The following is a 120,384-nucleotide window of genomic DNA, read 5'->3' as shown; positions in this document are numbered from 1 at the left end:
TGCTTGCTAATTGTTAGTATTGCTGGCTAGTGTCGAACACTTCCAAGGCTCACAGTGCAAATATATTCTGAACTAGCTATAATTCACAGGATTTTATCTCAGAGCTCATCCACCCCAATCAGCCACTCTAAATAAATCCTAATATGCTTATATGGGCTAATATGTATTTAGCCCATTTATTTTGAGTGTAAAGTTTGTAATCAAAGTGAGTTTAAGGGCAAAGGTCATTTTCGGTTCCACAGTATAGCCAGCTGCACTCTGAGCACTTGGCTACAGGGCTCTAGCTTTGTGGTTAGGTCCTGGGGCGTTTATTTAGCACAGGGTCACCAAGTTTCTGCCCTGGACCCTGAGCTAACTTTAGTCACTACTATGTCCATACAAAATCAAACCTAAAAGAGAAAATATGTTCCCTGTTATTTCTTAAAAGTGAAAATATTTCTAAGAACCAGTGATTAGAAATAGAGATAGCATCATTGTTGAAGCAAGAGAGCAAGGCACAACTGGGAAGTCAGGTCAAGGGGTACAATGGAGTCTGATGATTGCTCTACCATCTTTAGACTTTATAAAAAGGGGTGGAGCTTAAGGTGTGGTCCTAATCTAGGAGGGTCACCAGCAACTGGAAATTTCAAGGTCTCTAATACTCAATAAACAGCTCATGAATGTAGGAGGACCCTCAGGGCCAAGCAGAGTTCTGGAACACAGGCTTTTAGATGTGACACATTTGGACACAAAGACATTGGGATGGAACTATCAGAAAATCGGATGGAATGGACATTGTCACAGTGCAGGTACTGGTTAGAGTTGAAAACAGTAGTCCCAAGTTAGGCTACATACCAGACTCATGTGGGAAGCTTTTAAAACATGTAACTATGCAAACTTCACCTCAGCCTCTAAACCAAGCTCTCTTGGGTGGAACCTAGGTATCAGGACTTCTTTAAATCTCCCAGTGAGTTCAAAGCTCTTGGAGGAATTTTCACCATGTGCTACAGGGTGGCTTATTCTTAGTTCACCATTCCCTCTATACTCCAAACTGAATGAAATGTAGCAATCACTTGTTAAACATTTAGCCAGTGAGACAAGCACTGTCATTTCAGTTATGTGACTTCCATTTGAACCTGTGCTTATCTCTAAATGCAGGCTGAGGTCCATTTCCGTTGCTACTGAAGGTCCCCCCACCTCCGAAATGCCCACTATAGACTTTTTTCTCTGATTAAGTCAAACAAAAAACATTTTTAAAAATTGGATGTTTTTTATTTACATTTCAAATCTTATCCCCTTTCCCGGTTTTCCCTCCAGAAACCTGCTATCCCACCACCCCCATCCTCTGCCTCCATGAGGGTGCTTCCCCCTCCCTCCTGCCTCCCTGCCCTGGCATTCCCCTATATTGGGGCATCAAGCCTTCACAGGACCAAGGGCCTCTCCTCCCACTGATGCCAGACAAGGCCATCCTCTGCTATATATGGGGCTGGAGCCCTGGGTCCTTCCATGTGTACTCTTTGGTTGCTGGTTTAGTCCCTGGGTGCTCGGAAATGGGGGTTGCTACTGAAGTTTTAAGACACTTTGGCTAAGACAGGAAAGGCAAAGTGTTGCATTTCCCAACTCTAAAAATCCACTATGTTTCTATTTTTAGTTTTTGGAATTTTAGGAGATAAGTGAAGCATCATAGCTTGCAAACCATATTTCCTGTGAAGTTAGTTAAATCCATCAGACCCTGAGTGAAATGATGAAGCAAGAAATGCACAAAGGCACTAGAGATGCACATCCATGTCATGGGATCATCTTCAAAAGACAAAGTTGCATTTAAGCTTGAGCTCTCAAAGCACCCGTTTTCCGGGCAGGGAGGAGTCACTCAGGGAATGCAAAGTGTAGATAATTCTTCAAACCGTGGGATAGGTACTCCCTTTTCCTATTTGCATTGCAGGAAATACTTTTTTTTTTTTTTTTTTGTTCAGGCAAAGGAGAAATGAGCCCGCTGCAGCTCCAGTGGTTGCCATAGTAACCACATGGAAATGGTGAGGCATATAGGCATATTGGGCTGGGAAAAGAAACCAATTGAATGTAAAAAGGAAAAGTCAATCTACAAGTAGAGGAAGGAGAAGCAGTGACAAAATTTAAGTAACACTAGTGATCATGTTTTCAAAACACTCTTAACATTTCACCAATTGTATCATCAAAGGAGCATGGTGCCCAACACTGATAGGCCTGGATGGAAGATCTGAGGAGAGAGCATAGGATGGCGGTTGTCACCTCTTCCTGGAAGCCTCTTCGGACATTCACTCCACGCCCCCCCACCCCCCCACCCCCGGCTACTTGCTGCAGTCCCCCAGATGATGCTTTTTCACTGCATTTCTTTTATGGCTTGCCAGTGACGTCACATGGGTTGGCTTAGGCTGCTCACCAGATTCTCACCTCTTTCCATGAGAATTAATTTTCACACTCTGCCCTACCCCCAGCCCCAGATCATAAATTAGTTTCTTAAAGAGACCTGTTTGGGCTCACAGGTTCTTTTTTTTAAATCTGATGAAGAGAGCACATGGCTTTGTATGTTAAGACTGCGTGCGTATGCCCTCCCACAAAGCCCATTGTGGGAGTATGCTCAGCTAAAACAGAACCATACACTGAGAAGGGTGCACTGTTGCTCTTTGGTGTTGATGCAATGCTGAATCAAAATCAGGCTTGGTTAGTGACCCGACTCCCCACCCCACCCCCACCCCACCAGCAATGTCAACTAAAACCCTTATTTTATAAGCTTGTGTCTTTTTTCATTCACATGCATTTGGACTGTGCCAGCAAAGGGCAACTGAGAGTCCTGAAGCAGAGTCATAGGAGTTCACGGGTATTCTAAGGCCAGATATGGAACAACCAGGAAGACTGAAAGCCAGAAGAGCCGTGGTTAAGGAAGTTGGGTATGGAAGAGTGCGCACTTCCTTAATTAGGCCTGTTCTCTTTTTACTTTTTTGAGTCTGTTTTGTTGTTGTTGTTTTCCCCCGTTCTTTCTAATTTTTAGGAAAGCAACTGTATTTTAGAACATCAAGAATCTGGGAACTGGGGGTTGGGGATTTAGCTCAGTGGCCTGGGTTCGGTCCCCAGCTCCGGAAAAAAAAGAACAAAAAAAAAAAAAAAAAAAAAAAAGAATCTGGGAACTGGAGTCATGCTGAGCAGGTAAAAGTGACTGTTGCTTTTTCAGAGGACCCGAGATTGGTTTCTAGCACCCATGTAGGGTGACTTACAACACCTATAACTAGGCCTCCAGGGGAGTCTGGAGCATTTGACCTCCACAGACACATGCCTGTGAACATGCCCACATGTGCTCTCACATATTTATAATTGAAAACAATAAAAGTAAAACTGTTCAGGGGCTGGAGAGATGGCTCAGCAGTGAAGGGCAATTGTTGCTTTTACAGAGGACTTAGGGCCAGCCTCCACATGGCTACTCACAACCATCAGTATGTCCAGTTCCTGGGGATCTGGCACCCCTTCTGATCTCCAAAAGCACCTGGCAGGCATGTGGTATGCAGACTTACATGCAGACAAAACACTTATGTGCATAAAATAGAAAAAATAAGTCTAAAAATCTATTAGAACATCAAGGATCTGGAAGAAAGAATTGTATTGGCTTTCAATGACAAATGAACTTCACCCTTTGGCCAGAGGAGAGTTTTTAATATGCTTCAGTTGGAAGAGCAAGGAACAGCTGTCCCTCCAAGGTGAACCCGGTGACCGTTTACAGTCTGTACTATAACCATGCTATAGCAGACCTGTGGAAGAGCAACCCAGATTCTAAACAGTCTTTCATCATCCCAACTGACACGGCGAGCAAAAAGACAAAGGCCACAGTTTACCCTTGAATCCCATGTTCTGTGGTTTTGCTGTTGGGTTTCTAACTCAGGTCTTCTCCTTCCCTTGGGGATATTTGGGGACTTGAATCTCTGTGGTTCTGTTGCCTCCTTTGTTTCTTACTTTGTGGGTCCATGTCTATTCTTAGAGATGCAACCCAGGAGCAATCTCTCTGTCATAATTTTGTGTCCTTTACCCAGTTGAAGAAATGAACTGATATGCACACCTTTGGAGGCGAGGGCTCTGTCTTTGCTGACTGGGAAATGGTAACTCCTGCTTCAGTGGGCAGAAGAGAGAATACATCCCACATGAAGAAAAGTAGATTTTTGCATTGTCCTCTTCTGTCCTCCCTCCTCTTCTTCCCCTCCCTCAACTCTTCTTCCTCTCCTCCCTCTCCCCCTTTCCTCCTTCCTCCTTCCTTTCCCCAAGTTTCTTTGCCAACAGGAAGGATCATTTGCAGGACTGCTTTGTGATTTTACAGACCAAGAGACTATAAGAGGGGGTATGTTTATTTTCTTAGTCTTATATTAAGATTCAGAAACAGGAATCATTTACTTTCAATACAGTAAAAGAATGAAATAGTATTTTGTTTCAATATAGTAAAATCTCTAGATTTTACTTTTTCCCTTAAGACATTCTCCTCATTTTGTCCCACATACACTCTCTGTACCTTAGACTCACCCCATTTCTCCATTTGTACTCAATGTGGGAGCCACCAGGCAGGAAGCCTCTCTGCATACATAATAGCAACCTGCTATTAACTTACCCATGCACAGGTAGAGCCTGCTGACACTCTTCCTGGAGGTCAGAAGGGGATATTTCTATATTTAATTATGTGGTACATTTTGGAAGGCAACTATGCTTACCTTTATACCCCCAGTGCATTCTGTTTTAAAATTTTCTATTATTTTATATGTATGATTGTTTTGCGTGCATGCATGTCCATGTACCATGTGTGGGTGTGGTCAGTGCCCAGAGAATGCAGAAAAGGCATTGGAACCTTATACCTGGAGTTACAAATATTTGTGAGCTGCCATGTGGGTGCTAGGAATCCAACCCAGTTCCCCTGTGTATGAAGACAGTGTTCTTAGTTACTGAGCCACTTCTCTACATACAGCACTGATGCATTCTTATGGGTTGTTTTGGAAGTCTGTGATTTTTACCTAATGATACTAGGAGAACCTATAATGCATCTTTGAATCCCAAATTATTAGAACCTGATTTTCAAGCAGTTCAATGTCATTCTGACTCTCTTTTCTTTAATCTATTCTTGGGTTATTAACTTTATGCTATCATATGTTTTGGGAAAAATTATCAAATCAATGAATGATACTAGAAGGATTTGATATCACCTGCAAAAGAATAGACTGGAGCTTGATACTGTATCTGATAAAACTGGAATATAGTAAAGACCTAAATGTCAGAACTAATTTAGTTATAAAACACTTAGAAAAAAACCCCTGGATTCTGATAACACTGGCTTCTAGGTCCAATAACTTCTTAGATATGTCATCAACATCTCAGTCAACAAAAGAAAAAAATATATAAAAGGGAACTCCAGAATGGGAAATAACATTTAGAAACCAAATACCTGACAAGGGATTAGTATCCATACTATATAAAGAACTTCTGTAAGTAAACAACACAACAAAGTACCTGATTCGAAATAGACACAGGAGTTGAATGCAGTTCTGTCCAATAATGCACATGAAAGACGTTCAATATCACGAATATTAGGAAGATTCAAATTAATACTACCTTGAGATAATACTTCATACTCATGAGGATGTCTGTTATTTAAAAAGAGCAAAAAGTATCAAGTATTGGTAAGATAGTGAGAAATCGAAATAGGTGTTGCCAAAACTGTAAAATGATTTTTTCATTTCACGTTTACATTATTACTAAGACTGTAAACTACAACTGTGATGGAAAAGACTATGTGTTCCTCAATCGACTTATGATCTAGCAACAATACTTCTGGATGTATACAAGAGGAATTGTTTGTTTCTTTAGGTTTTGGAGACAGGTCCCACACTCATTACGCAGCTGAAGATGACCTTGGGTTCTAATCCTCCTGCCTCTAGTCCCTACTCCTGACTAGGCAAGTGCATGCTACTACACCTGGTTTTATAAAGTGCTGGGGATTGAACTCAGGGTCTCATTTATGCTAGGCAAGCACTTTACCAAATGAGTTATATCCCTAAGAGCAGAATAAAAGCAGAGGCTTAATGAGATAATTATGCAGTCATTTCCCGGGGAATATTATTCAAATGTGAAGGCAACCCAAGTGTCCATCATGAAGGAATGGAGATAGAAGGTGCATATACATTATATATATATATATATATATATATATATATATATATATATATATATATATATATATATATCTCATGAGGCTGAGTGTTGTGACACGGGTCTACAGTCACTTAGGAGGTAAAGGCAACGAGGGGATGGGTTGTGGGGGAGGTGCTGCCAGATCAGGAATTCAAGGTAAGCACTGGCTACATGAGACTGTCACAAAAACAAGCAAAAATAGTTACATAGTGACATATGCTGTAGCAGAGATGAACTTTGACACATTATGCTAAGTGAAATAAGCCACATGCAAAAGAACAAATGTCCCGTTGTCCCATTCATAAGCGATGCCTAACGTAGGCAAATTCCCAGAAACAGGAAATTGGGAACCAGAATGAAGACTGGAATCATTGCTTAACAGATACAGGGCTTCCGTTTGAGTTGAAAAAAAAATGTTCAGTGGGATGTTACACATTAGTGTAAACATACTTAGTGCCATTGAACTGAACATTTGTAAACACTTAAAAATAAATTAAAAAAAAGTCTTACCTCATATCTAAAATCCTTTTGTTTTTAGACACAATCTCTGAATGTAACTCAGGCTGCCCTCAAATGTGTGCTCCCTCTTTCTACAATCCTTCTTAGGATTGCAGATGTGTGTAACCATGCACAGCCAAAAGAGTAAACAGAATGCTATCTGTATTTGGCTATAATAATATTTTAAACAAACAAACCACAAACAACTATTTGTTATGAATGCTTGTTTGCCCCAAATTCATGAAATGAGACCTAATCCTGAACAGGAAGGTACTAAGAGGTGGGGATGCTGGGAAGATAGTGAGGCCATGAGAGCAGAATCTTTATGAGATGGATTAGAAGCATCAGAAATGGGGCCGAGGAAGCTTATTTCTTCCTTCTATCCTCTGTGGACACGGCGGGAAGACGCCATCTATGAGCCCCAGAGTGCTTTCATCAGCCATGGGATCTGCTGGTCTTTCCATCTTGTCATCAGCCTCTACACATGCAAGAAACACATCTCTGTTGCTGTAAGCTGTTCTTTACCATTTGTTGTTATAGTGCCAAAAGTGACTAAGACAGTCTTCAAGACAACAACGACGACAACAACAACAAAGGTCACCAAACCTATTGTTTAGAGCAGAGTTACTAAGATGTTCTGCCATGTACCATTTTCCCCAATTTACAGACTGGAATGTTCTTGTTTGTCTAATGTTACAAATATTACATTTTTGACCAATAGCCTTGCATGATGACAATAGTAATGGTTACTGTAGGCTGCCTTCCTATGAGGTGCCAAGTTCTTAAGTGAGTGATCTCAGTGAATTTGCACATCAGTTCTACGAAGGATGTATTATTATCCTTGAGCATATTTAAGGCTTATGCATAGTCAGTAACTTGTCCCGTTGTAAACAGCCACCCTATTCCTTTCTTTTAGGGCATGTTGCTGTTCTTAGCATGATAATATGTACATAGGGTGGAGAGAAAAGGAGCGGGGGAAGTGGAGAGATGTTAGCTATCCTGTAAATTATGTGTGTATGAAAAAATTCATTAAAAACAAAGTTAAATGTATGTGTAAACAGTTATCTATGAGGCTCTCTCCCAATAACCATTTAGGACCCACTCAGGAGCTGCTGTTGTTGGGTCCCCTATAGTTAAATGGCTGTGGGGGGACAGAGGTTGGGTGAGGATACTTTCCCAAACCTAGAATACTGATAGTCAATGGTTTTCTTCTAATTGTCAGTGATAAGAAATGAATAAGCAGCCCAAATGTGAAAAGGGCAACATGTAACAACCCAGAAGGTTCTGGCCCTGCCTCAGCCTACCAAGATCCAGGAAACACAGTTACTCATCCAATTTACCTGAATCCTTTTGATAATGGTCTCGTTCAATAGTGGTTCAGTGTGAGGGTTTCTAATGTGCAGTATGAACTTCAGAGGGTGATTATCCTCATACGTGTCTTCCTCAGAAAGATGATGTACCCCTTCCGAGGGCACATGGGATGAGGCAGCCACACTGCACTCATGGCACGGACAAAGGAGCACCTGGTTTTCCCAAACAATCAAGCCAGTACATAGAATGCCTCCGGCTCCCCCCTCCTATCTAGCTGTCCTCTCTCCATTAGCGTTAGAGACTTTCTGCTTTGCACTGATCACTACTGGGTTGTATGTGATGTCTCAAGAGTGCCCCCTGCTGGAATAGTACTCAGCCACACAGTCCACATTAGAATTTTTGAAGTTAGGGGATTAAGCCATCGATTGTGAAGCTGGGGGTGAGTGTGTAGCTCAGCAGCAGGGCACTTGATGAGCTATAGATAATAGCTCTAGGGGGAGAGGGGAGAGAGAGAGAGAGAGAGAGAGAGAGAGAGAGAGAGAGAGAGAGAGAGAGAGAGAGAGAGAAAGCATGACAATGACTATGGCTATGACTATGACTGACTAGAGTGACTTAGACCATCTCCATATCTCCATAGTTACCTCCCTTTCTGAACTATGCTCAATGAGTAAGCTGACTCTTTGAGGTCTGAGCAAGTCTCTGTTCTTTCCTGTTTGACAATTGAGAGCTTGTTGGGGCTCTGGCAGGGGAGTGCAACTACTCTTAAGTGAGTGACCTCCTCTATTTGGGGGAGGTCAGCCTCCCTGTTCTTTTCCACCAAGCTTCAGAGGGACACACACGGAAGAGTGAGGGAGGAGAGGGACACCCCTCCCCACAGCCAGCCCAATAGCTGAATCAACTGTGGAGATTAGTGGTGTGAAAGAGGTGGCAGATAGATCACCCTCACATTCTCTGACATTTGCAATTCGGAATCACAAGAATTCTTAAGAGTTACTCTGATTTTGCCTGACCCTCCAGAGGCTCCCTTATCAAAACCTCTCAATAGTGGATTAAGAATAGAGTTCAGAATTTATGTGTATTCAACAAATCCCAATTCTTTCCAATTAATGCAGTGTTTGGGTACAAAATTTAGGATTTCTTTTGCACTCACTGGACAATTTTAAGTCCTAAGGAGTCAGTACTTTGAGTGCTGTCCCCACATCAAACTTAATATTCAGTGTTACAAGCCATCTCATAGCCAGTAACATTTTGGTTTTCTGTTAAAAGTCTTGAGAAGCAATTTAAAAATTCACCTTTGAAATTATTTGCCTGTAAATAGTTTATGTACTCAATAACCACATGCACTTTTGAGAATTATTTGTGAAATGAAAGACATCTATATTTATAGATGTATGAAGTATTTAATCATAAAATTAGCATTGGAATTGGCATGCTATGTAATATTTATATTTAATTATACAATAGTTAATTTTGAGTTTGCATTTTCCTCTTAGTATTTTGAACCAGCCCCCCATCTTTATTCTCTCCTTTTCTACCTCCTTCTTTCTCTTCTTTCTTTCCACTCTCTTTGCCCCCCATTACTTTTCCTTTGTTTTAGAACTTTACAAAAACCAAAAGTTCTCAGGGCTGGGGAGATTACTCAGAGTATAAAAGCACTTCCTGTGTAAGCACAAGGACCTGAGCCTCTGGAGCCCACTGACAGCTAGACACCTGCTGGGAGTTGCTGCAACCCCAGAGCTCTGGTGGAGAAATGGGGTCAGAGACAGAAGAGTCCCGAAGGAACAGCCAGTCTGCTGTGTGCAATAGAACACAAGTCAGAGGAACAGCAAATGACCTGTCTTAGGTGGAATGCAACAGCCAGCACCAAGGTTGCTTCCTGCCCTCTTCGTGTGTGTGTGTGTGTGTGTGTGTGTGTGTGTGTGTGTGTGTGCGTGCGTGCGCATGTATGCTCGTCTTCTCTCTCTCTCTTCCACTCTCCTTCCTCTGCCCCTCTCTGTCTGTCTGTTTGTGTCTCTGTCTCTCTCTCTGTGTCTCTTTCTCTGTCTCTCTCTGAGTCTCTGTGTCTTTCTGTGTCTCTCTGTCTCTGTCTTTCTCTGTCTCTGTGTCTTTTTGTGTCTCTGTTTTTCTCTGTCTCTGTGTCTTTTTGTGTCTCTGTTTTTCTCTGTCTCTTTGACTCTCTGTCTTTGTCTCCCCCCCTACACACACACACACACACACACACACACACACACACACACACAAACACACGTCTTAGACCTTACTATCATCTATCATCTAATGGGAAGATTGCAGCCAATTTTAATCAGCTCCTTTGGTGAGCAGCCTTACCTTACACAGCTCAGAAGTCAACTCGAAAGAACTGTAGGAAACTGCTGGAGTTTGTGCAAAACAGAGGTCATTTCACAAGATTTAACTAAGCTAAATTTTTGGTATACACACTGCAGCCCTTCCTCCCAGACACTTAAAGTTGGACATCAAAGGCTAACACGAGCAGAACCCTGTGCATGTGGTAGGTGTGCGTCATCTGCCAGATGAGCGCATGCACGTATTAAACGAACGAGCAAATGAAACAACTGCGTAAATAAGAGCTAAATGACATGGTACAGACTTGGTAATGGGGCTGGTGGAATATATTAATCATACGAAGCAGCTTGGCAATTACTTAGAGCCTTTTAGCACAACATTCTGTTTTTAATTTAATTTTGTTTTATTAGCGAGAGATTGGCATTGCCTGTGGGAAAAGGCAGTCCTGGCATATCTCACTGCCGATTCTTCATTAGGGAATAAAAAAAAAATGGAAGCATTATAGGCATTAAAGAGGGGAGAAAGGCACTGTAGACCTGAAACAGAGACGACATCAGAGGTTGGTAGGATTTCCATGAAGCAAGCTGCTTTCTACTTGGCAGTGAGGATTCGCTCTAGGGTAGGATGCTAAGTTGGAAAGTCCTGGGGTTTTTTCTTTTCCTCCTCCTCCTCTTCCTCCTCCTCCTCCTCCTTCTTCTTCTTTTTTTTGTCCTTTTTTCCACCTTCCATGTGAACCAGGTTTTGCTTTGTTTCCTATAGAAGACAAAAGGATGTCAAATCTTAATTTTGAATAGAACTTCAACTTTGGGCCCATATACTCATGCATATGTCCTTCCCCGATTATCTGTTGTGATGAAGCCCAGGGTCCAGGCACCCAGAGTAAAATGATGTTTAAGACATAGAGGTGAAGCACATTTTTAAACTAGAAGGAAATGTTGTTCATGTCCTGTTGGGAAGATCCAGGTAAGGTATGCTGCAATAACCAAGGGAAAGAGAATGGAAATATTTAAGCAGAGAATTAATTTCCGGGGAAATTGGAAAACTTTCACTAGAGATGTTAATTGACTTGGGTTCAGGATTAAATGTCTGTATTCTGCCTATAAATTACAATAACCAGGAGACTAAAAGAAGAAAAGAAAGGAAGGAAGGAAGCAATACAAGCACAAAAAAGGGAGAGTGAGGGAGAGAGTAATACGATAACTATAATTATATATATATATGTATAATATATACTTAAATAATATAGAGAGCACACGAGCGTTGATTTGTCAACATTCACTACTCAATAAATAGTAATATATTTAGATTATAAGTGATACAGCATGGGAATTCATTAAAAAGTAATTTAAGAGCTCATCTTCATATTAACTAATCATGAGATGGATATTCTTGTCCCTAGTAATATTGAAATAAGTTCATCTCACCTGAAGGCTATCTTTGTTTACTGATTTCGCAGGCAATCCCCTTAAACTTGATTGTGCAGGAGCACATGCACTGTCCATCCAGAAGAATTGCTGTGCCTCCGTTTTGACATGGGTAGCACTTTCTAGCACTGAATTCATTCACATAGTCTTCAATAGCCTTTTCCATATTCTGTTTCTTTGCGTATGCATCTTTCATTGTCAAAGGAATGAGATTATAGATAGGGGACAGCTGTAAGAAAGAAAATATTCAATCTTATGTCTGTTTGTGCAGAAGAACTTTGAAAAACTCCCTTCACTCAATCAATGACAACACCAAGTCATTGTTTGGGGGAAGTTTATTGCTAGATCCCATGCTAACCTTTGAGGTTATGCTCGCGATGAAAAGGAGTCTTGATGCATGCTATCATGGAGGTTGCATTTAAAAGTAAAAAAGAATTAGAGTGGGCATATGTTATCAACCATATCATCAAGTAAGCAAGAAGCCTGAAGTGGGAGAAGCTATTTGCACTACTTTTAAGAGAGAATGGGCTCACATCCAGAATGTGTCGGGAACTACTAAGGCATGAAAGTGTCTACTAACATGGTTTTGGTGAAGTGGTACCCTAACTCCAATTTCAGCTCTGTTCTACTTATTTAGGAAAAAGAAACCCTTCCCCAACTCTGCCACAAACAGGGTAAGCATGCGGTAGAATTATTTTGAATTTCGAGAAAAGATATTTATCTTCTTTAGCCTTCAAAAGAAAGTCAAGGCCAGATAATCTATCTACAGGAATAGAGGGCCATGAAGGAAATAGCTTGGATAAAACTATCTAAACAAGTGTTCAAGGAGATAAAGAGGAAGGACACGCTGCAGGGACCGTTCCAAAGAAGCCTAAGTCCTGGCACCCAAACTACCACAGCAGACAGAGGAGAGTTCCCGTGTAACCCTTCAAACCTTTCGGCACATTTCATCCTTTATGACCAAGTTTGTCTTCTATTAAGTAAAAAAAAAGGGTTTGAGTTTTTTCCCTATATTTGCTAGCTCTCTTGCCATTTTAGTTATATTTAAGTGGATACAGCTTATCCTGAAGCTTGTTAAAATACCAAGTTTAATATTAATCACTCTAATATCTCCTCTAGACATCCAAAATAATTAGCAATTGTGTACCAAATGTGGTTTCATGATGGGATGAGAATTGTCTGTTACCCCTATATAAGAGAGTTAGACACAATATTCACTCTGCCATCACGGCTTTAGCCTGCAGAGGGCTAACATCTGGCCCATAAAGGCACTGGCTGTCAGTAACATCCAGTGAGTGTCTGTTAAGAATTGTATAACAGAGCAAAGTGGTAGATATGCTCAACACTCATTGTTGCCTCCTGGCATTCGAGAAAGCCTGAATGTATTCAAAGGTAAGCCTGGTAGAGGGGAACGAGAAAGTGAAAAAGAAAAGCTGAGAACAGATGATCTGAGGGACAAAAGGGATACCAGGGAATACGATTCAAGCCAGAAGAACACGTCCATTTGCACCAGGTGTGCCACAAATGTGGCTACATCTTCTAGTTCCCTGAATAACACACAATGGAATTTATGGGGATATGAGAAATCAAGGAGAATCAAAATGAGATTAAGGACTAATATTTCCCATGAGTTCCCATAAAGGGAGCAGTGTGTTACATAACATCCTTTTAGAAAATGAAGCAGGCTTACATAATCATGTTTCTTATAATGGCAAAACAGAACCTTACAGGAAGCCAGTGTATTAAATTACAACTATTGCTTTGGCAGAAGTTGTAAGCTTCGTATCTCTTTAGTAATCTGTAATAGATGTAGTTTCTCTCCTCTGACATTTTAAGGATTTGATTGTAACAGTGGATATAAGAGGGAAAATCAAAGTTCAGCTAGCCTGTGGAGAGGTAGAGTATTTGTGTCAGGATATAAGCAAGCTAAAAATATGATTAACATCTTTTCTTGAAAGTTGAAGAGTATGACAAAAATAAATTTGGAGAAAATAGGCCAGCCTATCTCCTCTGTATAGAGAGAGGCCAAGAGCTAGATATTGGGCTATTAAAACCTACAGGCTCTATTTAGTAGAATAATATTATGGCCACTATAGGAAACAACATATGTAACAACAATATATGATTCATTGTAATCATCAATTGTTTTACTTCGTGTAATGTGATTTACTGGTTGTTCTTCTAAGATAAACCTGGCAACCTAAGTATGTAGATCACTGATTGTTTTAATTTGCTGCCGAGGATTAAATACAATTTAATGGTTTAGGGTAGTAGGGAGAGAATCTGGAGAGTTTTATATGATTATGTAGAAAGATAATTATTTTAGTATTAAGAGCATCCCTAGTGCTTGACACGTTGTCTACACACAAAAGAATACTCCTCCTCACCTAAAGGAGAACAACTGATTACACACTGTAATTACCTGCTGAAATTAGTAACCGGTCACCCAAAGTTCCACTTCCACAAGATTTGTAACAACAAAACTCCTTAGAATCCAATTCAAGGTCAAATTTGGTGTGTGTGTGTGTGTGTGTGTGTGTGTTTTCTGGTACCTGGATGCTGAGCATAGGTCCTTGTCTATGCTAGGCAAGTGTTCTACCATTGATATGTAACTGAAGATCTATTTTTATCTTTTGACAAGGTCTCATTAGGTTTCCCAGACAGACTTAAACTTGTCATTCTTCTACATCATCCTAATGAGTACATGGGATTACAGGTAGACATTACTTGAAGGTCAAATTTAATGGTATTTCATTTCTCTTTGGGGATTTAAAAAATACCCAGGGAAATTCAACAAAGTATAACAATTTCTCCATTTTGAAATGTTCTCTGTAAGAAGATATAATCACAAAGTGGTGCTTGGGGCAATACAACTGCCATTTCTTTAGGTAGGGCATTGACTTGAGTTAAATAGGCTTTCAATTTTTGGAGGAGGAAACTTAGACAACTAGAGTGGACAGAATCTTTACTCATCTGAAGATCTGAATGGTAAACAAGATACACTACCTGCTGGACCTAGCCAGAAGCACTGTGTTAACTGAGCTGATGGATGTCTTTGAATGTTCTAGTTAATACAGTGGGGGACATTTCCGTAGAGCCTTTACTCCTACAGATGTGAATTGCCAGCTCTAAACTATGTTGCACTGTTTACAACCTGCCAGAGACCAGCCTTGGATCCCTTTGTAAAGGACAGACTGAACTTGGTTTGCAGGGCTGAGAGAACAGGCCAGCTTGACGTCATCTGCTGGGTCTTTAATTCTTTTCTTATTTAAAATCTTCTGACTAAAATTATATTTACTGAATCTGTGATAATGGATTTAAATAAAATTTATGTTTAACAAATGGGCTTCTTTTGATTTTATTTTTTTATACAAGCCAATGTTTTCACTTTCATTGTGTTTAGTTAGGGGGAAATGCCATTTTTTGTTGCCGTTGTTCTAGCTGAACTCATGTATTCATGCTTACATTGTATACTTATCTATCTGTCTATCTATCTATCTATCTATCTATCTATCTATCTATCTATCTATCTATCTATCTCTACCATCTCTTTATCTATATATCATCTATCTATCTATCTATCTATCTATCTATCTATCTATCTATCTATCTATCTATCTATCTATCTATCTATCTCTACCATCTCTTTATCTATATATCATCTATCTATCTATCTATCTATCTATCTATCTATCTATCTATCTATCTCTCCATTTTCTTTCCCTTCCTTCCTTCCTTCCTTCCTTCCTTCCTTCCTTCCTTCCTTCTTCCTCCTCCTCCCACCTCTTTTTCAATTTTAAGACAGTTTCTCCAAGGTGACTAGGCAGACCTTGACCTTGAAATCCTCCTACCTTAGCTTCCAAAGCATCTAGAGTTACACTGTGAGCTACCACACCTCATGCGAAGTTATGTGTGCACCTCTACTAAAGCCTTCAGTTCTATAACTGAAATGCAGAAATTGTTGCAATTTTCAGTTTCTGAGTTTTTCCTTCCTATACTGAGATAGTTTGAGTGGTTCTAATTAACTCTTAAGGAACATAAAATAGAATAAGGAAGTAAAATTCTTCAAAAACTGGTACTATCAAAAAATGTCAGTATTTATAAAATGTAATAAAACTGATGTTGTGAACAAAGATAAATTTAACTGGAAAGGAAAAACCATAAGGCACACACGGAAAGTTGAAAGCTATAAAAGCAAGTAAAAAAACTACTTTCTAATAATACTGGCGTGGGGAAACATTCTTTAGGAAGTGGAAAGATGCAGCCAAATAGCAACAGTATGTACGTCATCTTTACAAAGGTAACATGTCGTCCCCCTCCCTTCAAGAGGAAAAAGGTTGCAGACTCTCAGGACTTCCTAGATTGAACACTATTACAATTATAGAAAAAAAAGAGGTAGGTCTGGGAATTCACATCTGTATCCCTAGTACTTGGGAGGCTAAGGCAGGATTTCTGAGAGTTCAAGACAAGCCAGGCTAGAGAGGTAGCCCCAGCTTCATAGACAGAATCAAAACAAAAAAAAGTCAGAAAAGGAGCATGTTTGTAATTTCAGCTACTCAAAAGGCTGAGGCAGGAGGCTCACTGAAGTTCAGGAGTTTGAGCTCAACTGGACAATAAGAAAGAGAGAGGGAGGGGAATGGAGTCTCAGAACACAAGAATTATTCATCTTTGGTTTTATGTTTGTCAGAGCATTATGAACATCCACTTTATGACTCATAGATGAGTCCTGATACCTGAGTGGGAGGTGATACATGATACCCAGAGAAGACAAGGAGAGTCAAAGCAGACCAAAGAGAGCTATCTATTCTTGATGACTGTTTTGTGCCAACCCTTGTTATAGACTATGAATACATCTTCAAGAATGCCTGGAGAGCTGCAGAATTTAGAAATCGGAAGTGGCTCTCACCCAGGGAGTGACAGATAGCAGCAGGAATTCATCTGGTTGTCTGACTCTACCCTATGCCTTTCTTTTCTGCCGTTCTTTCCACAGAAGCCACACGAGGGCATCTGAATAGGGATACCTCTGTCTTATAAAGGCAACTGTTATGCGAAGCTACTGGGACGAGAAATAAGAAAAGGACAGGATCTTCTGTCTTAAAAGAATCATTCCTTACTTTTTGACTAATGAGAGCTGGAGCGTCATCCAAGGATGAGGCCCAGTTGATGAAGTCATTCACATCAATCGTCTTGGCTCCTCTGAGAAGCTTCTCTTTCAGGAGAACTGCTTGCTTCCTGGTCCCTCCTCTTATGAATGAAATAACATCATCTATGATGTGATCGCGGCTGATGTTTACTAGAAGAACAAGAAGAACTTGAAGAAAAGAGCATTTGCAACTATGTGGTCTGTTATCCGGATAGAGCTTCATAAATGTGTATTGATGGCTTTTTAGAATAGCTTCTTGTAAATATTGAATTGTGAACATTATTCACATAAATCTCCCCTCCATAATCTATGAGGGCATTTCCCCCTCAACAGTCAATTGTAGATTTCTATCACCTTTCTTTGAAAAATAACAGTGGTACAATTGATCTAGATAGATTGGTAATTTATATCTCATATAAATAAAAGCAGATATATGCAAGTTAGCATGACTTCGGGTGTATTATCTATATTTTTGAAAAATTTTCTTCATAATTTTATTTGTGTATAGTACACCTAAATTTTCTTGATATCATAGAAATATTAGTGTCTAAATAGTATATAAAAGTAAATTTGTTCCTACTCCCAAATCCTATTCCTCTCTGTTTCTCTCTGAACTAAAACACTCTAAACACTTTTGAAACTTTTAGAGTCATGTAGTTTTAGAACTGAAGAGGAATCACAAGATATTTTTGTTTCTCTTTCGTCCTTGGTACAAATAAGAAATCTGAGATGACGTGGTGAAAGACTAGCTTAAGGTGATAATGCAAACAACCCAATGGTGTAAGAAGGTGATTCCCTTTGTTAGTGCCAATTATATCCACAAGTAGATATGTTTAAACAATGGTTTCCTTCTCTATAGCTCCTTCACCATCACTTGTCTTTGTAGAGATGAATCAGAACCATTTCTATTTAAAATAAAAAGTTTAATACAAAATTTAAAATAATTTTATTTCTAATTAGGGGAAGATGTGGTGTCTCCAACACACCTTCATGCTTGTAAATTTGCTAACCATTAACAAGAGAAGGTTATACTTTAACAAAGACATCCAGAGTTCCAAAAAAAAAGGCCTGGTTGGGGTGCTGAGGAAAGGTTAGCTAATGAAGGCAAGTGGAAAGTAAATCCGGGAAGATAATATAGGCCTTGTTCTCGGTACTTGACATAAGATTCTACATTAGCCCATTTCAATCTTTGTGTAAAAATTAAAGTGAAAAAGAAACTGGTCCTCAACACACTTTTCCACCCCTAGTTTTCTGTCATTGCCACAAAAGATATACAAATCAATACGTGAGTAGCAACTCCTAGAACTGTATGCCTCCCTTGCACAACAATGACACTGACAGATATGTGAATGCATGAATGATTTTGAAATTTCTAACTGAAGATGGTAAAGAGTGACGGTTATGTCAGGAGAGCAGTACTCTTAGCTTTTGGCTCTGCCTGCCTCAGTCTAACCAACCAGCCCATACTTACCTACTTTACCATCCCCTGTCTTTAAGCAATCACTGTGATTAACATTGGCTGTCAATGATGGTCCTTCTAAGGCGGTTTGTAGAGGCGTATATAGAGAAACATCCAGGTTAAACCCAAGACACCGCTTTACATCGCTCAGTTCAACACCTGTGTTACAGATTTACATGAAGGTTATTTGATATTTTTCATTAACATCACACATAAATTCTAACTTTATTATTTTATAACAAATATATGTACATCCCTAGACACCATTATCGGCTGAAAGGTAATATCATGTCTTCCATGGTCTTTTTATTGGAATCTAGTGGCATGATTTTACTTGGCTTGTCAGCTTAGTAGTGAAGGACACTATATTACATTTACCACCTGCTTGAAAAGCATATATGTCAGCTAACATGTTTATAGTAGAATCCTTTGTGATACCCAAAGGAAAAAGCAACGTCTAACATGCATCGAGTGGTTAGTACACACCTGACCTCATTCTAAGCATCTTGTATGAGTAAGCTACCTTAATTCTCATATTAACCTATTAATTCTCAATGAACTATCACTCATTTCCAGAATCACAGAACAGTCCCCATTTGCTTAGGACAGATGGTTTGCATATATGGCAACTTCATCTTGGCTGATACTATGAATGCTCACAAATAAGAATCTTGGAAGTTAACTCACTGTGGCCTATGCCTGTCTAAGCAGTTATATTCTTAGATTCCTTGAAGTCTGTAATTTATTATAATATATTATATATTTCAACAGATCCTTTGTTTTAAGGGTAAATAGACCTTCCTCAACACCCATACCTTTAAGGGTAATGGGTCCTTCAGCTTTCGTTCATATTTCTCTTTTTGGTGCTCCTACACACACACACACACACACACACACACACACACACACACACACACACACACATACACACACACATACACACACATACACACACATACACACATGCACACATGCACACATACACACACACATGCACACATACACACATACACACATGCACACATACACACACATACACACACACGCACACATACACACACACATACACACATGCACACATGCACACACATGCACAATACACACATACACACATGCACACATGCACACATGCATACATGCACACATGCATACATGCACACATGCACACATATATACACACACACATACACACATGCACACATACACACACATACACACACATGCACACATACACACACACATACACACATGCACACATGCACACACATGCACAATACACACATACACACATGCACACATGCACACATGCATACATGCACACATGCATACATGCACACATGCACACATATATACACACACACATACACACATACACACACATACACACATACACATGCTATTATTTGTTATGAAAGCCACGATGTTTCATTTAGGGAAACTAAGTTTAATCTAGACTTTAATTCATCCAACATGCATTTCTTGTGTGCTTGTAGAGACAAATGAAGAATTGTCTGGTGTTATTTCCAGTGAGAAGGGGAAAGGGAGGATTTAAGGAATTAAAAAAAGAAAAAAAGGGAAAAGACAATGCCAGAAAAAGAATTCTAGACGTTTTACACCCACCCTTAAGAAGTATGAGGCCCCACATTCTGAAAATGAGGCTGGAGAATAGATGACCCCTGAGAGCTTATTTTCTACCTCAAGCAGCGGACCCTTCCATATGCAAATGACATAAAATGAGCTGCAGAGATGCAGTTTCCTCCTCAAAAGCACTGGACTAGCCCTCTGACCATTTTCTAAGGCCAGAGGTACACAGATTTAAGTAGGTAGCTCCGAGTTTCTCAGGAGTAAGGATCTCGTTTGTAGAACATGGATTTGAAGATACATCTGGGCTAGGGGGTTTGCTGTGTTCTGATCACCCTGACGGAGCCTTTGTGCTCCAGTTGTTCAGTTCCTATTATGCCTCTCATTCTGGTAATCCATTTTGACTCATGGAACTCACAGAGACCTCCCTATACCATGGATACAGCCATTGGCAGCCCAGTGAGCCAATCACCTTCGTGTTGTGTGCCCCTAGGGAGGCATCTATGTTCTCAAGGCCAGACTGAGGTAGCAAGACCGGTTTGCTCTGACCCTGCTATCTGTCTCGTGTGAGATGTTTATTGATCCAGGGAGAATGGTGAGCTTAGGATCACCATCATTTCCCACTCTCCACTGTGGCCTTGATACACACGCAGAAGCCACAAAAGTATTTCTTAGCAACACATCTCTGCCCAACAGAGAGACCCAATTATTGTGAGGATGGAAAGGAGATATGCTGGCATCTAAGAAATAGTGTAACTAGTTATAATCACTCACAGAAAAAAATGTTGTTTATTTTTTCCTTTGAGATGGGTCTCTCTGGTTCTGAAACTCTCTTTGGAGACCGGTCTGACCTAGTAATCATAGAAATCCTCCTGCCTCCCTACCTCCTGAATGTTGATACTAAAGGCATGCTTCAGTACATCTGGCTATGACTATGATTTATGAATACTGTTATTTTGAGTTTACTTTGTTATTTTTATTTTTATGAAACAGAGTCTTTCGGTGATACCTAGCTGGCCTCAAATTTCTGGTCTTAAGCAAGCCTTTTTACCTTTGCTCTTTAAGTAGCTGAAATCACAGTCATATATTACTGTACCTGACTGCTGTACTTTATTCTTTTTTTTAAAGATTTACTTGTTATGTATACAATGTTCTGCCTGCATGTATGCCCGCATGCCACAAGAGGGCACCGGATCTCATTATACCTGGTTATGAGTTGCTGGGAATTGAACTCAGGACCTCTGGAAGAACAGCCAGTGCTCTTAAACTCTGAACCGTCTCTCCAGCCCATCTACTTTATTCTTGAAAGAATTATATAAATCTTTAGCCCAAAGATATCTCCCAACTCTGGAGGACACATGGGTGAAGCACTATGTTACCTTTGCCCCATGGTTTTGAGTGTAACAAACTCTTACTCAATATGGCCTCAAATGAACTCCCTCCATAAGATTAGAATGGCCACCATATGAGGCAAAACCAATTTTCCACTTTGCTTTAATACATTGTATTTGTACTAGAATATTGATTCTTCCTTCCTCTCAAAGGCAACATTGAGAACAATTTGCTCCCACCAACGAGGAAGAGTGCTTTGGAAGACAATTATCATACACAAATTGAGCTGGTCTGAGGCTGAAGAGAAAAGTTATGTAAACCTTCTTCCACGTCTTAAATAATATTTCCTTAGAAACTCTATTCCCATCAAGAGTCATTCCATTATAATATGATTTGGTGCATTTCGCAGTAATACTAGCGAGCGAGCTTATTCAAAGTGGAAATCAACGAGCCATTTGATAGACTGTTAGATGCCAAAGGGCAGAAAAGAATTCTTCAAAGGAGCAGATTATCAGGTTATTCTATTCTAAGAGTTTACTGACAGGAGGTAATGAAGGCACCGATACTCAATCAGAACCGCATTTGTAGCTTGGATTCTATTTCCCAGCATACCTTTCTCTTTCATGGAAGCTTTATCCAAGACATAGATCAGTTCGTAGAGCCCTCCCAGGGACCCAGAGCTACTGTAGTGAGTCCCATAGGTTTCCAAAAATCCAAAATATTCTCCCTTTTCATAGGAAACTGGTAAAGCCTTTACATCATCCAGGAAAGTTGTCGTCAGCATAACGCCCCGATTCCTCATGACAAATCTCCCCAGTTGAATCATTCCTCTCACGTGCAGAAACATCTTTTTCTGTTTTGAGAAACAGTTGAGGAAGAGAGATATGGCTTTTATCACTATCGTGCGACTAGCCAGGGGAATAATATTTTAGCAGTGACTACTACAGAAGACTATATCAGAACGAGTAAACCATTGCTGGTGTTGAAACAGCATACGAAACTCAGACGTGGTCGGTCAGACTCTTTGATTGACCTGCCTGGGAGTTTCTCATAAAGTTAAACACTCATTGGCCCCCATGATCAATAATGCCACTTTTAAATGCATATCAAAGGGTCTATTTCAGAATTTCATAGCAGTGTTACTCAAAATAACTTCACACCGGAAAGAGCCCAAATACCCATCAACGGAAGAGTTCCTAAGTTCATTGTGTAGTATTTATACAAAGGGATTTTGAGTATTCAGTCCAAAGAAACAAAGTACTTGACACATGTAACAAGTAATCTCAAGTATCCTGTGATTTAAAGACGTTCCATACAAAGGAATGCCTCCTGCAGGATCCTCCTCACAGTAACAGAAAAAACTAAGTTGTCACAGGAGAAATCTGGTCAACGGGTGCTTCTCTCTTGATGGGGAATGTACTGTGAAGGACACAGTGGATTTCCTCTGGATAGTAGGATGTTCTACTTCTTGTTTGAAGACCTATGTTCTGTGTTTGAAGACATGCTCTCTACTACGGTGTGGCTTCTAACCCCTCATGGATAAATACACCTAAGGAGAAACTTCCAGGATCTCACTTCATACAGCAGAGGCTGTCATGAGTTCTCTGTTTTCTGAGCTTCACGCTATTTCTCAGTGGAGTCTCAAAGATGAGCAAAATGAATCAGGGGTCCTTTTTTAAATTATTATTACTGTCAAAATAGAACTGCATCATGGGATTTGGAGTAAAATAGATGTGATATTCTTTGGCTCAACTGATTTCAAAAGTAGGTCTTAGATCATTTCACACCCAAATCGGTTGTGCTTTCTTTCATCTTAAAACAATAAAAAGGGCTTTTTTTTGCGGGGGGTGGGGGTCGTTCTTTAAGCCTCACCAGCTGCTACTCATTCCCTAGCCCTCATTAGACACAACATTGCCTGAAAAGCTTTTTTATACATTCTATCCCCAACTCCTCTTTTCCTATTTTCTCTTTAATCTATTTTTTAAGAGGGGAAGGAGTGTGTTGAAAATGACTCAGAGCCTTAAGCACGCTATGTTTATGTTTTTCAGAGCTTATGAGGCTGAAAAATACGAACAAATTACCCTTGGTATCTTGCTATCATATAGTTAGTGCTGACCTAGCACGTCTAGGTGGAATCAGAGGGCCTAGCTTTTCATTGACGGAGGCGGGGCTGATCCAGAGGCATTCCACCCCCTTGCTTCCAGGTTTTTTCCTCTGACAAATTTTTTCTCATGAAGTTTCTGAAATTTAGCACGTATTCTTCTACTTATAAAGCTACTTGATTTTTTCTTCCAACCATGTCTCATAAAACCCCAGGAGTTTAAGCATCATCTGTCTGTCAAAGCCTCTTAAAACTAGAACTTAAACCTGGATATTTTCCCAAACTCTAGACTACCTATTTCCTACCTGGCATCTCCAGTTGAACATCTAACCGACTGCTCAGACTTAGTCTAACTGAGCATAACCCCGATCTTCCTTTCAGTCTTTCAGTTCCCATCAGCAACTCCATCCTTCAAATGACTAGACTCCCAACACTGCAATCAGATTTGATGGAAACTAATTTTTTCCCCCTAATCTTCAACTGTGTCCCATCTGGATTCCTGCATTGTCTTTTAAAACCCCCATTCTTACGCTTGTTCTTTGCATGCCCAACCAATCTTTTCCCAACAGCGTACCCAAGGTGACCATTTTAGGTTTAGTAATGAATGTCAACAGTTGAGCCAAAACCCTTGTTACAGAAAGAAAATTCACCCTTTACAGTGAGCTTTGATGCTTCCAAGTCTTTTTCTGGTTCAGTGTGACAGAATCATTTCACACACTCTTTCTACCTTGGAACCCAGACTTTAATAGTTCTTCTTCCAGAAACATCATCTTTAATTCGCCCGTTTGGTGACATCTCCCTTAAGTCTTTGCTCTGATTTCTTTTTCTCAGTGAAGCTCCCTCGTGAGCCTTCTTTGTGGCACTTTTTTTTGCTACCAAATCTCCATTTCCCTCAAGGTCCTCTATCATTCTCTTTTCTCCATAGCACTACTCAATTTCTAAAGACTGGATAGCCGACTCTCTTTGCTGTTCTATTCGTTGTTTTTGCCTAACGCCCTCAGTCGAGCTTTCAGATGCACAAAGGTAAGATTCTCTGCTGGCATGATTAAAAAATGGATTCTAGGTATCTAGAAAAATGCCTGGCTACACATTGAGTCTACAATTAAGAAAGAACGGAATGAACTAAGAGATTTCCAACTCTGAGGGGAATGTGCATATTTCAGCAAAGTGCAGACTCACACAAACTAATTGTACAATTAAGCACAATATAAATAGCGAGAGGGAATTCCAAGGCAGATGATGTGTCCAAGCAGGTGGTGACAGCATCAGGAAAGGGAGAGGAAGCATTTGGTCAGTATCACACCAACGCTGAAGGGATACCTCACCTTTATTCTAAAGGTGGTGAAATGAACTTTGAAATCTGCCGTAAATATAAAACCAAAAATTATTTTTTAAAGCCTCAGTCTAGACTTGCGGTTCCAAAGTAAGAGGATTGATTTTGTGTCCAGTATTTATAAGTGTGAGCCCCCAAAGACCACCACGGAACAGATTCCAATGCGACTGCATTAGGGTCCTTTTCTTTAAGCTGGAGCTTGGGCTCCCTGCTGACCCTGACGCACCGGGGCCTGAAGGTGGAGCCCGGAGCCCAGTTTCAAACAAGCATTTATAGGGGTAATCAGGGTTTCCAGCCTGGAACACATTTAACTGGGGGGGAGGGGGTATTATGGAATTCTGTTGCCCTTTAACGTAATTGGCTGGTGCCGGGAGCCAAACCATAAACGTCACTTCTGCTTTCCTCCTGATCGGTGGTTGTTAGGAAGTGAAGTGCCAGGAGCAGGCACGTTAGAGTAACCTGGAGGCACAGGCCTGTTTGGGAGTAACCTGGAAAATAGTGCTAGACCCCGGCTTGACTTATTGGTTAACTCAGCTCAACATTAGGTCAGGTTCTCTAAGATGGAGTCTGAACCCAAAAGAGCTGGTCTCTCAGGAGCACAGTTGCTTCAGAGAGACAGGCTTTACAGTAAACACATAGGCATCACTCGGGGGGGGGGCGAGCATGGGACAAATAAGCGAAATCCTCCAGGTTAATTCTTCATTGCGTTACTACACATGCTGACTGCTAAGTAGAATGCTCTGACACTTAGGTCTTCGTCCAACAGCATGCTGGGAACCTTTGGGACACGTTCTAGTCACTAACACTCAATGTCAACGGCACTGACTACCGCCCAGCGTCTGAGAGCTCTCTGCCCTTGGCAGTTTGCTTCCTATTCTAAATATCTCAGTGAACATTTGGTGTGTTTTACTTGCATTTCCTGTTACCTTAGAAAAGAAGCTGGGTTAGTTTGAAATATGTATATCACACTGTCTATATGAACAGTTCTTACCGTCTGTGACAAGTAGGATGACAATCGTTGAAAATTTTCTTTCTTGAAATATGAAAATTGAAAATCAACAGAAGAGTCTTTAGGCTTTGAAGAGTTTTTTTCTGGGCTGACTTCATCAACTCCAACTTTTTTTATAGGTGCTTCAGTGATTGTGAATTTTAGAGCTAAATTTGCATTAAAACTCGTGGTCCTGTCTCGGACGATGGTTTTGAACATTTCAAACTGTTCTTCATAATTCTCAGTTCTGAAATTTTTGTCAGCCTTGGTCTAAAAGTGTATAATAAAAAAGAGCTGTCAAACAAACAAACCCAAAGCAGGCAGCGATTGGAAAAGCAGCAGAGGGAAAGGGTTTCAGGTGTAGATGCCCGAGTAAGATTTCTGTGGTTCGAGTTCAAAGCCCGTGTTTTGATTTCATTTCTGTTGCTGTGATAAAATACCTCAACAACAGCCACTTTAGGGGAGAAAGGATTTATTCAGCTCAGGATTCCATACTGTGGGGAAGTCAAGGCAGGAGTCTGAAGCAGCTGGTCACATTACATCCACAGTTAAGAGCAGAAAGAGTGAATAGATGAGCAGATGTATACTTCTGCTCCGGTTTCTTTCTCTCCTGTAACATAACTTTGGGCCTAAACCCAGGGTTGTGTCTCCTCACATCAATTAACACACTCAGGACAATCCCACATAGATGTGTCTATAGATGTGTCCTAGACTGTGTCAAGGGAGCAATTATAACCAGCCACCACCACCCCTCCCTTTTAACTCAACACATGGACACATCATCTTTAAGGTATAACCTCTTATCCCATGTCTGCAAAATTCTTGTTTATACAATAGCATAAAATAGACTCCAACTTTAAAAATCCTCAGCCTTCAAAAATTAAGACACCTTAAGAGTTCAAAGTCTCTTATCTCTAAATACCTGCAAATTTTTTTTTAAAAAAATTCAAGCCATATTCTTCCGACATACAGTGGTGCAGAATAAATGAACTGGGACATCAAACAGACCCATTCAAATCTCTTCCCCAATTCAAAAGGAAAAAGCAGCCATTCTCATACCCCTATATCCAACATCTGGGGTTTGTAATACTATCTGGGTTCCAAAGAAGTCTTTCTCCTCCAGTCTTGCTATTGTACATCACAGCTTCTCCTCTTGGCTTAGGTCAGAACCATTCCACACCTGCAGCTTTGCCTGGATGCCCCATGATACCAGATTTCAAATATCTCGGGGTCTCTATTGTAATTGAGGGTTCATCTTTATAGCTTCATTCAATGGTTCATCAGGGCCTCTCTGCAGGGATCCCAACTCTGTTATGAGTGCCTAACCTCAGCTGCTCTTCAGGACTCCCTCAGTCTTGCATGCTTCCTGCTTCAAAAACAAGTGCCATGTGAACAGTGTTTACGACAGTGCCTAGTTTGGAACCAGCCCCTTAAGGTCTATCCTGTCTCCTCTTGGACCATGGATCAAAGCTCTAGCCACTTCTGAGTCCTGACCCTGGGAAAACACTCTTCTGATGTTCCAGTGCAGCACTCGAAGCTTTTCCAGGGTGGCAGCACCAACCTGAAAACCACAGTGCCTTGATGGTTCCTCTGTCCAATGATCCACTCAGAGTTTCAAGTCACAGGACAAATGGCTTCTAACTCAGTTCCTGACAGTCTTTGTTCTCTGAAACACCATGACAGGTCTCTACTCGCCACATTCTACATAACATTATTGTCTTTCAAGCTCCCACTAGAATGGCGCATTAACCCACACTACCAGCTTTTCTAGCCCAGAGTTCCAAACTTTTCCATGTAACCCCAGTCATAATATAGATCAGGTAACATAAGAAGCACATATGTTCATCACAACAATGATCCCACCTCCTCAGAACCAGTGTTATTCTTATTAGAATAATAATATAGAATAAATACATTGTAAGTAAATTATATATTTAAATATATTAATTAGCATTGATGTCTTTATAATATAATTACAAGTATATTAATAATTAATATTAATGTAATTAAAAATATTGTGATTAATTTTATATATTATAAATAAATACAGACTAATAAATAAAATAAAATCTAGTTTTATTTCTTTTGCTGTAATAAAATACTCAGACAAAAGTGACTTTGAGGTATAGTTCATCATTGTGAGGAGGCTAAGGCAGGCATATGAAGCAGCTAGTCACATCCACAGTCAAGGGCAGAGAGAATGGATATGAATGGATGTATGCTTACTGCTCGGTCTACTTTCAATACTCTTGTACAGTTCAGGGTCCAAACCTAGGAAGTGGTACCACTCATTTTTAGGTTGGGTCTTCCCACAACAACTAACATAATAATGACAATCTCCCACAGACATATTCATAGACCAGCTTGATTAAGACAAACCCTCATTGGGACTCTTCCTCAGATGATTCTAACTGTGTGAAGTTAATTATTAAAACCGACCATCTTATAGTCTGTGACCTCTAGGGCCTTTAGGGCATCACTAAATAGACTGTGCATGGTCTGATTTCTAGACTGGAAAAAAGAGACACTTATCATACCTGGCCTGCAGGTTGTTATGAGATTCAAGGCAATAATTCATATCAAACAAGATACAGCAAGATTTCAATAATTAATATGTTAATAATTAAAGACATTGAATGACAGATTCCTATAGATAATATGCCATGGTTGGCATACAAATGAAAGAATAAAGCAAATACCTTTTGAGGTATTCTATATATATTAGTAAATTTCAATAAAAAGACTTTCCCTTCCTAAAATTGTTCTTTTACATTTCTACACTATTACTTATCATGAGAAAACAACATTTTTTGCTCCTTTAAAATTACTGGCCAACCCATAGAGTATACATGCAAGAGGAAGATAAAATGGGAATCTGCAGGGACAGTAGGTTTGCTTTCCTTTGCAAAGCTTTACTATTTGGCTTTTCTGATTAAAAAAAAAAAATACCAGACCACATGCACTTTCTTTTTGCCATAAAGGCAAACAAAACTAAACAATCCAATGGAGGTCAGGAGGTAGAATCCTCATACAATTCTCCATGGTCTACATTACTCTCAACCTTCTATTTCCCAAGCTCCAACAGAACAGCCCACTGAACTAACTCAACACTCAATGGCTTTTCTAACCCAAAGTTCAAAAATCCTTCCATAATCCTTTCAAAACAATATAGTCAGGTCTGTTGGAGCAATACTATATTTCTAGTACCAATTTCTATTCTAGTTAGGGTTTCTATTCTTCTGATGAAATGTAGGGAGCGGCGCGGTGAAGTAAAGATGGTGCCGACAGCCAGCCCCGTCCGAATGTGAATAACTTACCCCGCATGCGCAGGCTTGTCCCCTGTCAGGGCAGCTGTATGCTAATGAGGTGAATCTGGCGCCCTCCTGTGGTGAACAACAGTACTGCGCATGCGTGGGGTTTTGCACCTGCCGTCTGGCTGGGGCGGTACTATGCTAATGGAAGTTCATGCCGCACCAATCCCTGGAGGACAAGTAGTGGGGTGCCTCGTGCCCCACCAATCCCTGAAAGATAATTAGCATACTGTTGTGTATATAAGGCGCGGTAACATTTGAAGCTATAACACTTGGAGCTGTAACACTTGGAGTTGTAACACTTAGGGCTGGCTGCTACTGCCGCCGCCTCCCTGTATCAAGAATGAAGGTGTCCTACAGTAAAGGCTGTTGAGAAGAATCCAACCGTGTCGCGTCTTCCTTGCCGGCCGAAGTGGGCGTGACAATGAAACACCATGACAAGGGAAACTTGAGGGAGGAAGGGCCTGTTTGGCTTATGCTTAAAAATCACTGTTCATCTCTGAAAGAAGTCAGGACAGGGATACAGAGAAGAAACCCGGAGGCAGGAGCAGATGCAGAGGTAATGGAAGAGTTCTGCTTCCTGGTTTTCTAATCATGGCTTGATCAGCATGCTTCTAGGACCTAGGACTAATATCCCAAAGATAGAACCACCCACAATGGGCTGGCCCTCTCCATTAGTCTTATTGAGGCACTTTTTTTCAAGGTTCTCTTCTTTTCAGATGGTGCTAGCTTGTGTCAAGTTGACATAAAATTATCCAGCATACTGGGACATATATCATGACCTCATTTAAAAAAAAAGTGTAAAAGCAACCTGACCAAACACATAATAACAATTAAAACCCAAGAAATTCCTCACCAAAGATCCCTAAACCAACCTAATTAAAAATATAAACTTTTTTTTTTCAGGGCTGGGGACCGAACCCAGGACCTTGCGCTTCCTAGGCAAGCGCTCTACCACTGAGCCAAATCCCCAACCCCAAAAATATAAACTTTTTAACGAGGACATTTTTTGTCCACTTGGCTGCAGTCAGCTATTACTATGTTGTGATTTGAATATGTTTTGATTATGTTTCTCAAATTAAATTAAACTTTAATTTGTAATATGAGGTATTAAAATCATAGAACTTAATTCCTGATGTTTAGAGGTTGAAGTCATATTTGTGAAGTCTATAATGTGGACCTTCTACCTTAGAGATCAAGAATAATGAGTCAAATAAACATCCTTCTTTATATCTCACTGAGTCTGATGTATTGTTTTAAAAGAATGAGAATGGAATAATATCGGGCATGGTGGCACATGCCTTTATCCTTTGTATTCCGGGGTGAAGGTGGGGGACAGAGGCAGGTGGATCTCTGAGTTTGAGGCCATCCCAATCTACAGAGTGAATCCTAGAACTATACAGAGAAATCCTGTATTGATGAGCAGTGGAGTATTACACAAGTGGCAAGAAGCAGCCAGAATGTGGAGAGAAGTTCTTTGACACTTTTCTCTGTACGAAGTCATGAGGAGTGAAGATCAGAGAAAGCCAGTAAAGTGTTCCAAGGTATACTAATGCAAGAACATCATCAGAGAAGACCAACAAAGTATTGCAAGGTGAACAAATGCAAGAGTGTCCTCTTACTATCTGTGGGGTTAAGTTTATATTCTTTCTAAACATCAAATGCCTTCTCAAGTGCCTGCCCCAGCAAAACGTCACATGCTCTTTCACAGGACAGTTTCCAGGAGAAACACTACGACGTGTCTATTCTCAGTATAACGTCCTCTCACGTGTCTGCTGTAGCAAAACATCCTCTCATAAGACAGCTTCCAGAAAAACACCACATCACACAACTGAGTTTCCAAAGAAACCAGAAAGAAAATACAATAATATGCAGTGAGAGAAATGATTGCATCTGTGGTCCATTTTCCTTTTTGGGAGGTTCTGAAATGGGTGTGACTCTTATCCAGGAAGAGAGATGGGACACTTGTCTCTTGGGTCAATGGCATGAATTGGATTCAATAGTTGTACTGGGTAGCTACTTTGCATGGGGGACATAAAGTTATTCTAATCTAATGGGAAGAGTAAAATGTATATAGTTATATTTGAAACAAAGCTGTCTGGTTAAATGTTCAACACAAAGATCATTATGTTATCCAACTGATTTCAGGATAAAATTCACTGCACTCAATCTGAGTCTTTCTTTTCCTAACTGCTGCCATCAAACCATTTTCCCCTTTCCCAAAACTCAAGTTTCTTTGTCTTAAAAATCCTCATTATTTTATCGGAACACAGTCCAAAGGGATATGTACAGCAATAAGGATAGGAATATGGTTATTTTTAGGTTGAGAAAATATTGAAAAAAAAGAATTTATTTTTATTTTAAATCATGTGTATATGAATCTGCGTGTGGTTTGTGATCATCAACGTAATGCCAGAAGAGGATGCCGGATTCCCTGGGGCTGGAATTATAGGTTGTGAGCCACATGACAGAGATGCTGGGGATTGAACTCAAGACCTCTCTCTGTAAGCACAAAAGTCATCCTGAAATGATTCTGGGGATCCAACTCAGGTCATTGGGTTTGTGTGGCAAGTTTTTGCCCATTGAGCTATCTCACTGGCCTTGGTCTTCCAAAAAACACTCTTTTACTCTTTTCCCATTGCACACATTGCACAAATTCATACACACAAGGGAAAATATACTTTTTGGTCTTATCATTTCTTGCTCTTGTTCTAATACTAACTTAAATATCACCCTTTTTTCATGAATTTACTTCATCACTTAGCCTTATAAGTTTGTAGAGTATATGGTCTTGTTGGTCCTCTTTTACAACAAAGTAAGACAGATACCTCCTTTGCTATTACTGCTTAGTAAATGGACCCTCAGACAGTGAGGTACAAGAAGCCAGGGTCATGCCTACTCACTTAGTAAACTATGTTCAGAAGGTACTCAAAGAAAATGTATTAAATTCAATATACAGAGTAATACAGCTAAAGCTAATAGTGACATTTATTGTTTATTCTGTGCCAGGTGTGGTTAGAAGTGTTTTAGGTACATGTACAGATGAGAGACTTCAGGAAAATGGCTGATAAATACATCCCAGGACTGGCCCCTTTGCAGAAACACTAATTGGAACAACTTCCCGTGTGTACAAATACATTCATGAAAGCTGAGAAAACCAAGTGAGAGATTACCCAGCCTAATTATAACACAACAGTAAGAAGATATACATGGAAGAGGGCAGTGCCACCACTTAGTCGACTCCGGGGATCACACTATGGAGAGGCTCTCCATGGTAAGGTGAAAGGCAAAGTGAGTGAGTACTGGAGTTTGCCTTGAACCTCAGCAAGACACAGGAAGGACAGATGACTGTCGCTGTTGGTCAGTAACTGTGGTCGAGCCTCCAACCTGCTCCCCTGACAGACGAATCCAGGGCTCCTAAACTGACTTCTCACAGCTCCAAGTAGGCCAGATCATATCTAGCCACTCTGGACACAGATCTTTCCTTGTAAACCTAGCCTCTAAGACTGACCAGGGCTAGGCTAGTTCCTCTGGTTGTGGCCTCCAGAGTGAATTTGAGGACCCACATGCCAGGCTTTCCTTATATAAAAGGCATGACAAGAATATCTCAGTTTCAGGCAAGTCACTTCTGATACATGGTCCAATATAATGTAGCATCAACATGCATTTGCAGCCTTCAACCCCAACACCAGTTGGTTCCAATTAATATAGGTCCCTACTTTGTATAGGCTGGACCAGATGGGGCCAGGCTCCTAATGAAACCCTTTAGACTTAGTCTCTGGGCACATCCAATTTAGGTAGCTTCAATGCCAGCTTGATTTATATTCCCTCACATTTCATGCCCATCACTGTGAAATGCTGGCCCCTGAAGCTTTAGTTTTGGGCCATCATCTATGGGCAAAACAACCCTCCACTTTCCATCACTGTTTCTGCATGCACAGCTTTTAAATCCAAACTGACCCTATGGCCCCAAGTACTAAGTCAGCACTAGCAGACTGTCTCTGGTGTTGAACCTTGTGTCCAAGGGTCCTGATCCCTCCCAGAGTTAGTCTGACCTGCAAGGATTCAGGATGCACAGACACTACTACAACCTAGCCTTCGGGTTTGTCTCAGAAAAATCAATTACAATACAATCTACAAAGATAAATATTGGTGATCAAGACTTGCAGTTTGACACGTCAATGAAAACCATCAAAGTGTTTCATTTTTATGAGATCGAGGTTAGGATCGTTAACATTGTAAAAGGAAAGGAAGAAGGAAAAGGCTTGTTATAACTGTGATTTAAGAAGCCCCATGGCGAGTCATGGTGAATGCACAGCAGGACTCTAGAGCAAAGACATAAAACGTTAAATAGTCAAAACGTCGCCGTGGAACAAACAAGCAAACAAACAAAAATCCAACTAATCCAGAAGAAAAGAAGAGAGGCAGGAGAAGGAACACACATTACAGCAAGAAAACAACGCCATGGCAGAGGTCAGTCCTACCTACCAATTATTACCTTGGAAGGAAATGGATTCTATTGTCCAGTGGAGAGGTGCAGAGTAGCTGAATAAATGAAAACCACAGGCCTGACCACTGCTTGCAGGACACTCACCTTCCTTCTAAGGACGCCCACTGATTGAAAGGAAGGATGCACCCCATGCAAATGGAAACCAAAGCAGATCAGAGGCAGCCAAGCATGTATCAGATGAAATAGAGTTTAAGTAAAGAACTATACAAAGGGATAAAAAAAAAAAAAGCCACCGTAGAGTGACAAAATCATTAACCCTTCAGCAAGATCCTCCAACTGCACGTGTGTATGTGGACCTAAAAGTAGAAAGCAAATGTTGGCTTGGTTTGAAATCTTCATTTCTCTTCCCTTTTTACATATTTTTCTGGGCGGTTTCAGGTCCCTTTGAGAATTCAGTGATCATATAAGCAAAGACCACTTTCTGGCACTCTCTTTGCCTTTTCCTTGATCCTATCTACTCCTTGTATGACAGCTATGTACATATCATAGAAAACCCTGAACTCAAAACTATCAAAAGTCAAGTTGTTCTCTTAGAACTTATCGCTACTTTAATAGCGTTCTCATATATCCAACTGTCAAATCTCTTCTGATCTTGCACTATTCACTGAAGAAGGATCTTCTGATTTTCTGTCTCCATACACTTTATTTACTAGGCATGGTTGCAGTATTTTACAATTATTAGCACATTTAGTCCCTCCAAATGTCTGGGATCACCTTAGTCTATATAACATCATGAGATTTAAGACGAGTTGCCTGCTAAGTGAAGGCATTTATCAAATTCTAGCCAGGAAGTCTGAATTTAGAGTTAGGCATTCATCCCTACTCTCTCTTCAGCTTATTACAATAATCCTAACACTGACACGTGCTGGGTTTCATCTCCTCTGTCCACAGTCTGTGCGCATTGCAGATCCAGTACCTGTCGCTATCTCCTGGGACTCCATCTTTCCATTGTCACAGGCTGTGGTCATCTCCCTCTGAAACTCATCTTCATAAAATTCAAACACCTAAAGTGACACTCTGACTATTGTTCTCTGTGGCTTCTTCATCTCCGGCACTAATTAAACCCAACATACTCAAAATGGCCTGAATTCCTTCATGACTTGACCCTGCTTCTAACTCCAACTTGTAACTCATGGGAGTTATTTTATAAATCATGATTCTTATTAAACAACTCTTATAGGGAAAGTCTACATATTTATTCCTTGGGAAATATCAATATAAAACACAGAAATAGATATGTATATAGTAACCTAGTCATAGCCAGTAGAAAGACTAATTGAAATGTCCATCAACCCTGTTTTCATGTTGCCATTACCTATAAGAACAATTTGTCATTTAGTGAGTGTCCATTTGAATAAAGTTAAAGATGTCAGCTTTTTAAAAAATAACAATACACATGTATATATTTAATTATCCTTTCAAGGAGCAAGTATTTAATATAGTATGTGATGTGAGTTATTCAGAATTCTGTGGTTAATGGAGGATTAGCATACCAACCAGCAAGGAGAGTTTATGATATAATATGATATGATATGATATGATATGATATGATATGACAAAAACAAACTCCCAAACAGAGAGGCAAACAAAAGCACACTGCAGTTATTTCACTGACAGACATCTGAAAGACAGGGTGTTTTAATAAAATAGGAGGAGGACCAGCAATCAAAACTCAAATAAGAATGACCTTCTACTCCTGCCAAAGAAAGTAATTGTAACTTTGATGGCCGTAGTGATGGCTTAACCTACCAGTTAAGCAGCAGAATGGAATGACTGAGTTTGGTATGGATCTACACTGAGCTATAAGTCAATCAGATTACTGTTAGTCTCATTCTCTCAGAGAGATACCTTTAACCACATAGACGACTTGTGGTTCATCATTCTATTATCCGTTTGTATGAAGAAACTTTTCATTGGCACCTTTACCAGCTTTCTATCCATATTTTATTTGGAGCTGCTCTCCAATCCTCTCAAATTGAGAAAAACTAGAGGCTGAAAGCTAGTCAGACTATCAATACTTCCTTAGATAAGAAGTCTACATCGATAGTATTTTAGATGACAAAAGTCCGAGACAATGATGGTGGGGATGGAGAATATTAAGCTAGCATTGTAACTTTACAACTCTGTGATTGACCAGCAACCCTGGACTTTGAAATGGGCCTTTAAAGGAAGTCCTGGAAATGCAGTTAGGATTTAAGCTCAGTGATAAGGAAAGATACTTCTTCCATTGTGCAATTGAGAGCCATGCCCAGTGTCACTGTTAGATGTGTTGACCGTGTGATAACGGCAGACAGTGGGAGTCAGTTATCTAGTTCAGAGGAAAAGATGAGTTAGAAACAGCATCTGTAGCCATCAGAATGACGCAGACACTGAGCTTCCAGGAAGTAAAGGCACCAAACTCTCAGGGAGAGTGTGAAACGGCTCCCCGAAGCAAACAATCTGGCAACACCTAGAGGAAAAGACTGTCCTGAACAAAGACAGCTCCAAAGAAAATTGAGCTGGATTAGAGCAGGGCTGGGAGATGACGGCAGTAAGGTGGCAGATACCTTCAACCAGGATTTCCAGGGGTTCAGGGATGAAAGGGGTGGTTAGAACCTGAGTGTACTTCATCAACCTTTGTTTACATCCTAAGTCTTACGTGTCCAAAGGGACCCAGGTTTAAGCAGTACAATAAAACCGCAAAACCTGATTTGGGTTTCCAAGTATTCATTTCAATTACAAAGAGAGAGCCAAGGAAAAGCAGGTTGAAAAGGATCTGTTCCGTAACTATAATATTTCACTGTCTTCATTTTTATACGCCTCAGTTGTCTTCACATTCCTTCTGAGTTATGAAAGTGGTCACTAGTCACCATCAACCTCTTATGTAACCACTAATGAAGTTCCTAGCCTTGGCTAAGTCATTCACTAATTGTGCTCTAAAAATAACCCAAAACCAGTGTGCTTGCTATGGGCCAATAACCCTTAGAGAGATTTACAAATTTAGATACCTTGCTAGCCATGAGTGATGTAATGTTATTTCTGTTTTCCACATGAGGAAACTGAGTCACATAATAAGTTCTTTTCCAAAGACCTCATAACTTCTGGCTGAGGTAGGGATCCTACCCATGAGGGATGGGTTTTAAGCCACAGAAAATTTGAAACAAGAAACATCAAGTAAGGGAGATGAATAAGGGTAAGATATCATGACAGGCCAATATAATGCTTTTGAATGACAAAAGGCAATATCCTATTGTTAATTAGTAACCCAAAAACGTTGAAAAGTAGCCCGTGTTAGTTGGTAAGATGGGTCAATGGATGATTGTGTTTACTACCAAGGCTGATGACTCAGATCCCAACCTTGGGATCCACATGGTAGAAAGATACAGCTGACCCTTGCAAGGGGTCCTCTGACTCCACATGAACTTCATGGTGTGTGTGTGTGTGTGTGTGTGTGTGTGTGTGTGTGTGTGTGCACCACCACTCACAATAATAATGAAAATTAATTCATCAAGCACAAATCTGTGAGTACTCATTGTACCCAGACAGTTGGTAATAGGCAATAAGAAAGTTATTTAACATGGGTTTTGCACTCACACACAAAATGTGACAAATGACTTATTTTACCCAGTATTTGAAATTAAAGAAAAAGTCCTTTGTAAGTTAGAATAGAGATTTCTACTCACAGAACTCATGTGTAATATGACAAGCTTGGCTATTTATTTTCCAAGGCTGTAAAAGATTTGGCTAAGATGGCCACCAGCACCCACAGGACCAAGGTGACATAGGTGCTTAGCAAGGTCTCAACTCAAACAGCTCTCTTCCCTGATTGGTATCAAATAAGAACTCAAGTCTACATTCCTGCCAACTTTTTTAATAAGCTTGATGGAAAAACTCATTTGGAGGCACTAATCCCACCCGAACTAATAAAAATGATTTATAGATTTCATTTATTCCACATTGTGTGAACATAGATTAGTCTTGCGACAGAAAGCTTAAGTGTTTGATTATGAGATACTGTTCCAAATATCCCAGGAGTGTAAGTTATATATAGGGGAGAAATTGTGTCTCTTTCTCCTAGAGTCTAAAACATACTGAAATGTTGAACCTATATCTTTTTAGATGTAGAAAAGGGGGAACCAGTGTGTTTACTCTCCTAATATAGGTTGATAATTAATCCTGATTGGCCACTCAGCCCTTACCATTTTGTATTATATAAATTTTACCTGTACATAGGAGCTACAAAGCTGTCCAAAGAAGCTATGTTAATTATCATGCAATCACTGTGATCAGAATATCTGACCCAAACATAAGAGTTCGGCTCATTTTGGCTCACTGTATCTGACACTGCAATGGGTACATCAGGAATGCAGTGTGTACGTAATGGTGAGAAGTATCCAATGAAGTCACGTGAACAGCTCTGACCATCACAGTGGGAGCATTATCTGGCAACTTGTTCACATTGAAGAGGCAAAAACCAGAGACACTTAGACTGGAGCTAGGGTTGAGATAAATCTCACCTACTGACCTACTTTCTCCAGGCAGGCTTCAAGCAATTTCTTAAAACAGTACCCAGTATTGTGGGCACCCAGTATTCAAACATATTAGTCCATGGAGGCCATCTTACATATTTTACTCCCAGAGGCTGACGGTAGTGAAGAAACTATTAAGTGAAGATTTAAGCATCGAAAGCAAAATAAGACACTGTGTCTGTCAACTTCCACCTATCAACAATGACTAAAGGTGCCATGATTTTTATATTCCACTTAGAAAAGTACTTAAAAAATGTTGCTATCAGACATTAGTGGCTCATGCTTTTAATCACAACACCTCAGAGGCAGAGGCAAACAGATCTCTGTGGGTTTGAGGCAAGCCTGGTCTACGTAGTGAGTTCTAGTCCAGACAAGTCTGTATAGCAAGACACTGACTCAAAACTAAAATCATTTATGTTGAGTGTGTGTGTGTGTTTGTGTGTGTGTGTGTGTGTGTGTGTGTGTGTGTGTGTAGGTACTAGTGTGTGTGTTGGGTAACAATTTGGGTGAATCTGTTTCCTTATTCTACCATGTGTATCTCAAGGATAAAACTTAGATCTCCAGGTTTGGTAACAAGTGTTTTCCAGCTGAACCATCTCACGGCTCAGAAAAGTCTCTTTTAGACAGACATTTGGCTCTCACTCACAAAACTTTGTGCTTAAGTGAAGCAAACATGAGAAATGGATGGTTTATTCCAAATTTACAGGTGCAAAAATGACGGCGTGGTTGCTTGTGAGCAAAGTGCCGACCTAGTCTAGAGAGGAGTCTTCAATGTCGACGTGCAAGCGGGACAGCATCGTGCTGGGATGGGTAGGGATTTATTTACAATGACATTGCTTTCCAAACAATGCTAGTTACACTTGTTTAAAAGTGTGTATGTTTTTGTCACTTGGTGGGAGTAACATCAGCAGAGAGAACTTTCTAGAAACTGAGGAAAGAGGACAAAAGGGGTCTTCTTCAAGGAACAGCTGGTGTGGAAAGAATTTGATCATTTTTTGACCACGTAAAATTTTATTTTATCCTAATTTATTTTTAGTCATTTTGGCACCCCAATGAATCTTTTTTTTTTATAGAATATAGGTATTTTTCCAAAGCTTTCTTACCAGGTGTATGTTGTTTAGGCTGCTGCGTGCTTCTGAAGAGGTCTAAGATAGTATCTCTCCTTTAAGCCATGTTCACTTTCAATTCTTTTTTTTTCCTTGGATTTTTTTCTTTTATTTACATTTCAAATGTTATCCCCTTTCCCAGTTTCATGGAACCTTTCACTGAATCTACTATTAAACATATCAAAGCATCTTTCATCTAAAACAAACCATGTTTTCTCCTGAGGTGACTTACTTCATAGGCCAGAAATGCTACGTTCCAAGGTTTGCGATAGTATGTCAAAGTGTTTCCGTCCCGTACCCGGTCACAGAGTCCATTGTAGAACTCATTGTCAAAAGGCGTGCCCAGGGGATCCATCCCTAAGATGTTGATCCTGAGAAGAAGCAGAATGGGGTCATATGGGTAAATACTATTGTTAATGCAAGGCAGTCTCCTGGGGCGGGAGAGTGAGACATCTTCGGTTCATGTCGCTGTCATTGAACACGTGTGGGGTTTAATCAGGAACAGAAGCAGGGTGTAGGGGGTAAGGGGCATTTGCTTTGGCTCAGTGTCTTGGCAGAAAGCTTGCCTTAGGAGGGTCTTATAAACTCTTTGGCATCTAGGGCACTGTTAGAGCACAGAAAAGAAAGGCAGTAAGTAGCACACAGGGGACCCTTTGGCTCCCGGAGTCTTAGCTCTAAGGCTGTACCTCTTACCTCACGTTCCTGAGGGAACCGAAGGCCAGTGCTGTAAAACCAACTATTTAAATTATTTGAGAGCAGAACTATCCCGGCAGGGGGGAGAGGCAGTATAATTATATGTGTGTAATTTTTTCATCTATGAATCACCATCAGGGCTCTTTCTTTCTCTCCCTATTCTCTGCAAACTTAAGCCTTCCTCAAGCTGTCTCACTGTTGTCAAAAATCTCACCCCTCCCTCCAGGATTGTGTTATTCCTGCTGGACTTTCCAAGATGAACATAAACAAAACAAGACAAAACAAAATTAGTCCACAGGAAGGTATTCTCTATGCAATGCCCCCAGCAGGAATATTTTTATCTAGTGTTAATTCACACTTAGAAATATCCTTTAGCTGTAAAACAAAAGTTACATTGGATTTCTAGGCTTACAGTTTCTGCACTTAGCTCTTTGGAAGTTCACCGTTGCCAGTCTTGGGAGTGTAGTCTTTGCTAGGTAGGCGGTATGAAACAACAGGTGACTCTAAGCCCCGGATGCCAACATGGAAATTTGTTCCACACACCTATAATTCCAAAAGCACAACTTCGTCCATTGTTCTAGATCACACACCTAACTCCAATTAATGGGATTATGGTATGTATGTATATTGGTTTCAAGAGCAATTTATCGGCTTGTGGATGGCTTGCCATAAGTCTTCGGCTGATGCAAAACAAAAAAAATGGAATATTACCAATGGGTACATTAAAATATTCAAAAACAATTTTTTAAAGATTTATTTATTTTATGTATATGAGTACACTGCAGCTGTCTTCAGACACATACACCAGAAGTGTGCATGGGATTCCTTTACAGTTGGTTGTGAGCCACCATGAGGTTACTGGGGAATTGAACTCAGGACCTCTGGAAGAGGGGTTAGTGCTCTTAACCACTGAGCTATCTCTCCAGCCCCAAAATTCAAAATTTTAACTCAATATGAAGCTATGAAAAAAGCAACATCGTGTCTCTGTAATGGAAGGGCAGCGAAGGGACTTACTTGTGAAGGTTGAGTTACAACTAAAATTAACCCACTGTTTAACCTGCCCAAAAGACCTCTCTTCAAATGCTAAGGTTCTGAAGTTCTAATACAGAGCTGAAACTTTCAAACAAGCTACAGAGATATCACAGCTGCTTTATTTTCCTTAACATTGTATCATTTGTTTGTGTTCCACTTTTCCCCTCGCCGATCCAGGCATCTGTAAACCTCTCCATGGCATCATGTGAGGCTTTAGGTACAAACGTGTCAGTGGCTTTGGTGACCAGCATGTTGTGGAAAGCAATCTCCGGACAGGAAGAAGCCTCACGTATTTGTCTTCTTGCTCTCCTTCATTTATGTGTTCACCTTGAGACTGGCTTCTTCTGATGGTAGCTGCTTCTCCTCTTTAGCTTGGCTACTCCTGCAGCCCCGGCATTTTAGCAAACACAGTGGAAAACAGTGTCCACCCTGTCACTGCCGCTCAGAAGCAGAGCCGCCTGTCAAGTCCTGTCCTGTGAGTGACAGCTTCTTGTCTTCATTCACTGAAGGCTTGGATGCCGTTCTTCCACTTTGAAGTCATGCAGCGGTGGAAAGAATGGATAATGGGTTTCTTTCTTCAACAGAACCTTGGCTCCCTGTTATGTGATTGTGAGCACTGCCTTGCTATGCGCCTGCATTAAAGTGAACCATGAAACGACCTTCCATTTTAAAGATTAATGTTTGGGTGACTAATTACTACATCTCTGTGTTTATAGTAATCATGGGGTGATATGAATACAGTTAATACATAACTGGCTTTCACAAAAGTTGCTTGGAAGTTGGGGGCTTGGGCATATAATTGCAAATTTAAAATTAGTTTGGGAAGAGTATACTGTGTCAAGTAAGTAGTGTAAATGAGTGGTATTTATAAGGCCTGTGTTAAACGAGGAAGAGATCATCATAGGGAGATGGTAAAAGGAGTTTAAGAAGAAAAAGGTTTTTGTCTGTTTGTTTGTTTGTTTGTTTTTTAGTTTAAGGAAGAGGGGGGCTTAAAGTTTTACATAGCTACTTTGTTTTACTCATGAGTACACTGTCTTTGTCTTCAGACAAACCAGAAGAGGGCACCAGATCCCATTATAGAAGATTGTGAGCCACCATGTTGTTGCTGGGAATTGAACCCAGGTCCTCTGGAAGAGCGGTCCGTACTCTTAACCACTGAGCCATCTCTCCAGCCCCTGGTTTGAGTTTTGATGGACATCCATGCTGGGATTGTGCTGGAAGCAGAGGAGGGATGATGTGGGCAAGGTACAGCATGGGGCACACTTTAGGGGTAGTGATCTTTACCTGTGTACCTTCTAAAGGAACTCCATTAGCTCTGCTTCTTAGACCTTTCTTTGTGAGGCGCCCATTATATTTTATCCTAAGCTTAAATAGTTTCATGGGATATAATTTTCCATCAGGCTTTGGATAGTTACTAAAATATAATTACCGTTCTACACTGCAGACTAAATCTATTATATATGAATGGCACAGGGACGGTGCATATCATCCTCTCATAGAACTTTAACTTAATATAAAGCACAATGCAATTTATGTTGAGTAATCCTGTTGATTGCCTTTTCGTGCTTTGCTGTACCAAAAGATGCTATCTGAATATTTCAAGCATCAGGTATCCCTCGAGCACGAAGAGTAAGCATTAAAACTCATTAGAAGCAAAATCTAGCGTATGAGTATGCTAGATTTTTAAGTCATTGCCAAATCAAGTAAAGTTGTGTTAGAGAAACCATCCCAGTGAAATGCATTGAGCTTCTTTTCAAATGAATAGATACATGAATGAGCCCTAAGCTCAGAAAATGTGGGGCTCAGTATCACTGTTACTTTTACTTCCTGTTCTGTGGATGAAAATGGTGACAAATTTATTCGCACAAGGAGATAATATAGGCATTTCGTTATAGGAATGCCACTCAACTATTTGGCCTTACCTATAAAAGATTGCATGCATAATAGTCTATTATAAAAACTATTTATAGTCCATTAACTAATGATTGGTTAGAATTATTAAGAAATGGAGGCTGTTTCATTTCTAAGGCATCCGAGTCTAATTAGCCTTAAGGTCTAGGACTGGATTTTGGGTTTTCTGCCATGTAGTGTTAGAGAGGGTGATGGGAGGTTATTTGGCCTTTGGAAGCCAGATAATGGGTATGGGAAAGCTGCTAGGGGCCTAGAGGCATGGATCACAGTTGGTCGAGTGTTTGCTTTACATAAAGGAAGCCATGCATTCAGTCCCCAGCACTACATACACCCTGGTACAGTGGCACAAACTGGTGATCCTAAGCCACATAGCAAGTTCCTGTCTTAAAAAAAGATAATGCTGAATTAAAAAAAGAAAGATGTGAGGAAGGATAAAGCAGCTACAGACTTTCACTTACCAATTATATACATACATATATATCAAATATGTATGGGGGCTGAGTCTTACTGTTAGTTCAGTTACATAATTAACAGTTGAGGAAACCTTACCTTAAAGCTTGCTTGACACTGCCCTGGAAGGAAGGTTCCTGTGTTCCCTTTGCTATCCATAGTCTAGTTTGAAGGATATTGTTTCACAGAAAGGCACATTGACCAGTTGCCCGGATCCAGCTGAAAAGCTACAGAAGCCAATAAACTCGAAAGCATTACTAAGGAAGAAATGTTTCAAAAACCTTTGACTTGATTCCACTCCTACAGAGACAGCCAGTCTAGCCTAAAATGAGCCAATATTTTTTCTGCCAAGAAACATGAAAAGTGCTCATGAATAGAAAAGTCATCACCTGGGAAATTTTAAGAAAAAAGAAAACGTGTCCTTTGGCAGTGTTTAGAGATGGCTGCTTCCACAGCTGCCCCAGAACTGCAGGCAGCTCCAATTCACCAGGTGAACTGACAAGAAAGCCCTCTTCACAGAAGTGGAGTTGCACTTAGATCACACACACGAAAGTAATTCCTTACATATAGTACATCAGTTACAGCTGGTTTTAATTTGTGCTTTTTCAATGAATGCAAGATGGGTTGGAGGACTTCCCTTAACATTTGTGGAGGATCTCAGAGGCCTATAAGACAGAAGTCTGAAACATTTGTAATACAATGGGATTCTGCCAGAGTAGCAACTTAAATGAAAGAGTCCTTCAAATGGATAATGATGAATTAATTACATCAAGTCCCTAGGACTTGCCCATACAGAGAGTCTGAGTGTATGAAATGGTAGATTGAATCCACTGAGGTTTCCCAGACAGAACTGTGGAGTTCTAAGCATGCTGCTCCTACAGGCTTCTTTATTCCTGTGGTTGTCTCAATACAGGCTCAGGGATTTGAACACTTGAACCTCAGTTATGGTGCAGTTTGGGAAGGATTAGGGGGTTCAGCCTTACGGGAGGAAGTACATTACCAGGGTCAGGCTTTGAGATTATATAGCCTTTCCCTATCTCCAGTTCTCTGTCTCTGTGTTTCTTTCACGAGGTGGATGGTATAATCTCTCAGTTTTCTGCTTCTCCCACCATGGCTGCCTGAAGCTATGTCTTCTTACCATGACGCTTACCTCTCAGGAACTGTAAGCACAAATGAATTCTTCCTTTCCTAAATTGCTTTGGTCTTAGTATTTTGTCATAGTATCAGAGAAGTAACTAATACAATCCCCATTGCCTTCACTTCACATGGAGTCCAAAGCCATGTGAGACTAGTGAAGGTTTATTATAAATACCCAAAATTCATAGAATTGAAGTTATCATATAACAAAATATATTATCTTAAAATTTTTAGATTTTAATGCCTGATTAACTGATTATAAGTATTTTACTGTTTATATCTATACTCTATCTGCTACACACACATATGGAAGAGAGACAGACAGACAGACAGACAGACAGAGACAGAGAAATGGGGTCTTGCTGTGTAGTCAAAGCTACCTTTGAACCCATGATCCTCATGCCTCAGTCTTTCAAGTATTGAATTTATAGACATAAAAACAAATAGTTACTTAGGGAATTGTATCTCTTATTACATTTATTTGTTTAGTCTGTGTGCACATGTGGGTGGGATGCAGGTGTCATGGAGCAAATATGGAGATCAGAGGACAACCTGTAGAAGTGGAGCTCCTACAATGACAAACCTAGAATGTCAGCCTCAGTGGCGAGGGCTTTTACCCACTAAGCCATCTCACCAGCCCATGAACTATCATTTTTGCAATCTTAGTTTTTAGAGGTTTTACTTTGCAGACAGGGCATTGACTTTAGGGCTATGAAGCAGAGTAGAGAATAATAGGGGTGGGTGTGGTGAGAAGGAGAAGGGTAAAGCATAGTGCTTAGGAAAATACATTTTATGTGACACAGAGAAACTTGGCTCTAGTTCTCCAAAACACTCCTCAAATGGCTTAAATTATTTTATTTAGTTCTTATGCACAAAATGAATATAAAATGATCCTCTGACAAGGTCACAGGATCATTACAACAATCTGTAGAGCTGGAATGTACAAAGGGATTATGAAAAATTCAAGGTATTATGCAAATGACAGTGGTAGCTTTTAGAAAGACTAAATTTGCTATGGGTTTTTGCTTGTCATTATGGGAATTCAATAAAAACTGTTGATGGACAGATTCTGAAAGGACCTACCTCATTTTCCATGTCTGCAGCAAATCTTTCCCATAGCTGGGCCCCTTCCTCAGCCTTGATGGCTCAGCCTCATGATTTTCCCCAGCACCACCCCTGACTGTATTAAAGTATGAGGTCCTAAGGGTCTTTTGCCAGTTCTCTAGGATGCTTCCTTAGGAAACTTGCCTGCAAATGCCAAGTTACACATTTTTCTTTTCCCTGAACAAAGGAAACCAATAGATTATGAATGACTGGTTTTTTTCTTCAGTTAAGCAGGCCAACATTTCTGTATTCTTTTCCCCTTAGACAACTATAAATTTGCATTGAGTGAGAATAAATAACATATGTGATTCCCTGTTTCAAGTTCTTTCATTGAGATTAGAGATAAAACTTTTTCTCCCCTGAGAAAAGATGCAGAAGGGGTTTAGGATAATTTAAGCCCATGGTTAGAAGGGTTTTGGACAACTCTTTACTGTTATCTGCCATTTACTAAGATTCCTGGCCTAAGACTGTCCATTTGAGTCATAAACACAGCTTTTAAGCTAAGGGCCAAAGACACTGTGGGTAATATTTGAAAGCCATTTGGGTAAGATTTTATGAAGTAAAGAAATGATGTGTGAAACATTTATCTTGTGCTTGATGCTTGGTATCCTGGAATTTTGCTCTTACGTTCATTAAATGGATGTTTCCTCTGACCTCAGAGAGAAGACATCTTTACTTTCAGCCAAATCCAATATGGAGGAACCAGTCCTCAGTGCAGAGCTTTTTGACCTCAGCATCACTGTCAATGTGGGACTGTCCCTAGAATGCCTTGAAACTGGAATGGACAAGAACTGGACCTCAGATCTGTCACCTTCCCAATTCCTGGAGCACAGATGTCCACAGAATCCTCTCTGCTCTATATAGTCCTACATCCTAAACTCCTAGACCTATTTTAGATCTCATAGCCCAGAGCCCCTTCATTTTGTGTGGAGAACAAGTTGCCTGTCAACCTTCCACAATGGAGCCCCAAACCCTATTACCCACGGGCATCATAACCTAGTCTTTGAGCCCATTTCTTCTAGCCCAACTCTTTAATGCTTGAACTTCCCTAGAACTTACATTTAGGTATCAGTTCAAGAAACATTCCAATGAAAGTTAGCCATGCTGGGAATTTTGATGCTTCAGTGGACTTGGCATACTTGCCATGAGTCATTTAATTCTAAACGTTGACATGTCATGTCTGTTGCTGTGGTCTTCCTGATGTTTGTACATGAGGTGCACCATCTCCTATTCACCAACAGTGAAACTCATCCAACAGACCTCTACTGAGGCCAGAGGGTATCCTTACACACTAACTAAATATTCTGGGAGCCTCAAATGTCACCCCAAGGCCAACCAAAGAATACAGAAGAAAGTATCAGCTGTATGGTTTGTATAAGCCTTTCTGTGGTAGCTTCCGTTTGACAAATGAATTGGAGACCCTTTCAATCCTTTTCACGTGAAAGACCCAAGTGAGATACAAACCCATAGCCTGCTGTTCGTCCCAGTTCTGATTCTTCTACCACTCGGTCACGGCACGGGAGGCGTGGGTCACTTTCACAGTCACTCTCATCAGAAAAATCTCCACAGTCGTTGTCACCATTACACAGAAGTTTCCTCTTTATGCACCTGCCTGCAGTCAAAATCAAGGAACATGCTGTTTGTAATGCTAAATTTCCTCTTTTGCTGAAGTCAGCATGGGCACATTAGCTTTGGAAGTGAGTAGCTAGAAAGACTTGACTTCGTTCCATAGATGACATAGCTAGCCCTTGTTATACAACTGACATAGCTAGCCCTTGTTGAGGAGTCATTGCACTTGGGAATACGTCTACCTATGAACATATGCTAATGTGTTTTCACTCACAAGTGTAGACAGAGGTCCAGAGAGAGCACCTGCAGCCTCAGCTTACCTGTTTCACACTGAAAGTCATTCCCACAGTTTTCCTGTACCTCTTCACACTCCTGAGTGGGTTCACAATGTTGTCTGTCTCCCAAAGCATCAGCACAGCTTTTCCCCTGAAACTGTCCAAAGACTTCAATGCTTCTTGAGCGAAACTGTAAACAAAGAGACAAACAAACAAACAAAAATAAAAGCAGCTGAAAATATTCTATATCCTAATGAAAAAGTGGATTATGGTCTAAAACAGTGGTTCTCAATCTTCCCAAAGCTATGATCCTTTAACATAGTTCTGCATGTCGTGGTAACCTCCAAGCATAATTATTTTCATTGCTACTTCATAACTAATTTTGCTGCTATGATGAGCTGTCGTGTAAATATCTGTGTTTTCTGATGGTCTCAGGTGACTCCTATGAAGGGGTCATACAACCCCACAGGGATCATGACCCACAGGTGAAGAACCACTGGAATAAAGCCATACACACACACACCACTGCACCCCTTACACCCAAATGACTTTAAGATTTAAGAGAGAGATGGAAGGCACTGTCTTTGACCTCACTTAATGATAGTGCTCTGCCTTCTAGATTGTGGAGTAAAGTATCAACACTTACCCAGTCTCCTGTGGAACATGCAGCTCACTTGGTCAGGTTCAATTCATTCGTTACCTCTTTCTGGACTGGAATTTGCTCCTGGGGGTCCCTACCTCACGGCCATTTCCCTGAAGGGACCAGTTTTCAATTGAGGACCTAGGTTGGACGGATTCAAATACTTACCCTTTGTTTGAGGCAAGGATCACACTGTGACCACTGACTCCATGTGCTCATTCTGCAGTCTATTGGTAGGAGGGCGTCTGCTGATGGCTCTTCCCTATAACGAAGATTAAAAGGTATCAGTTTAAAATGACCATCTCGTACACCTCTTTCCCAGAAGCCTTCTAAAAATCCATAACACACACACACACACACACACGTACATAGTATGTATGATATATATATATGCATTTGTGTATATACATGTTTATGAATGTGTCTGTGTGTATGCATATGCACATGTGTGTGCATGCAGTTGAGGTAAGAGGTTTACAGAAGTCTTAGTCATTCTCTGCTTATTCTTTAAGACATGGTCTCTCACTGGATCTCAAGCTCCTGGATTTAGCTGGACAGGATAGCCAGCCTGGGGATCTATCTGTTTCTATCTCTTCCTCTACCCCAGTTGACATACAGATGTACCCTACCATAACTGGCTCTCAGTAGTGGCCTGGGGATCTGAACCCAGGTCTTCACGCATATGTTCATTTTACCAACTGATTCATCTCCCCAGCCCACCCACACTCTTTACTGTGTCTTCCATGACCCTTGGGGATATAGTGTTTTGTGTTTTCAATTCATTCTTTTGTTTAAGTCTGGCTTATCAACAACAGCAGTAATAAGCGTGGCGAATGGCGGTGAAGACAACCAAGGTTGATTCTGACAGGTATTTGACATACACTCATCTCTTTACAAGTATGCGATGGATTCATTGGAACTGGAAATGTTCTTTCACTTTCTTTGTGCATCTCACTTACCTCTGAGAGGCTCGGAAAGCCTGGAGTTGCCCAGTTCCCTTGCAAATTTAAGCTGGCCAGTCCAGCCATTCCCGTAGCAAACGCCTCGTAAATCAGCACCCCCACCTCTGCCTGAATTCCACACCTCTGTTTAAAAATAGATGTTTACCTGCCTCACAGTCCACATCAAGACTTCCTCAAGATCTTTTTGAGTTTTAGCATCATGTGTTTTAGCGCTTCCAGATTCCCTCCCATCCCTAGGCACAGTGCCTTTATTTCTTAGTCTTATTTCTCAGGAATTCTAGTTCTGAACTGTGGCTGTTCCCTTGGTTTACCCTTGGTGTCTCTTTTCATCGAAGCCTCATCTTGGGCACTTAACCTATTAAATGATAAGAAAGAGACAAAGCAAAACCAAATGGAAGCTATCCAACAGGAATCCTACAGGTGTTTTACATCTTCTTTCCTAGTCTGGGCTTCTATCAAAATTTTTGCACCAGGAGGAGGTCCAGGTAGGTTCAATCCTTCCATAAGAATGTTGTAGAGCTCAGCTCCAATTTGTAGCTGATTAGCTGGGTGTGGCTTCCGTTTTAAACTCTTCCTCATAATCATCTACCTCCAACTGTACTGTAACATATTATATTAAGTAAGCCAATAAATGAACAGACGAATCCCCCTCCCCACACTCCTCAGTTTCTGCCAGCTACGTCATCTCTCTCCTGCTCTGCATGCTAACACATTATTCTAAAGATCGCAATAAATATCTTTATGTCTCTTTTTCCCAGTAAGTCTCTCATCCTTCAGCCCTCCATGTTCCTCGAGCCATTTCAAAATGAGCCTTCACTCATTTTTCCCCCTGAAATTCCTTGAAAAAGTAGCCTGCGCTCCTCCTATCTACCTTCTTACCCACCAACCATTTTCCAACTCTTGCCCGTGCATTCTGCGCTTGCTCCTGAGACGACTGTCACGTGGTTCACTCTCCTCCCCTCAGTCCTTATCTTACTGGCTCTCACCATCTATGAAAATTGACCACTGTTGCTTTTTAAGACAATTGTTCAGTATTTTCTTTTATCCTATTTTTAATTCCTTTGCAGTTTCATGGTTGTGGATGATGATCTGAGGTCTCTTTGGCTCTTTTCTTCCGTTCTCTCATTCTCCTTCTCCTGCAGAAACTCTTCCTCACAGTCAGTCCTTCTTTTGGGTGTGATCTACTCAGTTTAGTTAAAGTTGCTTTCATTTAATTTCATGATTAATTTATCCAATGTTATTAATTTCTAATTAATTTTATTCATTGATTTAATAATTAGACCTAATTTAATTTAATGTGGGTGAAAGGTTATTTTCTGGAATGTACATAACTTATCACTGGCTACACTTCTGAAAAAAAACCATAACTCTCTCTCTCCCTCAGAAGCCATTAACAGCCAACAGTCCTCCAGAGAAGGGCATGTCCCATCCATAAGGATGTACCCAGTTTTGTTCAGGGTTTGTGCACATATCAACAGCTGTAGTGAGTTCGTGTCATGTAATATGTCCAAAACCATATTTTTGCTGGACATCTCCCCATGCTATGGCTCTTTTTTTTTTAACATTCTTTCTTCCTTCTTCTCCAATATCCCATGATCTATGACATACATTATATAAATGTCTCTTTTAGGATCAAACATTCCACCAATTTTTCGTACACTGGGCAACCCTGGACCCCCTTTTCTCAGATCTTTTCTCTGCTGTTTTAGATTGCTCCACTCTCCTTTGTAGGATCCTCCTCCTCCTCGTTAGTCTTTGAAGTGCTATGTATTCACTGAGGTGCTGTCATTAGATTCCCCTCTCTCTGCCTTTCCACTCTCCTTTTCTGCCCTCCTCTCCCCTCTCAGATCCATGGTTTCCACATGTGTGCTAATGACGCCCAGACAGAGATAAACGTGCTGTCCAGACATCTCTCCTGAAGTTTAAACTTTGGAATCTAATTCTCAATTCTACATCTGGACTTGGACATCTTCATGGCCCATTGACCTCAATGTTTTCCCAAATGAATTCATTATTTTCCTTTTCTTTCAGGACTGCTCTTTCATTTATGAGTTATCCTAGCCAGAAACTGGGTGTTACTTGTCTAATTCTCTATTCCCCCTCCTCATCTCTACATCTAATCGAGCATTGAAACCTGTTGTTGGCAGTCTTGTAAATGGTGTTCCAATTCATCCTTACTTCCTAATATCTTCCAGATGTTCTTCTGGTCTACACTAACATAACATCTCTTCTAGCTGACTCTGATAATTTCTTTCTGACTTAGTTTGCATATGGAATCCAGAAGGATTTTTTTAGAATTTAATGTTATCCTGCTCCTACTGAAAATTGTCTAATAGTTAGAAAGACTACATATGTGACAAGGCTTAAGTCTTCTAATACAGTGTGGAGAATCACTCCCAGAGATGTTTAAAATCCTTGGACTGTATGAATATTGTTATTTACCCAGCAAAGGACACTTTGCAGACACAATTCTTTGCTTTTTAGTGGAATCATTCTAGTACCATGGGATCTTAGAAGGAGAATTGTTCAGTGAGGAATAAAGAAAAAGGAGGCCAGAGAAACCCAAGGCCTAAAAGAGGCTCTGAAAATGGAAGAGTAGAGTAATAATTACCCAAAAGTCCTTTTGAAAAAGTGATAAGGGAACCTACTGCAGAAGATTCCTAAAATATATACATTATATCAAAGGAATCTAAGTGGACTTACCCTATAATAGAAAGACACTACCTCAAGTGGACATCATACACTATCAAAAAAAAAGCAGTCAGTACTAGAAATGGGTTATATATTTCGAGTTATTGACCAATGGGATTTCATAGACAGCCCCCCACTCAAAAAGTCCAGGCTGTGGCTGAAGCACTTGGTCACTCTTCACAACTTGATAGTAAGGCTCTACTGCCAAAAAACATAACATACTTATGTGAGACAATGTGGAGAAATCTAGCTAGTACTCAACTGGTGCTTCCTTTAGTGATTAGCATTTGTATCCCTGGAAGGTATTTTGTATGTAACACCAGTCTCATCAGGTAATGAACATTGTGAGCTACAGTAATAACTTGCCTGATCAGAAGCATCCAGAGGCGTGATAGTGGCACAAATGGTACGGGGGTAACCAACCACTTTTTTAAATTGGTCAATCCATCCTGGACCAGGATTAGCCCTCATCTTCTGGAATTACAGTCTAAAAGTATGTAACTCATATGCAAAAACTCATAGCAGAACCTCCTTTCCAATAAGCTGAAGTATGCGTGTATGTTTTGAGAAATTTTCTGCTAGAAGTTCTCCATTAAGGCTTCATTGGAACAGAAGGGTCCGAACTAGCAGTGGCTGATATACTTTGTGTCCTGTAACTGACTAAACTTTATAATCTTGAGCTATTAAAGATAGTAATTTGGGGGAATTGATAGATGGTTTAATGGTTTTGAGCAGTTGTCCTTTCAGATAACCCTAGTCCAATTCCCAGCACCCAAGGATGGCTTGCAACCATCTGTGATTCCACTTTTAGGGGATTGGATGCCCTCTTCTGGTCTTAGAGGTCCCCAGGCATACAGGAGGTACATAGACACATGTACAGGCAAAACAGTTCTTCCTGGAAACAGAAGGACAACACCCCCAAAGTTGTAGTAGAGATCTGATTCAATGGTAGAGTGTTTTACTAGCAAGAACAAGCTTCCAAGTTCAGCTTCCCAGTATCACAATAAATGAATAAATGAATGAATAAGTAAATCTATTTACATCAATCACATAGATTAGCTCAATTTCTCCAGAAATGAGCTTTAGGTTTTCAAAACCATGTTTTAAAAGGCCAGTCAGATGATTCTCGTGTTCAAGTAATGTTTGAAAATACTTCTTGACAATCTGGTGGAAATCCATGCTAACTGAGAGTGTGAAATTATCATAGTGTGGGAGTGCTCATTCTGGCCACATCACCCAGACCTGAGGTTAACATTGGCTTAAATATGTCACTGAACTGGCCTATCACTGGTTTCCTAAATTACATTAGGGTTTGTCTTTTTTTACAACTCCATGATCCCTTTCAACATCTTGTTGCCTGAAACATGATAATCAGTTCCTTATCTATTCACTCATTCCTTATCTAATCACTCACTTAGGTGAACATGTTAGCATTTTGTCCCAGCATCTCCCCGAGGGTTTGATTTCTGAAACCACCCTATAGGCCAGCACTCTGAGATCTCTCAGCTGCGTGCTATGGCGCATAGTAGAGAATCATGCTTGGGAAGCCATGCCCACTGAAATACTACAAAGAGAATTATAATTTTTGATTGGGTAAAACTTGATCCTGGCCAGTGACTGGGACTGCTCATCTGCCCATACACTGGTGACTAAACCTTGCTAGAGTGGTCCTGGCCTCATGTTGACCGTGTATGCACGTCCTCATCCCTTTCTCAACAGTTTACTTAAGGACTCCTTCCATTTTCACGGTTTAACTCACAGTTTGGACTTTGTACAAAGCACCTGATCTCTACCTTTGCCCTTCTGGACTGTGATTTGAATTAATTCCTTCAAGAACACATCCTATCCCCAAAGGAAGATGTTTGAAGACCACATGCTTGCCCTGGGCACAGTACTTACACCCCTCTTTAGGTCTTAGACTTTGTGTAGTAATTTGCTTGGATCAATCAAACAATAGAAATTTAATCTCCCCCCCCCCAACAATTCTAGAGAAGGAAAATCTGAAAGCAGGTAAAGTGGGGCTGGTCTCTGCTGAGGTACCACTCATTGTCTTCTGGATGGCAGATTGTCATATTCGCTTCCTTGTATCTCTTTTGATTAATTATTTCTTTTATTTTTTGAAATTATAATTACATAATTTCTCCCTTCCCTTTCCTCTTTCCAAACCATCCCATGCATTCCTCCTTGCTCCCTTTTAAACTCATGGTCTCTTTTAGTAATTGTTGTTACATACATACATACATACATACATACATACATACATATAAATACATGTAACATGCTCAATCTGTATAATGTTACTTGTATGTCTGTTTTCAGGGCTGACTGTTTTTGAGTAAACAATTAATGCATTCTTCCCGGGGTAAGACTATTTCTCCCACTCTCAGCATTCTCTTGTTGCGTACAGATCCTTGTGCAGGTTTAAGGCCACATGAGCACTCCCTCATGCTCTCCAGCATGTCTATTGGTGTCCTTGTTTAGGCAGTCATGTTGGTGAGACTTTATGGGTGTAACTTCTGATGTTCTTAAGAGACACAGTCTCTCAGCCAACTACCTGTTCCTTTTGCTCTTGCAATCTTTTCTGCCCCTGTTCTTCAGTGATCCCTGACCCTGAGGTGTGGGCAATGTATTGAAGTTGTATCCTTTGGGACTGGACTCCCCTGTATGTTCATGCAGCCTTCCTTCTGTCTGTGTTCAAATTTACTCTTTTTAAAGACACTAGTCATATCAGATAGAGCCTTGCTTTTAACCACATGTTCATGTAATGATATATTTTTTAATGCAACAAATATAGTCACATTGGTAAATACTGAGCATCAGGAGCCCAATTCAGGTTATGAACTTCAAGTGGTTTTAATAAAACAACAACAACAAAAAAAATCTTATACTTAAACTTCAAATTAGTGTTGTTAACTTTTATTTCTCTTATGTCAAGTTTTAGACAGACCCCTGTCTGTTTATTTATAGAGGGGCAAGATTGCCACAGTGTGCACATGACGGTCAGAAGACAGCTTCTATGGCTCAGTTGTTTTCTTCTACCATTTGGTCCTGGTGAACCAATTGAGGTCTTCCGGTTTGGCATCGAGTGCTTACCCATGGTAGGCTTTATAATACTCCTTTCTAAGGTCACTTCCATGTAAGCATTTTATTTTGACTTTGGGTGATAAGTGTCACTTATTATGATTTGCTGACAGGAAATACAAATGGAGAAGGACATTGCTTATCCCGAGTCAAACTTACTGGTTCAGAATCGCCCAGTTAGAACAGCTGCACTTGGTTTAGTGCCGATCGGTTCTGCTGCTTCTGTTTGCTTCCGCCCTCAACACAAATCGTCTTTGAGATAAGCTGAGCTTGCTCAGTGATTTCTGGATGAAATAGCCTTAAGATATTTGTAGACACTTTGAGATGTAGAGAGTACAACTTATTTTTTATACGGTGCGTCAATTGGACAACATAATTCTTGCCTGAATCTACAGCCAGCTTGCAAAGGGACATGATGCCAAATGGCACAAAAAATAAACCGAACATCGCACCAGTCCCTGGTTATTTTGTCCTCACTTTGTCAGGTGTCTGGCTACCCGAATGCATGGTAAAAGCAGGACTCTGAGGAATTAGTGGGGGAGACTAAAAGGTTATGCAAACAGAGTGTTATTGAATAAGCACACTGCATAAATATTAGGACAGGAGACCGGTGACCTCAAATAACTCTGCCTCTCTTCCACCCTCCTAGCCCAACACTGCCTTGCCAGCCCCTCTGACTCACTCAGCAGATAATCTTCTGTAGCTTGAGGACTGCCTGTGGACAGGGCTCACCGCCTGCCTGTCATCCTGCTAAGCTATTATTAGGCAGAGCAGAGCTGTTTGCTGGGACGTTCTGGGCCCTCAGATGGAGGGCCTATCAAGGACAGCCCATGTCGCAGTCTTTCAGTCTCAGCTGGGAAGGTGAGCCCCAGATCAAAGCTGTGCACACCAGCACACAGGGGATCTAACTCCGGGCCAGAAATGCATTAAAGGAGGGTCCTGTCTTCCCACCGGGAGAGAAGTTTCCAGAACTTCGGTCCAAGCAGGAAGGCATTTGCTGTAGGAGGAATCTTTAGCTGTGGGGAAATCTCAGCTAATTGGGACTGTATGCTAAATTCACATAGTTCATGAAGATTAAAAAAAAGATAATAAAACGCCCAGAGTTAACATCTTAAGGCACATCTCTGAGTTTACAACACTTATTTTATGTCTTCTCAAGGACCCGGTATATGAGAGCATTTACTGAGGACCTGCTACACATCAGGACCCAAAGGACCAAAGGAATATCTGAGATGATGATTTCCCCAGGACCTGTTCTCCTGGGAACTCATCTTGTGGTGAAATTTAGAAATACCCACAATTTACTGTTGTCAAAGTCCCACTGAACCTTGTGATATCCCCCCAAAGCTACTGTAACTCCAATCCTGAACAAAGAATGGTTTGAAAGCCAAAAACAAAAACAAAAACAAAAAAACAAAAAAAAAAACAAAAAATAAAACCAACCCCCCAAAAAAACCCTAACCAAATAAACAACAACAACAACAACAACAACAACAACAAAAAACAGTGAAATCATTACACACACACACACACACACACACACACACACACACTAATACCTGATGTTGCTTATTGAATTCTTTCTACATGCCTGAGGCAGAAGCTTGAAATACATCACACATGTGGTAACTTAACATTCACATGAAAACACTACCAGATGAATTCTGTCGTCATAAGTGTATGGACTGAACTGTGATCCCTTGCAAAAAAGAACGATACTCTGAGGTTCCGAGACCTGGTTGGTCCCTGAGCATGTGAATTTATTTGTAAATAGGATCGGGGTAGAGGTGATTGAGTTAAAATGGGTTTAATGGAAGTAGGCCCCAGCCCAGTACACCTGGTGTCCGTGCAGAAAGGAGAAATCTGGAGCCTGGGGAGATGACTTGGTAGGTAAAACGCTTGCTGTGCAACCGTGAAGACCTGAGATTGACCCCAGAGTGACAGAGTGATTTTGGCTTTCTCAACATCTTGATGTCAGACCTCCAGCCTCCAGGCGGGGAAACAGATAGCTTGTTTAAAACAATTAATTTTTGGACTTTGCATTGGCAGCCACAGGAACCAACCACAATCAGTGTCTTATGGATCAGGGAACCAACGTACAGAGACTCTGAGTCGTTCATTCCAGCCTGGGCAGCTTCCAAAGGTGGTTTGACCTCAATGCTGATAGACAATGGTGGCTTGTTGTGAGCTATGGACGTCTGAAGAAAATACATGCTCAGAAACCATTTGAAATATTGCTGCTGTGTTGTTCAAGTACATGGTCTCATGTAGCGCCTGGAGTCTCTGAACCCTTCGTCTTAAAGGGCACAGCACAGAGCGTTCCGGGTGGGACCGTTCTGGCACATGCTGAAGGGCATGTTTGTGGAAGTGCAGGAAGCTCAGTTAAACTGGAGAATGCGAATGCCAGGATCTGGGGCCAGCCAGGGGTCTCCCTGCCCCTGCCTGGAACATGAGTATGACCAGACCCAGGAGGTGGGAACCTCAAAGCAACTGCGGTCGTCCCACAGCCTTTCTGGTTTGAGCCTCCGTCCAGAAATTTGAGCTGTTTAATTTTTTTTATAAATACCTTAAGAGAGGGTCAGGTTAATTACAAGAATGCCAAAGCTGCCTTCAGTAACAGTCTTTGCACACAGACCTTCTGAGTTAAGATACCGGGAAGGTGAAACTATTTTCTGAACAGAGAGATAATGCTTAGGTATTGTCCGCAGAGGAGGAGAGGAGATGGGAGGGAAACCTGGCCGAGCACTCATCCCAGAGCTCATGTGGGTCTGAGCGGATCTCTTCTGAGAGTCCTATCCTGGAAAATGAATCACAACCCACGTTTGGTGGGTGGAGTCCAGACCGATTCGCCTCTACCTCAGCCAGAAGGCAGGCAAAGGTGGCATAAGCTGGCTAGCTAAGTCAATAGACTTTTGTTAAACTTAGGGGAATAGGACACAGGACAAGATTAATGCAGACAGAGGAACGGCGTCCAGGCTTGTGTTGGCATCAGGGCAATTTTCTGTTCGGCCCTTAGAGAACAAGCTGAATTGGACCACATGGGTGTGCGTCTTCTCCCGTGATGTTTACATGGTAGGAAGGGACAGCCTCCAGCAGGTGTGATCTCTAGCAGTCCTGGGTGCAGCGATGTACAGGGGGCTTTTACTGTCTTGTGGGTTTATTTGCTGGGTGTGTTTGGCGTCACACTCTGCTTTCTGTTGCTGACACAGAATGCCTGATGGGGGTGATGTGTGCAGGAGAGAATTTTACTCTCTTCACAAGTGACTACAAATCTCAAACAGCATCGCCTAGGTATCTGAGGAGAATTTCCAGGATTGTATCATAACATGGTCACTAGAAGCAAAATGGGAAGTTTCTGCATTCAGAAGGGTCAGGTGTGTAAGGAGACTCGGGTTGGAGGAACAGCCTAGCCAGATACCTGCTAGGAGCCACTCCTGCTAGGCTTGGCCCATTCCTCAGAGTCGGTCCATTTACGACTGAGGAATCCTGAGACCTTCTACTCCTTAAGGGCTACACCACCTCTTTCTGCTGCCACAGGGGACTGAGTTTCCAGTACATGCAACCTTGGGGACACCCTTATACCATATGCAAACCATACCTTATGGGTTTTGCAACCCCAAGTAGGATCAGATAAGAAGGAAATAGAGAGGCAGTGCTGGAAGAAACCATTGAAACTGCACCCTGACAGTTCTTGGTTAGAACAAGTAGACCCTGAGACCCAGAACACAAAACGTGGGCCACAGAATGGGATGTCACAGAAAAGAAGACAAGACAAGTAGTTAACCTTTGCTTAATGTGGGGCCAAAGGGCCACACAGCCAACAGTTAAAAAGTATTAGGTTTTGAGATAAAGGACAGAAAGATTTACTACCTTTGTTGGAAACTTCTCAGCCTATAGACACTGATCAATACTGATTTGTCACAAACTGGCGACAATCCCCCCTCCCCACCCTATTCTAAATATTTAAAGAGAATATCTTAGTATTGACATTTCAGTTCCTTCTTTAGAACAAAGTCCCAGAAGCATGAGTACACTTGTTTAGAAAGTTTAAATCCTGGGGATTTTATACATCACTGTTTAGCTTAACCTTTATTGTACCTACTTTGCTGTTAAGCCCTGGACCCTGAGACAGCAGATTCCACAGTAGAATTCCAGAGATAGACAAGTCACAGACTCACCGGGGAGTGGGCTCTGGGGCCTGTGCATTGATCTCCAAGGCAAAGATTGCAATGGCTAGGGTGATGGTCACGCCTGAGGCCATGCCGCTCCTCCTAGGCAGCCCTGGAGTCCTGAGAAGCATTTCTTTGCAACCAAAGGACAGGGAATAATAATTGCTCATATATGTTCAGGGTTTTGTTTGTGTTAGTTCGTGCTACCTAAGTACCAAAGTCCAACGAATAGAGAGTCATTTATTGTAATTCCTGGCTGCTAGTTTCCCTTATTGACAAAGTGTCATTGTGCAATAAACTAAAAAAAAAAAAAAAAAAAAAAAAAAAAAAAGCAAGCTAAAAGCAACCCAATCAGATCAAACAAATTCCTAGCAGTTCTTTTCTTGGGAGATTCTGGAAGGGCAGATTAAGAGAGGCATAATTTATGGGAGAGGCCTATGGAATAGTCTCATAGAGGCCTAGGTTCAGAATAACTACAGAAACAGCAGGATGAAAGTCAAGGCTTAGGTGGGGACATATGTATCTTTTTTATATGTATATTCTTCTGAAAAATACAAAGTAAGTGCCACAAGGCTTTAGCAATAGCTACCAAAAAGGTAGGAATTTCCCTGCCACGAAGAATGCTGCTTGCCGGACATCTCCACATTTTCCAGGGCCTTGGAGAGGGAGAGGTTCTGGAAGCACTGAAGAATGTGGACCATGCGACCTTTCTGAGAACATTGGTTGCACCAGAGAATGACCTGTGGATGTTGCAAACATGGAAGTCTTTCACTTTCTATCTCACTCAAATTTAACGGGCGGGGCTTCTCAAATCTTTCCATGTGTGGCCAGGGTTGGGACTTAGCATACACAATGGGGTGGGGGGTGGGGAGAGCAGAGAGGTGGGTAATGTTTTATGACTTTATGATGTCTCATGACACTACTCTTATTTATTGTGTTGTTTGTCTGGGGCAGGGTCCGACAAGGCAGTTCAGGCTAGCCTGAAACTTGCTGCAGCCCTTCTGCCTAAACCCAATTACTGCAGTTACAGGTATGAATGCACATCCGGCCATTCCTAACAGTTTTGTTTCGTGGAGACAGGTTTGCCTCAGACCTTCCCATGGCACAGCTGAGAATGACGATGAACTCCGGGTTGGTCTGCATTTCCCAAGGGCAGAGATCTCAGGCTTTCAACACTGCATGGCTTCACAGCACAGTTCTTACAAGATATTCACAGAAAATTATTAATTACAACAGAGCAAATCCCAAACGTTAGCAAAGGTAAAACAGATGTCTGGTTGGTGAGATGACAGAGCTGTTTGGTTAGTTTAGGACCATATTACCCGTGCCACTGATGTTAAAGTCTCTAATCTCCGCCTTTTCTTAATACTCTTCCTTTTCCCATGCAAAGCTTGAGAACTAGTTGAACTAATTCCACTGACTTCTCGGCTTGTTGTGGAGACCACGGGCTTGCTTGACATTTAAGCCATACAGAATCATCAGGTAATGAGACTGATTCTTAAAAGTCACAGCTATGTCATTGAGGGAATCCATGCCACAGGGACACTTTCCATTCACCTTAGATAGTGACATGTGAGTGGCATCTGGACTCAGTCCAGTTCTGCCGGCTTTGTCACAGTACATGCGAGACTCTTCTTTGGTCTCTGTGGATACTCTCAGGATGTCTTTGGACCCAAGGACATGAACTAAGTTAGCACGGGACACTGTTTTATGTTACTGAGATGATGATAGTTGATTAGGCTGTGAGTCTTTCATTTGGTAAGTTGTCACAATTGGACATGGCAGAATCACCTTTCTCCTGGGAGACTGTCTTGAGGAGTGGAGGGAAGGACATTTTAGTTGGGATGGGAGGATATTCTAAATTGCTACTTAATTTAATCATCAGGCTACACAATGCAACAGTATGAATAGAATATAATAACAGTTCTACAAGTTGATACTGTATACTCTATAATGTATACACTCTATGAATAACATGGCTTTTACTTTTACCCTGTCTTTAACTCTTCTAGGCTCCTGACTTCTATCATGTATCTGACACGTTTGCAAGTGAGGCTTGTGCTTTGTGTGTATCTTGGAGAAAGAGAGGGTGAGGATGAATTAAGCTGGAGGAGCAAAAACAGCATCTTTATTGGGATAACACACAAAAGCCACCAGAGGTGAAAGTGGGAACTTTACAACATGCCGGCTCCTCTGTAGAGGCCAAAACATTTAATTCTCGATGGCTCTATCACGGAGCTGAAGAAATGCTGGATATGGAGGTCTACTATCTGCTCATCCCATCCAAGCGTGAGGCGCGTAGTGTGTAGGTTTTCCCACCACTCTTTTGAGTGCTGCCGTTAATATTTTAATCAGCTCATGCTGTTTCCGTGGTGCTCTGTGTAGCTGACTACCCCATCTGCTCGCTCTAGCACAGGACCCCAGTGGAAGGCAGCAAACTGGCCCATTCTTAGTTCTAGGGGTTTCTGCCTTGAAGACACCTCTTGGTTTTCTATCAGTAAAAATTTACTTTTTCTTTTTCTTAAATCTCATGTTGCTGAATTATACTTTCACATAATAATATAACACCTTTCCTTTGCCCATTTGGAATGGTAGAGACTCTGACCAGGAGCATGAAGAGGTTTTGTTCTTGTTCTTGTTTCGTTTTTCTTTTGTTGTTGTGTTTTTCCTAATGTGGAAAAAAAGAATGTGGTTCAGGGTCATTTCCATTTGGTACTTTTAAGGGTATATAAGACAGTTCTTTTCAAAGAACTTTTTATTGGTAATAATGGGCTCTCTTGAATGCCCAGGAATCTCAGGTTGGGGATCCTTGGTTCATTCTAAAGCTTCTCCTCAGCGACCCCCCTCACTGACCTCTCAAACTCTTCTCCTTCCCTTGCAGCACTTGCCTGGGATAAGGTGGGGTGGATCAAATCACTGAATACAGAGAACCTGGGGCCACCATGAAGTTCAGGTTTTAGGTACGCCTGTGTGTTGTGGTTCTCAAGGCCTAACAAATGTAGCACACCTGTGAGCAACAGGAATTAACAGATGAATGAACGACTACAGAGCCATAGGGCTGCATTTTGTACATTAAAGTCAGCTTCCCTCAACTCTGTCCGTCAAGAACTGCATTCTGTTCCTTTGTTGTCGGTTCATCTTCCCTTATTATCACACAGACGCTCACACTTCAGCGAGCCGGCTTGTTCTCGCTAATTATTTTATTTTCTCTTAAGAATGTTCATTCCTTCAGATGAAGGCATCTCAGAGTGTGGCACATTGAACCCCCTTTCCCAGAATCTGCTTCTTATTTTAAAGATAGATCCTTCAAAGTGGCAACTGATTATATACATACATTCACACAGGTGTGTGTGTGTATGTGTGTGTGTGTGTGTGTTTGCCTGTGTGTATGCATGTGTGTATGTGCATTTGTGTGTTTACATGTGTGTGGGGGTGTGTGTGAAAATTACTTTCCCCCTTGACGACCCTGGCCCTGAGGTCAAGATGCTATTCCTGTAGCTTCTGTGCACTTTTCCATTCCTGTAGCCCGTCATCCCCGATGGAGGTTGAGAATTGCCACCCAGCTCCCAGAGTGTTTACTCTCTTATTAAAACAGATATCTTCTCCAGTTTCTAGCTTTGTCATGTCCTACCCACTTGTGTCCCAAACCAATCTCTTAGGTCAGTGAAGGAAGCAGGAGGCAACTGTCAGGTCTACCTCTCCAGTCTCTTCCTTTCCCTCCCTTTTATCTCCTATGTCTAATACCCTCACCTCCCAGACTGTAAGTGAAAATGTCCGTAGTACTCAGGAAATAAAAGGGACAGAGGTACTTAAACATACTCTAAACATCTCTGTGACTCTACTCCAGCGGACTTGGGTTACCCTTTACCCTATTCTTCTTAAAACAACAACAGCAACAACAACAACAAGAAGCTAAGCTAATAACTGAAGTCAACCATTGTAAATACTTGACCTGAGGGAGGATTGATATACACCTATATAAACAGCCCTATAAGGAAAATATAGTCATGAAGACTTTCATAATTTGTCTTTTGTTTGTTTGTTTCCCCTTTACCTATTGCAAGCTTCTTGGTTACTGAGAAGCCCACAGTGTGTTCTCTGTAGAGACGAGTCCTCGTGACTTCTGTCTAAGGTGGAAGTTTGTTTGTAACTGGGCATACTACTCCAGCAAGGCAAGGTCAAACTATCTGGGGTACTCGTGAAGTAAGATGACAAGTGGTTGGCCCGGGTCCATCGGTGTCACTGTAATGAGGACATGTTAACAGATCTGCTGCTAGTGTATGGCTTTGTTCATATCCATGTGTGTCAGATAGATTTAGGACATGAGTTCTGGTTATTTTTAGTGGAAAAGAATTAGTTAAAAACATGCCATTTCCCAGAACACATTAGGGGATCTGTTGTTGAGCAATCTCATTAAATGGTGATAGCTTAAATATTTACCAGGCACTTGTGGGCAACCCCCATCTTTCAGCCAAAGACTTTATTTTGAGCAAATGCCAGGCACTGGGGTCAGAGTCCTCACTCATCAGGTAATTCCAGGGTCAGCCACATTCCTGAGTTGGCTATGCCCAGTCATTTCCCACCCTGCTTTCAGCACAGGAAGACAGAGCAACGCTGCTGGCTTGATGGGAGGGTCTGAAGTTGAGGGAGAAGAGACTGAAGTACAGCAGTAGGAAAACACACCACATTTTAAAACCTGGAGACCAACCTCACATGAGCGGTGATGGTTACTGAGTTCTCTCATTGGGTTATATAGAGCGGAACTATTGTTTTCTAACTACTTCCCCAAAGAGAGGTGTTACCTTAAGAAAACCCTCACCTTTTCTCTTTCTGTTGCATTCGTGTAAGAAACCTTAGGGTTGTCTGGCTGCTAACATTCAACTCTTTGCTTAGATACATTTGATGCTTAAATGAAGCTCTAGGGTTCTCACAAAATATAAAACTTTCGGGATAGGTAGAAATACCATGTCTACTAAAGAGTGTATGGGATAGATTTATTCCCACTTTTTAGGGCTACTTCAGTAAGCACACACCTTTTTGTCCCACAGCGGTTCTTACTGCATCTACATGATGACTTCTTAGACATGAGCAGTAGTTAACCCTCCGCACGTGCTTACATATTGAGCCACACGGAAAGAGAACCAAACATCTCATGACAGTGTGCACCAAAAAAGATGGCTCCTCCCCGGTAGCTTATCTTTAGAGTTGTTAGGTTTGACATTCAGTCTTTTGTATTTTCTAGAACCTGCTTTAGGATTTGTCCCAGGCCTTGTTGAAATGAGATTCCCAAATGTAAACAAGAGTACTATGACAGAGAGTGTATTTAGCTGACCACTGACGTGCCTGTGTGTCACTGAAGGTCCTTGAAGTGGCTAGTACCCACCCAGACTGACCCCCTACATGTTTGTTGTGTGGGGTCAAAACATGACTGAATAAGAGAAGCAAAAGACAAAAGGCATGAACCAATACCGTCCAGTGGCCATCATCTGACAGGATCTGGAGCAACTCCTATCTACCAAGTCCTTTAAAGTCACAGACAGGGAATGTGTGCTATGGGCATGAGAGGGACTGACATTGAAAGAGGCTGGACATTAACTTGTGTTTTTATATCACAGATTTCCACTTTCTCTTATCATTGTGACAACCCAAGACGTGTATCATTAGCAGTTTCTCTCCTTCTACCTGATGCATTTTATACCTTGCAATAATCAATTCAAAAGCAGGAGTCAAATATGAGAATGAGCTAACAGCGACACGAGATTTTTGTCATTCCAGTTTATTGAATGAGTAAATTTCTAGCTTTATTCGCATACAGAAAAGTGCACAAGAAGACAAGTACGTACAAAACAGTCGTGTGGCTGATCATCACTTTCAAAAATTCGACTATTTTTTTCAATAGAAGAGTTACCTCCAGTTTAGCACATCTTTAGGCATTTGGAATTTTAAAGTATGATTTCAAGTCTGTGTTTATAATGACTGAGTAGGAAGTCAGACAGGAAAAAGAAACATATATCATAGATAATTAACGATTATCATTAAACAGAAGCCCACATTACTTCAGCTTGGATTACTTGGGGCTAATCAACAGAGGCTCAGAAGGCTAGCTCCTTGTTTACAACCTGAGCAGTCATTCTCTTCAGCGAAAGGTAAGATTGTACTAACACCCATGAGAACCTGAGCATTTTGGGTCAAGAGATAACATTAAAAAAATACTCAACAGAAGCTAAAGAAAACACAACTTGTCAGGAACAAACCCTTCAGTCCTGTACAGCAAAAGGCCTGAAAATGAAAATGTACTGCGTAGGCTTCCAAGGTTATGAGGAAAATATTGCAGATTTTTCAATGATAACTCCAAATACTTGTCCATGATTGTGGCTTCAAGAAAGTTTTCCAGTTGCTTGATAAAGGCCTGGCATGACATCCAGTAAGGACCCAGTGCGTTTGGCAGTCATATTTAGCTTTCAGAATATAGTCCTTCATTGCTGAGCAGAGTCCAGTTCCTCTACTGTGTTAAATTGCTCTATGAAACTTCAGTCTGAGAGAATGGTCCCCCAAGCCATAGGGAGGATGAAGATAGTGCACCTTCCAGAAGTCTGACCCCTGGACTAATAATGCTTGGAGTGGGTGTGTGCCCTTCAGATTTGTGAGTCACTGTGAAAAAATCTGTTCCTGGTAAAAGGGACGTATTGTTTATATAATCCCAGGAGCAAAATGGACTGAAAGAGAAAGACAGGAAGAGATAAACAATGCTTTCCCCTCGTTTAAAATAGCCAGCAAGAGATTAAAAATGGGATAGCCTAGGTCCTGGGAGAAATAACCAGAATAAAGAGAAATTATACTTTTCTTTCTTTTTTTTGTTTGTTTGTTTAGTAATGCACACAATAATCATCTTTATTGAGAAAAAAGAATCACATGAAATAAAATCAGAATCTTCAAGGAAAATGTAGGGCATAATATCATCAGGGTCAAACAGCTGCAAAGTGTCTGGAATGAAAACAATGTGGGGCCCCAGGGAGAAATTGTTTTATTAGCTTTGAATAATGCCTTATGTTTTGAGTTAGACCTTTCTCCTTTTCAAGTCAAATGTAAACACCACTTGGAGTAGGATTGGTAAATGATGCAATTAGCTGAGAAAGACCATCTCGAAATGGTCCTTGGGTGGATTCGAGAAGTTAGTCTTGCTTTCATTTTATCATAAAAAAACTTGTCTGAGTGGGAATGGGAAGCAAGGTGTCTTGCTTTCCTATTAATGTTAATATTAATGTTTAGATTTATGATGCACACCAGGAATCACAAATGACCTTGAGAGCTACAAGGATTTGGACATTTACTCAAGGCAGTGTGATATTAAGGGTAAAGGTGGCCACACCTCCCAAATTGAGGGTAAAACGGAGAATATTCTGGAAGGTTCTAGGAGCACGACAGACAAGGATTTGGTAGGGAAGCTACTTCATTTATATTGGAGCTAGAGAGCTTAGGAGTTTAATTTATGTAAAGCCATTGTTTCAGTGTAGCTTTAGCCTAGAGAGAGTGAAAGGCTTTTTACAAGTACATGAGGCAAAGACAAGTAGGGTAACAGGTAATACATCAAAGCTGGAGCAAGGACAGAGGTCAGCACGTTTCTGGCTATCTGCTTAATCCTTGACCAAAGCCAGCCTTTTGCTCATCTGGATAGTCAGTCAGCATTACAACTTCCTAGAGAAACATGGAAAAGAATGATTAGAATTTTGGGGTTGACTATCAATCTTTGACACATTAAACTATTATTTTCAGACCTTAGTGATACTATATCCCAGAGCTGATCTGAAGATTGAACGAGGCAGTAATATACACCAGCTATGATAGCACCTATTGATGACCTCAACATTCAGAAGGCCTGGACTACAGAAAACAGGGTATGGTGGTCCAGGTCTGTAATCCTAGCACTTAGGAGGTGGAGGGAGGAAGATCAGAACAAGGTCGTTCCCCATTACAGAGAGAACTTGAGGCCAATTACAGATAAGTGAAACCTTGTCACAAAAATTAAAACAAACAAACAGACAAAAACCCTAAAAGGTTAAAAATATGTGTTGTATTGAATTTGTTTCCATATAGAACTGAAGTATCAACAACACAAGCTAAAAATTTATATATTCTAGCTAGACTATTGTTTGTAAAAATTAGTTTTTAAATAATTTATTATTAAATTATCAGAGTATTGATTTCCATGTCTATTGCTCTTAAATTACACATACTTAGCCTCTTCAAAAATCCTAAACATAAAATCTCACACTTTCCCTTCTCCATCACCATCTCTCACCATCCACCCACTCTTCCACTTACAGAAAGAAGTTAGGCAAAAGGATTTCCAAAAGGGCTCCTGTGGGCATCAGAAGATGCAGGCTGAGAGACCACCTAAGAGATGAAGCCAATAGAACAAACACTATTACAGCCATAACAGTACACATGATAGAACTTCAGTTTCCTTTAAGCATCAGATGATGAGTCAATCAGACAAACACTGTTTGTTCAAAGTCAAGGCTTGGGAGAATTGCATTTGTCACCCTCAACTTGAAAGAATTGTTTTCGATGAACGATCAATGGGAGATTAAGACAGTTTTTAGGAGACTATTTTGATTCAGTTTCTCCCATTGTGTTTCCATAAGACAGAGTAAGTGGAGCACAAAGGAATGGTTTTGATGGTATTATTCCTCAAGTTCAGGGGGTGACAGTGCCTGTGAAACATAATCTCACCCCAGCTTGATGGGATGTCTACTCTGTGAAGTTTCCTAAGAACACATCATACCCAAACAGGCACTCTCATCAAAGAATTAATGTATAGCAAAGGTAGATTCAGGAAGCTATAAGTGGATGTGGCGTGTGCTTCTAGGATTTGATACTTACGGAGGGGTTTGTTGAGCTGAACCCTTTAGAGAAAGGGTTCTCGAGTGAATTGTCAGCAGATTTGGTACCCGAGAGGACACCTTGTCTGGGGGCTGGCTTTGGTGGTTCTGGAAGGCAAAGATCCCAAGTAGTTAGTAGACAAGCTTCGCTTGCATGTGGCACATGTTCCCTGGCAGGCTTAGCTTTGAAACCTAGTTTTTTACACCAGTGAGCTAGCACTCACCACATATACCTGGATTCTGTCTATTCATTACAGAACAGAAAGCTTTATCTGAAATGGAAGATGCTCACAAGTCTTTCCTTGTATATGGGTTAGATTATCATTCAACACTCCAGAAGTCACAATCCATGCTTCTGTAGCTCTTGGAGGCCCTTTTGAGAATAGCCACTAGAGGGCAGTATTGGGCCAGTCCCTGGGATTGACTAAGGGCTCTAAGGTGAATGGTTAAATTATCTCCCTGGTCCTGAATGCCAGAAGCAGCAGGAGATAAGACTATTGATGAACATAGAAGGTTCCTCTGAGCTCCCCAAGCGACTGTATGAAGGCTGAAATGTTAATTGGCAGGTAATTGAGCAAACTTACCATTAATCTTGTTCAACAGTTGATTGGCATCAAAATCATCATGGTCTACATGCTCCTGAGGAATGCCAACTTTATTGTTGAAGTAACTGGAGAAGGCGCTTGAGGTCCCAGAGGAAGGTGTCTCCCCCTTCCTCGAGGGTACAAGAGGTGGCTGCCGCAGCTGGAAGTCCTTAAACATTTCTTTCACTTCCTTGACCTCTTTATCCCCAAGTGGGTCTAAGCCAGTGAAGGCATCACTAAGAGTGTCCTTTAGTGGGCCATTTCGGGGAGGTGGTTGGGGAGGTGTGACCAGAACAGAGGACATCATAGGCTGAGGAAAGGACTGAGTGGATATGGTGGAAGGTGGAAAGATATTACTACTCTGAAAAGGATTCCCCAGGGGACTTGTGGATGACCAAGTGTTGGGTGCCACAGATGTGGTAGGACACCAAACTGCCGGGGGTGGAGGGGAAGCTGCAGTTGCAAATGATGAAGGCTGATTCCAAACTTGCACTGCTGGGGTTGTACCAAAGACGAGTGGCTGACCAAAACCGGAAGGCTGGCCACTTATTATGGCTCCTGGGACCACAGTTGTAGAAGGAGTGAAGACAACAGGTGTCCAAGGTCCTGCTTGGGGGGGTGTTACTGGGACAGTACCTGAAGGAAGGGGGAGAAAGAAGTTATCAGGAGACAAGTTGGAAGAGGATTCTTTTTTATTTTTATGATAACGAGCTAATTGTATAAAATAATGGGTTTAATTGTGGCATTTTCAAAGATCCGTATAACATACTTGGGCTGTATTCACCTCTTTGACAAGGATTCTTAAATTCTCAAAAAAGCATGATTTTCTAGGCGTATTTGTAGAGCACTCCAAAGGCAAAACACTTTATGAAGGTTTGGAGCTGGCTAAGAAACATTAAATCCCTCAGAAGCTGAACTCCTCAGCAGTGTCTAGCTAGCCTTCAAATGCCTGGTGCATATTCTTTCTTCCAGTCCTTTTTACTTTCCTTCTTAAGAAGAGTAACACCCCCCATAAGGTCCCAATCATGAAAGACAAAAATATTTATCAAACATGTATTGATGTGCCCTGAATAGAATTTGCAAAGTGGACTAGGACCTGCCCAGAGCAAGAACTGATTTGTCAAGCGGACAGATTTAAATATGCAAATTACAATGACTATTAAGTAGTCAATTAAGATAATCCCCTATGCCCAGTCTTTATTTTGTATTTACATTTAACAGCTGGTTCCTGCTGAGGACTTATGGAAACCAGCTGTCATGGATGGACATGGGGGCCTCCAAAAAAGCATCTCTCCTGTTTCCAAGACTTCCCACTTTTTAACACTACCAGAGCTGACACAGCTATATAAAGGAAAGATGAAATTTAGTTGAGGCTAGTGGTTTTAGCCTTTTACATATAAAAATGGAGGAAAGGCTATTATCCTGGAAGCACTGTTTCAAATAAAAGTGCTTCCTGCTGTGTGTCGCTCACTATGCTTTGCCAGAAGTTAGGGCAGAGCAGTTATAAGAAATGTGGAGGAGAAAAAGCAGCAGAAAGCAGAGCCCGTTCCTGGGGAATGGTGACCCGAGTCAGGGAATATTATCTCCAGGGCTTGCCTCCCTGTCATGATCTCCAGGACGTAGATACTTTGTGAGAACCAGGCCTCTCCCACCTCTGTTCTTTAGACAGATTCACAGCGCGCATCCTGTTCTGACACACAGGACATTCTCTCTGCTCTCTCTACCCAAGTGCATTAACGAATCAGTGAAACATCACCATGCAGCAAGACCAAAGCACAAAGCATCCCTCGAACCAAACCGAACCGCAGTCCAGCCCCGTCCTCAGTCACGGAGGCTGCTGTTGTGCTCTTGAAACCTCCTTGTTCTGAGGGTTAAAGCACTGCATTCATTCAAGATCCATTTCAACTTCTTCAATGAGAAAAGGCTTCAAACTGGGGATAGGAGAGATTGGTTGCTGTGGGTTCACTTTTTATTTTCCAGAATGAGGAGAACTTTAAAGTGGGGTTTAGGAGATCTCTCTCTCTCTCTCTCTCTCTCTCTCTCTCTCTCTCTCTCTCTCTCTCAATCTTTTGGCAATTGATTCTTTTACTGTCATGAATTGCTGGCAACTAGCTAGAAACACATTTGCTCCATTCACACAGAAGGGGTGCCTCCCTTGCTCAACATGTCTGTTTCTCAGTGAGGGAACTGAATCAAGAACATAATCAAATCGGGAAGCCCCCAGTCCATGCCTAGAGAGGCAAACTCATGCACCTTGGCCCTGACTCTGGCACCTTATTCTCCCATTTTGACTTCTTCATAGCAAGGCTCAAGACACGTTACTGTGTGAGGATAAGTTAATCCACATCCTAACTACACAGACACAGGAGCCAGGACTTGTTTGCAATACAGAGTACAGTCATAAAGACCAAGACATGGCTTCATTTTCTAAGAGAAGCCTTAAAAGTGGGTTTCATTTGTTTCAAAAACAAATTAATATTGTAACTGGAAGGAAGGGTCATTCACGAATAAGTTCAGCCATTTAGATGTAAATAAATACATAAGCTGGGCAGTGGTGGCTCACGCCTTTAGTCTCAGTGCTTATGAGGCAGAGGCAGGAAGTTCTCTGGGAGTCTGAGGCCAGCCTGGGCTACAGAGTGAGTTCCAGGACAGCCAGGGCTACACACAGAAACCTTGTCTCAAAAATAATAAGATAAAATACTATAATAAATAAGAGGAAACACTCATTCATCATCCTTCACCCTGAACTGCTCGCCTTTCCTTGTGAAACCTTGCTTAAGTTTAGACATAGATCATGTCAACGGGAGTGCCACTCTGACTAAAGAAAAATATTACATTTGCCAGGAAGTAAGTGTTTGGCCAATCTGCATTTTTGCCAGCCTTCATTCCCATCTCCCAGACTCAACCCATTATGCTACTAAGACATTTATGGCCCAGCTAGAGAAAGTACGGGCAAAGCCTGAGGGAAAGGGGAGTATGGGCATACAGCACTGATTTTACTACCTTCTGACGCTGGATCAAAACACAGGGTACAAGTCAAAGCCGAGGGCTCAGCTTCCTGTAAGCCTTTTACCCACCCCCACGATCTCCAGAGGAGACAGTTCCCCAGCTGGGTCCAGCGGAAGCCAGACCTACAACCTTCCATGGTTTGGCTGAGGATCACTGCCAATGGACAGGGGCTACACTGTGGGGCTCAGTTTGACTTCCATGTCCAAACTTGGAAGAATCATCAGTATTCTGCAGTTGTATACCCCAAGGCCTCAACAGGGGCACCTCGCCAAAAAGCTTCACTTCGTCTGAATAAATTAACAGTTATAAGGTCCAGCTGTATCTTCAGGCTGACTTGTTAAATATTGGCTGTAAGAATTTTTCAAGGCATTGCTGTTAGACTATAAAGCTCTGGGATGCGGTCTAGTCACAGGCCCTGCATGCAAGTCCTCTGCCTTTCTATGAAGGAAAGATACTAGCTGTTTCACTGTGGGTATGGGGAAAAGAACAGTGCCCAAAAAGAGACCTCCAAAAGGTTCAAAGCATTTAAAGAAGAGTCTCCTGGTGCTGTGGCATCCAGAAGAAGCCTGCAATCTACTGGCTTCTCACCTGGATTTCAGTCACTCAGCAGTTGTAACATCTCCTTATCCCTACTCCTGACATGATTAGACAGACTTATTCTGGCAAATAGAAAGAAACTGCCCTCCTTTGCGGAAAAATAGCAGAGAGAACAAAAGAAATAAAGGAAGAGAAAAGATCATGGCGACTGATTGTGTAGAGCCCATGGAAAGCTGTGATCTCCATTCCAATTTTACCAAAGAGCCAGAGAGTCCGTCTTAATCTATGGTCCCCCACCTCCCAAGTCGGATTCTGTTTGAGGTTGCACAGGTGCCAAGAAGCCAGCAAACAAAGGGAATCCCCAGCAGGATGGCAGAGACTGTTGTTAGGGTTTCTGAAAACTGAACTACAGGGCCTGAAAAGAGCCAGAGGCTGTGGAGAAAGAGTAACAGGACCAGACTTCAATCAATGTTCCTTCCTCAGTATCCTGAGGCAGAGGCTCAGTGGCTCTGGCAAGCCGGAAATAACACGTCAAACCCAGCACATCCCATTGTCTAATAAAACTCTACCTAGGCTCCTTCTAGATTTAGTTTCTTTTTCTAGTACTTTACCTTCTATCTCTACATAGATGCTCTTCTAGAAAAATTATTGGTTATTGCTAAGATACAAGTATTCAAAGCCAGATAGGCTTACTCAGACCTAGGCAGGGAGCAGAGCCCAGAAGTCAGACGGACTTTTTCCTTTATGACTTAGCCTTGCTTCAAGCTTAACCGACACCCACTCTGGGGCTCATAAGAGGGTCTGAGAGGAGACAAACCTTTATCTATCGTGACAAATGGCATAGAAAGTATAGATATTCCTACGTTTGCTACTCAGACATCCCCCAAGGCTCTCTCAGTTTATCTCCTTTTCACCACTGAAGCCAGACAAACTTCAGAATTCTTTACAAACTGTCCTCTGAAAGCCACTGCCAACTGTTCGGGGACACGCAATACTGAGAATGGACTTGCTGGCACATGGCAGCTCAGAGAGCTGGATTTCAGCAGGAACAACACAGGGCGTGTAGGCTGCGCAGGTATCAAAGTGAGGGGTATTGCTCGACCTCTCCCATGTTTGCCCACCAACATAGGAAGTGCCTTCCTCCCCTGCATCATCACTATGGGTGACGGTAGGAGCATCACGTTGAATTCCAACCCTAGGAACATACCTAGACCTACGAGGGGCCCCGACCCCATTGGGGCAGGAGCACTGGTTTTGAAGAGATCCATAAAGTTCGCCTGTGGGACTGCAGGTTGTCCTGTGGGGGACATCTGGCCTGGAGGTTCTGAGGCAAAGATATCTGAAGCAAGCAGGTCGTTTGCTGAAGACTGACAAAAGGAAGGAGGGAGAAGAGTTATTCAGCAAGAGGGAAAACACAGCTTCTGTCTCACTCCTACTAACAACCCAAAGCTAACAGCCATGGAAAGGAAAACCTTCTGCTCTCACTGGCAGGTGATTACTTCTATCAAAGTAAATAGCAGACCAAAGGTGAGGTGGGGGTTGGGGGTGAGAGGGATCAAGACACATGGCCGCAGTGGGTAGCCTAGTGGATACCACCTTGGACTTGCAGAATGAAATCTATTTTTCTCATTTTATCCTTTTGTGTCAGTCTGGTCTCCGTATGGGCTAAAACTTGAAGCTAGGAAAGAAAGGGCATCGTAAGCTTCCTAAATAATTTCAATCGTTCCATTCGATCAGTTTCAATAGAGAGGACACTCCCTTCATCATTAGGGAAATCTGCACATTCCTATGAGAGCTTTTAAAAATCTCCGACAGATGCTGCGCTTGGAGTCACTTTTTTGAATGAAGTTGGTAATAGTGGTCGTGTAAGTTCCTAAGTCAATGGGTTGGTTATTCGGTCGACATTTACGTTTAAAAGAGGAGACAGACTTGCGAATTTTACACCACCACCATGGACATCAGTGATGAGGGGTGTGTGGGACGTGTGTTAGTGTGGGGACAGGACCAAGGGAATCACGAGAACTCTTACCCTCCCATCCCGAGACGTGACAATTAAACTTACCAGAGGAACAGAAGCATAGCAGCATTAACAATGGAAAAAAAAACAAAACAACAACTTGTGTTTAGTTTAGTATTAAGTGACAAGACATGCAAACGGAAAGCAGGTGTGGCAAACGCTGCTTGGAAGCTTAGGAAGAATGTTGGCTAGAGGGGCATAGCTCTGAAGGATCGTTGTGCCTCATCCCACCTTCTACTTCACAGCCACACAGGAAACTAAAAAAGCAGCAAGGAAGAGCGCTCACGTCACACCGCCCTTTGGTACCGAGCATGCACTCTGCTAATGGATATGTGGAAAAGACACTTCACCTTAGCGGTCCTCCTGCCTCTTCCTGGTTTGGTACTTTGTGGAGGTGGGATAATGGCTATGGAGTCATGCGCTGAGGACTGGACAGAGCTTTCCAAGTCCTGCTTTACGCCATTCGGTACCGATAGTCCTTTGGGAGGGCTTCCCACAAAAGGGTTCGGGGAAGATTTGATATGGAAGCCGTTCTGTTCTTTTTCAGATACCCCATTTTGAGTTCTCACTGCTTGCTGGGTTTGCGAACTTGGATAGGGCCATGGGCCTCCCTGAGCTTCCTGTTTGCCAGTCCGGTTAGAGATCTGGTCAAATTGCTGACCAAAGTAATCAGTATCACCGTTCAAGGGCCCTTTACTCTGTGGAGTAGACAAGCTACCCGGATTCGCTTTCTTCTGATCTGCAGATGTGAGAGAATGAAACGAAGAGGGTGCCGATTGGTCTGGCTGTGCGAAAGGATCATCACGGAAAGGATCAGGATTAGGGGTGGGAAAGAAGTTGAGATTGGCAGAAAAGGCACTTTCAGGCAAGAAGGATGCCTGAGGCTTTGGTCGAGGGAGAGAACAGGAGGTGACTCCATTTGTTAAGAATGGATTTTCTCTTAAAGAGTTCTGATTGGTGTCGATTTCAGAGTTTAGATCCACTAACAGGATATCTCTGCTTTCCTAGCACATTCGGGGGAAAAAAAGAGAGAAAGAGAGAGAAAGCGTTAGTCCATGTTATAATTCAAATGAGAAAACTACATCAAAATGACAAGGATTACCGGGTTTCCTATTAGAATTTGGAACTATTACCATCTCCCATCAACTCCCTACGTATTTACTAGCTGAGTTAGTGTCTCAGTCAGCTTGCGAGATGTAAGTTTCCATGGGCCTGCCCTTCCTTGATGAAATCGTGTTAAATTCATGTTCTTTTTAGTTCATACGTTCAAATGGGTTGGGCTCATTATCCACATTGGTCCACCTGATATCTTTGAATTAATTAAGATTTGCGCTAAATGGTATGAATACACTGTTTGGAGATATGAACTGACATCAGAATCCTAGTCCAGCTTCCTACCTGAGACACACAGTACACAGTTCTTTGGGTTGCACTTCCAGAAGTCTCTAACTGGTTAATACTCACATGTACATCGTGTGTGTATGTGTATGGTGCTGGGAATTGAACCCAGGGCTTTGAATATGCTAGGTAAGCATTCTACCACTGAATTATATTTCAGAGTTCTAGAGTTCATAGTTATGGTTGGGATGAAATTTAAAGTCAGGTGTCTTTCCTTCCTCTTCGAGAAAACAAGATTCTCCATTTTTATCTTGGTCTGTAGGTCTGACTCTCTGAATAGACAAATACCTTACTAAAGGTACTAGCCAAGTTGGACCTCACATGTTTACTATCCTCATTTGGTCTTGGACATACCTGTTCTTCTGAACATGACAGTCAAAATAGGGATCACATCCAATCAATCACACACTAACCTCACATTGTTGTGCATATTTTTAATACATAGCTCCTGTTTCCTCAGTTGTGGCAATGGTCTCACCTGGTTAGCATTAAAGCCAGCTAATAACTAAGAAAAAATAATGGTGTTAGGGTGGAATCTTCAAAGCATGCAAAATGCATAACTGGACTAATTCTATTTCTTCTCTATTACACGAGAAGAATATCGATGTTAATTATTTGGTTTCTCCATTTGTCCTATGAAAATTGTTAGCATCAAAGCTACCAATTTAATCAATTTGACATGTTTTTATTCCAATTCATAACTAATTACCACTTAGCCTGGGAAAGACCTTTTCGACTGACTTTGATCCATTAAATACTTAACCATGTCAGCCATAGATTATAAACAATAAACCATGTCCAGCTGGAAAGGAAGCTCAAGGAAGACATCTAGCATTAACCTGGGTGGAGCACTATTTTGATCACTGGGACAAGAACAACTTAAAAGAAATCAGAACCTTTTAAACTAATAAGGACAAAAAAGGGTTCAAAAGTCTCTGTCTTTTAAACAAAGAAAATGTTCCATTTCTTTTTTGTGACCATAGAAGAGGCAACAAAATCAGTCCCAAATCATTGTCTCTCCTTTTAATCAATTTGACTTTCTTTACTGGAAAATATAAAATCAGTTTTTCTTTCCATTTTTTTTTTAAAGCTGGTTTCCGTTTTACAACTAACTAGAAGAATTCATCAGAAGAAAGAGCTTAAATTTAAAAGCTTTTAATCAAACGAATGGGAGACTTCTTAATGAGGGGATTTTTAAGCAATCAAAAGGTGGGAGAAGATGCATTCGGGAAGCTTGATTTCAGTATTTATTTGTTTTGAGCCACCTCTCAGTTAGCACAGTTGGGTTTTCACAGCTGGCAGAGTTCTCCTTTCCAGATACTTCAGAAGAAGTTCTTAGAACACCAAACAGGAGCCACAATGTTAGACTTCTGAATAGTCACCCTACAAGCAAAATGTATAAGGCTCTCCTCAGGTTAGGGCTGTTGTCAATCCAAATTTAAGAGTCTAATTAAAAGACTAGAGTGGATGGACAGAAGACTCTTTTGTCTATTCCTGAGGTCAGAGCTTCATCAGGGTTTCCTTGGACTGTCTGGACCTTTGGCACGCTTGGCTACCATGGAGTACCTTTGGACAGCTGTGAAAGTGAATCAAGTCACTTCTGCAAGGGGGTCTGAAGGGGATAGCTAGCTTCCCAGAAATGGTTATTAGCCCAGGCCTCAACCCCACTGTTGGCTTTCTGTATTCCTTATGCAAATTAAAACCAGCTTCTCAAGATGGTTTTTTCAGACTGCTACATGGTAGGACCCCACTTGCTTTTACCCTAGATACTACATCGTGTCCTGTATACTTAAATCACCCAGCTCAAATTCACATTTTTCTTTATGCTTTTCTTATTGATACTTCTATTTCTGGTATAGCTGTGTCTACCTCCATGCCATGTTATGGGGGTATACAACATGTATTTCGATATCCTATTTACAATTTTACCCTAATCGAATCCTCTCATGTCACGTTTAATCTCTGTGATGATGGATTATTTCTTGTAGTCTTTGAAGTGGTCAGGTTTTTAAAGTTCAAGATCAAACACCTTCTATCTTTCTGCTCTCCCTCCTTACTCTTTGCCTGTCTTTGTGTCTCTGTGCCGTCTTCTCTATCTCTTAAACAGCATGAAACATAATGCTTCCCTCACTTTACAAAAAAGTTATGTTCTAAGGGATGCCCAGCACATCATTAATTTGGGAGGAACTGCAGCCTCTTTGGATAACAAATGGAGTCTAAGTAATTTAGTTTTTTCTCTTACACTTGACATTTTTCAGAGCAGTTGTAAGAATTGAAAAAATTCTGGGGCATGCTAGTTTTACTAGAGGAACATCTATTTTGTGACCTCTACGTATGGAGTCAATGTGAAAGAACACATTGCCAAAATCTAACCAGCACATAATTAGCCCTGTTAGCTTAAAACAACAATGACAACAACAGCAACAGCAGCAACAACAACAATGACAAAACTTATCAGATATTACCTACTCTGATTAAATTTATTATTTTAACTTATTTTTAAACTAAAACTTGAATTTCTACAAATCAAAAACATTTTTAGTTTGAAATGAATGGAATATGAAAATATGGTTTCTCCGAGCTATTTTTCACTGGTGGAATGCTTCAGAAGTGCACAAAAGCCAATTAAGCAGTTAGCGCCTCCTTGCTTCTTCCTCTGAAATTCCACTCATGTCTTGAGAACCTTCCTCTCTCTTGGAGTGTCTGTTTCAGAGTGACATTTGGGAAATAGACTCCCACAGATATCGATTTCCTTCAAGGAGCTAATAAAGAATTGCCAAGACTGTTTATGAAATCTAAAAAAGCCCAGAGCTAGGATGGTCCTTCCAGTATCAGCTAACCTAACATGCCAAAAATCTTACCCTGAAAACAGTTAAGAAGCATTATAAAAAAAATGAAAGGACAAGTAAGGAAGGACTCACTATTTGAAAGACTATACAGTAGTTCTAACTCCTCTATTGTAGGCTCTGTAAGGACTTTGAGATGCCACCACACAGTGCAATTCCCACACCAGTATACAGAGAAAAATGAATAGTCCACACTTCAGTTGACTTGTGGGTTTATGCAGTTAGGTTCTGCCTGCCGTACTACTCTGCAGCACTGTGGGAGGGGAGAATCTTTCCCAGTCTCTCTCTGACTTACTTCAGTTCCTGAGATCATTTTCACATCACGGAGACCTACTTGATGATCTTTTGATGTGGAAGTCTTAGCCAGCCATGTCCCCCATCATTGTATGTGTACTAATCCTCTCCCCCATTGTTGTATATGTACTAATCATCTCCCCCATTGTTGTATATGTACTCTCTACTCATCCAGTTATTGCCTTGTCATCTTTGAGGAGCTCCCTTCCTCAGAAGCAGCATCTGAATCTGCAAACTAGGTGAACATACTGAAATTAGCATCATTCAGGTGGCTCTGTCACTAGTCTTAGCATGCTCCTTGCTAGTCAGAATGGTTGATGATAACACCAGTGTATGTCTTGATTGCTGCTATGTCTTGCCAATAGCAGGTGCTCAGGAAACTAGGAAATAAATAGTAGAAGTTGATGGAAGTCATTCAAAATGACATGAATAATTCTGTCTGAGGTCTGTCTCATAGAAGATCTGAAGAATAAGTCAAGGATTCATCAATCCTTGCTATATCATAATGCTGTACAATGATGTTCACTTTTCTAAAACAAAGACTTTTGTTAACCATCAAATGACTCAGTTAACTATTAATGTCAAACTCATGCTGCTAAATTGGAAAAAAAGAAAGGCAGAAAAAATGAAGAAGCTAAGACAATTTAGGATTTATCATTTAACAAACATACTTCCTACAAATTGCCTTATGTCAAGAATTAGAATTCAGCATCTCCTTCTGATCCCAAGATATTACCAAGAAGGATTACATTGGCGGTATAGTAGCACGGATTTAACCTCTATGCTATACTAATGTATCTGAATTAGTAATAGTAGGTTCTACGGTCACTTAAGATCCAAATTATTTTTCTAGTAATCACTTTCATTTCATGAGCAAAAATCAAGACATTCAAAGTTTTCATGAAATGCTCAAGCTCTCTGGTTAATTGTAAATTTGGATTATAGATGTTATTTCACTTATATTGCAAATTTAAAAATGAAACACTTACTGTTGGATTATTTAGGTCAGGAGGTGTAGACATGTCCCCAAACAAATCCATCTGGTCAACACCCTTAAAAAAGTATTTGGATTAGATTCAGATGTGTCTACTAAAAAACAATTACTTTGTCTATCACTGTAATTGTTTGTGTCCTAAAATATAGACAATAGTTGTCACGATCGGATTGTAGTTGATTTCATACAGATTTGATACTAAGCTCCTTATGTCAAGAAGTGTTAGGCTTGTTCCCAAGCATATTGCTCTGCTCGACACCTTAAAGTACTGTATTAGATTCTGGTGACCTACTGAGAATACTATGTTGTAGATTAATATAGATATTACATGAAAACAGCATCCCAATTGAATTTTCCTATGGATTCAATATAGGTCCAGTATTAGCCACATCTACAGGAGGTAGAAACTCATGTTCAAATGAGTAAGAATCACAAAACATCACAAACATACCAGCTTCAGTTTGTTAGCTTGATCATCAAGGGTCATTAGGGCCTCACTCCCATTCTGAAAATAAAAGGCAAATATTAAAGGATTTAGTTAATGACGAAGCCCCATAGAATTTATTTCCTTGCCTGATTACCCCCCATTAAGCTGTTACAACGTGGTCCCAAATAATGTAACTATTTATCTTCTGTGAAAAGACTGGCCCCTAGCCCAGAGGATCAAGTCAGGAAGGGAATGCGCTCTTGTAGATAGCAAACATGGCCTCTACACATCACACTCATCACAAGAAGTAAGAGGCAGCTTTACCTCTTCCGCTTTGTTGGCTTCTTCAACCTAAAAGGAAAGATGCAGATTCAGTGAGCTTGGGAAGAGAGTTGACAAAGAAACAACACGTCCTGATTCATAGGTAAAAGGAAAAAACTCTTGTATATGTTACGCTGTGTTTCCCCTCCCCCTTTGACATAGATAGTGGATTTGAACTCTTTCTAGAATTAAGCTAGGTTTCTATGGTGGTTTGAACAGGAATGGCCCCCAAAGACTCATGTGTATGAATGCTTGGCCCATAGAGAGTAGCACTATTAGGAGATGTGGCTTTTGGAGTAGGTGTGGCCTTCTTAGAGGAAGTATGTCACTGGAGGTGGGTTCTGAGGTCTCATATATTCAAGTCTGGCCAGTGTGACAGTCTCCTTCTGCTGCCTGCCAACCAAGATGGCTCCTTCAGCACCATGTCTGCCTGCAGAGCACTAAGTTTTCTGTCACGATGATAATGGACTAAACCTCTGAAACTGTAAGCCAGCCCCCAATTAACTTTTTTGTAAGAGCTGCAGTGCTCATGACGTCTCTTCGCAGCAATAGAAACTCTAACTAAGACACTTGCTTTGTGAAGTCCTGAAACTACTCTGAATATTGTAAGGAGCCAGAGACAGCAAATCAGATACTCCTAATACAATTACCATTGTCCTACTAAGAACAACAGACAATTCTAGACTTGAAGGAGAGAAACCGGACTCTTCAGACATGGCACACAACATTAAATGTGGCCCTGAGTATAGTTTTCAATCCAGTAGAACGCCTATCAAACAGTACTTGCCTTTTTCTTTTCTTCTTCCTTTTTCTTTACATTATAGATAACTTGAAAAAGGTCTTTAAGATCGACGACTAATGGTTCAGCCTAAGACAATAGAAAGCATTAACAACATTTTGTTCTTATCTTCTTTCCTTGCCCGTATTCAGTTGCCATTAATATTTTTTTATTTCCACTTGAGATTGCTTACAGCCCTCCCCTGATTCACAGAGAATTGCTACCCTCAGATAACTAAAGAACACAGGGTTAATAAATGTTTCATTAATGTTAAGAACATAGTTACCACAATAGAATATTTCAAGTACTCAGACAAAACAAGAGGTACCATGCATTTTTTGGAGTTCCTTCAAGGTTCCTGGGAACTCATTACTGTTCTAAATTCATTAGGAGCATTAATAGAAAGTCATTCTCATGATTCTTTTGCCACACATGCATATCAGTAACATTTTAAATAGATTCTTAGGCAAAAGTCATTTTCTGAATGATGACTAAAGGGTAAGTGTTGGCCTAAGGAATTGTTTCCAGTAAATACTGTTGAAATAATAAACACCTCTATTCCCAACAGAGGACCAGTCCTCAAGGGTATAGAGCTTACCTGTTGCCCTGTTTTTATAGCAAAAAATTGATGCTGGCCTTCTCCTCCACACACATAACCAAATGCTCTATTGTCTGTCACATCACGAGCAATGAAGGAAATCTTATTTACTGGATGTTCATGCTCTATTACCTTAAAAGGGAACATAGAAAAACAACAATGAGTAATAAAGAACGGACTTGTTGGCCATCAGAAACAATTGTAAAGGGATAGACAAAGAGTTTAATGCTTTGGAAAATTTTTTTTAGTCTTTGGTTCAAGGCTAGATCTAGATTTATTTTTGATAGAAAAGGCTCCAATGGGCTGGAGAGATGGCTCAGTGATTAAGAGCACTGGCTGCTCTTCTAAATGTCATGAGTTCAATTCCCAGCAACCACATGGTGGCGCACAACCATCTGTAATTGGATCTGGTGCCCTCTTCTGGTGTGTCAAGGACAATGTAGTCATATACATAAAATAATTAAACCTTAAAAAAAAAAAGGCTCCAAATATAGAAAACAAAAGTAGGAAAACATCCAAACATTCTTTTTAACAATATAAGTACTTGACAAATTCTCATTTATATTCTCTCTCTCTCTCTCTCTCTCTCTCTCTCTCTCTCTCTCTCTCTCTCTCTCTCTCCTGCAAGGAAGGATAGAGGGGAGGTTCAATAGTTTGTGAAGTTAAGGAGGAGAAGGCAACCCTTGAACCAGAGTTGAGCTGGGTGTGATGTGGCCTTTATAGTCCCTGGGAATTTGAGGCAGGGCATTAGTCTACCTTATGACTCCAAGACCAAATCAGGCAATACAACAAGGTAGTATCTCAAACCAGCTGACCAGCCGAACAACCACCTGAGCAAATGCCCAAATGAGAGCCGCTCCCCGCAATAAAAGACTGACAAGAAAATCCAAAATAAAACAAAACCTAAATAGGCCTATCTTCCTAAGTAAATGACAAACTTAAATGAACAGTCTAAGCTGGTCGATTGTCCATAGGACTCTTAGACAACAACCAAAGACCCATCGTGTCTTTTCATTGAAATGACAAAACCCAGTAAATTCTAGAGGTATGAAACACTGACATAAGCATATTTAACCTGTCCTAGAAGGACCATGTTCTTAGAAGTCAAATAGACAAGAGACTCTATTGGTTTATTTCCTCTTTCCCCCAACCACCCTCTCTCTCTTGATTCTTTCCAGCACACATCAGGGTTTAACTCTTCAAAGATATCTGTAGGTGGCAAAAGGTGTCTTGAATTTTATTTCCAATGCCTGTGATCACTGAAAAGGTAAGTCACGTGATACTTCTGAAGTGCTGAGTTCCAGTTAATAACCACCCTTTAGTCTACAAGACATTTGGAGCTGTCAAGTGAAGATTTTTGCAAAGCAAAATTATAATGTTATATGGTTTCCTATAGGTGTTATGAATCCATATTACCATCTTCTGTGTATACTAGAACTAACTTATTATAAAGGGGTTATATTTGGAGAAGAAAGGAATAATGCTCATTATGAGAGAAACCTGTCACCATTCTCTGGAAGACATGAGGTAAAAAGTTATCAAGGGCTGAAAGATAATAAGACCAGCAAGCTGAATTGGCAGTTGCCATGGTGCCCTGTCCCTAAGTCTTGCAGACATTTTGCATTCTAGATAATGGGTTAGAAAGGCATCTTGTACAGATGATCAAAATGTGAATGGTTCACTCCTTCTTTAAAAGGGGAACAAGAAGGGTTGGGGATTTAGCTCAGCGGTAGAGCGCTTGCCTAGCGAGCGCAAGGCCCTGGGTTCGGTCCCCAGCTCCGAAAAAAAGAAAAAAGAAAAAAGAAAAAAAAAGGGGGGTGGGGGAACAAGAATACCCTTGGCAGGGAAGAGAGAGGCAAAGATTAAAACAGAGACTGAAGGAACACCCATTCAGAGTCTGCCCCACATGTGGCCCATGCATATACAGCCATCCAATTAGACAAGATGGATGAAGCAAAGAAGTGCAGACTGACAGGAGCCGGATGTAGATCGCTCCTGAGAGACACAGCCAGAATACAGCAAATACAGAGGCGAATACCAGCAGCAAACCACTGAACTGAGAATAGGACCCCCGTTGATGGAATCAGAGAAAGAACTGGAAGAGCTTGAAGGGGCTCGAGACCCCATATGTACAACAATGCCAAGCAACCAGAGCTTCCAGGGACTAAGCCACTACCCAAAGACTATACATGGACTGACCCTGGACTCTGACCCCATAGGTAGCAATGAATATCCTAGTAAGAGCACCAGTGGAAGGGGAAGCCCTGGGTCCTGCTAAGACTGAACCCCCAGTGAACTAGACTGTTGGGGGGAGGGGGACAATGGGGGGAGGGTGGGGAGGGGAACACCGATAAGAAAGGGGAGGGGGGAGGGGGATGTTTGCCCGGAAACTGGGAAAGGGAATAACACTCGAAATGTATATAAGAAATACTCAAGTTAATAATAAAAAAAAAAAAAAGAAAGGCATCTTGTCATAGTGTCTTGCTATGAATATAGCAGAGTTACTAATGACACTGTAAGTGAATGATTCCTACCATGTTCTATAGAATAAAGGAAAAGTGCCACAGAAAATTTGGAATACTATAGCTGTCATATGCTGATCAGAGTAGACAAACAATACAGAAGCAACACTGATTCTGTGATAGAACAATCCCTACCACAAGTAGAAAAGAGAAAAAAAAACCCACCTAAAACAACAGTCAAGAAAGAAAGCTACACCTGCAGGTTGGGACGGATGGGGATAAAAATTATTCTAAAGGTTTTGAACCAACTGCCAAATTCACATATGACTAACACATTAAAATAAGCTAGATATTAAGATTAACCTAGTGTAGTCTCAAGGTCAAAGCAAATACCATGCAACAGTGGTAGCACCCTTGTGTTTAGGGTCTCATCTGTGTCTCTCATAGGAAATGAAGTTCCAAATGGGATACCTTGCCTTCCTTCTCTGTTTTTATTGTCTATTTCGGAGAAGTAGTGCACGGTATTTTTCTTTTCCCTACTCTGAGGAAGAAAAGGAAGTTTCCCACTGGAAATCAACTATGGTCAGACTTAGGTGGTCACCCATTGCCAGCAAGCACACATTCTTACCCCGGTTTTCTCATCAATAATTTTTATGCCAGACAGGGAAATGTTGACCCAGATCCTTTGCTTGTGCTGTCCCTGAGAGCGACCAGCTGCTGCCATTCCCTGGTGAGATTGGAAAATAAAAGAAATGTATTTAAAGTATTCTAGAATACTTCTGATGACAAAACTTAGACAAACTGCTTTGTTTTAGCTTGTATGGCACCTGTGGAGGGATTAAGCACCTTTCCTCAACGGTGATTGGATGGTGTAGAAGAGATACGTATTTTTTCTAGGGATAGGAATGGAGCTCAGTGACAGTGTGCTTGCCCAATATGTACAAGAGCATGCATTTAATATCTCTAACACACACGCACATTGAAGCTGGCTCAACTAAATCTTGTATTGTTTTATTGGGTCCACATGGTAACATAGTATAGAAATTTAAATCCTGAAGCACTGGGCCTGGAGAGATAGCTAAGTTGGTAAAGTATTTGTCGTACAAGCAAGAACATTCACGTTTGATTCTCCAAGAACCCACATAAAAAGTACAAGCACTGTGGGGTACACCAGGAATCTCAGTGCTGGGAAGGCAGAGACTGTAGTATCCCTTGACCTTGCTGGGCAACCACTTTAATCAAATGGTAAGCTCCAGGTTCCATGAGATACTGCCTCAAATAGTAAGGTGAAGGATAATTAGGGCAGGCATTCATTGTCAACCTCTATCCACACTCATGTGCACACATTCACAAACAAATCCACAAGTAGAGTCCTGTATTTTACCTACATACTTTCTCAGTCAATAGTCAGACACATAGGTCATATGTGTGTATGCATGTGACTTCTTTTAAAATTTTTATTTAGTTTTTATTACTTTGGAATATGTATAAGTGTACAGTATACACGTGTGTGGAGGTCAGGGGATGATGATGAACATCTTTCTTGATTGCTCTCTGGTTTCTATACTGAGGCACGATCTCTTACTTGAGCACAGAGCTCATTGATTTCTCTGGTCTAATCCAGCTTGTCATTGAGGATAGTGTCTCTGCCTCTAGAATGTGTCCTAGTCCCTATTCTGTGTCTTCCTTGCAGAAGATCAATCACTTACAACTGTCCACAATGTTTAAAATCATTTCAGGATAGAAAATTTAGGGATGGATATTTGCTCATCCGAGTACTGAGTCTACCCACATGAAAAGGTTCCCAGAATCTTGCTATCCTTGATGAAAGAGGGATTCGAGAACAGGACTCAAAAGATGCAGATTAACCCTAGCTTCTCTGACAAGAAAACACTGGAGGATCGATATGTGGATAGAATCAATGTGAATAGAAAATCTTTTCCAGTCACATAGATGGGAGTGGGTGAGAACTCATAGATCCCCTCTTTCCAACCCTTGGTTGAGGCAGACAATGATTTCTTCCCTTTACCTTGAGTTTCATCATAGAATCCTGACTCATTTTGTCTCCCCTCGCATCAGGCACATCATCAATACCGATTAGCTTGGCCTTGTATTTTACACCATCACCTTTGAACCTGGCCAACAGATACTCATCTGTCTTTTCAGAACCTAAGAAGTAAAAGGAAGTACATGATACAGCTTATATTTGAATGTCACCCTTAGGTATGATCATAGGTGTTCCCCTCCAAACGGAATACTGTAAATCTTGATTATACCACAGTTGATCATACAAGGGATTTCCACTGTCTTATTCTTCTGAGCAAAATCATGTTTCATAATGTCAACTGTAGAATTAAGATTAAAAGGAGGAAAAAATAAAAGCAAACACAAAACACTTTCTCAAGACACAAAAAGTCATGAGAAATTTGTGACAATGCAGGAATTGGGAGTTGAGAAACAATTCCCGGTTCTTCACTGAAACATTGTTTTGAAGGAAGTTTAGAAAAATGTTATATTCTGTTTAGTGAAAGAAAAAAAATTAAGCCCCAAACCACTTTCTGATATTTTGAACCACCAAATAAAACAAAAGGAACTGGCAATAAATTGCCAAGGCTACAACTGGAAATTATCCTTTCTTTGTGTTTACTTTTCTCCTCTCGAATGTTCTGTGCAGTCTCATTCCTAGAGCTGAAGGACCAGTCAAAGCTAAGAGAAAGGTCATGGCATATTCTCCAGCTCTGGCAGGCTAAGACTTGAAGGCTATCTATCAGTAGTTAAGGCCAAAACTACCTAATAAAGTCCAAAATTTGATTTTTCAAAAACAGTGATGTTTGTAAAACAAAGTTGTAAATGAATTACTGAAAGATAGTTATACAATAGTTGTGATTGTACGATTAATCATTTATCTAAATGAAATCACTATTAAAAAGACATTTGATTAAACAAAATGCTATGAAAATTTCCTAATTGGACCTAAGTTGGTACAATCAGAGATGGCGAAACAAGTCTACACGAGGCAAACCAGTCAATTGTGCCAAAAAGAAAGAACTTGAGACTAAACTCCTATGATAGCCAGACAACAGACAAGAGCCATTTGCCCATACCTTTCTTCTTTTCCTTCTTTGATGGTGCTTTCGGTGCAGCCTGTTGGTCAGGCTGACCATTGGTTGTGCTTGTCTCTACTTCATTAGACATGACAGGAATGCAAGCAGAAATCCCAGCAGCAGACACTCACAGATATCAGGCAATCCCCGATGGGCAGGTCTCAAATGAACATAACCCACGATGCACACCTGAGGGCAAAGGAAAGGGATGGTGATGTAAAAATAGAACAAACTTAAACCCCAACCCCCCATGTCCACGGGGGCTAGTCTGTTGTCAGTGTACGCTTCTTAACTGCACACATTTGCCAATCCTTCTCTATTTATTAGATGGGGACTCGGAAAGGACTTCCCTTTGAAGCTCCCAGAATGGGAAAAGATTGTTTGGTAAATTTTTCTTCAAGCACTTGATTTCTGGTAGCATTTAATGATTACCTAGTTCAACAACTTGCATTAGAGCTTTGGCATAAGAATCTATAATCAAAGATAGGGATCACAAACTGGTTAGGTTTCATAGCAAAATAGAAACTAACCTCCTGGGCTCGATAAGATGGTAACTGATGTTACTGATTGAAATGGATGTTAGGAGTTTCCCTATCTACAAAATTGCTCAGATAGCCGGTTGTGCTCTAGGGGTATAGAGGACTTGCCGCCTGGCTTGCATCCCCAGTACTCCTCAAAGTAGAAAAGAGCAGAGTTATTACTTTACTGATAGATTGAAGAATCTGTTATTAGGATTCTACTCATGACATCCAGCACTGTATAAGCACTGTGATTTAAATACCTTCATGGCTGTGTGCGGGGAGGGGGACAGTAGTGCTGGGAATCAACTTGTTAAGCAACGTAAATCCGATTCAGAAAGGTAATCGTTGCATGTTCTCTCTCATAGGTGGGTAGGACATATTAGCAGAATGGAACTTGTTTGGGGAAGGAAGAGAGGGGGAAACAACAGAAGGACATGTGAAGGGAGAAAGAGAAAATATCAAATATTTCTTTCTTATGTGGAGTCCAGCTTTAAACATATATATATATGTGTGTGTGTGTCATATATGTGTATGCATGTGTGTATATACATGTATATATGGATATATGACATATACTATGCATATGTAGCATGAATGCATAAAGAGGAAGAGGAAGGGGAGTAGCTTATAGGAGGAGTTTGGGAAGGAGAAGGTAGTGAGAGTAACTGTGAGCAAAATGCAATGATCTATACGTGTAAAACTGCCTCAGTGAAACATTAGTTCAGATGCTATTTGAAAAATTGGTAACATAAATGACTTCCATTTCTTTCCATCAATATTGTTCATCTGAGAATTTATGGGTATTTCTTATACAATTCATTGACTATATTAATAAATGCCTTTATGCTATTAGTCAGCACCAGCAACTTCCAAACAGTTGCTTCACAGGCTCTTCAGAAGGCCTCCCCATCTATTACAGTAGAGAAAAACAGCCATTGCCAAGCACACAGGGGTAAACTAATGTTCCAAAGGTTCTTTTACCACATGGTATTCTGTTTCTTCACAATCTAGAGGACCTTGAAAGGGTGAGCATTCTAAAACTATAGGTCAGTGGTAGAGAAGAGACTCTATTTGGTTTAGAAACTTACTGTAAAACTGTCTTTGGTCTGTGACACTTCCTTACTACAGAAGCCTTCTTCATTCTGTACTATGTCCCACATGTGGGACAACACCATTGACCAAACCTACGACATGGGAATACCTGCTGTTTTGCAGTCATGGAAGATTTAAAAAAAAAAAAAAAGGCTTGAATTTTTCTTCTTTAACTCTTAAAAATTCTCAACATCCCTGCATTATAGGATTAATTCATCTTCCCAAGGCACAGAAGTTTCACTACCTGCCAAGTAGCAGAACCAGTTTCTATCCTACACAGTATGGCTCAGAGTTAGAATCCCTTGACATACCATCAATGGATCTTATCTTAGAAATCACATTCTTGTTACAAAAGGCGTTTTATTGTATACACGTGGTGGCCTTTAAATGTAGTTCCCCGAGTCTTAGATTGTCCTGGATTTGGGAAGGGATCTAAATCCAATGATTCACACCCTTCTTGCTAAAAGGGAGAGAAAGGTTTGAGGGAGAGACTCACAAAGCAGGTGGGAGCATGAATCCGAAAGAGGGGCTTGATTTGAAGTATCTGCCAACCAAGGAAAGCCAAGTGACAGCTAATGCTCACCTCAAGCTGGGAGCATAAACTCAGAATGGGTTCTACCTCAAAGCTTCCATAAACAACCAAGTATGTCATGTCCTGATTTTGGACTTCTTGCCTTCAGAAGCACTGTGGCAATCACTCTTTCTCTTGCATTAAGCCACTCATCCATTTTTAATAATTTGATGAAGCAGCCACGGGTGATGCCTATGACACCTGTATTATTTTGTGCTTTCATTGGTCTCTGTTTTTCTTGGTGACACAATAAGTGATTCTCTTAGTTATATCTATCCCTGAAGCTCTTTTCTTCATCTCAGAGGATTTACTACAACTAAGCAGGGGTTGAACTAAGTTCCTCCCTAAGGAAACACACCGATGCTCATTCTCCCACATGGTCCCCTTTTCTCCAATGGGTCCCCAACCCTGTTCAGACACCAGGTTATAAATAAATACTTTAGTGCAACCTAGTCATCATGATTATTTTCTTGTGATGAAAAGATTGCTACTTTGTGTCTTTTCCCCATTTTCCACCACCCTCAAAGAACTGTTTGTCTCAACTCTCCTTTCGAAGTCACTTTGTTGCCGGTCTCCTGACACACCCATTACTTTGCTTTCCACACCCATTACTTTGCTTTCCAACTATTTGAGTAGTCCTACTGTACGCATCACACAGGTCTATGCCTTTCTTTCTTTCTTTCTTTTTTTTCTTTTCTTTTCTCTTTTCTTCTTTTTTTTCCCGGAGCTGGGGACTGAACCCAGGGCCTTGCGCTTCCTAGGCAAGCGCTCTACCACTGAGCTAAATCCCCAACCCCTGGATTGTTTTTAAATGATAAATTTTCACTACATTTTAAAAAAGTGGGAAAACTTCCTGTGGGAGTGCCCCTATGAATTTACGCAAAGATTTGCTATTTTTGCTTCCTATGTAATGCTCTTAAATATTTCACTCCTGATCACCTTCACATCTGGATGCAAGCTCCAAGCTCACTGTTTCTTTGTGAATGGCTTTTGGTTTAGATCCTTACATTTCCTCATTTCCTGAGGTGCCTCTGGCTCTATATCCTTGGGTACCTATTTGTCCTTTCTAAAGCTCTCCCCACTCCCTTCTAAATACTCATGGTGATCACACACTCTCAAACAGTTCAACTTTATGCTTGTCTATCAAATCCTTAGGACCAGAATCTCCTTGAATGAGAAGATTCATCTGGCATGTGGGAACCATTCATGTGGATGGCAACCTGGGTTGTTGGAGCAGTGTAACTTGTCCTCCTTGCCCATGTGTGTGAATTTGTATGTATTTCCAACCTCTAAGTTCTCACAACTCTCTATGGTCCCTGCAGTAAATCTGGGTTTGGTGTCAGAAATGTAATGAGAAATTTGGTCTGCAGGGTGATGTGACTAAATTCCAGAGGTGAGTTAACATAGCTCAAAGATACAAACTGTCTTTCAGGAATAGATGTGATGTCCATTGGGACTTCGTAGCTTTCCTTTGTGCAGTGAGGTGAGAACCTCTTCCCTTGTGTGAAGAGATTTCATCTCGTAAGATGGAAACGCCTGCTGTATTGCAGTGAGCAGTTAAAACATGTAGAAGCATCCGTGCAGATGGTGACTGGGCAAAGGGGTAGCCTCTACCAGTCATTAAGGTGTTGCAGCTTCAAAACCTCCCTCTTCCATCGGACTTCACAGTGTGTGGCTCACCCGGTGGCACATGACCTCAGCATGCTAGAGGGAGGTTGTCAAGCTGAAAGAGAGGGCCAAATCTAGCTTTCTGACCTTCTTGGACTTGCATATCTAGCTTCATCATGCTCCTCTTAGTTGTGCCAGCCTCAGCCTTCTCTACTCTCTTTAGCTTCATGGTCTGAGGTACTCAGAGCACAGGACTTCAACACTAGCCGAGGATCCTCTCTTCTCAGAGGTCTGAGAGTTCCAGAACATATAAGTTCATGTTTGCTTAATCAGCTTAGGGTCCTGTCTGTTTTCTGCAATTTGCTTTCTGAATGAGATTTGGTGTGTCCTACCTTTATCATCTCATTTATCCAGAAAATAACTTTATACCTGGCTTATACCTTAACATTAAGTCCTTTTAACATGGCAGATGTGGGCTGGACTCCAACTTTTTCTCGATTTTTATGGCTGTAAAACTATGATTTGAGGAGATCTCAAAAGTGACAGAGTTTAGCTTTAGTACCCATAGGTATACACTTTAAAAAATGGTATTGCTTGGGGTTTGTGGGCTATATCTGTATTTTAATATGGATGTCTGTATTTAATATACTTTTAATTTCCTAGGCCAAGAATATGAGCCCTAGGAATGTTCTCCAAAATAGAATGCACGTTTGTCTGTTTGTGGGAGGCACCTGGAGCACCTGTGGGCTTTCCCAATCTGCCTTCCTCAGGCCAGTGTGGACAGCGGAAGTAAGAGATTCAAACTAGGTGGAGTCAAAGGCTGAGAAGCTACTACAGGTATCAGAGTTCATTGTCACATCTTCCCACAGGATTTGTTTCTGACAAGGAAAGACTTATTTAACCTAACATTATTTTTAAAAGACTTAGCTTATTCAATTTAGCAATTTTGACTCTAATGTTTTACTATTTTAAAGAAAACTAAGAAGTAACACAAAGCTCTCTGATACATCTAAGAAGGAGGGGATGGTGGCTTGGCATGTGGGTTTAGTCATAACATACAAGACATACCAGGATATACACAGGGCCAGTGACCCTATCAAGGGTTGGCTTCCTGGGTCAAATTAGAAAGGGCAGAAGCTGAGCAGAATTACACGTCATGTATTTTTATAAACAATGCCTTTGCTTCAGACACCCAAGACAACTATTTGTGTGGAGGAAACACCAAAGATTACCCTGCATACACCAGGAAAGTCCTCTGCTGGTACTTGGTCCTTGCTTTCTTATTCTTTTGACTGTAGTATTTTTGGCCCAAGTCTCACTAAGTCGACCAGGCTGGCTTCAAACACACTGTGGGCTTTGAAACTGTCACATCCGGCTTCAGCTTTCCAAGTGTTGAGTGGTTTGTGCCACCACGCTTAGATAAGGCACAACTTTGATGGCATTGTTACTGTTCGAAAAGTACTTGGCTTCCTTTGATTATATACCCTTTACTGTTTAGGGCTGAACAGTTACAGTAACAAAGAGAAAAATAGGAATGAAAAACTCTGTTATGAACTTCTGAAAGAAAATGGATTTATATGTTGAATTATAGATAGTCTTTCATTTACTGCATGATTCCATGGTTCTTATGTTTAAGGAGGGAAGAAATTATCTAGGAATTACACACAATAGCAAAAGAAAAGGATTAGATATGAATTCTCCAAGATACATACAAGGCTTCTCTCTAAGCAGAGGTGTTTTTTTTTCCCTAGTTTTCTAGAGCAGGAGGTTTCCCTCATTAGAAGATTGAAAAGAGAAGTAAGATCACATATCTGTAGGAATAAAAATTGAAGAATAGAAAGTTAACTTATATCCTGGTCTCCTTAAGGCATCATGTAAAACAGAAAACAGTAAGAATGAAACTTTAAGAGTCAGTAAGATTAGCTTCCACTCGAGTGTAGACGTCTAAGTTTCTGGACTCCAGACAAATCTCCCTGTAACATGAAAATGGCCTCCTTGCATGACACTGGAGTCAGATGATTTTGGAGCTTGCAACATTTTTCTTGGTTTCTGAGAAGCTCAACGAGATGTACAACGGAAGGATGCATGAGTCATCTTTGAATGACTATGTCGTTTGCACTAATAAAAGTCAGCTATAGTTTGTTTTGTCCTTAAGGTGACTCATAGTATTTTGCAACCTGGAAAAGCCAACACAGCGGACAATAGTTAGTCTAGGCTTTATAAGGGGGAAAAAAAAACCCTGACACCTTAAAATCGTTTGCTTTTCCTTCCCATCAGGAGAACTGGAACTGGTGTCTCAGGGGTACTCCTCAATATCTTGGAGGTTCTGAAGTGACATTATGACACAATTTGGTAGGTCCTCCGACCTGAACCTCTAACCTACCTCTTATTCCAGTTATACAGAACAGGGAGGAATTTGGTCAGTCTCAAGATGCTTGAGTAACTTTGAGCTAGAATAACAAGGTAAGGACTTGACAGTAGCCCCTTTCTACACATAGTAGAGAATCTTATTTCAAAGTTTAGGGTAATATGGTATAAACACCTAATCCAGTCAGCATCCCCTATTCAAATGCTCTACATCTGTGAGTTCAAAAACATGCTGATCAAAAATAGGCCGAAGAAAATCAACCGTACTGAATATGTACAGATATTTTAAAAAATTACTTTTCCCTAATATAACTTTTCCCTAATAGTATAAAACTATTTGCCTAGCATTTACATTACATGAGCTATCTTATTAATTCTCTAAAGATCATTTGAAATACACTGAAGAAACATAGCAGATGGTTTGAAGTGAACCATGCACATATCGTTTTTGAACATCAAAGAATGTTTAGAATTGTGGGGGAGGGGAAGGATACTTGTCTCAACCCATTGTGGACATAGGGGAATTTTCATACACCAAGATCCTAAAACCTTTATTCTGAAAACCATACAAAAAGTGCTTTTATTTTAGGAATAATAAATGCACCGAACCACACGAAACATAACTGTGGTAAGGTGTTCAGGTCGAAACTGAATTTGTTTTCCTCCTTCGAATGTGTTTTTCTTTTGTCATTTGCTCACCCAAATCTCACCAACCTTTAACCTATATTTTCAAAAGTTCACAAGCCCAAGGACAGTTTAACATACCAGTTACAGTACTCAGAGAGAACTCCATGGAATAGACATGCTGGAGCGAATTAAGGCGACTTAAGAAAGCGCTGCAAGCATCTTTGCTCTGAGTGCCCAACACTTTGTCCTGGACAGGGAACATGCTTCCCTGTCCGCCATCACGCTCTGCCTGCTCCATCTCCAGTACATGACAGGTCATGTGAAATCTTAACCCATAAGCCAGACCTCAGGACGGGTGGCAACAAATACCTGTCCCACTGTCTATGAAGTAACCTCTGAGGAAACGCATTGAGAGGAGGCTCTAAGTCTCTCACAAGTCGAATGACTTCCTCACCTAACTGCTTCTGTCTTTATGATTCTAATGTGACAGTCTTTTCTGCAAAGGCCAATTGAGCAGGCAGCAAGACTTCTGTAGATCAGAAAGATGGCTCAGCGAAAGGCAGTTACTCGAAAACCTGGTGACCTCAATTCATCCCTGGAACTCACAGAAAAGTAGAAAGAGAAAAATGACTCCATAGAGTTGGTCTTTGATACCACACACTGTTTGGCACACATACAAACACACACACACACACACACACACACACACACACACACACACACACACACAAAATAACAAAAGATTTTTGCATCTTGTTGATTTGGGTAATTAGACTATGTTAATGTATACTCAAAAAGAGTCCTGGGGGGGCTGGAGAGATGGCTCAGTGATTAAGAACTGTTCATCCAGAGGTCCTGAGTTCAAGTCCCAGCAACCACATGGTGGCTCACAACCATCTATAATGGGATCCAATGCCCTCTTCTGGTGTGCATGAAGACAGCTACAGCATCCGCATAAATAAATAAACCTTTAAAAAAAATAGTCCTGGGAAGACATTCTTGTAAGTATTGACTACTGGGGGTATCTCATACCTGAGTAATATACATTAGGCATTTCCATGCAGGCTATGCATTGGCAGCGAGCATTCACTGGGAGAGCTGATGGTGCAAGAGTAAGAAGCCTTTCCACATATTTAGAAGTAAGTCAAACTAGAATTCCCCAGACAGTCATAGAGAAGGCATTTCAGGTGAGCGTTTAACATTGAAAGTCTCATCTACCTAGGGATCTGGTGGGTTTTTTGTTTGTTTTGTTTTGTTTTTGTTTTTGTTTTTGTTTTGTTTTAAACTGAGGCAGAAGGATTACTGTGAGTTTGGGGTCATCCTGGGCTACATGGTGAAAACTGGGACAATCAGAGGTATATAGGACTCTAGAAAAACTAGTAAAGAAAATTAAAAAAGAAAACAAGCCAATGTTTAACGAAGGCAGTGAATGGTTAAGGTACAGCCTGGTGTCCAGATGTCACGTGTTATACTGCGTGGTAGTCAACAGCCTTCCACGGCAGGTATTTCAATGGTCAGTAACTTAAAACACAGAGAGAAGTGTGTTAGTTGGGGGAAAGGGTTAGAGGGTATACCAAAAGTGCCAGCTAGCCACTCCTGCCTCACTCTGGGTGTTATGGTGGGATACTAGGACAGCAGTTATCCTGATAACTCCCACCTAGCTGGTTTCTTTTCTTTTCTCTTTTTTTTCTTTTTTTTAATAATTAGGAACCTGGGGTCAAAGAAAACATAAGCATTAAAAGCCGGCCGGGGCTGGGTACAGCTAGTACTAGGAGAAATCTAGTTCCTAGAGAAATCTAGAATGAGGCACGATTGGACTATTCCTAGAGTGTACGTGTCTGTTTTTAAAGGCTGTATTTTAAGGCAGACTATACAAAGCTCATTACATGGAGGCTCTACCAAGAACTCTTGTGGGACTAGAGGTGTAATGTATCTCAGCCAGAGAATGCCGCTAGTCTTCCCTAGGGTCCACTGCCTGTACCACTAAACCAAACCAAGCCAAGCCAAACCAAATCAAACCAATTTGCTTGATAGGCATTGCAAGGAAAAAGGAAGAAAACAACTTATCCAAGTGTTTTATAGTCTTCTCTGAACCAAAGCAGAAAAAGGTTAAGGGTTTTGCACCATCTCGTTCTGCACGGTAATTGGATTCTTTCCCATCCCCCACCCTCCACCCCCGCCCAAATAGCAGACATCATATTTGGCCTTTGGATCTGGCTGTTTTGGCTAGGTCTGAGACACATCTCACAGATCAAAGACTTTAAATTTAGTTCTTAGTTCAGTACACTCTCTACTATGTAGTACCTTGGCCTTTTGTCTTCTCTCTCTCTTTCTCTCTCTCTCCCTCCTTCCCTTCCTCCCTCCCTCAGCATGCTAAAAAGTCTTAAACTGATAACTTTTAATGTTTTTGATTCATTTTGACCTTTCCTGACTTTGTGCCTACCCCCCCCCCCCCAGCCTTTTTCATTTTAAAAACAGTTTTGCATTAGGGACATCACCCTTCAGAGTCAAAGGAAATAATCAACATAATTGGTGTTTGGGGGTGGTAGTGTTAACTTTTAAAGGAGCTCTGTGTACCCCTATTAAGGCCCATTCTCTTAGCCTAGCCACTCCACCCAACTCACTTGGAGTGTCTGAAACATGTTCTCAACTTAGACCTAACTCTCAAGTTTGTGGTTACCTTTCTGCTGTAATTTTAGTCATTTGTTTCAGTGCCCTGATTGCTGTTGACACACTCAACCTTTTGTCTCCATTAAGCAGGGAAAAGCCAGAACAGTAGTTTTGCTAACTACAGGCTACAGTCCTTGGGGAAACCTGGATACGATAATACAACTATATGAATAAACCAAGCAAGCAGGGATGCTCCCCATGCTGAGATTCTAGGAAGAAAGGGGTGCTGGGATATTCCTCTGGTTTTTGGCTCACGTGCAATGCTTTTTAGTATGGACGTGAGGCTTTTAAGTTCAATGTTATAAAGTATATCTACAGCCAGGTGTTGTAGACCTGCCTATTATCCTGGCACATGCCCAGTTAAGATAGATCACTTTGAGTTTAAAGCCAACCTGAGCTATACAGTGAGACCTTGCCTCAAAAAACAAAAGAAAACCAAACAAAAACAACAACTAAAGCAAAACCACCCAACATGCATGCGTCTTGACTTCGCTGTGGGAGCCAACACTCTACCCTCCTAAGTATGACCTCCCGTAGCTTAGGTGAAACAGGAAAACCAGAATCCAGCCTTGTCCTGTAATTCAATTCTACAAGGAGAAGGAAGTGGCATTGAAATTTTGGCTTACAGGAATCAGGGAGCTTCAGAAATTACCTTTGTCTTTGCCTCACGTTGTTAACACTGATTGTTTGTCCCCACACCCGGGCTGTGGGCCATGTACCTTGCATACTTCAAGGGAGAGCATGCTGGGGCTCCATCTAGTGAATAGTATACTGTACCAGAGCTCTGTGTTTAGGATTATTGGGCACAGATTTCCTTTACAAGGCAGTGTTTATTCTCCTGTATGCTTTTTGCACTGTATTCCTCTGCACTGTGTTTCAGAGCTATGCAGGAAGAAGGTCAATAAAGTGGCCACTGTGTCTTCCTTGCTCAGGAGCACAGTACTGAGACCCATCCTAAGCTACGCCAGTTCCTTATTAGCTCTTGTCTTCCATTTAGACATATGTAATCTCACTCATGGGGCAAGCCCTGAGTGATTTCTTTGAATTCTGAGGAAAGGGTCATAAGAAAGACTTCTATGATTCTGGGAGAAAGGAGAACATGGCTTTCTGGGGAGGTGGGAGATTTGCTTGACACAGACTGCTCTTCCAAGGGTATTGTGAACTCTGCATCTCAAAAGTGCCTGGGAACTTGAAGAGCAAGTTTGTACCTTGAACCAAAGCATTTCTGGGAAGAAGCCAATGGATTAAAGTAGTTTGATTCAGGTAGGGGATAGAGAAGGACGAGTTCCTTTGCAGAGGACGGGGACCAGTGAAGAGCTGGCTCAAATGTCAGGCTTCCTTCTCTCTAACCCCTGAGAAATGAGACTTTAGTACTTTGGGCCTCTAATAATAGTCGCTAGTGGGTAAGAAGCCCAGTGTGAATGATTTTTGACCAGAAAGTCCATGAGAATGTGCCAGAATGGTCCTGGGTCCTTCTCCTCCACCCTGTGAAGCTGTTGCTCAACCAGCAACAGTAAAGCCACCTCTGTCACTTGAATGCTTTCTTCAGGGAATACAAACTTAGTCATGTCACTTATAATTGGTAGCTGTGATAGAAATCAAAACACTATGCCACAGCAACTGCTGTTGAAGTGGATACTGACCTGATTTGAGAAGAAGATTTTAAAAAGCATTTGCCAGATGTGGTTGGCTCACACCTGTTAGTCCCAGCACTCAGGAGTTGGAATAGCCAAGGCTACACAGAGAAACCCTGTCTCAAAAAAACCCAACCAACTAACCAACCAGTCAAACAAAGCAAACAAAACATCCTAGAAAATTAGGGTGTGTAAGTTAAATAAACAAACCTAGAAATATTGATTTAGAACAAATCTATTTTGTGGGAGGCTGAGACAGAGGCTTTTGAGTTTGAAGCTAGCCTGGGCTACAAAGTGAAACTCCATCTCAAGGTAAAACAGCAGCATCAGCAGCAGTAGCAGGAACAATAACCTTAACAGAAAAACTCCATCTTCTATTATCAGATGGTGATATTATATTTCTTTCTGGGTCTTCCTCATCCTAAATCCTGGCAGAAAGTTTTTAAAGAATGAACAACTAAGAAGATTTTTAATGTTTGCTTACTTTAAAAAAAAATGTAACTACAGACGTTACTAGAATCAATCACAGGGCTTTGGGGCAGTAATTTGAATAAAAGTCTCATGGATCAGGTACAGAACCATGGGGAACACATAAAACACACATTGCATTAGGCATCTAGATGTAGCAAGGATATTATTTTTTGCAAGAAACTTTGCAAGAGTTCTCTTTGCAACAGAGACTACTACAAAAGCCACAGCCTCTCAAAATGCAGGGTTGTGGAGCTCAGTCCCAAAAGGTACAGCTACAAAACACCCCAACATCTAAGGCTCAGGAAACACTGGGGAAGAGGGGGCAGAAAGAGTTGAAAGATCTAGGAGATTTGCATCTTCCGCTAACATCAGAAGTTATACATATAAAGTGTCAGCAACATGACGGCCCAAACCTGAGCTGAACAAGGACAGCAATAAACATATCAAACTTCAGAGCATTGTGTTGGGGGGAGCCCATAAGGCCTCAATCCTACACAAAGAACTACAGGGAACCAAGTAAAGCTGAGAGCTGGAGAAGCAGTCTTCTCTAGCAAGGAGCACACCAATTTGCTTTCTAGTGCCAAATGGTCATATTAAGTAACATTATATGGGCTCAACGGGATGTATTCATAAATATGTATGCATACACTAATACTTATAGGGATGCAATAACAATTGAAAGAGACCACGAATAGGAAAGCAAATAGACCAGTATATGGGAAGAAAAGAAGGGAATTAAATTATAATTTCAAAAATTCAACAAAACAAACAAAACTGGAGTCAGATGAGGGGAAAAAAAAGACTCAGCCACATAAGCATGAATTTCTGGGAAGAAGTAAGAGTATTTGTTCCAAACCTCTCATATACCAAGCATTTTCCTGCTTCAATGGCTATCCTTTAAGTTAGGTGAGATGCTTTACCAAAGCTAATTTTCCTAGGGCTCAGCTAGGTTTTTTTTTTTTAATAAAATCATATTTATAAATTTTGGTGGTTTGTTTTCAAGGCTAGCCAAGTTGTATTTGTCTGTTCCCATTGGAAATAACCCCAAAGGAAGTATTGCCTGTCTGTGTGGATTTAAAGACACAGTCAATACCCACCTCTCTGGCTGTTCTCCTATGGCGTGTGTACACAGTCCTAGTAAACACATTTCACTCTCTATTCCGGTACCATTAGCCACCTTAAAACTCACATGATGTTCCGAGTGAAAGAGAGCATGCTGTTTATAAGGTTCTGCATTTGAAACTTTGGGCTATAAATGCAGAGCCACACACCCCAGCAGAATTATGTTATGATCTTATAACCACACTAGGGTGCTTTAAAAGAGGAACGTAATCTTAAGCTTTTCCTCTCCCACAAACCACTGCAAGAAATACTGCCTGGTATTTGGTTTCTTTCCGGCTGAATAATATAAGCCCCAATGAGATTTCCCTTCCCAGACAGAGCCCCACCTTCACGTAATCCAGAAAACCAATGCTTCAGTGTGGCCCCACCTTTCTGCCACTCAGGTTTCAGACACATGCTGAGTTTCTAAGAGTTTTAGGAAGGAGGACCCAGCTGCCTTGTCACATCAGTGCAGAACAGTCAAACCGGGGTGTGTGAAACAATTGTTTATAGTCACTGCGACTAACTTGTATGTCTGCCGCTATATTTCTATGTCTAGACGAGACTTCAGGAAGAAGGCAGCATTTAGATTTCATAGACTCAACCCAAGCCTGGTTTGAGTGCTGTAATTCTGAAATGCTGTCTCTAGATTCTAGGCTGCCTTTCTGGTAGAATACGCCCTTTGTTTTGGTGCTCAGTCTACCCTTAGGGCTGGCAACAACCATGAGAACCCTACTGGCCCACATTTCCTTGATACAATCTATTTTGCCAACAGGAACATTTCTGGGTCAGAGTTTTTGACTGTGGGATGGCAGCCCTATCATTCCTCTTGATGTCCTTCCTGTCTTTCTACTGGAGGTGATTCTACAAGTCTTCTCTCCCTACTCTAGGACATTTCATCTAAGGGCCCAGAGAGTCTTGGTGGGGAGGTGGGTATAAACATCCTCATGTAGATGGGGATGGGGAAGCATGGGATGTAGAACAGGCAGAGGGCGAACTGGGGAGGGGGATAAAATCTGGACTGTAAAAAAAGATTAAATAAAAGTAAATTTAAAAAGCAGTCATTAGGGGCTGGGGATTTAGTTCAGTGGTAGAGCGCTTACCGAGGAAGCGCAAGGCCCTGGGTTCGGTCCCCAGCTCCGGAAAAAAAAAAAAAAAAAAAAAAAAGCAGTCATTAATTTTTTTTTCCAACAAGGCATCGAGCTTCATCTCCAAGAATCCTGGTGACTGTTCTAATTTTAAAGGCTAATTCTTTTTAAAATTAGTCCACTGTTTACTGTCATCTCCTGTGTTCTGAATATTAAATATCACTTTAAAGATTGTTCTTAATGGTTCAGGTGACTTTGTTTTGAGCAGATTCTATTGCTCTTAAATACAATGAAATATAAATAAAGAGGTCATTATAATATCTAGGAGCTGAGGGTGTTGGTGTACATCCTCAGTTCCTGCTAATTTGGGGGTCAAGACAAGATTATTTGAGCCCAAAAGTTAGAGATCAGCTTGGGCAATGAAGAGAGTTCATCTCAACAAAACAAAAGAAAACAAAGCAAAACAAAAATAACATGGGACTGTCTATTTGTTGAATGTTAGGTTTATAGAGGAACCAGGGACCTGAGAACCAATCCTTTCTCCTACTATATCAATACTCATGCCCTAGCATACTGAAGGTTAGAACACTTCCACACTATTATCTAAAAAGCCAGGAGAACTTTCCCTGAAAAAATAAGAACGTGTAGGCTCATTTAATATATCTTGACTGCTGGGCAAACTAGATAGGTCACTAGATAAGAAATGCCTGGTAATTTAGGTTCTGTTATAGGATTTGGAATAGAAACTGGCTTCTTGAGGTAATATCCTAGTATTACCCCAGTCTTGAAATTTTAGGATATATGATCCAAAAATATCCTGAAAAAGATAATCTATTTACCTTCAAATTGTGTTTATGATTATCTAAAAACAATGACATCAACAATACACACACACACACACACACACACACACACACACACACACACACACACACCTACTGCAAATTGAATACAAGTCAAATACAAGGCAGCATATAAGCACAAATACCAACTGTGGAAAGATAATTCAAAGGACCTATGAGGACTGATTTCAGGACAGAGCCATACCTGTGAGGTTCTAATCATTAAAACAATGTGCTTCAACTAAATTAGCCTTCCGGGATCCAATTTCTGTGTCACCCTAAGCAAAACGATTGCATAATCTCAACAAGAAAGAGGGAAGTGGATGAAAGTGTTTCAGAGAACTAAGACTTCCTAGGAAATAAAGACAGAGCCCACTGGCTTTCTTTACTGACTGTAAATTTCTAAGAATGTTAAGAATTACTTTATTCTGTATTGTTTCAAAAAGTTTGCTCCAGAGTTAAAAAATGGACTATACAAATATACATATACATATATGTATGACTTAACATGTGACAATATATTGACTTAAGAGGACTCTGTCTATCTATCATCTATCCATCTGTCTGTCTTCTAGAATATAATTGTTTCAGAGTTACAGAGGAAAGAGAATGTTGTTAACCAGTTGTACAAAAAAAAAAGTTTATCTGCTGGACATAGTAGCAAATGCCTTTAATCCAATAATTGAAAGACAGACCTCAAATGCCTGATGTAGGCCAGTCATGGCTACACAGAGAGTCTCTCTCTAAATTAAACAAAATAAAATGAGCAAGTCAACAAAAGAACACACACACACACACACACACACACACACACACACACACACACACAATATCCTGGTTATTTCACGAGACAACAGTTCAGCAGCTCAATTCTTAAATATTAATTTTGCTGTGTGCTTGTTTATTGCTTTTAAACAAAAACTCTTGAGACCATATTAACCAAATAGCTTTAAGATCCTATTAAAATGTGCTTTCTTTTCCTCCCTGTTCATCTAATCAGCACTCTTCAAATTAAAGTGACTAGTGCAGACCAGGTTAGGCTGGGACTTGCCAGAGACCTACCTACTTCTGCCTCCCAAGTGCTGGGATTAACGTACTTTGCCACATACAATGTGATTCATGTCTTAGCTTTGCCAAAATAAAGAATACCCACAAAACATGTGGTTTCTTATAGACCTTATACCGCTGGCCCGTTAGGTCATGTAGCATCAAGGGATTGCTACTTCCAAAGTGCTTAGCACTCTTGAAATGTTAAATGTGTGCATTAAATCCATTCCTGTAGTTTCCTAAACTTATGTCTTATTTAAAACTTATTGTTTTAAAATGTGCTATTCAAAGTCACCATCAATCAGAGTTTCAAAGACTTACTATCTAACGGAGATTGAGAACAAAGCCCTAGAAGATATATAACATTTTCTAGGTACTAAATATTATGTTGTGTACTAAATTATGTTGTGTACTTTTCCTTTTATATTAAGCTGTTATTTCTAAAACTTTCAAGCATTCAAATGTTTTAAATGATAAAAGCTTGACTTTAACTATGGCAAAAGAATCATCAATAACCTGACTTGAGCTAGGCTTGTTTAAGTCAGCTTAACAAGGGGGAGGGCTGTGAGGCCGGCCTCCTTAATCTAGTGAGTTCCAGGACAGCCAGTCTACAGAGAGAGACCTTGTCTCAATACGGACAAGCACACACCACACACCACACACCAGAGAGAGAGAGAGAGAGAGAGAGAGAGAGAGAGAGAGAGAGAGAGAGAGAGAGACTGACTTTGCTCTAAGTGCTTTTCTACAATAAGCAGATAGGATGAGGTGCTTCTTTTTCTGACCAGGTTTGTTACCTTGGGATGCCAGGGACAAGCCATGGGGAAGTTTACTTAGTATGTAGTTCCAGCACAAGATGAGTTGATCAGAAGGCCACTTGGTTGGGCTTCAACTGAGAGCAATCAGGCCATTGGTGATCTAAATATTACTGTTGATATTAAACTAAAAGGGTTTCTGATTGGAATACACAGGAACAACAACCTCAGTGAGTCACTTTTAATGGATATTTCCTTGGTTAGTGAAAAATGCAGCGTTTAAATAAACACTCATCCTTAGCCTGAATGCCCTTCCAGAGCACTGTCCTCTGCTCCTTGCATTTCTAAGGACCTGTTTTGAGATTCTGTACCTGGTAAGCAAATGGCACTTTAATAGTCACCAGAAACATGGGGTGAGGTGTAATCCTGGATTAGGCTGGGGTTTCTTCATGGTTCGTTTTAAACTCATCAATTCAAAGCAACTTGAGTTGACTCTGCAAGCACTAGGCGGAGTCCCTTCAAGGTAGCAACTGATTTTACTCATATTTTGCAGGCACTTTTAGTATCAAAGAATGCAATTCCATGATTTGTTTCCTTAGCTGAACTCTATAGCCCTATTCAAAATCTCTTTTTTTTTTTTTTGAAAGCCATTATTAAGTCCCTAATCCAATCTTTATTAAAAAGGCTCAAAGTTGTAGACTGGGAAGTTAAGGCAGATCCTCAAAGGTTGTGATGGAACTCTTCCAAGCTCTACAGAGACTTTGAGGGACATCTGAAATTTGGTGAATGTCTACAGTTGCTGTGTTAGCTAGCAATGTCTTCTGTAAGCAGCCTTTTGCAGAAGCCTGCAAACAGTTAGGTCCACCAGGAAAAAACTGATGGGGAGAGCAGACTTGAAAGAAAAACATCCTTGTTCCTGATGCTTTTCCTAAACTTCTGCTATGGAGCAACACTGGCAAAGAAAACGAGTCTTTAAAAAAAAAAAAAGTTTTTGAAGGTAGATGTAATTTGCACAGCCAGAAAATCTATCTGGGAAAGAAAACTTCCTAGCAAGGAATAAAGAGTGTTTCTATCAGCTGAGCAAGGATATAGGACTGGGGCTCCTGATGCTGGGGGAAAGGTTGAGAGTCGGGTCAAGCTGGATTACAGCGAGTTTACGGTACTCTATTTTGTCTAGACAGTACTGGGGAGACTTTGAGGTTGAGTGATGGCGTGGAGGTTGGGGTAGCGACAAATCCCCGTACATGCAGGAAGGCATCAAAGAGTCCGATAGCTTTGTAGTAGGATAGCTACGTGGACTTGCCACTTTGAGCGATTCGATGCTGCCCGTTTCTTTTATTTTAAAAATACTTGACTAATCTTCTGGAAGCAAAGCCTTTTAATCAAAATGTTAAGGTCCAATCATCTCAAATGTCAGATTCAAGGTTTTTCCTTCTAGACAGGCAGTGATGCCAGTGACTCTCAAACTTCAAATAAACTGCGCCCTAAATATGGCTTTTCAGAAAAGCTAAAGGCCATTGTATAGTAAACCATTTATTCTGTGATCCGTCTTATCTTTAAAAAGAAGCGTCCTTTAATGCCATTTATCAGTGAAATGACAATTCGAAGTGTCAACCTAGGAAACAGGAAAGTCTTTTGTCAAAGGGAGGAATTGACTAAATTAAGCGCGCCGCTCTGACTTACTTGAAGCAGCAGCTCGTTTTCCCATTTAGTGTTTCTTATATAACCATTGAAAATCCAGAAACATCAGTGCTGAGAAAAGGCCGGTATGGAAGGCAGTACAGTTAGGATGTGACATCGGGGCCATGCGTGCTTTGATTTCTAAAACTAAACTCCCTGGAGATGTGTTAATATATCAGAGAGCAGTATTTAAAATTCAGGTAGAACTTGCAAAGATGGGGCAGGTGCCTAGGGTGTCAGCATGTGTGCGGGCTGGGCTTGATCTTTAGCACCCACCAAAGGGAATTAGGTCAGTCTCTTAGGACCCAGTAACACCTCCAGAGAATACCTGAAGGTATCTAGAAAGGCGTCTATAGCCAGCCTGCAGCGTATTGGTCACCATCTAATGGATGCCTATGTAAAGCTGCTGGGGAAAAATCTCCTGATAAATTCAAAATTCAAGCCACAGGGTGGTGGCACACACCTTTAATCCCAGGACTGGTTTGAGGTCACCATGGTCTACAGAACGAGTCCCAGGACATCCAGGACTACACACAGAGAGAAACTCCGTATCAAAAAACTGAAAGGAAAAAAGAATCAATTCAATAATAAGGGTGTTTTTAAATCTATTTCATTATGATTTATTTGTGTGTCTTATGTGTGTATGTTTGAACATGTGTGTGCAAATGCCCGGGGAGACCAGGAGACACATAGGATTGATTCCTGGTAACTAGAATTACCGGTGTTTATGAGGTACATGGCTGCCAGGATCTGGACTTCAGCTGAATAAGCAAGCAGCTTAATCACTGAGCAGTAAGTTTTGAATCAAATAATTAAACTTTGAAAAATTGCTTTGATGGTGGGATTTTGAAGCTGGCTAGGCCGTGGCCGACTCTGGGTTTCCAGCTATGTTCTTGGACACACTGGGGGCAATGCAGAGAGGAATGAGTTGGCAGTCTAATGCCATCAGCATTTTAGAAAGGCTAGTGGAAATTACATCTTAAATCACAACCCAGCTGCACAAGCAAATTTAAAAAAAAAAATAAGTTTCTCACTGGGTGTGGTGGCTCACGGCTACAATTTCTCCACTGTTGCGGTGTGGGGCCAGCTAAGCCAGGAAGAGCTCAGCTTGGGCTACAGAGGCTGCTCTGGCTACAGTGTTAGACCCTATCTCAGAAATGCAGAGCAAAACAAAATAAAAACATTTAAGTTTCTCTCATTTGGGCAGAGATCAGGTTAAATCAAAGCAATATCAGCCCTGATGGTTGGGTCCTCTGTACGCACAATTTCGATGGATATATGTAAGGGTCAAAGGAAGAATAAAAATCTGTCCTTGGATGTAATGGCAACCATGGAGTGGAACTGCTATTAGCCAGGTGGTTACATCCACCGGGTGATGCAGACCTTGAGTGCTGATGGATTGGAGTTTAACTCCCATGGCAGAAGTTAAGCCAATGACTTAGGACCACCGTATCATCTGGAGAATTTTAGTAACACCTTGTCTGTATTTCTCTGGACCTGAGCAGATGTGAACCATAGGAATGTGTGGATATTGCTCATTATAAATTACTTAAAAGTTAGGACAGGGTTCAGAAATGTTTTACTAATAGCTAAAGGGAAGCTCAAGTTTTCTCTTTTCACCTATTCTACAGAAAGTTACAAGTCAAAAATGAGAGTGGCTTGAGTTACTTATCCACCTGGCCATTGGCTGTTTATTAAATACCTACTATGGGCCAAGCACTGTATTAGGCTGTGTATACAATGACAAAGAAGACATGGTCTTTACCCTTAAGGTACCTGTTGCATAGGACAAGAAAATGTTGACTAATGTTGACGCTAAGTGATTTGGAGGAGATGTTTCTAGTTAGCATGAAAACCATCTTTGCGATCAACATTTAGTAAGTAAAAAAAATTAGCACTACATCAAGGAACTCTATATGAACAATGGTATAAGACCATCACAATGTATAGACTATCTGTCCAACAATTTTTAAAATCTATAGCCATACTGTAATCTCAAGGAACACCTTTGTGGCAGTGACCACAAAGGAAGTATTGTGCAAGACAGTGTCATTAAAGAATACCAGTGCTATTTTCTGTAAAGTTAACTTAAAATTCAAGGTTCTGATTCGTCACTAGCTTCATAAACACCGGAAGAAAACATTACATACATCTGGCAATCAGTTTCAACCAACAGAAAAGTTGCCACAGAGGACATGTCAATGCCTACATCCTAGCACCAAATGTGCTAGCTGATCCTAAAATGTCAAGAAAGTCATTTTCAGAATGAGGCAAACCCCTGACCTGAAATCTAAATAAAACAGCTATCAGGAAAATGTAACCATTTCTCCCTCTCTTTCCCTCCACCTAGCTTTGGTTACAGTGTACTACCTACTTACAAAAGCATTAGCCTCCTGTTAGGACAGTCTTCTCAAGAAAGTAGTCTACAGTGGCACCTCATAGAAGCTTCCACAGACGCTGGCTGCTGGAAGCCTCTGCATCCAGACTTTCAAACAGAACATGACTGCATCTGTTATTCTGCAAAAGAGTTCTCACATCAGGAGCTGAGCATTAGTGTCACTGCAGATGGACTCGGAAGAGGCTTGATAGGATACATTCTGTACCTGTCTGTACCCACAGAATCTGTGAGAGTATTGTCTGTAGCTTGGAGTGAAGCTGAGATTTTATCCTAAATTGTTCAGGCATCTACTGAACCTAGCAAAGCTGCGACTCACTGTTGTTTGCAGTTGTCCCTGAGTGTCGTGTTTCTCATCCTCCCACGTTTCTTACACTTTACTGAGTCCCAGCATTCCTCCCCAGCCGTACCTCATTGTCACATTGCTTCTTATGTGTGTCTGGCTCATGACCTATGTATGTTTCCTCTTCTACACAGATACTATGCTATTCCTTAACATACTTAAAAATACAAAAGTCAAAAGATGCAATCATTGAATACTTTCCATGCTTGTAAAGAATCCCAATGATAACACAAGTTTTAAGGGATTCTAGTTGTATCAGGTCAACTTCTATGGAGAAGTTATTATATAGAAGAGCTTACTGGATTAGACTTCCTAATTTTTGTATTAATCAAGTGTCAGTGCTCAGTACCTACATTTGTACTTGAGCTGAGCTTCAAAGTCCTTAACCAGGCTGCAGACATGGATTCATGGCTACTGGCTCTCTAGAGAAGCCATTTTTTTTTTCTCTTTCCCCAAACAGAGATATGGATGTGCCACACCTCCCATGCTTCTAATGCTGCTGTCCCAGCCTGAATCCCTGTTGGCCTTCCCATTTAAATCCCAACCTGTCACTCAAAATCTGTTGAAGCTGTCTGATCTCAGAGACATCTCTTACTGTATCATTCCTTCACAATGATCATGACCTATTGCTGCTCTCTGACTCATGGAGAATTCTTCCCTTAACTCAATAAAGCCTTTGTGGTGAGGGAATTAGTTACTCTACTTTTCTAGGCTTTATACAGTCTGGTAAAGAGCACAGAACTTTAAAACTTTAAGACTAATGCACAGGGAGGTAGTGATGCTTGCTTGTGATTCCAGCACTGGAGGGTCTGGAGAAGCTCAATGGTTGGAGGATTTGTTGAGTTTGATCCAGTTCAAATTGGGCAGTGAACTGGTGGCTAGCTAGCCTGAGCTACATAGCAAGAACATAGACAAATCAAACTAAATATAGCATAGCAATACCTGTTTCCCCTTAGTTCCTTAATATTAAATAAAGGAAAGCTTTGCCCTACTTTGCTGGTAGGATTTTCTTTCAACTGCTAAGCAATCCTTGCCCAGATCCATCTTGCTAGCTTAGGCAGGTTAACTGTTCTGAGTCAACATGTTTTTCTGCTTAAATGAAACAGAAAAACTCTTAGCAAAACTCTAACTTCCCTGAACTCTGTCTTTCATGGTTTCCTTCTACACATTATCATCTCTTAGCTCTATCTGCACCTGTACACTCTTGGTCAGAGTGGCCAGAGTTACTAGAGCATACCCTGTTCTTTCCAACCTACATGATTCCCTTGCTTATTTCTTCCTACGATGTCTTTTCTCATTTTACCTTCGCATATTTGACTTCCTCTAGTTGGTCTCTTAAAGGCCAACTCCATTATCCGCCACTGACTTTTTGTCTTCACTTGGACTTGCAAATTCCCTACACCACTCAACTGAAACAAATTCTGCTAGTGGCTACTCATTTTCTCTAAATTTCTTTTACTTTGTCAAGACAGGGATTTCACTATGTTACCCAGGTTGGCCTTGAACTCAAGCTCTTCTTACCTCTGTTTCCTTAGTGTTGGGACCATAAGCATGTGCCACCATATAGGTTCGTTCTCTCTGTCTCTGTCTCTGTCTCTGTCTCTGTCTCTCTCTCTCTCTCTCTCTCTCTCTCTCTCTCTCTCTCTCATCTTTGTATATAGCCCTGGCTCTCTCTTAGAACTACTATATAGACAAGGCTGCCCTAAAACTCACATAGATCTTTCTGTCTACACCTCCCAGTGCTGTGATTAAAGGTGTGTGTCTCTATACCCAGCTAAATTTTTTGGATGATAATTAGCATATTTCAGCTATCATGCATAACACAAATAACTGCATCCAATTTTGAATTTCAACCAATGTTTAATTATTATAATTCCAGACAGCTAAATAAATCAGAATTGCATTCCCTCAACATGTTTTCAGGCAATTAATTAAACATTTTTGCATATTATACTTCAAAAGACAATTTAGATACTAAGTAAAATTAGTTATCATTCCAATTCAAATCTATCTATCTATCTATCTATCTATCTATCTATCATCTATCAATATGTTTTCTGAAGAATCCTATCTATAGTTCAACCTTTGCTTTGCCAGAAATCAATATTGAATATTGAATATCGTTAACTATTAATGCTTAATATTAATGAAAGAACCATGTTTGTCAGTTCTACATTTGTTTTCTACTTCAAAAATGGGGTTGTATTTATAGTATTTAATTTTGGAGGGGATGGGGGAACAAACACATGTGAAGACAGCAGTAGCAACAAAGTCAGTAGTGCTGTAACTAAAGCACACCTAGGACTTCCCCCTAAAGCACAGATATGGGAAGGCCTCGTGTATACACCCATTGTGATTTCTGATCCTGACTCAGAGAACTTTACTATCGCAGCCCAAAGCCAAACAGGTCCAGCATTCTTCGCCAAACTGTTTAATGCCTCTGTCATAGTTGCAAACACATTTGGCTTATTTCTACAACACTGAAAAGATAATGTAAAGGCTTATTAACTTCTGAATTATGTATCACAGAAATCAGAACAGATTGGCCATAAACAAAACAGCGAAAACCTAAAATGTGAAAATTGAATGTGATGGTGCACACCTATGGAATCTGTGGGAGGCACCAGTAGAAGGGCCAGAGGTTTGATGCCAGCTTGGGCTACTGAGTGAGACCCTGTCTCATAAAGGAAAGTAGGGAGAAAAGGAAGGAATGAAGGGATGACGGGAGGGAGAGAGAAGTAGAGGGAAGGAGGGAGGGAGGCAGATTATGTAGGAAAGTAGCTATGCCTGACATAGCAAGGAAAAAAGGTAACTTTTCATGATTCAGATCTTAAGATACAGATCAACTCTAGACTTTAAATTAAAGACTGTATTGTCTTGACCAGACCAAAGTGGAACCATGAAAGTTAGCATTTGTAGGTCTCAACCAGTTTATGGACTATTGCCATATTCTACTGCTTGACCCCCATGTTTAATGGATTCAACATCTGAAGGAAAGCTGGTCTAATTCTCAGCCTCGATGTGTTCAGCGTCAGAATTCAGCTCATTTAAAATTCACCAAGAGCAAGAATAAAAATATTTCCCAACATCAACCCAACTCTGGCACTGGGAATGGCAGTTTGAGAAGAGTCACTCATCTGTGTCAGCAGGCACTCTTGGGCACCTTCCGTTTCCTTATAGGAGTCACTTTGAGTCAACTCATTTTACTGAGAGGAAAAATAAAATTCAAATGTGATACCTCTTGTGTTATGGCAAAGCTGGGCTGTGGACATGGACATTTGTAGGTGCTTTGAACCATTAACCTCAACCACCTCACAACTGGAGTTCTCCAATCCACTTCTGGACGACACCAGTACATACATACTTCAGTTCCAGGTGGCATTTCCACTCACATCAATCATTCTCATGACTGTTTTGTGATAACTAAAAGTTAGGGGCACTGAACCACCATTTTTTTTTTAAAGAAACAGCTAGGAATCAAATCCTGGGTCTTGTACATGCTCAGTAGGATCTTTATCAATGAGCCACATGCCTGGCTTTTAGTAGTGTTTCTGAGAAATGCCAGGAGCTGCCATTCCACTGAAGGTTGGCAGAACTCTGGAGTCTGTGTGTAGGGCTTCACCTGATGTAGACTTCTTCCTTAACTGCTACTCTCTAGGGTTGTTTCTTTATTTCCAACCCAGCATCACACAACACATAGGTTCTTCATAAATATTAGAGAAACACTAAAACTTCACCGTTCGGAGACAATGTGGAGCAAGCTGATCAAACTGGAGGTAAGAAATGGAGACATCTTTTTCTGAGACAGTAGGTAACCCATACTGGCCTCAAACTCAGTGTATAACGCCGATGCCCTTTAACTTTGGATCGTCCCTGCCTCCACTTCCCCAATGCTGAATTACTGGTATGAGCAGTGGGGCCTGAACCCAGGGCCTTGTGCATGCATGCTGGGTAAGCACTCTAGCAACTGAGCTATATCCAAAGCCCAGGATTTTTTTATTTTCCTTTTATTACAAGTTATATACAAGTTGATCCTGCCTAAGACACACAGCTCTCTCAAACTCAGGTGCGGTAGATTTATTTACAGTGGAGGCTCTTGTCTGCACCCCAGGACATGGCATAGAAAGTAAATGTGAAAGCAATGAGCTAGAGAAAGCCATCTGGTTTAAGGGTAATGCTGTAGTTTACTGAAGTCTTAAAAAAAGAGATGTTGGCTGAAATGGTCTCCTAATAAGTGAGATTAATTATAGTCTTTAAAGAACCTCAGTCCAGGTGAAAGGATTTAGAAGTGCGGCATCAAGAGAGCAATGTTGGGATACTGGGTAAAATGTAGGTATATGCTGTGTCATCTCTTTGCAACCCAAGATGCATAACCTAAACATACCTAAATAACTTCCCTTCACTACGTCCATGACAGTAGGAGTTGAGGTACACTGTTATGCTCTCCACTGAATGACTGCATCATGAAGCTGAGCTATAAATGTTACTCTTCGATCAAAGGAGAGGTGTGTGTAGAATGCAGAGGGCTGAGCCCTCCTGCCAACTTCAGCCCATCTGGAGTCTGCCTCAGAAGAGCTCTCTCTAGCTGTAAAACACACCCCAAGTGTTCAGTCTTGTACGGGTGACTTCATTTGTTACACATCAGCTTACAAGTGGGCAGTTTAGATGATAACCTCTGCGGAGACCAGGGTTTTTTCAGCCTAATGTGTTACATCCCATCACTGTGGTAAAACAGACTAGCTTTGCTGTCTATCAAGGCTTAAAATTAACTTTTCACTCAAGTTTCTTCCAGATTTAATAGCATTTTAACTTTTTTTTCCTTGTCTGTAGTATTGGGGGTTGAACCCAGGGTTTTATACACATAGGCACATTCTCCACAGTTGCAACAACCCTTAGCTCTTACAATATTATAGACCCGACATTCTAAAAGTCTTACTTCCTATTTTTCCCTTACCCTTTCCTCTGATTATTTCTTGAAAATCTGAGATGTTCTTCATACTTTGTGCTTCCTGGTAAGTTCCCTAGAACTAAACCTTAAATTGGCACGTCCCATTACTGAGAATTCCTACCTGCTTACATCAGCCATGGGTCACTTGCCTCCGGCTAGGTTGTGCGGGTTATAAGAGGAGACAGAAACTGCCAGGCAACTTCTGTGCTGAAGTAATAACTGAAATTTTATAAGCTGTCTTGTGTTGTTGTCTAGATGATATGGGAGCTAGCAAAGATTAGAAAGCTTATACTGGAATTAAAATAAGTTTGAGGGGTGAGGGAAGGGCCATCCGAGTGGAGAAAGATTCTACTTCACTTAGTAACTTCCATTTTTAGACCAGGAAGCAATTTGTTCAGATTCTGCTTGCATTGGAGAAGGCAAGTTTCCTTCCAGGGTGGTGGAAAGATGCAGGAAGGGGAATAACCATGGCAACCTGCCCAGCTATGTGGACCAAGATAGTATTGGGGCCCCCATGTCCTGGCCTAGTCACTAGCTTAGTCAGGGTGGTCCCTCCCTTTCCCACTTCCTTGGCTAGAATGCTGACTTCAGGAGAAGGGCCATTCTTTCTCTGTAGGGAGTCTGAGAGAGTGTGGGGAAGATTTAAAAGAGACCAGAGGTCATTCTGACCAAACCAAATAGCAGTCCTCCACACTGAGAACAGAGAGTAACTGTCTGTTCTAGCGTGCACACAAGCAAACACACAGGCTTTTTTAGTATTGAATACTTGAAAGATTACCATTTTTTCAGACAGGTGGGTGGTACTCCGCTCTGATTAAGAAACTCTCCACTTGCTTTCAGCGGCCAAAAACAAAGACACTTAATTCAATAGTTCACAGGGCAGAAACAAATAGACAACCTGAAGGAATAAAGCATTCTAAGGATATAGATTAACTTACCTTCCCAGCAGCCCTAAGTGCTATTCTTCCCCGGATAAGAAAACAGAATTACCGAGGTTATTCTGTGTGTCCAAGGTCATTTTACTAACAGTTATGTCAATGGTTTCGACCACCACCGGGCTAGGCGGTGTTGGCAGAAGGACGGACAGCAGCTAGCATATGAACAGAGGAACTGTAAGCCTTTAAGGTATCCAGCACCATTTGTACCCGGAAGGAGGAATTTGTTTGGACTTTGCCTCTAGCAGGAGACCTGGTCATTTGTTTCCCTTCTGATGGCTGGGATTAACCCACTACGATTACCTTACCAGAATTTAGCTTTCTCTTAAACACGCTTATCTGATGTGAATACTGTGTCATCTTAATGAGACTTGGTTGGGACAGCCTCTCCAATTCAGTACTTCAACTTTCTTACAACTCCAGGGAGAAAGAAGAGGGAACAAAACCAAACCAAACCAAACTGCCACATCCTGCTACTCAGGTGTTTTATATGGCTAATCTGGTTCCCATTCTAATTCTGCCCACTGTAGGAAGCTTTAAAGGGTAGAGCAGTTACCCTTGCAAGTCTTCAGCTGGGGGAACTTATGCCTAGTGAACTCCCTTCAGCTCTCTTCACACATTCCAGCATCTCTGTCTCCAAGAAAAGGAATGAAACCCCAACAGAGAGAGGAGGCGAAGGAACACACAGTGCTTCCAAGTCTGCCTCATCAAAGTGGTGGTAGGCTTAGGCCAGGAGAGAAATGAAGAAGCAACTTCCTCATGGTCTCACCAAGAGCACAGTTTCCCACAAAACTTCCTGGTGGCCATAAGCCACCCAGCAAGCCCTGTTTTCCTGCTCTTTTAATTTTTAGGTAACAGAAGTATGGCTGAGCAATTCAGACCAGTTGGTCCGCAACTCCGGGAGGCTCTATCTAGCACCATCGAAAAGTGAGCTAAACTCCACGTAGCTTGTGGAGGAAGACAAGAAATATGCCTAAAGACAGGAATTTAGACTTAGTTTAACCTTGAAAATTTTTAAGTCTTTAGCAGAAATGCAAGCTCTGAGCTGGGTGTGGTGGTGCTTTCCCAGAATTCCAGGATTCTGAAGGCTGACTGGGAGTTCAAGGTCCACCTGAGAAGAGAGATATGCGTTGGGACTCAGTGTCAAAAAACACTGAGAGAAAAAGGAGGAGGGGGGAGGGGAGAAGGGAAGAAGAGAAATCTAACCTCTGGATTGTGTTCCCAAGTCAGCAAGGCCTAACTAAAAGCAATGCTGTGGTTATCTTCCCAGCCTCCTTTACCTCCTCAGGTGGAGACAAAATAGAATCAGCATCATCAACTCTATAAATACATGTGTGTGCGCTAGAGGGCAAAGGCAGAAGAAGACATTCCTCTCATTCCTCCACAATCTCTCTCTTCTGCCATAGTGAAAAGAGGCCAGCTTAGCCAGGCCACCACCTTCAATCCTAGCACTCCTGAGGCAGAGGCAGGAGGATGATGAGTTTAAGTCGAGACTCGGGTACAGAGTAAGACTGTCTAACTCGGAATTAGAGAAGCAGCTCGTTGGCTTGCCAAGCATACTCAAGGTCCTGGGTTCCTTCTCTAGGGCACAGATGGAGCGTAGTAGCCTGGGGTGGTGGGGGTGGGGGTGGGGGAGGTTCTAGGCTCGTGGTTGGACAAAAGGGCTTGCATACATGTTGGAGACCACCACACCTTTCCGGTGGTTTCTCAAGGGGTCTCGCTAATCTCACCTTGAGTTGTGTTCGTTCTAGCATTGCTGTGTCTAGATACCCAGCTGTTTTCCCTCTGGAAATCTTGAATCCCCAACTCGCTTGAATCCTCAAGCCAGTAAACTTCTTTTAGCACTGCTGTGCCCTGCCTCAGTTCAAGGGAGTGGAGAGAGATAGAGGCCTCCGTGGGTGGGGTACCTAACTAGATAGACTAGGGCAGCCTAATCCAGGACAAGATAGCACAAGGAAAAGCCATTTGATAGCAGCTGCTCTGGAGTCCTGGCTAGTCCCTCCTTCCTGAACACCCAGTCACAGCTTCCGCACGTAGAACCCAGTCCCCGAGACTGTAAAATAGGTAGATTATATTCGTGCCATCAGAACCATTCCTGGAGCCTTATCGGCTATCTCCAAGGGATTTTGGCAAATTATCTGCTGTTACTTAGGTAGGAGTTATAGCTCCCTACACACACACACACACACACACACACACACACACACACACACACTCCCTCCCGCTTTGCCTGATTAGAGCCAGGATTTTTTTTTTTTTCATCCAGTCACTTTATGGAGCAACGGCAACATTTACTATTCATGAAGTTGCCCCTCTAATTTTTAAAGCTTTCCATGTGTCTGGAAGCTCGTTTCTGCTCTTCTCGGTTTACAGAGTGGCTCCCTTTCTTCCAAACACAGGCGAAGAAGAAAGGGGAAAGGGTGGGAGTTGGGGAGGGGGTCCCTGGGGTGGTGATAACATCCATTTTCTTTAACTGTTTTTATTCCGGCTAAATTCCCCTTCAGATTCAAGCAGCTCCCATCTGAAACTACAGAGCTGAATTCCAGACTGAATTAAGTGGAGGGGAGCAGGCAGAGAGAAATAACAGTCAGCTCTGTGCTGCAAAGAGAAGAGAGCCGCTATGCTGACAGGGGCGCCAAGGTTTTAAACACATTTTAGTCCCTCTCCTTGAATTCTTACTTAATCCTTCCGACTAGTTTACAACAATCCAGAAAACAGCATTCGAATGCTCCGGGATTTAAAACAAGTTTGTTAAGTCGCTTGGCCAGAGATACTTTCCTAGGAATGTTGGTATAAGACAAAGTTCACGTTTTTAATGCCCTGTTCTGTCAGTCAGCAGAAAATAGCTCCTCGGAGGCACAGACCACGTCCCCAGCCTTAGTCGCACAGCAAAACTGAACGTCCTTCAGGAGTTAATTAGGTGGTCAGCAGCCACACTGCGTCTTCCCTGGGGTGTCCCCAAAGCCCTGAAGCACTAGGGCGGGTGTACACAACACACGCGCGCGCGCGCGCGCACACACACACACACACACACACACACACACACACACACGGAGGGGCTCCTTAAAAATCACAGAATGGCAGGGTGGGCCCCTTGAGTCCGACCCCAAAGGTAAAACACATTCTTTGGAAGCATTCCACAGATGTCAGGCCACAAAACCCGCTGCTTTCCCCGGAGTACACTGTCTCATTTGTAAGATTCCCCAGCGCCCAAGGTCTGCAGCCAAGACAGGGATGGTAAAAGAGGAGCCAGCAACGGAGAGAAGTAGGTCGCAAAAAAAGAAAAGGAAAGGAAAGAAAAAAGAAAGGAAGAAAGGAAGGAAAGAATAAAGAATAAAGAAAAGGAACCGAAGGGAAGGGGGATGGCAGAGCTACTCACGGACTAGCTAGTGCCTCTGCGGAGCCAGCATGACTTCCCCGCGCCGGGAGCCTCCAGGCTGCAGCGCCGAGGACGCGGACAGCCCCGCTTAAATAGCTGCCGGCCGGGAGCCTCGGAGCCGCGGGGCCACTCCCGGGTAGAGATATGGTTCTAATCAGATGCTGGCTCTGAGGACTCTCCAGGAATGTGGCGGCGGGATGTTTTGCTGCCTGGGCTTGGTAACTCCCCCTCAACGTGTCTGCGGAGTCTTCAAAACTTAACTGTTTATTAACTCGAGCTTGAGTCAGAGACCGGCGCCTCCTGCGCTCCGTGAGCCCCGCCAGCTGGGGGCGATCGCAGAGACCCGGAGAAAGGAGCGAGCACACAGCCCGGCCTGGAGCCCCACACTGCCTCGGGCCAGAAAGGGTGCACTTAAGGACAGGAAAAGGGAAACTCTGGAGGAAAGGGATGGGATCCTCTGAGCTGCGTTTCACAGATCCGTTCCCTGGATTGCCACTTGGAGTGGCGTGGCACGCGAACTCTTCCTAAACCGCCTGCGGCCTTTTGAACAAAGACTTGCCTTTACTCCTGATTTGGGAAGATGGGTCTTAGGTCCAGTCTGTCCTTTCTAAAGCTGAGCATGTGGCTGGATAGTTACCTTTAAAGAAAGTCACTATTCTTTAATTATAAATGTGAATGTGCTTAAGTCGGAGGGAAATCTACGCGTGTCCGTGTAAAAAGATGCACTTATATTGAAATTTAATACCACACATGAGCATATTCTCTCTGTTAAACTGGCTTAAACAAGTTAGCATTCATGCAACTCATATAAATGATCTACGTTTGTGATCATTTCATCATTTCAGTGTATATCCACCCACACGTAGATAGCGTGACCTTGTCTGCTAGTTTCTACAGCATTTCTTATCCTTTCATGAAAATATTGAGATATGAGAATAAGTATTGGAAACTGTTCCATCGATGCTCAGCTGTGGATGGCCCGGCAGAGCAGACCTCGGAAATCGTATAGAATCTCACAATTCCTTCTCTGCATATTTTAAAGTCAGGGGCAATTGTTAATTATCCACAGAAGCTGTGGTGCCTTTTAAAGACTTAAGAAATTAAGCTTTGGGAAGATCCTCCTCCCCCACTTCCTCCTTTCCCCTCCCCCCTCTTCTCTTCCTCCTTTCCCTCCCCCTTCCGCCTCTTCCTCCTCCTCCACTTTCTTATTTTATCTAGTCCTTCTTTCTTATCCCTCTTCTTGTCTGTCTTTCTTTCTGCTCCTTTTCTCCCTCCCTCCCCCTCCCTCTCTCTCCTGGCCCCCTTCCCCGTTGGAAGCAGAATGTACTGACTATGAAAATGACAAATTGTGACTGGGAAAAAAACGGGTTATTGATTTTATTGAGTAAGCAACACAATGAATTTTCATTTTACAACCAAGAACCAAGGGTTCAAAATCAGGCTTATGGTGCACCAAGGATGCATTTTGTGGTCCATGCCTAGCCTCAGCTGCAAAGCCACTGTAATTTGAGGTAGTTCAATGTGAGTGGTAATTTCTGCCTGCAAGTAGGTCAGGCTTGAAACAGCACTTATGCAGGGAGAGCAAAGGACACAGAACAGCATAACTGGTCAGGATGCTGCCACTTCTGACCTCTGGATTCCCTCCACACCTGGGTGTTCAGAGTGGAGGCAAATGTGTGTGTGTGTGTGTGTGTGTGTGTGTGTGTGTGTGTGTGTGTGTGCCTCCAATATTCCTCTGAGGTAATCTTCTATGATTGAAAAAAAAAAAGATCTTCTGTGAATGACAACAGGTCTACTTTTCAGTTCTAAGAAGGCAAAAGACATAGGTGCGAACTTTAATTTTGTTAGCTCTGAGAACATCACACTTTGATTGTCAAATCCAGAAGCCTAGAGAAATGGTGTCATTTCAAAAGGTTCAAAAATTAGAAAAAAAGAAAAGGTAGCTCATTCAAGCAAGCAAGGACTTTGATAATACAAAAGAAACAAGTCTAAAAACAAACACGTATTGTTTCCCAACTCGGAAGCACCCACTCAGGCTTCTGTCTTTATCTATATAGTTGAAAGATTAGTATCAAGGTATGTTAACTTGTTCTCAGTAGATGAAAGGGATTTGCCTTAGAAACCAGAGGGAGAAAATGATTTCATCTGCTGTGAACTGCAGTGCAAAGAGAAGATGTGGACCCGAAGAGCTCATTTGCGAGCAGCGAGCTCAAAGTGGCCGCTTAGAACGAACACCCTTGTTTTATACAGAAATCTAAAGAACCCACAGTAGAGAGTTCTGGTTTTGAATTGTATTTTTATACCTCTAGGGTGCTGATATTGGTCTTGGCAGCAGCTCAATGTCCTGCTCACATTATGTAGGGGGAAAATAAAAGAAATAAAAATAAATTTAACTCTTTTTATCCCAGGAGGTGCTGTTTCCTGCCATATCTGAGTTGTCGACTTTTCAGTAAGTCTAAAATGAACACCTCCACATAAGAAAAAAATAAAAACACACAAAAGCCCACCCCGATGTTTATCACCACCAAAATTTGTTTAGAAAATTAAGGTAGGAAAAAAATTAAATGCAGTGTTTTAAAAACCACAGTCCTCACATAACGACGACAGTCTTTTGCACAAAACCTGCCTGTGGTGGAGTGGGGTGGAGTCTGGACTGTGCTCCCAGCATAGAAAGGGGTAGTTAATCCCGTGACAGCTTGCTGAAGAATGCATGGTTTATTATTAAAGTAATCTCTTAAGATTGTCCTGGAATGTGCTGTTGCAGCAGCTCCTGCCTATGCAGGCTATCCGATGTATGCCTTTTCTTCCATGATTAAACTGTTGACTCTTAGCTCAAAAGTCTGGTCCTTTCCCTCCTATATCTCACGCCTGCCCCTTCCTCCGCTGCTTAGGCCTTCCTTAAACTGCCCGTTTTGATTCGTGCTATTTCCCGTGAACTACGAATCGTATTCTGGTATTGACCTTTAAGGAAACTGTCCACTTCCATGCTTGTTGGACATGTGGAGATGTTCAAACCAAACAAAGCGAACATGGCAGGATGGGGTACTTCTGTAGTCCTGCCTATTCTGCAGGCTGAGGCAGGAGGATAATTAAGTCCGAGAAGGTAAAAAATATCAAAGAAGAATTGATTGAGATTCATCTGGTAAGATCCCTCTTTCTTCGTTTCCTTTTTTTTTTTTTTTTTTTAAATAAAGGCTGTCAAGGGAGGGAGGGAAAGAAAGAAAAGAAAACCAAAAAGCAAACAAACAAGCAAAAAGGTTGATGA

General features: G+C 41.2%; 2 protein-coding genes and 1 long non-coding RNA gene across 4 annotated transcripts; 1 reads left to right on the top strand and 2 right to left on the bottom strand.

Moving 5' to 3' along the window:
- Positions 1–10,669: 10,669 nt before the first annotated feature.
- On the bottom strand, positions 10,670–58,940 carry C9 (complement C9). Its single transcript, NM_057146.2, is given in 11 exon segments — positions 10,670–11,040; positions 11,712–11,940; positions 16,826–17,004; positions 18,326–18,472; positions 21,839–22,079; positions 25,652–25,918; positions 39,316–39,454; positions 46,875–47,022; positions 47,300–47,444; positions 48,063–48,156; positions 58,807–58,940. Coding segments are annotated over 10 exon segments (1,704 nt in total). The 5' UTR covers positions 58,929–58,940; the 3' UTR covers positions 10,670–11,040; positions 11,712–11,718.
- On the top strand, positions 55,432–56,066 carry LOC120100732 (uncharacterized). The gene is made up of 2 exons (XR_015674162.1): positions 55,432–55,489; positions 55,788–56,066. It is a non-coding gene; the product is annotated as an uncharacterized LOC120100732 (long non-coding RNA).
- Positions 58,941–64,557: 5,617 nt separating the features above from the next.
- On the bottom strand, positions 64,558–117,297 carry Dab2 (DAB adaptor protein 2). Of its 2 annotated transcripts, NM_024159.3 has the most exons (15): positions 117,120–117,297; positions 87,049–87,237; positions 85,974–86,113; positions 84,573–84,671; positions 81,483–81,614; positions 80,894–80,974; positions 80,110–80,136; positions 79,810–79,863; positions 79,354–79,416; positions 74,177–74,830; positions 73,017–73,176; positions 68,264–68,899; positions 67,681–67,787; positions 67,120–67,191; positions 64,558–66,492 (listed from the first exon to the last, which is right to left on the bottom strand). In NM_024159.3, exons 2-14 carry the CDS (start codon positions 87,137–87,139, stop codon positions 67,129–67,131), a joined length of 2,307 nt encoding a protein of 768 aa, NP_077073.1. In that variant the 5' UTR covers positions 87,140–87,237; positions 117,120–117,297; the 3' UTR covers positions 64,558–66,492; positions 67,120–67,128. The 2 variants fall into 2 exon arrangements, with proteins under 2 accessions (NP_077073.1, NP_001426346.1); NM_001439417.1 differs by lacking the exon at positions 74,177–74,830.
- Between the last annotated feature and the right edge of the window lie 3,087 nt (positions 117,298–120,384).

Source organism: Rattus norvegicus, chromosome 2 (genome assembly GCF_021556685.1).
Source record: "Rattus norvegicus strain SHRSP/BbbUtx chromosome 2, alternate assembly SHRSP_T2T, whole genome shotgun sequence".
Lineage (NCBI taxonomy): Eukaryota > Metazoa > Chordata > Mammalia > Rodentia > Muridae > Rattus > Rattus norvegicus.
This window is presented reverse-complemented; position numbering and strand designations above follow the sequence as displayed.

Coding starts and splice junctions, on each gene's coding strand:
- Dab2 (NM_024159.3), bottom strand. CDS start 87,139: ATGTCTAATGAAGTAGAGACAAGCACAACCAATGGTCAGCCTGACCAA. Junction 86,114..87,048: donor AAAGAAGGAAAAGAAGAAAG/GTATGGGCAAAT, acceptor TTTACTTCTTAG/GTTCTGAAAAGACAGATGAG. Junction 67,788..68,263: donor ACTGTTGAACAAGATTAATG/GTAAGTTTGCTC, acceptor TTTGCCTTCCAG/AACCACCAAAGCCAGCCCCC.